The 140,598-nt window shown below is 44.4% G+C and overlaps 3 protein-coding genes across 7 annotated transcripts; 1 reads left to right on the forward strand and 2 right to left on the reverse strand.

The window, feature by feature from the left end:
- Positions 1 to 6,912: 6,912 nt before the first annotated feature.
- Positions 6,913 to 28,602, reverse strand: LOC141139011 (extracellular calcium-sensing receptor-like). The gene is made up of 6 exons (XM_073624787.1): positions 28,397 to 28,602; positions 27,622 to 27,913; positions 25,291 to 26,133; positions 19,570 to 19,794; positions 8,798 to 8,921; positions 6,913 to 8,268 (listed from the first exon to the last, which is right to left on the reverse strand). The coding sequence occupies exons 1-6, from the start codon at positions 28,600 to 28,602 to the stop codon at positions 7,352 to 7,354; spliced, it is 2,607 nt and encodes an 868-aa protein (XP_073480888.1). The 3' UTR covers positions 6,913 to 7,351.
- Positions 28,513 to 104,132, reverse strand: LOC141139009 (extracellular calcium-sensing receptor-like). 5 transcript variants are annotated; one of them, XM_073624783.1, is made up of 5 exons: positions 104,017 to 104,132; positions 88,715 to 89,560; positions 82,436 to 82,663; positions 75,718 to 75,841; positions 28,513 to 28,669 (listed from the first exon to the last, which is right to left on the reverse strand). In XM_073624783.1, exons 1-5 carry the CDS (start codon positions 104,065 to 104,067, stop codon positions 28,665 to 28,667), a joined length of 1,254 nt encoding a protein of 417 aa, XP_073480884.1. In that variant the 5' UTR covers positions 104,068 to 104,132; the 3' UTR covers positions 28,513 to 28,664. The 5 variants fall into 5 exon arrangements, with proteins under 5 accessions (XP_073480884.1, XP_073480879.1, XP_073480880.1 ...); XM_073624778.1 differs by lacking the exon at positions 28,513 to 28,669 and adding an exon at positions 69,232 to 70,672; XM_073624779.1 differs by lacking the exons at positions 28,513 to 28,669; positions 104,017 to 104,132 and adding exons at positions 69,232 to 70,672; positions 102,794 to 103,894.
- On the forward strand, positions 56,955 to 59,864 carry LOC141139008 (E3 ubiquitin/ISG15 ligase TRIM25-like). Its single transcript, XM_073624777.1, has one exon. The coding sequence runs from the start codon at positions 57,029 to 57,031 to the stop codon at positions 58,592 to 58,594; it is 1,566 nt and encodes a 521-aa protein (XP_073480878.1). The 5' UTR covers positions 56,955 to 57,028; the 3' UTR covers positions 58,595 to 59,864.
- Positions 104,133 to 140,598: the final 36,466 nt, after the last annotated feature.

Raw genomic sequence — 140,598 nt, forward strand, 5'->3', positions numbered from 1 at the left:
GATGTGGTACCAATTTTTGATCTCCTATCACCCAGTTCTTAAATATACAACCTTTTTTTTTAGGCATGGCGCCCTTTTAACTGTAGCGTCATACCCTAGTCTGACTAAATTTAGTTTTTGGCTCTGCTGCACTCTGTAGAGCAGCAATTTATTTTCCAGATCCGGTCAGCTCTCCCTAAGCCTTGTGGTTGATTGCTACTGCCCGCCTCTGGAAGAAGCTTTCAGAAAGAGTAGGAGATTTTGCAGCAGGGTTATGAATATTTAATAGACCTGAGAGGGGGGCACCCAGAAGGTGGCTGGGGAGAAGATAAAGGTTTGGGAGGTCTGCTCAGGATCTTTCTGTACTGGGCCTCTGGTCTGGGAGGCAGTTGTGTTACTGAGGATCTGTTGCTGTTTGGCCTCAGCATGAGCTTGGCTGAGGGAGTGGAAGACATCTGCTGGAGGACACTACCTTTGGAGGCTGGCCTGAAGAAGGACCCCTTTCACTGAAGAATGTCAGGATAGGGAGCTCTCTGTGGACATTGTGAGTAGGACCCTTTGCCTAGAGCTTCAGGTGTGTCCGAGCTTTGAGGGTTGGACATCAAGGGTAGCTGCAAGGACTGTAACTGCTCATACAGAGAGTCAGATGGCCTGGCTCTCCCCTCTACCTCCAGCAATATTTAAGGCTGCTACTGAAGGATTTAATCTTGAGAATCTGTCCACCTGTACCTGCTGAATTTTTTTGGAGTATCTTAGCCCACATCCCCCTCTACTGTTCATAAACTGCAATAAAACTATGTAACAAAGGTCATGTTACTAGCTGGAGAACTCTTTTTTTCCACAAGATGGATGTAGCAAGTATGCTTTAGTTAGCTTGTGACTGACCTTAAGCTGTTGCACTCTGGAAGTGTTTGGACAAGGTCATCCAGTGCCCAGGGCAAAGATGTCAACTGCCCAGCCTTGTAACTGAAGGAAGGCGCCTTCATCCCTACAGTAAACCATTGCGCCCAGGGCACCAGCCCTCCAGCCCACCCCTTGTCCTGGCCCTGCTGGGAGATGTAGCCTGAAAGGGGGATCTGAAGCATGGCAATCTCTGGGAAACCAACGACAATACCCAGGGCCAGAGGGGTCTGTCAAAAGGAGTCTCCCTTTCACATCACAGTACTCCCTTCAATCAGAGGTTCTCAACCACACATCAGAGTATCCCTTTTCATCAGAGCCCCCCTTCTTATCAGAGGCTCCCCATCACACATCCAAGTGCCCACATACCAGAGTCCTCCTATCTCGTCGGAGTCCCCCCTTCACGTCAGAGAATCCCCATCACACATCAGAGTACCTCCATGACAGAGTCTCCCATCACATCAAAGTCTCTCTTCACATTACAGGTCCCCTCTATGTCAAAGACCCCCTTTAATGTTAGAGTCACCCCATCACATCAAATCACCTCTATACATCAGAAGCTCTATTTCACAATAAAGTACCCCCATCAAAAAAAATCAGAGGCCCTCCATCACATCAGAGTCATCTTTTTACATCAAGTTCCCCCTTCACATCGGAGGCCTCTGTCATTTTTGAAGGTCCCCCTTCATGCTACAGTCCCCCATAACATCAAATACCCTCTATACATGAGAGCCCCCTATCACATTAGATTACCTCCATCACCACACAGTCCTCCCCATGGATCACAGAGCCATTAAATCCATCTATAATCCAAAGCAAAATGGGTGTCATGCTTGCGGCACCCTGGTTGAAAAACACTGGTCTAAAGCTATGTATATGAAAGAGTAACTGCGCTAATCCAAAAAGTGCTAAAATGGTGTCTATACTTTGTGTGCAACTTATGCAATAAAACCTATAAACCGCAAAGTGCAATGTGCCAGTAAATCATTGTAAAGTACAAATTATCACGTGCAAAATATCATGGGTGAAATATTACAACCCCAGAATATAAATATCTTTCAATGATCCCCAGAGTTCATTTCCGTATCTCATATATATTCACAGTACATAGTGTGCTTCAATCCACATCCGTGCTCTAAAAAAGGGAACTTTTCACCACTTCATGTGCAGGCAGTCTTAGTATCTCATAAAAAACAGATTAAACATCCATCATTGTGCAATGTACTTAAAAAATATGTTTATTTTAGCCAATAAAACAATATCCAGAATGTCTAAAATGTACACTCACAATTAAAAGTGCCTCTGGACCGGCACTGAGTCTTTCCAGCAGTTTGTTTTAAGGTTCAGCTCCGCCGTATTCGATTACCGGAATCGGCGTGCATTCCAAGCCTCTATCTGATGTGGGTCAGTGACAGGAAGTGACGACAACTGTTACCCAGAAGCCTCTACGCGTTTCGCATACACACATGCGTCATCAGGAATGTGTGTATGTGCAAGGCTTCACTGCCTGTTTCCCTTCTTTAAGATGGAGGCGCCGGCAGCTGATCCGATGGACGGATCGGCCTCGGGGGGGGGGCGACATCGCGGGCTCGCTGGACAGGTAAGTGTCCTTATTAAAAGTCAGCAGCTACAGTGTTTGTAGCTGCTGACTTTAAAAAACACCGAAACACCCCTTTAACCATCCTTGTGTGCAGAGGTTGTAGTGCTTCAGTTTCTCCAGCAGGTGGAACCAACACAGGGCAGTTGCCTAAATACTGTCTCCTTTTGAAACCCTGTATAGCCCACCCTGTATAGCCCACACCTGACCAGCCTTGGATATTGTTTGGATTGTTATAGTAGCAACTTGCCAATAGTTTTATTGCTACTGCCGTTTTTACTTTTTATGTGTGAATGATCCAATAGTTCTGTCTAAAAGCAACTTTGTTATAGATTGTAATACTTTTGGATTGAGTAAGGTAGGGGTGTCAAACTCAATTTCTTAGAGGGCCGCATCAGAATTATGGTTGCCCTCAAAGGGCCAGTTGTGTTGGTAAGACTATATAAATTTATCCCAGGCTTTTTTGGATTTTTTTTAGAATAGGTGAAGGAACTCAACCACACCCCCCCTCAAACCTCATCAAACAGTGGGTGTGGCCAAACTGCACTACCTGTGAGAGGATCTTAAAGGAGCAATAAATACCAGGAGCGCGTTATGTGCGGAGTTCAGGGGTGCGTTATGTACAGAGCACAGGGGCCAGGGGTGCGCTATGTACAGAGCACAGGGTTCAGGGCTGCACTATGTATAGAGCACAGAGTTCAGGGGTGCACTATGTACAGAGCACAGGGTACAGGGGTGTTCTATGTATAGAGCGCAGGGTTCAGGGGTGTACTATGTACAGAGCGCAGGGGTCAGGGGTGTGCTATGTACAGAGCACAGGGTTCAGGGGTGCGCTATGTATAGAGCACAGGGTTCAGGGGTGCACTATGTACAGAGCACAGGGTACAAGGGTTTTCTATGTATAGAGCACAGGGTTCAGGGGTGCGCTATGTACAGTGCACAGGGTTCAGGGGTGCGCTATGTACAGAGCACTGGGTTCAGGGGTGTGTTATATACAGAGCACAGCGGTCAGGGGTGTGCTATATACAGAGCACAGGGGTCAGGGGTGTGCTATGTACAGAGAGCAGAGTTCAGGAGTGCACTACATACAGGTGCAGGGTTTAGCAGTCTGCAGGGTTCTGGCTGAAAAAAAAGTCCTGGGTGTAAGGGCCACATGAAATGGCCCGGTGGGCCATATTTGTCCTGCGAGCCTTGTGTTTGACACATGTGGCTTAAGGGAAGGAATTAAGGTTCAATCATCATGACAGCCAGAGCAGTAGCATTTTCAGCCTCCTTGTATCTTTCAGCTCATGTTTTATAAATCCCAATGAATGAATAACCATACCATTAAATGTGTTTTGTTATATCTGTTTTGTTAAAGCGGAGTTCCGCCTTCCCCTCAAAAAACATAAAGTCAGCAGCTACACATACTGTAGCTGCTGACTTTTAATAATAGGACACTTACCTGTCCTGGAGTCCAGTGATGTCGGCACTGCAGGTGATGTTTCCATCAACTGTTGGGTGCTGCTGCCGCCATTGCTGGTCCCTACTGAGCATGTGCAAAGAGCGGCTGCACTCTCCTACTGGCCCAACAGTAGGGGAAGGAAGAGGAGGGGGCCGGACTTCCGGCGGATGTGGGGACAGGGTACTTGTCAAAAACCTGCTCCCCCCCCCCGAAAGGTGCCAAATGTGGCACCAGAGGGGGGGAGGAGATAGATAAGCGAAAGTTCAACTTTTGGGTGGAACTCCGCTTTAAGTGCGAAAAAGTCCTGTTGATTCTGACAAAATCCAGTCTTGTCTTGTATACCCTGCAGTCATCAATCATTCTGTGCTATTAATCTCTGTGAAACACAGAACAACTCCCCCTGTGTTATGGTGGGGAGGAGAGTGGGAGGTGTTCTGGAATCCTGCATTAAGGTGACAACCCTTCTCCTCCATAGATACAGTACAGTGAGTGAGTGTTGTCATCCTAGAACAGAAAGAGTGTTACTGGCAGGATCATCAGGTGGTAGGATGTCATTTTGCAAGCTGTGGTAGTGTGTTTAAGTTGTGTGTTTAAGCTTTGGGCTGCACACCCTAATGCAATAAGTCCATCTGTCGCATTAGACCAGGGATTTGCAATTAGCGGACCTCCTGCTGTTGCAAAACTACAGGTCCCATCATGCCTCTGGTTTGGGGCACCTCTGACCCCCAGGTGAGACCTTGTCTCTCAGCTTCTTTCTCTCAGACTCTGGCCTCTAGTTTGGGGCACCTCTGACCCCCAGGTGAGACCTTGTCTCTCAGCTTCTTTCTCTCAGACTCTGGCCTCTAGTTTGGGGCACCTCTTACCCCTGGGTGAGACTCTGTCTCTCTGCTTCTTTCTCTCAGTCTTGGGCCTCTGGTTTGGGGCACCTCTGACTCCTGGGTAAGACCCTGTCTCTTGGCTTCTTTCTCTAAGACTCGGGCCTCTAGTTTAGGGCACCTCTGACCCCTGGGTGAGACCCTGTCTTTTGGCTTCTTTCTCTTAGACTCAGGCCTCTGGTTTGGGGCACCGCGGACCCCCGGGTGAGACCCTGTCTCACGGTTCTTTCTCTCAGACTCAGGCCTCTGGTTTGGGGCTCCTCTGACCCCCAGTTGAGACCCTGTCTCTTGGCTTCTTCATCTCAGACTCAGGCCTATGGTGTGGGGCACCTCTGACCCTCTGGTGAAACCCTGTCTCTCGGCTTCTTTATCTCACACTTGGGCCTCTAGTTTGGGGCACCTCTTAACCCTGGGTGAGACCCTGTTTCTTGACCTCTTTCTCTCAGACTTCGGCCTCCGATTTGGGGCACCTCTGACTCCTGGGTGAGACCCTGTCTCTTGGCTTCTTTCTCTAAGACTCGGGCCTCTGGTTTGGGGCACCGCGGACCCCCGGGTGAGACTCTGTCTTTCGGTTCTCTCTCTTAGACTCAGGCCTCTAGTTTGGGGCTTCTCTGACCCCCAGGTGAGACCCTGTCTCTTGGCTTCTTCATCTCAGACTTGGGCCTCTGGTTTGGGGCACCGCAGACCCCCGGGTGAGACCCTGTCTCTCGGTTCTTTCTCTCAAACTCAGGCCTCTGGTTTGGGGCTCCTCTGACCCCCAGGTAAGACCCTGTCTCTCGGTTCTTTTCTCTCAAACTCGGGCCTCTGGTTTGGGGCTCCTCTGACCCCCAGGTAAGACCCTGTCTCTCGGTTCTTTTCTCTCAGACTCGGGCCTTTGGTTTGGGGCACCTCTAACCCCCGGGTAGACAGTCTGAGGTATTTAGTATGAGGTTTTTTGAAGTTATCATTTTTTGTCAAAATTGTCAAAAAGAAGAAGATAAATTATTTTTTACATACTGTCTCCAGTGCAGTACAGCGTCATCATATGACTGGTCTGGCGGTGGTCAGGGATACTAACTGGTGACAGTATCTAAAAAAGTAAGTAAATAATATTTTTTTATTATCATTTTTTTTTAACATTTCTTTCTTTTTTTGCTATATTTGTTTACATCGTGTCATCAGAGCAGCTCAGTGTCATTGTAACACTGTACTACTCTGGGAGAGGTGATCAGGGATATTTATTTATTTTTTAAACTGTTATTGCTTATACAGTGATGATCACTGTATAAGAAATAGTTTTAGCTGTCATGAATGGGTTAACCATTCATAAACAGCTTGTTTATGGTTGTGATCTGTGATTGGCTAAGCTAATTACATGGTACAGGTAGCTAGGTACAATGTGAATGCTTTGGGCCAATCACTGCTCACAACAGTAAGCAAGTCATTAGTGAATGGAAACCTATTCATGACAGGTTGTTTACATTGTTATCATGTGATTGATATCACCAGTCATAGTAATCATATGGTACCTGGTTAACTGGATACCTGTAACAGTGATCTGCTGGGTCTGATGGACACAGCGGTCACAGGAGGGGCACGTTGCACGCTCCTAACCTGGAAAAGGCTCAATCGTGTATATATATATATATATATATATATGTGACTGAGCCTGCCTGTGCCGCCCCACCGCAGTATATCTGCAGGAGCGGGGCGGCAAGTGGTTAAATATATGTGAACAAACTATGTAAAATAAACAAACGTCCTTGAATAATGGTGCAGAATCTTCATTAGGTGTTCAGACTCCTGAAAAAAAATATGCATACACAGATGCAACCATATTCCTTAAAAATCATCGAGATAGTATGTATTTGCCATTAATTATTTTTCAAACACACCAGCGTTGCCACCACCACATAGATTGCTCGTTCACCTTAAGACATGGACCTATACATAACATATAGGTCATAGCACGCTCATTTCAATAATTGGTGTCTCCTCCTCTCCTGAGTGCACCAGGCTCCAGTATGCTAGTGGTCCCTTTAAATTAAGGATCCCAATGCCACTGGACTGGTTTTTATACTCAACTCAAAAAAAGGAAAATCGCTCCATAGTGCAATATATTTATTGGAAAATGTGGTTAAAATACAATTAAAAAACATACTCATATAATAATGAGTCACATAGACTCTAAAAGCAGAATTTATATTGCAAACAGCGCTACTTCTGATCCCGGCCACGGATCGTAAATGTTGTCACCTGGCTTCAGTCGTGATAGAGAGCGCCTTGCAAGATCCTCTGAGACCTCTTCCTGATTGGCACTGGCCAATATATCTGTTGGTTCATCAGAAAGGTGAGGCATTCAAAATAAATTGTCACTTTTACAACCTTCTCCAACTGGAATGACCACTTGTAAATCCAGGAAAGTATATTATTTCCTATGTTTTTGAATTGTAGCTTTTGGAATCGCAAGTGAGAATGTTTTTCGCCCAGTGACCAAGCTTTATTTCTTTTTTATCTTCTCCAATCTGATCAAATTACCTATTATGTAGCCTAAACTATACACAGCAATGCCCCCTTTTAACCAAAATGTATCCTCTTTTTACTACTTGATAAGAATTCACGGCTGTTCTCCTCTGGTCTCAGCAGAATAATATAACATTTCGGTAGGAATATACAGCTTAGCAGTCCAGCGCTGGAGGCCAAGATAGCAAATATCTGGACAGCCACTGTGTATTTGCCACTGGTGCTTAAATAGGCTGGGATGAAGGAGATCCAGACAGAGCAGAAGACCAGCATGCTGAAGGTGATCAGTTTGGCCTCATTAAAGCTTCCTGGGAGGTTCCTTGCTAGAAAGGCCACTAGGAAACTTACCATGGCCAGAAATCCCATGAATCCCAAAGTTATGTAAAAAAATAATTTCTGTCCTTCATTACATTCAAATATTATCTTATGGCTGTCAATCTCACTATTCAGCATTGGAAATGGAGGTGACCTATGAAGCCATACGGAACAAATGCTTATCTGAAACATGGAACAAAGTCCTACAACATTACGAGGAATGGTGGGACCCAACCATTTCCTCAAGGGACTGTTCAGTCTGGTGGCTTTAAAGGCAAGGATTACCATAATAGTCTTGGCCAAGACTGAGGAGATGCTGATAGAGAAGGCCACACTGAAGAAGGTTTGTCTAAGAAGACAACTAAAAGTGGACGGTTGACCAATAAACACCAGGCAGCAGAGGAAACAGAAAATGAGAGACACCAGCAGGATGTAGCTAAGCTCCCTATTGGTGGCTTTGATGATTGGTGTGTCCTGATTTTTAAAGAAAACAATCAAGATGCATACAGTCAGGACTGATAACATGACAACCATTATCATGAGCATCATTCCCAATGGTTCATCATATGAGAGGAACTCTAGGACCCTTGGGATGCATCTGTTCCTCTCCTCATTGGACCACTGATTGGAGGAACATCTGGTACACTCGCCAGCATCTAAACAAGAATTTGGAAACTATCCATTAATACTTATTAACAGATCATGTCAGCAGCCATTATTCACTACAGGAATTCATTGTTAGCCTTATGTAAATGTAGTTTCAATGTAGGGTTCACAAATTTTCAAAAACATGGGGTCAGTTGTATTTGCTTATTATGTACTCAAACACACTGAAAACTAGATATTGGGATTACTTATATTTGAAATAGTGTTCTCTATTGGAATAACCTTTAGTACAGTATATATAATATATAAGATATATATTATTAATGATTTCCTGTCCTACATAACAGCTTATCCCATTTCTTGTACAGGTGTCACAGGGACAAGAAGTGAAGGCAAGCTCTATCCACAACTAACTCAAAAAATGCTGGAGTCAGGCCTTCACAAACTCCTCTTCTTGCTACTTGTTAGGGCATATAAACCCTCCAGCTTTGTCCCAGGGCCCCCTTCCCAGCTGGACCTTCAAGCCAACCAAATGGCCACTTATTATTTCAAAAGTTCAGAAACTCCACCACCTGATACCTGTGTGATTGGTCATCTCTCCCATGGAACAGGGGACACAGTCATAGCAACAGATGGGTCTTCCTTGAAGAGGGACTTTCCTGTACCCAGGCCGACAGCTGTTACTGCAGATGGAAATTGGCACCTGCCAAGAAGACAATGGGGGTGATTTACTAAGAAGAAGGCACTGCACCAGTTCATACATCAATTGGTGTGCCGGAAAAGCCATTAATCGAACGTGCGAACTGGCGCACATTGAAGCGATAAGAAATATCCGCATATGTAAACGGCAACTGTTGCTAGGGTAACTGCGTTTTTTCTCATTGATAATAGCGCACGCCCAACACAATTGGTTAATTTCATCTCATTGGGTGTGTATTGTTAGGCAATTAGTAGGTGTTCTCAGTTAATTAACCCTTTTGATGCTAATCTCATTCCTATCACTTCTAATATATCTTTGAAACGTGTTTTTTTTTTTTCTTTTTTTACCCAAATCTTTCAATACATTACAAAGAACAGAGAAGTGCTTCTAAACCCAATAAATTAATATTTTCAGATCTTGATCTTTAAAGGTAACCATACACTGCAATCAGTTAGATCTTAAATAAATTTGATTTAGTGCAAGAGCCTTTTTGATTTCCTATAATTTGAATTAATTGTTCAAGTTTGTCTTCCTATTACCGTTTTTCCTAAATATCGAGTTGTACAGAGAATGGCCAATCAGATTGCATAGTGCATGACCATCTTAAGTTCCAAATTTGGAATGTAGATGTGCCACGAACCACTTGTATTTTCCTAACGATATTTCTTGGGCATTATACAAGGCACATGAGGAACCACCTTTTTTAAAGACATGCTAGAGTGATCAGGAATCTTCAAACTACGGCTCTCCAGTTGTTGCGGAACCACACATCCCATCCACTCTTCTGAGAAAGATTTCCATAAGAATTTGAAATGTGTCAGGTACTGATGTTTGACAAGAAGATCTGGTTAACAATTGTCATTTCAATTCAACCCAAAATTATTCAGTAAGGTTGAGGACAGGGCTTTGTGCAGGACACCAGTGGCGGCTGGTGCTCAAAATATAGATATCAGATATTCCAACCGCTCACAAGCACAAAACAAGATGATACTTGTTTAGTTGCTGAACATGGACTGTTTTATTAGAACCAGAATACAAGTCTTATACACAGTTAAAGAGGAGGAGTTTCCCCCCTCCTGCTGCTATTACTCTAACAATACACCTGTAATCAGAAACATAAATTAACTTGAGCTAATTAACTAATCCCTTAAAGCAGCCGATGTGACTCCCTAACTACACTACACATTATCATACATCTCAACACATAACGCCTTCATACAATTGCAGGGTTAATTAGCACAAACAACAATGGGTGAAAGACTCTAATGCCGCGTACACACGGTCGGACTTTTCATCTACAAAATTCCGACAGCCGGTCCGACAGACTTCCTGCAGACTTTCGGCGGACTTGCGGCAGACTTTCTAACGAACGGACTTGCCTACACACGACCACACAAAAGTTTGACAGCCTAGTACGCGGTGACGTACATCAAGTCCGGCGAGACTATAAAACGGAAGTTCAATAGCCCGTACGACACCCTTTGGGCTCCTTCTGCTAATCTCGTGTTTATCTCGTGTTAGTAGAAGTTTGGTGAGAGACGATTCGCGCTTGTGAGACTCGTATTTTTCAGTTCGTTTTAACTGTTGTTCAGTCTGTGCTTGTGAGGTTTGTATCTGCTTTTCAGTGTGTTTGGTCAGTTGGCATTGAGAAATCTTTGTTTTATTGTCCGCTCGTTCCTGATTTTCAGGTCATTCTTCACAGGCCTTGCTGTTCTTCAGTGCGTTCTGTTAAGTGCGTTCTGACCAGCCGACCGTTTTGAAGCCATGTTACCTGTACGTACTCGTCGTCGAGCTCGTGCATTGTATGTGCTTGGTGCTGTAGTTTATTCTTCAGACCAAGACCAGTCCATGAACAGGGCGAGGAGGAGTTCATGGACCAAGAATTGGTTGCTCCAGCGTGACCAGTTCTGTCACATGCCATTGCTCCGTGAGATCCGTGAGAATAATCCTGAGGATTTCAGGAACTTTCTCCGGATGACGGACCCCGTTTTTGATCGTTTGGTGGCTTTGCTGACCCCCTATATCAGCAGGCAAGATACCTGCATGAGGCAAGCCATCACTCCGGAGCAGAGGCTAGTTGCCACGTTGCGGTACTTGGCGACGGGGAGAAGCCTGCAGGACCTCAAGTTCTCGACAGGCATCTCCCCCCAGGCTCTGGGGATCATTATCCCAGAGACCTGTTCTGCTATCATCCAGGTCCTGCAGAAGGACTATATTAAGGTAAGAATTTTTTCTTTTATTAGCATCACATGTTCTTTTATTTATTCTTTGATAATGTAATGTATTTCTTAGCTCAAACACTACTTACCATCATTGTAATATAGTGTGAATGTCCCCTTTTTTCTTCTCACGCATGCTTGATTTGTTTCATGTTCTTTTTTGTCATGCATGTATATTTGCCTTCAATAACCTCTCCAGCATACAATGCTGGTCACATATTCACCTTGTCTTCTCAGTTTGAATGTATTTAGTCAGCTGCATTGTATTTTGTTTCCCCTAAACTCTATCCAAATAGTGTGCTTATAATTAGCTTGATTTCAAACCCCCCCCCCCCCCCCCCCTAATAATTTGCTAGAATCTTCTGTGGTGTTGATTTTTAAAAAGCAAATATATGTTGCACTTTGCAAAATGCATGTGCACACTACAAGTGCATTTGCTCCAGTGCTTTAGTAAATGAGCAGAAGCTCTGCTGATTTCCATCATCAAATCATATACAAGCCACAAAGTGTTTTCATTAATTGCCCTTGCATGTGGTTGTGTACTCCTTGCAACATGAAAGCCTTTTTACCTTACCTCATTTACTTAAAGCTGGGGAGCAACTGCACTTGCAGAGTGGAACAACTGCAGTCTTGTAGCCTTTTTAGTCCATAAATCCCTGTGTGTCCTAAAATTAATATTTTTTGGTAATTTCACCACCCCCTAAAATGTAATCAATGTTCCATCAGAGGGGGTGAGCAATCTGATAAGTGTGCCTTTCAATATTATTTCTTCCAGAAGATATACATTATTTAATGTTATACTGATGCTGTGGAATAATGTTTTTAATTGTATAATTTTCTTGCAATGTTCGATTCAAAATTACTGATTTTTGTTTTCTTGTTTGATTCCCCAGTTTCCTTCAACGCCACAGGAATGGCAGACTGTGGCATCCCATTTTGCCACCCGTTGGGACTTTCCCAATTGTGGAGGGGCTATAGATGGGAAACATGTCCACATTGTGCCACCACCCCATTCGGGGTCATACTATTTTAATTATAAGGGGTTCCACAGTATAGTTTTAATGGCGGTGGTGTCGGCACACTATGAATTTCTATATGTGGACGTGGGGAAGAATGGCCGGATGTCGGATGGAGGAGTATTTGCCCAGACGGAGTTCTGCCAGCGTCTCCAGAGTGGTGGCCTGGGATTGCCACCTGATGCGGATAACGTGGAAGGACTCCCCTTTGTCTTCATTGCCGATGAAGCCTTCGCTCTGAGCAAGCACCTCATGAGGCCATTCCCCCAAAGAACCCTCACCCCGGAGAGGAGGGTTTTTAATTTCCGGCTGGCCAGAGCTAGAAGAGTGGTTGAGAATGCGTTTGGGATTCTGGCCAGCCGGTTCCGCCTATTTCAAACCTCCATTAATTTGGCGGAATACAAACTTAATTTTATCATTTTATCGTGCTGCATCCTGCACAACTTTTTAAACAAACATTCTCAAAATTATATGGTGCCAGTTGGGCCTGAGGCCGGACTTATCGTTGATAATCTTACGGGTCTGGATACTGTCCATACTGGCTTGGCCCCCCAAAGTGCCCGTCAAGTTAGACAGCAATATTTTAATTATTTTATGGGTAGGGGGGCCATTGCAATGGGCCAGGATATCTAAAGATTTAAAATAAAAACAATCCTGATGAAATCTTGAATTATATTTATTGCTTGCCTTTCTTTTGGGCTTTCTCCTAGGTTATGGTCGAGCAGTTGTAGTGCCAACTGTATTTTCCTTGTAAATTTCTAAATAAGCTCCATTGCCACTGTAAACCACTTTTTTGAAATTTATAAACAAACTGATACTGAGCATTGAAATAACAAACCACACATTTATTTAATTCAAAGCAGATGTTTTTAATCTTTGGTATCCATTCAGTTATGCATTTAGTATAAAATGTTCCTAGCCAAAAATATAAAGATATATTAAATAAATTTAGAATAATATAATTAGAGTTAAATATTTTTAGATAAATTTGTTGGGCATTTTGATTTTAGCAAACAGGCCTTTTTTTTTTTTTGGGTGTTTTTTAAAATCCTTTTTTTTTTTTTTTTGCTTGTCTTTTTTCAAATCCTTTTTTTTTTTTTTTTGGTCTTTTTTCAAATCCTTTTTTTTTTTTTTTGGTCTTTTTTCAAATCCTTTTTTTTTTTTTTTTTTGTCTTTTTTCAAATCCTTTTTTTTTTTTTTTTTTTGGGTGTTTTTTAAAATCCTTTTTTTTTTTTTTTTTTGTCTTTTTTCAAATCCTTTTTATTTTTATTTTTTGTCTTTTTTCAAATCCTTTTTTTTTTTTTTTTTTGTCTTTTTTCAAATCCTTTTTTTTTATTTTTTTGTTTATTTTGAAAAATAGGCCTCCTTTTTTAAATGTTGTTAAACAGGCATATAATTTAACAAAATATAATAAAGAGAAGGCCCAGAATGGGGTCATCAAACCAGGAAATGAAGGACATGATCGATGTTTTGGGGTTTAAAAAAGGGCATTTAGATTCGACCCAAAACATCAATCATGTCCTTCATTTCCTGCTGCATACGATCCAGCCGATTCCGCATTTGATCGATCTCCCCATTCCAGGCCATTATTTGAGCAATTAGCCGTTGGGCACCGTCTGTGGTGAAATAGTCACTTGGACCTAAAGTGGAATGAAAAAAAAAATATGTTTAGAAATATGCACACATAGTTTACCTTACCATAAAGCTGGTGTCTCAGACACTGACCTGGTGGGGTGCCCATGTCGCATACTTCCTCAACATCCTCGGGGGTGGCGCTGTTGCTTGACTCCAGCACAACCAGATCACCTAAAATAGAGTAGAAAAATTACATAAAATAAAAGGCAGCCATGCATAGATTACCGTAAGCTGGTGTGTCAGACACTCACCTGGTGGGGTGCCCATGTCGCCCACCTCTCCTTCCTCCACATCCTCAGTGGGGCTTGGGCTGATTTCCCAAGTATGTTCTTTTGCTGGGGGGGGACTGGGTTCCTCTTGTTGGCTGAGTGATTTTTCCCCTATGTGAAGCCAAAAATTAATATACTTAGCACACAGATATTTTAGTACATACTAATCTTCAAACATTTGTAGTGAAGTGGTGTACAAATTGTCTGTTTGTGTAGAGTTCCTAGTAGACTTCAAGATTTTAATTTCTAAAGACATATCAAGATGGATAGATATCTCGATATCTAGATATCAATATCAAAATATATCAAAAAATCTTTGGATCTCTCTCTCTATATATCTATAACTAAATATAAATCTTCAATCTCAAACAAAAACTATAAATCTACAAATAGATATTAATTTAATTAAAAAAAAATAAAAAAATTCATATATATATATATATATATATATATATATATATATATATATATGTCTATGTGTATATATATAGAGAGAGATATATGTATATATTATATATAGATATGTAACGATGTTTATTAAAAGATCGTTTCAAACGATGCAAACAATCGTATAGGAATGAAAAGCACATGGAGCGGTATACGAGGTAATCAACACAAGATGAAAACACAGGTACTTACTTTTTTGCAACACTTTACGGATCCGTCTGAACTGATCCGGCTCCCTGAGTTTCAGGTCAGACCATCTTTTTCTAAGTTGATCCTTGGAGCGCTGTACCCCAAAAGAAGCCTGTAAAGTGTCCACCACCTTCGCCATTATTTTGGCCTTGCGCAAATTTGGCCGGGCGTACGGCCCATACTTCCCATCATAGTCCTTTTTTTGAAGAATGGCCACCATCTCCACCATCTCTTCAAAACTCATATTGGAGGCCTTAAATCTAGGCCTCACAGATCTTGTTGACGTTCCAGCCTCCGGGCTTTTTTCGCTACCTGAGGTAGTTAACATGTCATGTGTCTCCGCCATTATTCACCCCACTACGCGCCGTAACTAAAAATGGGCGGAGAACATGAGTTAAAATCGAACGTCAGGGGCGGGCGACGCAGGCGGAGTTTCACACATGCGTAGTGTATAAAGAGGGGCCTTGCGCACGTGTCGTACGTACGTTCTGTGCGTAGGTGATAGTGGACCGGGACGCTACTAAACGAAGGTAATTTAAAATTTATACTTTTGGTCAAGACTTTGTAGCAAGCGGTCTATATGGCTTGACAGATTGATGAGGCCTACATAGGGATAAGATGATGAGGGTTTAGCAGAAACCCAATAAAAGTGTTTTTTGTCTTGTGACTTTATCTTTTATACACATTATAGACATTATGAATCCCCTATTTAAGGATCCAGAGTTCCTTACTGCTTTTATTTCTAAATATAGAGAGATGAGGAATTTGTGGGAGGTGAAACACCCACAGTATTATGCAAAGCATGTGAGGAAGTCAACGCTGGAGAGACTTCTGTCCTTTGTCCAGGCGACCATCCCGGAAGCAACAATGGAGACATTGCTCAAGAAAATTGGGGTCTTGAGGAACATGTATAAGAGGGAACATAAGAAGATCCAGGAATCAATGAGATCAGGAGCATCAGCAGATGATGTTTATGTACTACAATCAACTCCGTTTTCTTGATGACCAGACTGAAGCCAGGGCATCACTTTCAACCCTTCTCTCCACCCTTCCCTCCACCCTTCCCTCCACCCCAGCAGAGGTTGATGAGGAGCAAGCTGGGTCTTCCATCCTGGATGAACCGGATATGACCATCTGGAGTCAGGTAAATTATTTTAACAAATATTTACTGTACTAATATTAATGATGTTAACTGGATGTTATAATTGTCTAAAATAATTTTGCACTCAAAATTGTGTATACATATCAATTGACAGTAGTGGCTAAATATGTTTGGCACCTGCTTGATTAGGGTGTCTGATTAGACTCTTTTATTAAAGAGATGTATTCACATTGAATTTGCTAGTCATGAGAAGCAAACTGTGTGTCATTGATGAACCCAAAAAAATATACTAAAACTATTGTCCTTTTTTTATACACAGGATGAGTCCATCCAGGAGGAATGTGGGGAAAGTGGCAGGCAGGAGGAGACCGGGCCCATGGACAGCCTGGAGGAGGCCGGATTCACCATCATCCTGGAGGAGGCTGGGCCCAGTGTCAGGCAGGAGGTGGCTGCTCCCAGTGAGGTGGCTGGGCCAAGTGAGGTGGCTGGGCCAAGTGAGGTGGCTGGGCCCAGTAGGAGCCTGACCGAATCCCAAGTGCCTCCCCTCCACCTTCCCAAAAAAAGGGCCAGGAAGGGGACGGTCACACAGGAGGCATCCCTGCGCCTCATGCAAGAGGCCACCCGTTTTTTAAGGAGCCCCCCCGAAGCGGAAGAGTCCTATGGCTGCTACTTAGCCAGCAGGCTTCTTCAAATGGATTGGGAGCAGCGCCTCATTTGTGAGCGACTATTTGGGGAAACAATCCAGAAGGGGTTGCAGGGCACGCTAACACGAAACACCCAACTACATGAGGCAGCCCCCCCTCCTCCTCCTCCTCCTCCTGCCACAACTGAAACACCAGAGCCACAGCCTCGAAAGAAGGCTACAGGGAAGGCTGCAGGGAAGGCTGCAGGGCAGCGTGGAGGAAAGGCTGCAGGGAAGAGAAGAAAGTGATGACTTGGGTTCAGTCTGGTCTGACAGAAGACGCAGGCTGTTGTAGTACCACAGTCTGGGGACATCTATATCATCTGCTGGTGCTGTTGATCTCTGGGATTCTTGGACCAGATTGTGCTCCCTCTTATATGGACTCCTCAAGATCCCCATTTTCTTGTACACATACTTTTTCCAGCGTTGACTTCCTCTTTATTTTATTTAGACCATAAATAAATGGATCTTTTTTGAGTTTAGGTTTTTTATTTTAAATCATAGATTTTAGACACAATGTTTTAAATTAACAAGGGACAACAATCTCATTGATTTTGCAAAAACACACCAAAAATAGATTAAAATAATGTTAATAATGTTCGAGTGGTAAGTATTTTAAAAAAAAAAGATACATAACCAAAAACGGTTCTTTGGGTTAACTTTATATAAAAAAAAAAAAAAAATCACTATAAAAACAAAAATTATAAAGGGTTCTTTGTGGTAACTTTACAAACATTAAAAAAAATTTAACAAATATATATAAAAATGGGTTCCCTGTGGTAACTTTACAAAAAAAATTATAGATAAACAGAAAAAAAGTTCCACAACAATCATAAAATAAATATCTGGATAAAAATTACAAGAAAAGATGACTCCACCAAAAAAAAAAAATTTTAAAAGTATTATTACTATGGAAACATTGTTTTGAAAAAGCATACCATGTCATTCATGAGATCAAACAGAAAAAGAATCCAGAAATCTGTTTGGGAGAACTCTGTTTGAATATGAACAGCAAAACATCTTCGTTCTTTATAGCATTCGTAAAGAAGACATTAAATGCGCTGCATTCAACGATCACAGATTTTGCAGCGTGAGGAATGTGCTACCTACAATACGAACACTAGTTTTACTAGACCGAGTGCTTCCGTTTAGTTTTTGCTTATGAGCATGCGTCGTTTTTTTGTCCGTCAGACTAGCATACAGACGAGCGGACTTCGGGGTCCGTCGTAGTTACGACGTAAAGATTTGAAGCATGTTTCAAATCTAAAGTCCGTCGGATTTGAGGCTGAAAAAGTCAGCTGAAAGTCCGAAGAAGCCCACACACGATCGGATTACCAGCCAGCTTTAGTCCGTCGGCGTCCGTTGGACTTTTGTAGACGAAAAGTCAGACCGTGTGTACGCCCCATTAGAAGCTGTGGCAAGCCAGACTAGACTCATTTACATTATATAAGACAACAGGCAGGTGGCTGGAGTTGATGACATTAGCATCTAACAGTATGTGTCCCAATAGTATGAATCAGTCACTATTTCTAATATGGCATATACAGGGTTCCCAGAGTCTGTGTGTGTCTTGGGGGGATATGGACCTGAATCCAAAGTAACACCACCTCAAAGGTCCCCAGGCATACAGCTCACAAAGAGCACCGTTCCTCCAAATGCTAGGGTCCATGATCGGTAGGCAAGAGGCTAGCATTCAGTCCCCTCCAAAAGCTTCTGTCCTGGCTAGGTGTATCACACCTCCCATCAATTGCAGCCTCACTGTGCCCATCAATTGCAGCCTCACTGTGCCCATCAAATGCAGCCACTGTGCCCATCAATTGCAGCCATTGTGCCCATCAAATGCAGCCACTGTGCCCATTATATGCAGCCACTGTGCCCATCATATGCAGCCACTGTGCCCATCATATGCAGCAACATGTGCTCATCATATGCAGCCAAGTGTGCCCATCATATGCAGCCACTGTGCCCATCATATACAGCCACTGTGCCCATCATATGCAGCCACTTGTGCCCATCAAATGCAGCCACTTTTGCCAATAAAATGCAGCCAATTGTGTCCCTCAAATGCAACCACTTGTGCCCATCATATGCAGCCACTTGTGCCCATCATATGCAGCCATTGTGCCCATCAAATGCAGCCACTGTGCCCATCAAATGCAGCCACTTGTGCCCATCATATGCAGCCACTTGTGCCCATCAAATGCAGCCACTTGTGCCCATCATATGCAGCCACTTGTGCCCAGTATATGCAACCACTTGTGCCCATCATATGCAGCCACTGTGCCCACCAACCCCCCCCTCACTCGCAAGGCTTGCGGCTCTGGCAGCACCCCCAACCCCCCCACTCTGACTGACCCCCCTGGCACTTACTGCCAGGCAGCAGCTCCTATCAGTGCAGTGAGAGCATCAGAGTGGCGGGGACCTCCGCTCCAGCGTGTCTCCTCCACTGAGTCCACTCCTCTTATTAAGCGTCAGGCATCCAATAGGGTGGCCTGGCGATTAGGCCAATCAGGAAACAGGTCTGATGCCCTGCCTCCTGATTGGCGGGGAGGTATATTAGTGTGAAAATAGAGAAATTAATTTGCTAGCATCACACAATTGGGTATGATCGGGGCGCACTCTCTGCGCCCCGAGCCCACCCTATTTTGAAGCCTATTAGAGCCTCTGGCTCTAATCAGGTGTTTCAAAAAGTACCACCCCCTCCCGCCCTGCCAAAGGAATCCATGCATCCAGCGTCCTGAAAGGGGCCGGGCTCATGGATGGGGGGTGGGGCCGTGCACTCATAGTGCACGGGCCGCCACTACAGGACACTCAAGTTCCACCTCACCAAACTGATCAAACCATGTCTATGGAGCTGGCTTTGAGCATAGAGACACAGTCATGCTGGACCAGGAAAAAACTTTCCTTAACTGTTGTCAGATGAGAGGTCAATATGCACTCTCTTCTGGGCTGGATTTGCTGATTAGAAAAAAGAACAATCATACTTTTTCCCCAGTTCTTTAAATTATCATGGAATGTTCCATTAGGAAGATATACTTTATCAAGCCACTAAAAGCTAAAAGAGACACTAAGGTGGTGTGTGCATCTGTTACCTGTAAAAAGTGATAATTCCACAGGATAGCGCTAATATTCAGGCTGATCATTTGCCCAAGTTTGGCCTTGGGGTCAATCCCCCCCACTTTCATCAGGTTGAAGCTGTCATTGAGGATCTGGACGTTCATGATGTCATATAATGCCGGGAGGTCGCCCTCAGAATTAAACTTCATCACCTCCCCAGACTTTGTGTAGAAATCGGTTTTCTTGAGGTAGCGGAGTACCTAGCAGAGGTATTTTCATAACACAATTAGCAAAAAAAAAAATAATACAATACAGCTTTATTATGAATATAAATAAAGACTGAATCTATTCAGACACTAGGACCACCAGGGAAGGGGCAACATGTGGATGGCCAGGTATGTACCCCATGGCCATCCACATGTGCCCAATGTGCCCAATATGTGCCAATCAGTGCCCACAAATGGGCACTGATTGGCACCATTATGTTTTAGTTATGCCCAGCAATGCCACCAATAAATTTTATCAGTGCCACCAATCAGTGTCATCATTGCCACCTGTCATTGCACATCGGTGCCACCTGTCAGTGCCAATCTGTGCCCATCAGTGCCCACCTATCAGTGCCCATCAGTGGCACCTATCAGTGCCACCCATAAGTACCCATCAGTGCCACCCATAAGTACCCATCAGTGCCACCCATATGTACTAATCAATGCCACCTACGAGTGCCCATCAGTGCCACCTATGAGTGCCCATTGGTACCACCTATGAGTGCCCATCAGTGCTGCATACCAGTGCCACCTATCAGTGCCCATAAGTCCCACCTATCAGTGCCCATCAGTGCAGCCTATCAGTGCCCTTCATCAGTGCCCATCAGTGCCACCTCATTGGTGCCACCTCATCGGTGCCCATCAGTGCCGCCGTATCAGTGCCCGTCAGTGCAGCCATATCGGTGCCAGTCATTGAAGAAGAAAACGTACTTATTTCCAAAAAATTTTAACAGAAACAAAGAAAAACTTGTTTTTTTTTTTTAAATTTCGGTCTTTTTTTATTTGTTGCGCAAAAAATAAAAACCGCAGAGGTGATCAAATACCACCAAAAGAAAGCTCTATTTGTGGGAACAAAATGATAAAAATTTTGTTTGGGTACAGTGTAGCATGACCACGCAATTGTCATTCAAATTGCGACAGCGCTGAAAGCTGAAAATTGGTCTGGGCGGGAAGGTGTATAAGTGCCTGGTATTGAAGTGGTTAAAACCAAAAATTTACACTTATTTTATTGGGATTTTATGTGATAGACCAACACAAAATGGCACATAATTGTGAAGTGGAAGGAAAATGATAAAAGATTTTTAAAATTTTTTACAAGTAAATATCTGAAAAGTGTGGGGTACATTTGTATTCAGCCCCCCAAAGTCAATACTTGTAGAACCACCTTTCACTGCAATTACAGCTACAAGTCTTTTTGGGGATGTCTCTTCCAGCCTTTTCACATCTAGAGAGTAACATTTTTCCCCTTTCTTCTTTGTAAAATAGCTCAAGCTCTGTCAGATTGGATGAAGAGCATCTGTGAACAGCATTTTTCAAGTCTTGCCACAGATTTTCAATTGGATTTAGGTCTGGACTTTGACTGGGCAATTCTAACACATGAATATGCTTTCACCTAAACCATTCCATTGTAGCTCTGGCTGTATGTTTAGGGTCGTTGTTCTTCCGGAAGGTGAACTTCCACCCCAGTCTCAAGTCTTTTGCAGACTCTAATGCCGCGTACACACAACTGGACTTTCCGGCAAACTAGGTCCGATGGGATTAGTCCGTCGGACGATACGATCGTGTGTGGGCTAATCCGATCGTTTTTTGAGGAAATAATTTGACGGACCTAGATATAGAACATGTTTCAAATCTGTCCAATGGACTCAAGTCCGACAGACTAAAAATTGGGAAAACTGTTTGTCTGTGTGCTGGTCCGACGGACCAAATACAACGCAAGGGAAGCTATTGGCTACTGGCTATTGAACTTCCTTTTTTTGTCCCATTTACGTCATCACGTACAAAACGAACAGACTTTCGACCAGACTTAGTCCGTTTGTGTGTGGCCAAGTCCGTTCGTCCTGAAAGTCTGTCGGACCTCTGCCAAAAGTCCGTCGGGAAGACCGTCGGACCTAGTTTGCCGGAAAGTGTGATCGTGTGTACGCGGCATAACAGGTTTTCTTCTAAGATTTTCCTGTATTTGTCTCCATCCATCTTTCCATCAACTCTGACCAGCTTCCCTGTCCCTGCTGAAGGAAAGTATCCCCACAACATGATGCTGCCACCACCATGTTTCATGGTGGGAATGGTGTGTCCAGGGTCATGTTGGGTAGGACACCATTGCCGCCATTTTATCCACACAGCGCTGTTTTTTACCTTTTTACATGTGAGTGTATTTCCTTTTCAATAAAATAGTCAAGGATTTTTTTCATATGGGATTACACTATGTTCTTTGTTTTTCTTTTGTTTATTTAACCACCCACATTGAGGACATCTACCTTGAGGTCTACCGTTCCATATACCATTCTCGGATCTTCTTCTCTCCATCTACTGAAGCTCATCAGCCTGGTCGTTGATGACCACAAGCCTGTTTGACCTGATTGAACGTAGGTTTATTGGGTCCAAAGGTTCTGGTAGGCCTTCTCATTGTTGGTGGGGATGCACTTTTTAATTATCATTGCCTTCACGTTTGGATAAGTGCAATATGAAGTCATATGTGTTTTGAGGATCACTATCACCTTGCAAGATTCACTTCTTGAGGACTTTTAGGACTTATCCAATTTTAATTTTATCTTTAAACAATTACTTTATATTTTTTATCTATGATTGCCGCACTATGTTCTTTATCTATGATTGCCGTATTTGAGGAGTCAATTGCCTTTTACAGCATATAATATATAGTCGTTTCACATTAGCGCTACACATTTGTTTGTTCCTCGATTTCTATTCTTATCCTATTGTTGTGTTAGCTGCTTGGTATTTGGGTAGCGCAGAATCATCTGTATTTATTTTGTCCAGGGTGATGTGCAGTGTTAGTTTTCTGCCACACATAGCGTTTTGCTTTTAGGCTAAAAAGTTCAATTTTGGTCTCATCTGACCAGAGCACCTTCTTTCACATGTTTGCTGTGCCCCCCACATGGCTTCTCACAAAATGCAAACTGGACTTCTTATGACTCTCTTTCAACAATGGCTTTCTTCTTGCCACTCTCCTATAAAGGCCAGATTTGCGGAGTGCACAACTAATGGTTGTCCTATGGACAGATTCTCCCACCTGAGCTGTGGATCTCTGCAGCTCCTCCAGAGTTACCATGGGCCTCTTGGCTGCTTCTCTATGTAATGCTTTCCTTGCCTGGCCTGTCAGTTTAGGTGGACGGCCATGTCTTGGTAGGTTTGCAGTTGTGCCATATTCTTTACATTTTCAGAGGATGGATTGAACAGAGCTCCGTGAGATGTTCAAAGCTTGGGATATTTTTTTATAACCTAACCCTGCTTTAAACTTCTCCACAACTTTATCCCTGACCTGTCTGGTGTGTTCCTTGGCCTTTTCACTAAGGTTCTCTAACAAGCCTCTGGCTTCACAGAACAGCTGTATGTATACTGAGATTAAATTACACACGGGTGGATTCTATTTACTAATTAGGTGACTTCATAAGGCAATTGGTTCCACTAGATATTAGTTAAGGTCGGTTCATAGTAGGGCGACTTGTCAGGCGACCTAGCCACCTGACAAGTAGCGTCCCATTCTGTACAATGGAACCGTTCTAATCGGAGCGACGCAAGTCGCTCCGACTTAGAAAAAGGTTCCTGTACTACTTTGGGGACGACTTGAGGCGACTTGCATAGACTTCTATATAGAAGTCGTTTTGCAAGTCAACGCCCCTGTCGTGTCCAGGTCGCCTGAGGCAGTCGCGTTGCAAGTCGCGCTGCCTCAGTGTGAACCGGGGCTTAGGGGTATCAGAGTAAAGGGGGCTGAATACAAATGAATGCCACACTTTTCACATATTTATTTGTAAAAACTTTTGAAAACCAGTTATCATTTTCCCTCCACTTCACAATTATGTGCCACTTTGTGTTGGTCTATCACATAAAATCCCAATAAAATACATTTATGTTTTTGGTTGTAACATGAAGAAATGTGGAACATTTCATGGGGTGTGATTGCTTTTTCAAGGCACTGTATTTTAGGACTTGGTGGGTATGGAAGCAGGGAAGCAGATACTGACATTGTATATCTGTTGGGACTTTCAGTGGTGAAATTTCCCCGCAGTAATTTGTGTCTGTGCCCTCTCATGGAGGTTCGATTTTTCTGCAGTAGTTTGTGTCTCTGCTCCTCCCACAATGGTGAGATTTCCCTGCAGTAGTTTGTGTCTCCGTCCCTCCAACAATGGTGAGATTTCCCTGCAGTAGTTTGTGTCTCTGCCCCTCCCACAATGGTGAGATTTCCCCGCAGTATTCAGTAGTTTGTGCCTCTGCCCCTCCCATAGTGGTGAGATTCCCCCGTCATAGTTTGTGTCTCTGCCCCTCCCACAATGGTGGGATTTCCCTGCAGTAGTTTGTGTCTCTGCCCCTCCCACAATGGTGAGATTTCCCCGCAGTATTCAGTAGTTTGTGCCTCTGCCCCTCCCATAGTGGTGAGATTCCCCCGTCATAGTTTGTGTCTCTGCCCCTCCCACAATGGTGGGATTTCCCTGCAGTAGTTTGTGTCTCTGCCCCTCTCACGGTGCCTTCACCCTTCCCACAATGCCAATACTTCTCTTGCAGTTTGTGTCTCTGCCCTTTCCACTAAAGCAAGGTTCCACTGCACCATTGCTTTTTCATTCCTCCCAATGAAATGCATTGCAATCAATATGGAAGGTTAACCTAAACCCTCTCAATTAAAAATTACCATTTTTAATCCTTATGTTGCTAACATTAGTAAATTGGTAGGAAAGTATATTATACAACCCAGAAGTCTTCAGGAGTGAAGTAGGGGCTTTCTGAGCCAAGCACACCCATCTGTCTGCATGCTTGAGCTAAGGGCAGATGGATTCCAAGAGGTAAATGTTACATTAATCATCTCCCCTTACTCAAGATGGCTGAAGCTAGAAATGCTTTGTTTTTGTAAAGTGATTTCTCAACAAAACAAACCATGGAGGCATGGATGGATGGGCATGTTTGCTTTGAATATTATAAAATAATTAAATAGTGTTTTCAATTTGTGATGCTCAGATACAATTTAGTTTCACTTTAGGCAGTTTTTCAGAGTGCAATGGACTTTCAACGTCACCTTGGGGCTAGTGAAGCTCTTTTCAAGTTTATTTGGACCTGTTCTTGTGCCAACAAACAGTGCTCATTAGCTGGTAACATGATGTTAGATATTATGGATATTAAGGGACCGAGAAGCTCTAATCCTAAAGCTAAATTTAACCCTAGCACTAACCCTGACTCTTTTTTTTATCAACAATATCATGACTTTGGCCAACAGAAAGAAAACAAAGAAACGTGATCACAGTGCTGGAATAGTGATCACATGGTTTTGTTTACTCTCTGTCTTTTACTTTTTGATCATGTTTTGCACAAACAGTCTACATAGAAAAAACATTAAGACTCATTTTGAAAACATTTTGGCTATGGCAAAATCAAATTTTGCAAAACCATTGTGTTCATCCGTTATCGTCGTGGAGCTGAGCTGTTCATCCCTTATCTTTGTGGAGCTGAGTAAAAGTCTATAATATACAATTGGCCACTCACCTTCCAGTGTTGGGCATCTTTCATATTTGAGCACACTCCATTACTGAAATACCCCATTGATCCAGCACGACAGCCGAGAAGTGAATTCAGGGCATGTACATAAGCATACACAGCCAGGTAGGCATGATAAGTATAGGCAAGATCATTTGTCTCAAATAACTGAGCGAACCTATTTCCAAACTCTTCCTTCCCTGTGCAGATCACATCTTCTTTTACAATAGAGTTTGATTTTTCACTATCTCTAACTCCATCAGGCCAGTAGCAGCTGAACGCTTTCCCCCAGAATGGCCTAATAAATGGGTAGGTTGAATTAGCAGTTGGGTGAAGGTTTAGGAGGAATGCCTCAAAACCTGGCATGGTGCCAGTACGAGGGATAAGTCCAAGTGTCCCATTTAGAACCTTCCAGGCTTTTTTTGAGAAGAGCCCTGGTGTGAGTCCAAAGGAAGCTGAAGAGATGAAGATGAACCCAGTCACTCCTTTATCAAACATGGCATCTAGCAGGGCCTTCATATGGACCTCCGGGCTGTGGAGAATGATGACACTGATGGAGCTTTCTTTAATGACATCCACCACTCTCTTGATCTGCTGGGCTGAATAACTCAGATGGATTTTCTCCAGAAAAGCAACACAGCCTCCATTTCTCTCTATCCCAGCTCGTATAACCTGGGCACCCTGCTGCCCAACATCATTGTCTACCACCAGCATGCCAACCCAGGTCCAACCAAACTGGCCAACCAGTTGAGAGAGTGCAACATTCTGAAACATGTTGCTGGGCACTGTCCGTAAGAACGATGGGAAGTTTATTTTATCACTCAGAGCTGACAGGGTTGCCCCATGACTGATCTGGATAGGATAGGAAATTATATATAAATAAATAAGCATCTTTAGGTGTTAAACAATGATAACCTACCAGTATCATAGGTAACAATAGTTTTTACAATTGTCAAATTGTAGGGATTTGTCATCGTGAAAATCATTTCTGATGTTATTTCCACACTTCCCTTACTTATTATTCCAGGTTTCACCAGGAGTGCCATGGCCAATCAGAAGACAGTTCTTCTGTTAGGCATTGGCTGTAAAAGTGTTGTAGCTATGCATTACTACGCCTAATCTGAGCCCTCAGCGGTATCTCCAGTGTCTCCAGTGACCTTTGTGACCACTGTGCACTCCTGTGACCCAAATGCACCCCTGTGTCTTCATGTGATTCCAATGGCCTTCGTGTACTCCTCTGTCTCCACACAGGGCAACTAATGTCACCCTGTGACCTCCGTAACTTCAGAGCATTCTGAGCATTCAGGGTCACCCTATGACCCTGTGACTCCAGAGCACCAGTGTCAGTCCTTAACCCCTGTCACTCCAGAGCACTCTGAAAACCCAGTGTCACGCCATGACCTTGATGACCCCAGAGCACCCTATGCATCCTGTATCCCCCTGTGACCCCTATGCTTTAAGAGCATCCTTAGCATTCTTCGTCAACCGTGACCCCTATAACGCCAAAACATGCTGAGCATTCAGTGTCACCCCATGACGCCTGTTACTCCAAAGTAACCTGAGCATTCTGTATTACCCTGTGACTTCTGTAACTTTAAAGCACATCGAGCATCCAGTGTTACCCCATGACCCCTGTAACCAGAGCACCCTGAGCACTCTGCGTCTACCCATGACTACTGTGACTCCAGAGCACCTTGAACATCCCGTGTTACCTCATGACCCCTGTAACTACAGAGCACCCTGAGCATTTTGTGTGACCCCCATAACTGCTGTGGCTCCAGAGCACCCTGAACATCCAGTGTCACCCCATGACTCCTGTTACTCCAGAGCAAACTAAGCATCCCGTGTCACTCCATGACAGCTTTGACTTCAAAGTATCCTGAGCATCCAGTGTCACTCCATGACCACTGTAATTCCAAAGCACCCTGAGCATTCTGTGTTACACCTTGACCTCTGTAATTTCATAGAACCCTATGCATCCCATGTCATCTTGTGACCCTGGTGACTATAGAGCATCTTGTGTTAATCTGTGACTCCTGTATGCCCCAGAGCATTTTATGTCATCCAGTAACTCTTGGTGGATCCAGTGCCTCTCTGCGACATCTGTGACTCTGTGTACTCTTTGGTGTATACCTGTATTCTCCTTAAAAGTCTCTTTCTTAACAGGAACCCCTGTCCATGACATGCTGCAATAAAAATCCACCACAGAATAAGTAGATCACAGCACATATAGCTTTCAGTGAAAATGATTTTACAGTGGCATCAGGCTAAAATATTTCCTTAAAGTATAGTATACAAGTCACAGAATTCACACTCACAATATAAGTAAATGTAACATACCTGTGGGTAGTGAAGAGGACCAAGTATTCGAGCAATGGGAAGAGATAAGGCAGATACAAGGTCACCTACAATCCCGACCATGACTGATGGTGAATAACAACTATATCCAGGAAAGGGGTTTCCAAGCCCTGACAGCAGGGACAGAGCCCCTCCAACAGCCCGGAGCTCAGACATACAGGAATCCAGGAGGCTGAAGCCAAGAGTGATATTAGGCAGAAGGCCTGTAGATTTGTTAATTTCATCTACTGCAAACATGAGGCCAAGAACATCCCGGTAATAACGAATGTGGAACCTACACAAGATGGGGGAACATCAAGACATCAGAGAAAATACCAAATGAACATAGTCAGTGTTTTCCTGTCTTTCTACCACAACATTTTTAGGAAAGTTGCTAAATAAATTATTGAATTTTCTTGCCTCTTTAGCAGTGCTTAGGCTGCATTAGACCCATCAATGTTTTTTGTCCAGCAAATGTAGGGAACAAAAAAAAAAATTAAAGTGGGAGTAATCATTTGATTGTCCATGCAGTCACTAAACCTGCTTCCACTTCTTTTGGTCTCCTGAATACATTTTGTTGGGTCATTGTTACTTCATGAAAAGTACAGGAAATTGCTCAGAGTACTGTAGCTTTGGAGAAAATGATCAAAAAGTTTTCCACTGAAATGAAGGATTAGGAATATTGACCTTTCTATACAGGTTCCCTTTGTTTCACCCTAAATTATCATGAGCAGAGAAGAACCTCACATCACATCAGACAGCAGCCTCTAGAACTTACCCGGTACAAGAGACAGGCTTCGGCACCTCCTGGAAGGTTGGTGGTTGGAAGACGAATCCAGAGTGAACCACAAAGACTCCACCAATCATGATATCACCAGATTGTGAGAAGGTATCCATCGGCCAACCTTGGAAATTACAGCCAGGATCAGCCTGACCCTCATCCAGCCATGAGAGGAGGAGAAGGACCTGCAGGAGTCTACTCATGAGGATCACTCAGACATGATCTAAAGTAACATATTGTCTGATGCCATAGTGGAGTCAGCTGGTTAACCTGGAGGATAAAGTAGTCAGAAGTTGGAATTTTTTTAATGGGTAGTGGCACACTACAGGTTGCTTTAAAAGAAAAAAAAAACATATTTATTAAATCAGGAGTCTCCAACACTAAACTAAGAGCCAGATTGCTGTCATCCAGACTTTAGGTATGCTGGACTGTCATCAGTGGGAGTAAACAATGCCTCAGGCTTGGTGGTGAGTGGTAATAAAATATGACATAGAGCCTATGGTCAGTAGCAGGAGGAATAGAGCCCCATTGTTATTTACAGTGGGAGGAATAGTGCCCCATCATTGGTATCAGTAGGAGGAATAGTGTCCCATTATTGGTGTCAGTGAGAGGAATAGTATCCTGTTGTTGGTGTCAGTAGGAGGAATAGTGCTCCATCATTGGTGTCAGTGGGAGGAATAGTGTCCTATTGTTGGTGTCTGTGGGAAGAATATTGCCACATCATTGGTATCAGTGTGAGAAATAGTGCTTCATTATTGGTGTCAATAAGAGGAGGAATAGTGGACCATCATTGGCGTCAGTGGCAAGAATAGTGACCCTTTGTCGGTGTCAGTGGGGAAAGAGTGCCCCATCATTGCTATAAGTGTGAGGAATTTTGCCCAGTTGTTGGTGTCAATGGGAAGATTTGTGCCCCACTGTTGGTTTTAGTGGAAGGAATTGTGCCTCATTGTTGGAGTCAGTGTAAGAAATAAAGTCATGTGGGCCAGGCAAAGGCAAAAATTGGCCCACATCCAGCCATGGGCCATGGTTTGGAGACCACCGAATTAAATTACTGTGAAATGCTAGTTTTCTTGAATAGGAAATGTTATTGCAGAACCTTTACGACTTCTCTTCTGTAGACACTTACAGTAGATAGGCTCATTACTGTAAGTCATTGTTATGTGCGAGGGTTTACCTTTACTAGTATCAAATGGTTAGTCTCAGAGTTGCATTGTCACCAATCCAACAAAACATAGCGCAATGATGGAAATCACCCATACTGAGTTACCAAGTAGTTAAAACACAACTAAAAAAATTAACGGCTGCCTATCATTGCTCTGGACCAGCTTACTGATGGTGACAACCTTGGACTATGCCTTAAGAATGTGTGTCAGCACAGCCCCACGTGGTCTTCTTTAGGGAAGCATATGACAGGGTGACAAACAATGCAGGAGACAAGGACAAAGCATTGTAACCCTATAACAGGACATGCCTGCACAAGGAAATTCATGGTGGGATCACCAGTGATTTTAAAATATTGAAAAACTGCTTTTGAAATGCTAGATTTTAGTGATTGAGCTTATATCTAAATTAGCACAATCTGGTACCATCTCCTCCCTTAAAACCTTTTGGCAATGTAGTCATTCCTTAACTCCAAGCAATAAATTGGGCACTTACCATTAACATTTAACTCTAAACTGGATGCTTTGTAGAAGATAGGTACAGAGTCATTTAGTAATGTACATCTATAGGGCTTCCATTTAAAACATCATATACATGATATGGTACACTTGTTATATCTTTATAAAAAATGACTATACAAGATGCTGGTGGTGACTCTCAGAATCCTTTTGATGAATTACCTGAATGTATCCCTCCAATCTGAAGACTCCATTCAGCTTTTAGAATTTAGGTCTGAAAATTACATATTATGTGTAATAAGTATAACATGATACATAAAAACATGTATGTACATTTACATGTTGTACACCAGATTCCCTGCCCTCACTTCTATAAATAGAGACGGACGTACTGATATTTATAGAAATGGGGAGAGCTGGTGGTGAGGAGCAGGTGAGGAGCAGGTGAGGAGCCGGCACTCTGCGGACACCGATCTGATATAATTATGGTTCCATGTCCTCTTCTGAGAGATTGTGTGATTACAGGGATTGTGTGTGATAATTACAGGATCTGATTCCTTGGTGACCCCAAGATCTGTGACTGAATGTGAATAGGTCAGGATTCGGGGAAATCAAATTAATGGCTACATAGTCCCATTTGTTCTGTGGCATGTCTGCTGTTAAATATAAGGGAAGGGAAGGAAAATACACTTGTGTACTGGTAATTATATATATTTACCTTGTGATTAGTTCCTCTGTATGAGTAGTGATCAGCTTCTGATTCCTTCCAGCAATAAGAATTATTACATCCTTATGGTGCTGATGTTCACAATGTGTTTACTATCTGAAAACCCCAGGAGATCTCTCCAGAGAGATGTACACAGGTTTTTTTTTAATGAAATGTTTTAGTGAACATTTTTGATGTTACAGAACCAAAATACAGGTTTTTGGCATCAGAAAATCAGGCTGCAGCAGTTCAAAGTCTCTCAACTCAGAAACCAGGCAGTACATGTATTTTTGTAGTTAATTTGGTAATTTAACTTTGGTAGGGTGGGAGTGAGCCTTGGGATACTCCCAAGTCCCAACTAACAGAAAAAATATAATGGAGGAAAACTGTAACTGTATCCTCTTGTATTCCATGTTTAGTGAACTACAACTCAGGGGATCCCATTGCAAAGGTAAGCTTGAGTCAGCAAATAGGAGTGAGCTCTCCCAAAAAGGTGATGAAGGACAGTGTTTGGGATCTTGTAGGCTTGTATTCACTATGCCCTGTGTACTTCAATGCTTTCCTGCAGTGCCATCCAGCCCCATGCACTGGACACCTGCAGGTTAGATCCTCTGTAGACTTCCTGCACTTCTCTTTAGGAACTTTGGACGTGGGTCCCCTAGATCTAGCTAGAGCTGGGACACAGATAGGTTTCTTCTAAGCAGCAGCTATCAGCCCAGAGTCCCTCAACATTCACGTTGGGTCTTCTCCCATAGGAACAAGGACGCTGCTGTTCTAGGCCATAGCCTATTTATTCACACCCTAGTCCCCTACAGGCCATTTTTCCTGCCAGGGATTGCTAAGGCTGTATGAGTATGCAAGTGAGGGTCTGCTTCTTCCACCCACTAAATTCTGGAACCTTCCATAAATCAGGGGAAAGCAGCTGAGCCTGCAACTAGCAGAACCCAGAACTGCCAAAAATCAAACCTTGCTCCACTGGCCACAGAGGAGCCAAACTAAAGTTGCTTAAAGCTGTCAGCAACCTAGCTAGGAGGGTGCTAAACATGGACAAGCATGTAAGGGTCATCGGCACTACCGGGAGTTTCCCGGTGGGCCGCTGGCTCGGAGGGCCGGTTTCAGTGACAGACAGCCTGATGAAATAATAGGTGCACGGCTCGCACAGCCATTATTTTGAATTCTAATAATGGGCATATAAATGGAAACTGTGATGATTTTGGTTATCTGAATGTTTTGTATATAATAATGTTGGCAAATAAAATAAAATTGAAGGTCCTAACAGCCACACACGTAGTATGTGTCAGTGAAAAAAGGGAAAATATTGACATGCTAAATAAATGAAAACTGAAGGCCATAAATGTAGTATACATTGTGCGTAGCAGCAAAAATGGGGATAACCACATCCTAAATAAAGTAAATTCAAGAGTTTAATAGTGGTGCATGTACTGTGGCAAAGCATAAGAATAATAGATTAGATAATAACATCCCATCTCTTCCAACAACCCCGTCCCCCCTCCCCACCCCCTCCCCTTTCCAAGCAAATGTTTCCACCAGCAAACCTCCAGTAGAAAAACAGCAAAACCCCACATAAGCTGTCATAATCTCATGGAAACTCTGCATCCAATTAGACCCAAGCTTCCCTGCAACACCAGGAGTTCATAGTGGGGGAAACACTAGTCCTTTGCTGGATTCCCTCTAGTGTTTAATATCAAGGTAGCAGTTACCTGATTACTTTATGGACATTGTTGTATAAGGAAACAGCTAACAGGACTAATTTGTAGGCCAATGATACAAAAACAGTACCCAACACCCCCTTACATTTACCCAGAGTTTAAAAAATACAGTCCTTTCCATTTACATTGACATACTGTATAACCAGAACATACATACAATTCAAAATCAGAATACTTAGCAGCTATATTGTAGGTCCTTGAGATGACTGTTTGGGAAAGCAATCAACAATGTAGGTTGTAGGATCATTTGCAGCAGAGGGAGATGGACTAGATGGATCCTCAAGAGCTGAGGTATTTCCTGGAGGCAAATATCCCTCCAATGATGATTCTACTGAAATTGTACCCGTTAATTCTTTGGCAATAAGGAGTCTGTAACCACATCATACTTTGGGCAGTCAGGAAAGGTTTGTTGCTTTACATGATACAGACTTGTTTGCCTTTTTTAATTCCAGTTTATTACCAAAGGAATGCTTGGGATTCTGGATCAAGACTCTATCTCGTGGCCTTAACAGCAATAGTCTTACTGTGTCCTTATTAGTCAAGTTCTGGTGCTTTACACAAATTGTTTGATCTTAGTAAGGTGTTGACAACATTTTCTAAACCATTGGTCTATTATTCTTTCGACCACAGTCCCTAGATTTACTAACAGCAAGTAGATGGGTAACCTCCCATGTCTACCAAACAACATAAAGAAAGGTGCATGCCCCATTACCCCATGGATTATATGATTGTAGGCCCAAACAAAATCTCCCATATACAGAAACCCATGTTTCTAATTTTCTTGTGCTAAGTATAGTAGATAAAGCTCTGTTGAATCATTCACAAACTCAATTCCCATGGTGATGGTAAGGGGTAGTATGAGATTTTGACATGCCATTGATGCAACATAACTCAGAGAATGCCCGTGACTCTACATTGGGGCCTTGATATGATAATACTTATTTAGAGCAACCAAACAGATAAACTGCACCATAATAAAAGTTTGACTGTAGTAAGAGCTGTAATTTCTCAAATTGGTAAAAAAGTAGCAAATTAGAAATGTGGCCAGAAAAAAGGTTCATAATGATGCTCTCAGAGCAACTGTTTCTACCATAAATAAGTCCATAGTTAATAACTCAAAGAGTTCTCCAATACTCCAGTAGTTCTCCAGTATGAATGAATGAAAGACTTGTATAGCGCTGCAAATGTGAACTGAATCGCCTCAAGGCGCTTATCTGTCCTGTGTCGTCCAGCTCCTTAGAAGAGGTAGGTCTTAAGTTTTTTTCTGAAGGCCTGATGGTTTTCTTCCAAGCGGATGTTAGTTATAGTATGTGGAGAAGTATGTTCAGCTTTTCTATTATTAACAGCACAATTTCGATATAGCTGACAGGCCTTATGAAACCAGGTGGAGTGGCCTGGGCAGTAAAAGTATTTCCTAACTAACATTTTTTTGTGTTCAATGTTAAAATGTCCCCCTACCTGAAGCAAGATTTGGCAGATTCCTAACCTCGTATTTTGAGGAATTACCATCTGGCAAATGTCACACAGTTCACCTAGAATTTTTCCCATCTATAGAGAAGTCCATCCCAGATTTCCATTTCATCCTATTCTCAGGGTAATAGCCGAGCAGTCAATGAAGGCCGGGCATGGTTTTTAACAAGAATTCTATGAGCTGGTGGATATCAGGATCTTGTCTTGGTAGGGTACCCATTCCTTTTGAGTGTTTATTTCAGGGGTGGATAACTGTAAATAGGTCCTTTTTATTCCAAAAGTTGGAATTGGTTCAAGGCCCCTTACCTGGGATGGAACTATTTTGTCCCCTTCCAGATGTTGATCAATATCCCCTGGGGCTGTGCGTAGGGACACTGTGACAGAGCATCAACATTGGTGTTTGCATGCCCTGGTTTGTAATGAATGATATAGTGGTCTAGGTTGAAGGAGCCAACTAAGCCACCCAACATTATTCAAGGGCACCCAATTTAGCGGTTCCCAAACAGGCCAATTGATTATTGTTGACAGTTTAAATGTCTGCTTGGCCACCTAGTAAGAATTCAGCAATTTTTTGGGTTACAGCCCAAAAAATATTTTCTTATTGAACAGGAGCTAAAATTAGCTGAGTTGTGCTTGTAACCTGAACTGTAGCTGAACGTCTTTCTTTGTTGCTGCTGTATTATTCTTCTGCAGTGTGGATAATGTTAAACTGAATATTCATTGATTCAAAAGTGCAGCAGCCATCTTTAAGGAGACTGCTTTTTCCTATGCTCATTTATGGAGTTTCTCCAGTGAAAGGAGCAGCCATCTTGGCTGGGCCTGGGTTGAGTGATAAGCTGATGCAACAGAGAATGGAGAAGTGGTCTGCAGGCTACTGGGGAATGCAGTACCTACAGTAGTAAAGCCATGGCTCTGGGAGGATGAGAGGGGCTACAACTTCCAGAAGGCTGAGGAGACCAGGGACAGCGGCAACCATTTCCTGTGCTGAGCAGCTAAGAGAGAGCACCACAAGGTTGCAATGAGGGGAGGACAGTGGTGTTTGGCCAGAGTTTGTTAGAGCTATCTGATGCTGTGCTGCCCAGGAGAAGAGTGCTGATCAGAGACTGCTGCTGCAATTTTACCCTGTGCAATGTTACACGTGAGGGGACCTGGATCCTGAGAGCCTTCACTGGGGATCAGCTCTTTGTTTGCTGGACCATAACCATCAGCAGGGCCCTGGCTATCAGGAGTGGACCACTGGCTACTGCTGCTAGGCACTAGCTTGCAAGGTAGGACCCTTTTGCAAACCTACGTGTAAACACCTGGAGTTTTGAGAGTGCCTACTGTGGCAAGTGGGGTTGCCTTAACCCTTCTTTATTTGGGAACAATCCAGTGCCACTTTGATTTACAAAGACTGTACTAGAGAGCACTCCAACCACTTCTAAGGAAGAAAAAGAGGGACTGTCTCAGCAGGATTGAAAGAGAGACATCACAGCAACTCCTATCCCTGTCTGACTTGAACTTGACTTTTACAGAATCAAAGCACAAATTCAGAGACCCAGAAGAGGGTGCCCTGGGAACTGGTAAGAGGCTAACATCATACATGTTAATCTTTTGTTTACTGGGAACTGTTGTGCTTTCTTCAAGGGCCCAAACTTTGCTGGCCAAAGTCTTTTTTTTTCTTTTTCATCATTTACTGACCAATGTAACAAAACAAGCACTACTATAGTAAGTTAGGACTGTCTTTATAAACTGTTGCTAGGTAAATGCATCCTAGTTCTATTAATTACTGTTAGTCAGATTTCTGCAGGTGTCTACCCATATCTCGTAGAATAACATTATTGTCTTATTGATCATTTGTATAAGTACACTCGCTAATCCTTTCTTATTTTAGGCTATGATTGTCCTAATAAATTCTTTGAATACCTCAGGGTGTGTTGGTAAGTGCTGGGTGAGCAAGGTGTGTCATATTCAGGTGTGCAAAGAAATCACAAAAACAATCCAGTGACTTCTTCTGGGGTAGCACTACATGTTCAATCTTCTACTGGCTTTCAACTTTATCTTGCTCCTGAGTGAGCACAGCTCCTAACCTCAGTGAACTACCTTCTGTATACAGTCAGAAAGGCCTAAGGCAGTCAGCATATGCCAAAATTGGTGCTGTTACTAGTTTCTCATTGAAAAATGCAAAATGCTTGCTTTTGAGCAGTTTGTCAATAGGACACAATGGAAGAGAAAGTTTAACCTTTTAAAGCACTGGGCTGTCTACAAAGCCAACATCTATTATATCAGCCATTCTCAACCAGGGTTCCATTGAACCCTTGGGTTCCTCCAGAGGTTGCTAGGGGTTCCTTGAGCTGTGGCTGATGAACCACCTATTTGATGATATCTACAGAGTTCAAGGTTCAACACCACTTAGCAAAGCCAGCAGCATGACACCAAATATCTTTGTAGCTGTCTTTAAGGGTAGAATTCTGAACACCACTTTAAGAGGGACATTCTTCCTATTGACCACCAATGTAAGGAGCATTGTTCCTATTGAGCCCTGATGATTTTGTTTTAGGAAGGGTTCCTCGAGACATGAAAATTATTTTTGGGGTTCCTCTAGGGCAGTGGTTCTCAACCTTCCCAGTGCTGTGACCCCTTGATAACATTTCCAAAGTTGTGGGGAAGCCTAACAGAAATTTTTTTTTCGTAGCGTGGGTTTTCAGCACACAAGACAAGACAAGTAATTTGCACCCCTAACCCACAGACATTTAGCGCTGCCCGAGTCCCTTACACTCGTACAGTATAAAAAAAAACCCTTATGGTAAATTTTAGGATGTACCACTCTCTTTGCCTTTTATCTCTCTCTAATTTCCTGTTTTTTTCCCATCGCTCTCTCTAACTGTCTTTCTTATTCTTTCTCTTATTCTTTGTCTCCCTCTTTTCCTCTCCCTTCCATGTATTCTCTATTTTTATTCCTTCTCTTACTCCTTTGTTGGGGGAGGTGATAGGATGAGTGGCAGTGCTAGTGGGGGGTGGGATCAGTGGCAGTGCTGGGGGGAGTTCTGATCAGCCAACTTAGGTGCTCTTGATCAAGGTCATCTGCTGATCCGAAAAAAGTAGTGCGGAATTTAATGAAAACTATAATCACAGGTAGTGTTACTCACTGTGTCTCCGACTTTGTGGTGTCTCGCAGCAGTGACACCTATGCCGAAATCAGGAGATAGGGTCTCCTCCAGCCCCTCCCACTTCACATTCCTCACCAGTCAGCTGGCCTCTAGTCTCTGCCCCCCAGCCATGCCATGAACTGAATGGGCGGCTGTGAAAAGACTGGCAGAGCGATGCAGGCTTCAGGAACAGCCCAGGATTTGGTTACCCCCTGGCAGATCATTATTCGACCCCCGAGGGGGTCCCAACCCCCAGGTTGAGAACCACTGCTCTAGGGTTAAAAGGTTGAGAAAGCCTGTATTGATAAATAATAGCCCACCGACCCAAAAAGGAGTGCAGTTCTGATACAATTTTCGGTGTTGGCTAACACTGACCTGTATGAATTTTTGTAGGTTGTAAGGAGATCTCTTTGGCTCAAATGATATGCCCCAGATAATTGGTCTGTTTTGAGTCAAATTACATTTGCTGGGCTTTAGTTTGAATCTAATCAGTGTTACCTGGGAAAAAAAAGTATCTACATGATGAAGATGATTCCCAATCTTCATTAAACCACTTCAAACCCAGACACTTTCACTCCCTTCCTGTCCAGACCAATTTTCAGCTTTCCATGTTGTCTCACTTTGAATGACAATTGTGCGATCATGCAACACTGACAATTTTTATCATTTTTTTTCACACATATAGAGCTTTCTTTTGGTTGTAGTTAACCACTTCAGCCCTGGAAGATTTGGCAGCTCAATGACCAGAGCATTTTATGCGATACGGCACTGCGTCGCTTTAACTGACAATTGCGCAGTCGTGCGATGTTGCACCCAAACAAAATTGACGTCCTTTTTTTCCCACAAACAGAGAGTTCTTTTGGTGGTATTTGATCATCTCAGTGGTTTTTATTTTTTGCGCTATAAACAAAAAAGAGCGACAATTTTGAAAAAAAAAACACAATATTTTGTACTTTTTGCTATAATAAATATCTACAATTTTTTTTTTTTAAAAGCAGATTTTTTTCTCAGTTTAGGCCGATATGTATTCTTCTACATATTTTTGGTAATAAAAATTGTTATACTGATTGGTTTGCACAAAAGTTATAGCGTCTACAAAATAGGAGAAGGATTTATGGCATTTTTATTCATTTTATTTTTACTAGTAATGGCAGCGATCTGCGATTTTTATCATGACTGCGACATTATGGCGGACACATCGAACACTTTTGATACATTTTTGAGACAATTGACAATTATACAGCGATCAGTGCTATAAAAATTCACTGATTACTGTAGAAATGTCACTGGCAGGTAAGGGGTTAACACTAGGGGGCGATCAAGGGGTTAACTGTGTTCCCTTAGTTTGTGTTCTAACTGTAGGGGACTGACTAGAGGAAATTACAGATCGTGGTTCTTAGCTATTAGGAACTCACGATATGTCTCTCCTCACAGAACAGAACAGGGATTTGTGTTTTTTACACACACGTCCCTGTTCTGCCTCTTGTGTCCGCGATCGCTCGTGGCCGGTAGTCAACGCGATCATCAGCCATGAGCATCTGCACCCCCGCAGTGAAACGGGCGCGTGCGCGCGCCTGCTATCCCGCTTAAAGGAGCCAACGTACAGCTACGACGGCTCTCGGGATCGTGCCGACCTGCCGCAGTATAATGACGGCGGCTGGTCGGCAAGCGGTTAATCACCATAAAACTAGTGGATCTATCAACCTTGGTTTAAAAATGTCACTCTCCCAGGGCACAAGGAAATATCATAAAATTGTTAAAACAAAATACAATGGCAGCTGCTATAAAAAATAAAATGTGAAACTCATATGCTCTAAAATAAACAGTCATGGATATCATATAGCATTAGCAGCGCTTCCTGGAAAAAACACCCAGTGTGTCTCCAATAATTGTGTTAAACACCAATAAAAGTCCAAACAGATTAAAATCCAAAGAAACACCATTCTTAGACCAGTGTCCAGAAACAATCCTCGGGTCCTGTCACCACACCTCGTGAGCCCTCTCCCTTAGGTATTAGACTCACCAAAAGGATTATGTTCATAAGCCTGTAATAAATCCATTCCTGGATCCGGGACCATCTTTGATCTAGGTAGCACTCATGACTGTGGGGGGAGGGCAGGGTAATTGCTCTGCTCTTACACCCTATAAATGTAAAGAGCCGCACTGTGTGGCCACGCGATCTGACGAAGTGATGACGAAACCGGGTAGGGCGTGACCATGCGGCTATCGTAGGGGCAAGCAGGTGAAGTCTCTACCCAGGTAACACTGCACATCGAGACATCCGTGGAGCGGTGAGATACAGACACACCAGGCGCACCGTATTACTCCAAAGACATGCTGGTAGGTTATTTGGATCCTGTCTAAATTGTCCCTAGTATGTATGAATGTGAGTTAGGGACCTTAGATTGTAAGCTCCTTGAGGGTAGGGACTGATGTGAATGTACAATGTATATGTAAAGCGCTGCGTAAATTGATGGCGCTATATAAGTACCTGAAATAAATAAAAGTAAATAAATTATGTTGCATGCTTTTTATCATTATTTTGTTTGTAAGTGTACATCTGTAAGGGGGTACTGGTTTTAAATAAACATTTTTTGAGACGGTATCATGCTATGTGCACTATATCTTTTGTCATGTTCGTTTATGACAGGGTTTTTATGTAATAAAATAAATGTAATAAATATTTTTCTATTTTTCTAAAACACTTGTATTTTTTCAAAAAGTTCGCCCTTAAGGTCACTTTTTTGTACCAGGGGGAACTCACTTTTATATACGGTGGCAACAACAAATGGAGTTTTATCTTCATAATGGTTCTCCTTTAAGAATATAACCAATAGGGTAGCAAATACCCATCCCCCCTTTTGAACCATTATCATTCGTTAAAAGTTTTTTTTATAAATATATGTGCTCCCTGTTGGGGTCCTTATTGAAGCATCCCCACAGGGAACGTAACATATAAATAATTTATTGGTCAATGAATGTCTTTTTGTGGTATTAATACTGTATATTTGATTAATGTTTGGTTATTCTCTGTGACTGTGAACTGAATATAGTCAGGACTTTCAAGGCAAAGAATGGGATGCTCTAATGGCAGGCTTCTCCAAAGACTACACTAAAAAATCTTCCTCCCAAGCGGAAATGTCCTCACTACTTTTTCAATTGGGTAAAATCGTTGATAAAAAAGTAGCTCGTTTTTGGCAGTTTCGATCAATATAAAAGATCAATCAAAGAGGACATTAATCCTTTCGGCTTACGCACACAAATTTTCCCCCTTTTGGATGAGGTGGATTCCACCTTTAAATCAAAATGGGGAAAAAAATCTTCAACAATGTACAAAAAATATGACGATTCTTCTAAGTAATAAATATAAAAGACGCATTAGTATATTTGATAGAGAGATCGAAACTATCTATGCCAAATTACTCCCATTCAAAGATTTGACTATTTTTAAAGAACATGAGCAAAAGATTAAGATTCATTTAGACCAACTAACACAAAAAATTCTGGCGTGATAAGAGAGCATTTCAGGAAGGTAAAGCTTATAAATGGCATCAAACTGACCGCCCACAACGCTATCAAAACAGCGGTTCTGGACGTTTATCTAAAGATTCAGGGTCAAATTCATCTTTAAATTCTTCTGTTTATTCTTCCTCCCAAAGCAGGCATAGAAATTGGAAGCCCCAGAAAACTCAACGTTCACCATTGGGTGATGATTCTTCAATACACAAGAAATCTTTCATCAATTATACTCAAACACAATAACAATCCATTCTCTCTTCTTTGGGAGCTATAAGTAAAGGTAATTCACGTGGTGCTAATTCTGTTTGTTCTCTTGGTGCTTCAGGTGGTAGCTCTACTATGTCCACACCTCCAGGTGACAACACTATTCTAAAAACATCCAAATATTGATAAAGATTTCTTCTTACACCAGATGGACGAAACTCCTCACAACACTTATGCCGCGTACACACGAGCGGACTTTACGGCAGACTTTGCCCAGCGGACGGGATTTCGTCGAACAATTCGATCGTGTGTGGGCTCCAGCGGACTTTGTTTTCTCAAAAGTTGGACGGACTTATGCCGCGTACACACGAGCGGACTTTACGGCAGACTTTGCTCGGCGGACTTTTCGACAGACTTTATGACGGACTTTCTGAATGAACGGACTTGCCTACACACAATCCACCAAAGTCCGTCAAATTCGTACGTGATGATGTACGACCGGACTAAAACAAGGAAGTTCATAGCCAGTAGCCAATAGCTGCCCTAGCGTGGCTTTTTGTCCATCGAACTAGCATACAGACGAGCGGACTTTTCGACTGGACTCGATTTCGACGGATTGATTTAAAACATGTTTCAAATCTAAATCTGTCCAACTTTTGAGAAAACAAAGTCTGCTGGAGCCCACACACGATCGAATTGTCTGACGAAATCCAGTCCGCCGGGCAAAGTCTGCCGTAAAGTCTGCTCGTGTGTACGCTGCACTAGATTTGAAACATGTTTTAAATCAATCCGCCGAAATCGAGTCCGATCGAAAAGTCTGCTCGTCTGTATGCTAGTTCGACGGACAAAAAGCCACACTAGGGCAGCTATTGGCTACTGGCTATGAACTTCCTTGTTTTAGTCCGGTCGTACGTCATCAAGTACGAATTCAACGGACTTTGGTGGATTGTGTGTAGGCAAGTCCATTCATTCAGAAAGTCCGTCGTAATGTCTGTCGAAAGTTCGCCGAGCAAAGTCTGCCGTAAAGTCCGCTCGTGTGTACGCGGCATTAGATACACTACCCCTTTCAACTTCAGATACTTTTTCATTCACTACACTTGATATCATCAATCTTTCTAATCACAGACTTACCACAATTGAAGAAAATGTACTGGTAAAGGGCCTCAACTTTTGCCCAGATACCAATATGAACATTTTTGATACAATTAAAGATTTAAACTTGTTTGCGAGAAAACTGCACTTCAAGAGTTTATACTCTAAGGAGGCAGAACATATTAAACAAGATCCACAAAACTCTGATGAGGCTCTCGATGACTTGCTAACTTTGTTGGAGGAACAAGACCCCAGCGATCTTATTGATAGCAAATTGAAACTTTATTAAATGAACATATTGATAAAACTACCTCAATATCTCAAATACCCAAATTTAAAAGGAAATCAGACACATTCCCTTCCTTCTCAGGCAACCCTAATCTAGCAGCCTTTGTGGCATATACCACGGCGGAAATACATAAATTAAAGACACATTCCTCTGCGAAAAACCTCTCTAATAGTTTTAATCTAATCAAGGGAATCAAACTAATTAAATTAATTAATTAAATTAATCAAATTAATCAAATTTAATCTAATCATTTGCAATCGCTAAAAAGTGAGCACTCATTGACTATTAAATCCTCTGATAAAGGGGGGGGAAATTGTCATCATGACTAACGAACAATATAAAATCATTCGCAAAAAAATTATTTCTAACAAATCTTGGTACAAACCTGTCTCAAAAAATACCATTGAGAAATTCAATGATATGTTTTATAATCTTATAGATGGGGCGTTTTCCCAAGGGACGATTGATAATAACATATGGGAATATACAAGATTACGCTTTCCTCGTATACCTACTTTCTATTGCCTTCCAAAGGTACATAAGGATTTAAAAAATCCCCCTGGTCGCCCAATCATTTCAGGCAACAGTGCAATTACCGAAAACCTAAGTAAGTTCATTGATGACCATCTAAGACCCTTTGTTACCAATCTCCCATCCTATATCAAATACACAATTCACCTTTTACAAAATCTTGATGGACTATGTCTTCCGCCTGGCTCTCTTCTAGTGGCAATGGATGTAGAAGCCTTATATAGTTCCATCCCTCACAATCTTGGTCTTTCTGCTGTTAAACATTTTATCTCTCAATCTCATAAAGATGATCATAAATTCAATGCATTTGAGTACATTTTAACACATAATGTTTTTTCGTTCGATGGTTCCCACTACCTCCAGGTTACAGGGTGTGGCGATGGGGACATGTTGTGCCCCATCGTACGCCAATCTGTGCCTGGGGGACTGGGAACGTTCTCTATTACTCTGCGATGATCTGAGCCTTTTCACCACACATCGATGATATTTTGATGATATGGGATGGCACACCGGAGATTTTGCACACTTTTGTTACCGTCCTGCATGCGCCAAGTTCACATCATAATGTCAATCCCCTACAGCCAATATTTACGGCTAAGAAGAAATTGTTCTACCAATGAGGAATTTTGTCATGAGGCAGACTTACTTAGAAATAGACTATTAGAGCGAGGTTATTCTCCAACATGTTTGAAAAAGGCTTTCTGCCGTGCTCGTGGCCAATCATGGCAAGATCTACTGTTTTCCCATAAAAAACGTAAAACAGGTACACCAATCATTCGCCTAATTACTACATATAACAAACAACAGAAGGCTGTTAGAAAAATAATCGAGAAGCATTGTCATTTATTACAGATTGACCCCATTTTGAATGTACACAAACCGAACAGTCCCGCTATTACATATAGAAGAACTCGTTCTTTAAATCAACTTGTTAAGAGTGAATATGTGGGTACTTTTAGGCAGGGCTTTTTTTCTCAAACAATAGGTGCTGGAACTTAACCACGGCCTCACAAAACCCCTCCCTCTACACACACCCTCCAAATCACATCAAATAGTGGGTGTGTTCAGTCAAATTTCACGAAAACAGTAGGAGGGTCTTATAGGGGCATTAAATACCAGGATTGCATTACATACAGAGTGCAGAGCTGTCACTTGTAAACACAGAAACCAGACTTCTGTGTTTACAAGTGATTGTGGTGAGCAGGCACCAAAGGGTCTGAGCCAGAGGTGGTGGAACTGAGTTCCACCAAGTTCCCCCTGAAAAAAAGCCCTGCTTTTAGGTCTGATCCTTGCAAAAGACTAGGTACCTTCACCTGCAGGGGCTGCTCATTTTGTAGATATATGAATACACAAACCAATATTTCTTTACCCAATGGAAAACCTTATAAACCAAAGCATTTTTCAAACTGCAAAACTGCAGGGGTTATTTATCTGTTAACATGCCAATGTCAAAGTTTTTACGTAGGGAAAACTAAACTCGAATTTTGGAGAAGGGCTGCTAGACACATAAGTAGTATGTCTAATGCTAACCCTGACCTTCCTTTAGGATGTCATGTCAGAGACTGCCATCAAGGCCGACCTCCCCGTATACTTTTCACCATCCTAGATTGGGTGCATCCTGATAACAGAGGTGGCGATTGGAACAAGCTCCTGCTCCAACCTGAAGTGCGTTGGATTGTTGAGCTAAACGCCACCTCGTTTCCAGGCCTCAATACACAATTGAGCTATAGTCCTTTTCTAGAAGGTTTTTCCTCAGGAGGGTGCGAGAAAGAATAAACTTACTTAGTGATATGTTCTCTTTCAAAGTTGGTACTCAATAAAGTCCTTTTCTGTTCTTGTCATGTGATATGCGCTATTATTTGCATATGATATTTGGAATCACTAATCTTGTTATTCTTTTGTACTTCTAGTTAGCCTGTTCCCCCTCTTTGGTCATCGCATGTAAGTCGAGTGTGCATGCATCATGGTGTTTTTTATGTGTATACCTAAAATTTTAATTTTTTAATTTTTATTATTTATTTTTTATTTCATGGTAACCACGGTCGACAATATCCAGTTTTTTTTCCCTGACTCTTTGCAGAGTTAGGACAAACAACAATAACTTTCATCGATCCTCCTCCTCTAGCTTCTTGACCTGTCAGCTCCCCACCAAGCGCATGGAGGCCCGTTACCCTATTACCTAGGGGCGAGCTTCTGTTTTGTGGGGTATGGCGGATGATTTGGGTTGGCCCCAGCACTGTTTGGTGCCCTCCCATCTCTCCATGCCTTTACCCTCTGCTTGCGCTGTTGAGCTTGTGTTGCAAGACGCCCCCCAAGCCCCCTACTTTTTAGTCGAGTGTTCTGGGGTTGCACCGTGCAATCCTTGCTTTGAGGTTCCCCTTGTGTGTCCTCCGTGAACATTTTGTAAACCCCTTTCAGCAATTGTCTCCATTATCTTTATTCTTATTTTCCATCCGGTTTGAAGAGATTACTTTGCCAATCTTTCTGTACCATCTTTGTGTCCCAATCCTATTAAGACCGCTCTGGTCTTTTTGTATTTAAATCTAGACAATCTTTTTTTGTCATGTGATCGCGGTGGACACGTGACGCGGTGTCATCACGCCCGTGATGTGACCAGCTCGATGACGCGGTACGTAGTTGTTTTTCAAGCTGCACATGCGCTGGCTTACCTATATGATCCCGGATGGCGCATCTGCTCCATGCGGTTGCTACCTTCCGGGATTGTGTGTGAGACAAACGCCGCCATCTCTTAACTAAGGTACAGTCTACTACTTATACAATTACACTACTATATAATTTGTCCTTGTTTCTCCTTTCTCTTATGAGAAGTGGCAAAAAGTTTTATATTCTGTGTCTATATGAGGGCATTGCTTGATGCATGTAATATGTTGCATGCTCTTACTATGGAAAACATAAGGTATATATTTTTTCATTTTTTGTTGTTTGTAGGACTGTTTTTCCTCAAGTGTAGCTATACATTAGCTTACACTTCTCCCCTTTTTGTTGAGAGGACTCACTTTATTTTCGGGGACCCTTGCGTGGGATCTCCCAGGTCTCGAGGACTTATGTTTTCTTTTTGGATAACCACCTTCCCCGCCTGGATTTATTGTCTTCACACCTATTTGGTACCATCCTTAGCCATCTAAGTTTAATATTTCATGAAAACAGCATTGGTATGTACATTTTTTAGCCATGATGTTCTCCATATTCGACATTGTCCTTTTTCCTTCTTTAAGTCTAGATTTGATCTGTTTTTCTGTTCCAGAGCATTTCCAACCATTGTCTTCCTCATGCCCCCGAAGAAGGGATTTACTTCAAACATCCCGAAACGCGTCAGGTTACAGGAGAAGTGCTGTGTCGTCTTGCTCACATGCTACACATGAATGTTGTATACTACTTTGTACATCACTGTCATGTTTGTTTATGACAGTTTATTTATGTTTATGTTTTCTAAAACATTTGTATTTTTTTAAAAAGTTCGCCCTTAAAGTCCCTTTTTGTACCGGCGGGTACTCACCTTTATATACAATATAGTGGGATGATGGCAACAACAAATGGAGTTTTATCCCCATAATGGTTCTCCTTTAAGAATATATATTTTGTCATGAGAGCTACCTAGATCAAAGACGGTCCCGAAACCAGGAACAGATTTATTACAGGCTTATGAACATAATACTTCTGGTGAGTCTAATACCTAAGGGAGAGGTCTCACGAGGTGTGGTGACGGGACCCGAGGATTGTTTTTGGACACTGGTCTAATGCCCTGTACACACGGTTGGACTTTCCGATGGAATATGTGCGATCGGAGCTTGTTGTCGGAAATTCCGACCGTGTGTGGGCTCCATCGGACTTTTTCCATCGGAATTTCCGACACACAAAGTTTGAGAGCAGGCTATAAAATTTTCCGACAACAAAATCCGTTTGCGTAAATTCCGACCGTGTGTGGACAATTCAGACGCACAAAGTGCCACGCATGCTCAGAATAAATTAAGAGATGAAAGCTATTGGCTACTGCCCTGTTTATAGTCCCGACGTACGTCTATTTTTTATACGTCACCGCGTTCAGAACGATCGGATTTTCCAACAACTTTGTGCAACCCGTGTGCATGCAAAACAAGTTTGAGCCAACATCCGTCGGAATAAATCCATGGATTTTGCTGTCAGAATGTCCGATCAATGTCCGATCATGTGTACAGGGCATTAGAATGGTGTTTCCTTGGATTTTAATCTGTTTGGACTTTTATTGGTGTTTAACACAATTATTGGAGACACACTGGGTGTTTTTTCCAGGAAGCGCTGCTAATGCTATATGTATTTAATCACCACTGGGGTTTTTATTTTTTGGCAAACAGATGAAAAAAGACTGTGGCGTCAGAGGGGGTGGGGTCACCCGTTTACGTCACTGGATAGCCCCGCCCTCAGCTATGTAAGAACTGTCACCCAGAAGAAGCGTCACACGGCAGGAGCCTCCCATGTAGGCGGAACAGTTGTGGCTTTTTCTTTTTTGGTCTGTCGGGCAGTGTGAATTTACATTGCTGGACATTTTTATTTTTTTATTTTTTAATAAAGGACTTGTCCCAAGCTGTCTCTTGTCTTTTTTACCATATATGACCATTACCAATTCACATAGGGGGGGCGGGATCTGGGGGTCCCCTTGTTAAAGGGGGCTTCCAGATTCCGATAAGCCCCCCCGCCCACAGACCCCCACAACCACCGGGCAGCCACCGGTTGTTGGGGATGAGGCCCTTGTCCCCATCAACATGGGGACAAGGTGCTTTGGGGTCAGACCCCAAAGCACCCTCCCCATGTTGAGGGCATGTGGCCTGGTACAGTTCAGGAGAGCAGGGATGCTCTCTCGTCCCCCTCTCTTTTCCTGCATCCTGCCAGGTTGTGTGCTTGGATAAGGGTCTGGTATGGATTTTGAGGATTTGCATCATTTAATTTACAGAATATGCCCACAACGTTGAAGATGTTTTTTTTTTTTAATTGTGAAGCAAACAACAAATAGGACAAAGTAACAGAAAAAGTTGTGCATAACTATTCACCCCCCTAAAGTCAGGGCTTTGTAGAGCCACCTTTTGCAGCTATCACAGCTCCAAGTCACTTTGGATAAGTCTCTATGAGCTTGACACATCTTACCACTGGGATTTTTGCCCATTCCTCCTTGCAAAACTGCTCCAGCTCCTTCAAGTTGGATGGTTTGCGCTTCTGAACAGCAATCTTTAAGTCTGACCACAGATTTTTTATTGGATTGAGGTCTGGGCTTTGACTAGGCCATTCCAACACATTTACATGTTTCCCCTTAAATCATTCAAGTGTTGATTTAGCAGTGTGTTTGGAGTCATTGTCCTGCTGGAAGGTGAACCTCTGTCCTAGCCTCAAATCACACACAGAGTGGTACAGGTTTTGCTCAAGAATATCCCTGTATTTAGCACCATCCATCTTTCCCTCAACTCTGACCAGTTTCCCAGTCCCGGCTGCTGAAAAACATCCTCACAGCATGATTCTGCCACCACCATGTTTCACTGTGGGGATGTTGTTCTTTGGGTGATGTGATGTGTTGGGTTTGCGCCAGACATAGCATTTTCTTTGATGGCCAAAAAGTTCAATTTTAGTCTCATCAGACCAGAGCACCTTCCTCCATACATTTTGGGAGTCTTCCACATGCCTTTTCGCAAACTCAAAACGTGCCATTTTGTTTTTTGCTGAAAGTAATGTCTTTCTTCTGGCCACTCTGCCATAAAGCCCAACTCTATGGAGCGTACGGCTTATTGTCGTCCTTTGTACAGATACTCCAGTCTGTGCTGTGGAACTCTGCAGCTCCTCCAGGTTTACCTTAGGTCTCTTTGCTGCCTCTCTGATTAATTGCCCGGTCCGTGAGTTTTGGTGTGCGGCTGTCTCTTGGCAGGTTTGCTGTTGTGCCATGTTCTTTTCATTTGGTTATAATAGATTTGATGGTGCTCCTAGGGATCATCAAAGATTTGGATATTTTTTTATAACCTAACCCTGACTTGTACTTCTCAACAACATTGTCCCTTACTTGTTTGGAGACTTCCTTGGTCTTCATGGCAGTGTTTGGTTAGTGGTGCCTCTTGCTTAGGTGTTGCAGCCTCTGGGGCCTTTCACAAAGGTGTGTATATGTAATGACAGATCATGTGACACTTAGATTGTACACAGGTGGACATCATTTCACTAATTATGTGACTTCTGAAGGTAATTGATTGCACCAGAGCTTTTTATATGCTGCATAACAAAGGGGGTGAATACGGGGGGGGGGGGGGGGGGGGTGCCGGGCTAGCATATATACAGGTGTGTGGGGGGCTGACATATATACAGGTGTGAGGGGGGCTGACATATATACAGGTGTGTGTGTGGGGGGAGCTAGCATATATACAGGTGTGTGGGGGGCTGACATACATACAGGTGTGTGGGAGGGGGCTGACATATATGTAGGTGTGTGGGGGGGGGTGGCATATATACAGTAGTGAGAGGGGCTGACAAATATACAGGTGTGAGGGGGGCTGACATATATACAGGTGTGTGTGTGGGGGGCTGACATATATACAGGTGTGTGTGTGGGGGGCTGACATATATACAGGTGTGTGTGGGGAGGGGTGACATATATACAGGTGTGTGTGGGGAGGGGTGACATATATACAGGTGTGTGTGGGGGGCTGACATATATACAGGTGTGTGTGTGGAGGGGTGACATATATACAGGTGTGAGGGGGGCTGACATATATACAGGTGTGAGGGGGGCTGTATATACAGGTGTGTGTGGGGGGGCTGACATATATACAGGTGTGTGTGTGGGGGGCTGACATATATACAGGTGTGTGTGTGGGGGGCTGACATATATACAGGTGTGTGTGTGGGGGGCTGACATATATACAGGTGTGTGTGGGGAGGGGTGACATATATACAGGTGTGTGTGGGGGGCTGACATATATACAGGTGTGTGTGTGGAGGGGTGACATATATACAGGTGTGAGGGGGGCTGACATATATACAGGTGTGAGGGGGGCTGTATATACAGGTGTGTGTGGGGGGGCTGACATATATACAGGTGTGAGGGGGGCTCACATATACAGTGGCATAGCGTGGGTTGCCAGCACCCAGGGCAAGGCAAATAATTTGCGCCCCCTAACCTGCGGACTTTTAGCACTCCCCGAGTCCCTTCAAATACAATAGTACTAACCTACCTGATTCCTATACTGACCACTACACTAACCTACTTTATTTTAACACTGACCAACCTGATTCCTTTACTGACATTACACACTACACTGACCACTATACTATACTGTCCACTACACTGACCACTACACTGTCCACTACACTGACCATTACACTACACTGACCACTACACTGTCCACTATACTGTCCACTACACTACACTGTCCACTATACTGTCCACTACACTACACTGACCACTATACTGTCCACTACACTGACCGCTATACTTATACTGTCCACTACACAGACCACTATATTGTCCACTACGGTGACCACTATACTGTCCAATTTACTGACCACTACACTGAGAACTACACTGTCCACTACACTACACTATACTGGCGACTATACTACACTGAGAACTACACTACAGTGACCATTATACTGACCACTATACTACACTGACCACTACACTATACTCTTCACTATACTGACCACTTTACTGTCCACTACACTATACTGTCCACTATACTGACCACTACACTGTCCACTACACTACACTGACCACTACACTACACTGTCCACTACAGTGACTACTATACTATACTGTCCACCATACTACACTGACCACTATACTACACTGTACACTACACTGAGAACTACACTGCACTGACCACTATACTGTCCACTACACTATACTGACCACTATACTACACTGTCCACTACACTGAGAACTACACTGCACTGACCACTATACTGTCCACTACACTATACTGACCACTATACTACACTGTCCACTACACTGACTACTATATTGTCCACTATACTACACTGACCAATATACTGTCCACTACACTACACTGACTACTATACTATACTGTCCACTACACTACAATGACCAATATACTGTCCACTACACTGACCACTATACTACACTGAGAACTACACTGACCACTATACTGACCACTACACTACACTGTCCACTACACTGACTACTATACTACACTGACCACTATACTACACTGACCACTACACTGACCACTACACTGACTACTATACTGTCCACTATACTACAGTGACCACTACACTGTCCACTACACTACACTGACCACTATACTACACTGACCACTACACTGACTACTATACTGACCACTACACTACACTGACCACTATACTACACTGTCCACTACACTGATCACTATACTACACTGTCCACTACTCTACACTGACCACTATACTACACTAACCACTATACTACACTGACCACTATACTACACTGAGAACTACACTGACCACTATACTGTCCACTACACTGACTATTATACTATACTGTCCACTACACTACACTGACCACTATACTACACTGTCCACTACTCTACACTGTCCACTATACTACACTGACCACTATACTACACTGAGAACTACACTGACCACTATACTGTCCACTACACTATACTGACCACTACACTACACTGTCCACTACAATGACTACTATACTACACTGTCCACTACACTACACTGACCACTATACTACACTGACCACTACACTGACTACTATACTGTCCACTATACTTCACTGACCACTACACTGTCCACTACACTACACTGACCACTATACTACACTGTCCACTACACTGACCACTATACTACACTGTCCACTACACTGACCACTATACTACACTGACCACTACACTTTCCACTACACTGACTACTATACTATACTGTCCACTACACTAACCACTATACTACACTGTCCACTACTCTACACTGACCACTATACTACACTGACCACTATACTGACCACTATACTACACTGACCACTATACTACACTGTCAACTATATTACACTATACACTACACTACACTGATCACTATACTACACTGACCACTATACTACACTGACCACTATACTACAATGACCACTACACTACACTGTACACTATACTGTCCCGCCTACAGTTTTCCTACACTGACACTACATATACGGCGGCTCTCTCTTCTCCCCCCCCCTTTATCCATTCCTTACCTTCTTGTCCTGCATCGGTCCGAAGGATAGGAGGAGGCGAAGACAGCGGCCCCAGCGGCTCACACTTTCCACCGTGTTGTTTCCCGGCACACTGTGATTGGGCGTATGGGAGTCATGTGTGGAGGCGGGACTCCAGGAGTAACTGTGATCGCGGATAGGCCAGCCCCACGCCGCACATGACCCCCATACGCCCAATCACAGGGCGCCAAACAATTAACATAGTGGCCGGAGCGCGGGGGGACACAGGAGATTAAAATTAGGAGGTGGCACGAAATTGCGCCCCCCTAAATGTCGCGCCCGGGGCCACGGCACCCCCAGCACCCCCCACGCTACGCCACTGGACATATATACAGGTGTGAGGGGGCTGACATATATACAGGTGTGTGGGGGGGTAGTATATACAGGTGTGTGGGGGGGTAGTATATACAGGTGTGTGGTGGGGCTGCCATACATACGGGTGTGTGGGGGGCTGACATACATACAGGTGTGTGGGGGGGTGTCATATATACAGGTGAGTGGGGGGTGTCATATATACAGGTGTGAGGGGGGCTGACAAATATACAGGTGTGAGGGGGGCTGACATATATACAGGTGTGTGTGGGGGGGGCTGGCATATATACAGGTGTTTGTGGGGGGCTGACATATATACAGGTGTGAGGAAGGCTGACATATATACAGGTATGTGTGTGGGGGGGTAGTATATACAGGTGTGTGGGGGGCTGACATACATACGGGTGTGTGGGGGGGGCTGACATACATACGGGTGTGTGGGGGGTGGCTTCTGAAGGTAATTGGTTGCACCAGAGCATACATACGGGTGTGTGGGGGGGCTGACATATATACCGGTGTGTGGAGGGGCTGACATATATACAGGTGTGAAAGGGGCTGACATATATACAGGTGTGAGGGGGGCTGACATATATACAGGTGTGAAAGGGGCTGACATATATACAGGTGTGAGGGGGCTGACATATATACAGGTGTGTGTGGGGGGGGAGCTAGCATATATACAGGTGTGTGGGGGCTGACATACATACAGGTGTGTGGGAGGGGGCTGACATATATGCAGGTGTGTGGGGGGGGGGGTGGCATATATACAGGTGTGAGGGGGGCTGACAAATATACAGGTGTGAGGGGGGCTGACATATATACAGGTGTGAGGGGGCTGACATATATACAGGTGTGTGTGTGTGTGGGGGGGTGGCATATATACAGGTGTGAGGGGGGCTGACATATATACAGGTGTGAGGGGGGCTGACATATATACAGGTGTGTGGGGGGTAGTATATACAGGTGCGTGGGGGGGCTGACATATATATACAGGTGTGTGGGGGGTGGCATATATACAGGTGTGAGGGGGGCTGACATATATACAGGTGTGAGGGGGGCTGACATATATACAGGTGTGTGGGGGGTAGTATATACAGGTGCGTGGGGGGGCTGACATATATATACAGGTGTGTGGGGGGTGGCATATATACAGGTGTGAGGGGGGCTGACATATTCAGGTGTGTGTGTGGGGGGCTGGCATACAGTGGGGACGGAAAGTATTCAGACCACCTTAAATTTTTCACTCTTTGTTATATTGCAGCCATTTGCTAAAATCATTTAAGTTAATTTTTTTTTCCTTATTAATGTACACACAGCACCCCATATTGACAGAAAAACACAGAATTGTTGACATTTTTGCAGATTTATTTAAAAAGAAAAACTGAAATATCACACGGTCCTAAGTATTCAGACCATTTGCTCAGTATTTAGTAGAAGCCCCCTTTTGATCTAATACAGCCATGAGTCTTTTTGGGAAAGATGCAACAAGTTTTTCACACCTGGATTTGGGGATCCTCTGCCATTCCTCCTCGCAGATCCTCTCCAGTTCTGTCAGGTTGGATGGTAAACGTTGGTGGACAGCCATTTTTAGGTCTCTCCAGAGATGCTCAATTGGGTTTAAGTCAGGGCTCTGGCTGGGCCATTCAAGAACAGTCACGGAGTTGTTGCGAAGCCACTCCTTCGTTATTTTAGCTGTGTGCTTAGGGTCATTGTCTTGTTGGAAGGTAAACCTTCGGCCCAACAGGTGTGTGGCAGGAGCTGCCAATTAGCCAACAGCTGAGCGTCCAGCTCAGAGAAGGAAGGGCTGAGCCCAGCCCTGACAGGCACGTTCTGTCTGACTTGCTGCAGCTTCAATTGCACACTGTGAGAAACTGTACAACTGTGCAAGACTGAAGGCCTTTGAGCTTGAGTGGGTGGATCTCCTATTGTATTTCCGGAGTCACGCTCCATACAGAGAAGCTCCATTATCAGCTGGATATCCCTGATTTGGGTCTGCACACAAGCTTTTATTACTTGCTTTGTGGTAAGCGCAAATTCTATGTGGTGGAAGATCACTGTGAGCGGTGTTTTAATACAGTCTTCATATCTAAGTCTTCTCCGCAGAGCATAGAGGGGCATTTCTCTGGGACTTTTTTCACCTTTCCTAGAGGTTTTCTGATTTTCTCCATTCAAGATCATTTATGAACTCTGATATGCATATTTTGATTCATAGTCCCATTTGCATTGCTTAGTATTTACTTTTTATGGTAATTTGATCACTGCATTTTTTTTTTTTGATTGATTTTTTCTGATGTTGATATTTCATGAGAGGAGTTTTTCAGATTCCACATTTCTTCACTTTATGATATGTATAATTCATTTTCATACATTCACACATTATTTATGGTATAGCACAGTTTTTTCTATATATTTGGTATTTTTTTGTGTGTATCCCACAGCTTAACTGCTGCTTTTCTGGGGGGGGGGGGTTCACATAGTGGTAGTGCAGAATTTTTTCCATTCCTTAAACCTTCGGCCCAGTCTGAGGTCCTGAGCACTCTGGAGAAGGTTTTCGTCCAGGATATCCCTGTACTTGGCCGCATTCATCTTTCCCTCGATTGCAACCAGTCGTCCTGTTCCTGCAGCTGAAAAACACCCCCACAGCATGATGCTGCCACCACCATGCTTCACTGTTGGGACTGTATTGGACAGATGATGAGCAGTGCCTGGTTTTCTCCACACATATCGCTTAGAATTAAAGCCAAAAAGTTCTACCTTGGTCTCATCAGACCAGAGAATCTTATTTCTCACCATCTTGGAGTCCTTCAGGTGTTTTTTAGGGCTTTTAGGTGTCTTGCACTGAGGAGAGGCTTCTGTCGGCCACTCTGTCATAAAGCCCTGACTGGTGGAGGGCTGCAGTGATGGTTGACTTTCTACAACTTTCTCCCATCTCCTGACTGCATCTCTGGAGCTCAGCCACAGTGATCTTTGGGTTCTTCTTTACCTCTCTCACCAAGGCTCTTCTCTTCCGATAGCTCAGTTTGGCCGGACGGCCAGCTCTAGGAAGGGTTCTGGTCAACCCAAACCTATATTTATCCATTTAAGCATTATGGAGGCCACTGTGCTCTTAGGAACCTTAAGTGCAGCAGAAATTTGTTGTAACCTTGGCCAGATCTGTGCCTTGCCACAATTCTGTCTCTGAGCTCTTTAGGCAGTTCCTTTTGACCTCATGATTCTCATTTGCTCTGACATGCACTGTGAGCTGTAAGGTCTTATATAGACAGGTGCGTGGCTTTCCTAGTCAAGTCCCATCAGTATAATCAAACACAGCTGGACTCAAATGAAGGTGTAGAACCATCTCAAGGATGATCAGAAGAAATGGACAGCACCTGAGTTAAATATATGAGTGTCACAGCAAAGGGTCTGAATACTTAGGACCATGTGATATTTCAGTTTTTCTTTTTTAATAAATCTGCAAAAATGTTAACAATTCTGTGTTTTTCTGTCAATATGGGGTGCTGTGTGTACATTAATGAGGAAAAAATTTAACTTAAATGATTTTAGCAAATGGCTGCAATATAACAAAAAGTGAAAAATTTAAGGGGGTCTGAATACTTTCCGTCCCCACTGTATATGCAGGTGTGAGGAAGGCTGACATATACACAGAACTGAGAGGGGCTGAGTGTGTACCAGTGGGGTGGCCGATGTGCGGATTCGGTAGGATGGCCCGTGGGTAAGCCCTGGGGAATGTTGGTGGTCAGGCTCAGGGTGGGGGGTAGGCCTAAAGCTGTGTAAGTGGCCCAAAAATTTCTGATGGCTACCCTGACTGGTTCTCTTATTTACCTACAGGTTTAGCACAATATCCTGTTTAGGGAGGGTCATTTCATATACAAATGCATACATACTTTTAATGCATACTGTTAGTATGAGCTGGGAATTTTCTTTGGTTTTGTTTGACATGTGTTTCCTTTTCATGTGCTCCTTGCTGCAAAGGTAACTTATAGGTGGGGGCAGTGGCCATTTGTTTTGTACTGTTGGAATACTGGTGAGGGGACGCATTGGACACCTTTGCTGCCATTGTACTATATGCGGGGTATCCCCCTGTGCCTCTAAGGAGGGGTGGGCTCCCTCCAGGCTTATCTGCCAGTCCATTATAATGCATGTGCTTCTACTATGGAGGCTCTCAAAGTTTAGCGTTAAGACAGCAGATAATACTGGGTTGTCATGAAGACGCTCTGTAGCTCATGCATGTATTTGCAAATGTGTGCAAACGAAACCCCTGTTTTGAACGCAAACTATTAGACAGGATAATTTGGTTGGTTGCAGGCTGGTCGGTATGTTAAGCTAGAAATTTTCTTTGGTTTTGTTTGTCATTTCTCATAACCCCCTCAAAGGAGGGCTACATAATAATAATAATAATAATAATAATATATCTTTAGATCCAACAGCTGAGATGGAATACTAATATCACTATAACTCTTTGGCTCCCTGATTATTTCTTACATTGTTCTGATCACATCAGTAAATTCTTGGACAAGGTGATCAGCAGATCTCTCCCCTCCCTCCTGTTCTGCACAGAGATATCTTATAGTAAGCTATCCTCTGACCCCCTCCCTCTGACACTGATCTACTTAGTTTCGTTTCTCTCTTCTTCTCTTCTCTTCTATTCCAGTAAATCCTCATCTGACTCCCTTCTTCTACGCCCTCCCCTCTGACTCCCTTCTTCTACGCCCTCCCCTCTGACTCCCTTCTTCTACGCCCTCCCCTCTGACTCCCTCCTTCTGACACACATCTACTTAGTTTTGTTTCTCTTTTCTGCTGCGGTCAGCGATGGCGTTCTCTGATGCGAGGAAGGAGCTGGACTGTTCCATCTGTCTGAACATTTATACCAATCCTGTGACACTGAGATGTGGACACAACTTCTGCCGGGACTGTATAGAAGGTGTTCTGGATAGACCGAGGGGGTCTGACGTTTATTGCTGTCCTGAATGCAGAGAAGAGTTCCAGGAGCGGCCTGAACTTAGCAGGAACACAACACTGTGCAACATAGTGGAGAGTTTCCAATCTACTGAGCCAGAAAAGGAGGAGGTGAAGGAGAGCCAGATCTTCTGTACGTATTGTATTCACTCTCCTGTACCCGCTGTTAAATCTTGTCTGCTGTGTGAAGCTTCTCTGTGTGACGACCATGTGAGAGTCCACAGCAAGTCATCCCAACATGTCCTATCTGACCTCACCACTGCCCAGAAGAACAGGAAATGCTCTGTCCATGAGAAGATCCTGGAGTATTACTGCACCGACGACTCATCCTGTCTCTGTGGGTCCTGCAGGCTGCATGGAGACCATCAGGGACACCAGGTGGAGGCACTGGAAGAGGCCACTGAGAAGAGGAAGGAGAACCTGAACAATGCTTTGCAGAAGTTGGTGAAAAAGAGAGAGGAGGTAGAGGAAAGCATCAAGAGTCTGCAGAAGTACACAAGAAAAGTACAAGGCAGTGCAGACCGTGTAACCAAGAGAGTCACCGCCATATTCAGAGACATCAGAAGACAGCTGGACATCCTGGAGAAGAGAGTTCTTAACAAAATCTCTTGCCAGAAAAATAATGTCTTATTTCCAGCTGCTGATTTAATCCAGGAGTTGGAGAAAACCAAGGATGAGCTGTCCAGGAAGGTGCGTCACATCAAGGAGATATATAACATGACGGATCCACTGAGTGTTTTACAGGAATCAGACACAGGTGACTTGTGTGATACTGAGGATGGGGATGAGAAGGACAAAGAGAGGCGAGATAAACTCCTTCATGGTGGGGGGGAACTGGATGTGACTGGAATCTCACACACATTATATACAGGATTATTTGATATAATAACAGAGGTAAATAAAGGGATAACTGTATCAGAACCTGCAAATATAACACTGGATCCAGACACAGCTCATAATTACCTAAATATCTCAGATGATAGGAAGACTGCACTCAAGACGATTAAAAATATGAATCGTCCTAATACACAAAAGAGATTTCAGGTATACAAAGTAGAAAATGGCAGTCTTTATGATTCTAATCTACGCAAGGATGTTCCACAATACAGAGAAATAATATTTCCTAAGGTGTTGAGCAGTCAGAGTTTCTCCTCAGGGAGACATTACTGGGATGTGGATGTTGGGGGATCATCAGACTGGAGAGTCGGAATGTGTTACCCCAGTATAGCCAGGACAGGAGAGGAGTCAGAGATTGGATGTAATGAGAAGTCCTGGTGTCTGGAGTGGAACGGTAATCTGTTATGGAAACATAACAAACAGTCAAATACATTGGCCAACATCCCAATACACAGAGTCAGGGTGTGTCTGGATTATAAGGTGGGGTGTCTCTCTTTTTATGAGTTGGATATTCCCATCTGACACCTCCACACCTTCACTGACATCTTCACTGAGCCCCTCTATGCTGCAATATATGTAGGGGGAGGTTGTATAAAGATAGGAGGAGGGGAACGGGACATGTGACAAATCTGCCCAGAGATTGGTGACATCACAGGAATGCTGATTCTCATTGGTGGGACATTCAGTAGTAGAAAGTAGGAAGCTTGAGTTCCCGCTGGATCGCTTATAATTAATTAATCCATACAATTCTTCTATTGACAACTGATAAGTTATTTAGACCAAATTTTCCAGCACATCTCAGAACATAGCTGTGCTGTGCACATAGATTGTTTAACCCCTAAATGCCTGAACATAATTTTGCTATTTTGACATGTGTTAGTAAAACGCTAGATATTGTTGAAAAAAATGTTTTAAATTATCGGAAACTGATATTTCCCTGGCTGGCACAGAGACCCCTATATTGATTCCCAAAATACATAGCAGGCCCTTAAAGGTTATTTGGAAAGACAAAATTACATTTTATTTAAATTGTATCTTTTATTTTTTTTGGTAATGCCACTTTTGCTTTAACATCTTACAACAAGATTTACAAAAAATGTGCATAGAGTCCCTAAAAATGCATACCAGACCTTTCACATCTGGTATGCATTTTAAGAAGGTATCCCATGAAAAAATAAAAACAAGCATGCATCTCCCCCTTCTCCTGAACCATACCAGCCCACGTGCCCTCAACATGGGTGGGGTACCTTGTCGGGGTGGAACTCCCTGGCAAAGCACCTTGTCCCTTTGTTGATGAGTACAAGAGCCTCTTTCCCACAACCTTGGCTCGGTGGTTGTGGGGGTCTGTGGCTGGGGGTATTATCTAAACCTGGAAGACCCCCTAAAAAGAATGTAACCTGGAAAAAAAAAACACCCAAACCTTTGAAAGGTCCTTTTATTAAATAAAAAAAACATGTTCCTTGTAAATTCATCAAAGAGTACTCCTATTCTAATGTGTCGTTGTCATAAAGCACTTTTAATCTATTTTAATGATAGAGTACTCTAGTTTAATGTATCACTGTTATAAATTACCTATTCTTTTAATGTAAAACAATGATAGAGTATTCCAAGTCTAATGTATCACTATTATAAAGTACTTCTAATGTAATACGATGATAGAGTACTCCTAGACTAATGTATCATTATTATAAATTACTTCTACTGTAATACAATGATAGAGTACTAAAAGTCGGTATGTCTGTTCTAATATAAATATAGCCATTATAATAAATTCATATCTAAAGTGTCTTTCTTCTGAATTATCAATACTATTAAAATGGTTGTAACCCTAAAAAAAATGGATCCTGTTCCTTTAACCACTTCACCTTTGGAAGGATTTGCCCCCTTAATGACCAGGCCATTTTTTTGCGATTTTTAGTGCAACACTGTACCCAAATAAAATTGACATCTTTTTTTCCCCCACAAACAGAGCTTTCTTTTGCTGCTATTTGATCACCTCTGTGGTTTTTATTTTTTGCGCTGTAAACAAAAAAAAGACCGACAATTTTGAAAAAAAAAATATATATATTTTTTAATTTCTGCTTTAAAACATATCCAATAAAAAATATAAAAAACAAATGTATTCATCAGTTTAGGCCAATATGTATTCTTCTACATATTTTTGGCAAAGAAACCACAATGAGCGTAGATTGATTGGTTTGCGCAAAAGTTATTCTGTCTACAAAATAGGGGATAGATTTATGGACTTTTAATTTTTTTTTATTGTTTTTACTGGCAATGGCGGCCATCTGCGATTTTTAGCGGGACTGATACATTGCGTCGGACAAATCTGACCCTAAGTGAGACTTTTTGGGGACCAGTGACACCAATACAGTGATCAGTGTTAAAAAAAAATGCACTGATCAATGTATAAATGACACTGGCAGGTAAGGGGTTAACATCAGGGGCGATCAAGGGGTTAAATGTGTTCCCTCAGTGTGTGTTCTAACTGTGTGGGGGATGGGTTTACTGGGACAACACAGAGATCGTTGTTCCTAATTACTAGGAACAGACAATCTCAGTGTTCTCCCCTATCAGAACGGGGATCTGCCTTATTTACATACTGTGTAATTTGTGTGATTGTGTAATTTGGCCCATTCTATCATCTAAAATACCTGGCTGGTCCTGCCTGGTGCTGCCCTCTCCTTTGTAAACTGAACACGTTTATCATGGCTGCTGAGCCCCTGATACCGTGATCAGTTTACATGCCTCTGTCATAGGCTGATCTCCTTGCACCCTCCCCCCCCCCCCCCCCCCACCTGTAAGCTGTGTTAGTGCCCTCCCCTCCCCTCCTTTTGCTAAAATTACTGATTTGTTTCTACAATCCCCTGTGTTATGTTACAGTATGTGCCCCAGTGTGTGTTATTTATTTAAAAAAAAATGCTGCTGAATACCTAATTTCAGAGTGCTGCTCGCGCTCACATAACCGCCTCTCCTCCTCCTGGCCGTTGTCAGCGGGGGATACTTAGTCCCACCCATTGTAGCTGTCAGATTATCTTCAGATAAAAAGCCCATCCTTTATTGCTACTGATACTCACCTTCCCCACACTGCCCCACCCCATTCATTTACCGGGATGTCGGGATAGTACCAGTGGGCGGTCACGTGAGCGCAGAAATTAGTTATTCAGCTGCATTTTTTTTTATAGATAACATACACTGGGGCACATACTATAACATAACACAGGGGATTGTTGCAACCACTTTAAGAATCCTTATTCTAACTTATTACTACAGTTACCACAAAAAAATTTAAAGTCAGCAGCTACAAATACTGGACACTTACCTATCCTGGAATCCAGCAATGTCGGCACCCCAGCTGATGTTTCCATCGGCTCTCGGAGTGCTGCCGCCGCCATTGCCTGTAAGGGAGACTGGCAGTGAAACCTTGCGGCTTCACAGCCAGTTCCCCACTGCACATGCGTGAAGAGTGCTGCACTTTGTGAATTCCCTGGCAGTGGGAGAAGGAGGAGGGGGGTGGTGAACTTCCGGGGGACCTTGCCGCATTCTCGCCACAGCCAGGTCTCCCGGGAGTGGGGATGGGTACCTGTGAAAAAGCAGGTAACCGTTCCCCCCCTCCCCCTGAAAAGTGCCAAATGTGGCACCGGAGCAGTCGAGGAAGTAGATAAGTGGAGCTTCCACTTTTGGGTGGAACTCTGCTTTAAGGGAAAGTGTAATTTTATCAATTCAGGACAAATTACCGGGTTCTCGTCATACTGCACCTTCTCTACTACTAGCACTTACCTTACCTGAGCTCTCCCACCGCATTAATCACCAGCTGGAACCATTTCGTTTCGTACTTTCTGGTATGGGGGATCACCAGGCCTGAGCTTTGTCACATAGTTGGGGGAGGAAGGTCCTTAACCCAGTGTAAGCTCCAACATGGACCGACATAGAGCTTACCCAGGGCTGTATATATGGGTCTCTGGTGGGGTGGGGCAATGTGGGGAAGGTGAGTATCAGTAGAAATAAAGGATGGGCTTTTTATCTGAAGATAATCTGTTAATTTGACCTCAAAGCTTTATTTCATATTGTACTTTTGTCATGTATCACTGTTATATCCTACCTTACCCTATCCTATCCAATCTTGTTCTACCGTATCCTATCCTATTCTACCCTATCTTATCCTATCCTTTTCAACCATATCCTATATTAACCTTGCCTATGTTATTCTACTGTATCCTATCCTATCTTATCCTATTGTAGCCTATAATATTCAATCTTATCCTATTGTATCCAATCTTATCCTATACTGTATTATTCTATCCTATGTTAATCTATCGTATCTTATCCTATTGTATCCTAACCTATCCAATCTTATCCCATACTATCCTGTACTATCCAATCTTATTCTATCCTATCCTCTCCTAACCTATGTTATTCTACCAATTCCTATACTCAGGGCCGAAACTAGGGGGGCGCCTGCCCTGGGTGACGCATCTAGGGGGTGCCGCCAGGGGTGCCGCACCCACCCACACTGGGAACTGCTGCTCTAAGGGTGTCACTGCCGCTTGATCAAGTGTAATGGGCAGGCAGCGCCTGCTGCCTAGTTCGGCAAACTATGCAGCGGGCGCTGCCTGTCCATTATATTTGATTGGGCGGCAGCGACACCCTAGAGGAGAGGCAAACAGCCTATGTATTTTCTGTGTGAGACATCCCAGAGAAAGGGAGGCATTAAAGAAGGCCCTGGAGTGGGGGGGGGGGGCAGAGGAGGCCCTGGGCTGGAGGGGGGATGCAAAGGACTTCCAGGACTGGGGGGGTGCAGAGGAGGTGCTGGAGTGGGGGGGGTGCAGAGGAGGCCCTGGACTAGGAGGAGAGTACACAGGAGGCCCTGGACTGGGGGTGCAGAGGAGGCCCTGGACTGAGGGGCAGAGGAGGCCCTGGACTGGGGGGGTGCAGAGGAGGCCCTGGACTAGGAGTGGAGTACCCTGGAGGCCCTGGACTGCGGGGGTGTAGAGGAGGCCCTGGACTAGGAGGAGAGTACACAGGAGGCCCTGTACTGGGGGTGCAGAGGAGGCCCTTGACTGAGGGGTAGAGGAGGCCCTGGACTCGGAGGGGAGTACCCTGGAGGCCCTGGACTGCAAGGGTGTAGAGGAGGCCCTGGGCTTGGGGGGTTGATAAAGGACCTGGATTTGGAGAGCAGGGTGCAGAGGAGGCTCTGAACTTGGGGTGGGCTGTAAAGGGGGCCTTGGACTGGAAGAGGAGTGCAGAGGAGGCCCTGGACTGGGAGAGGAGCGCAGAGGTGGCCCTGGACTAAGAATTAGTGGTTGGTGTGGCAAAGGTCCCTGGATAGGGTGGGTATAAGGGAGATACTGGACTAGGTGAGGGGTTGCCGGAAGGTCCCAGATTAGAAGAGGGGGTGTCTGGAGACCCTGGACCAGTGGTGGTGCTTCCATTAAGGGCGCACGTGGTGAGTGCATGAATCTATCCATGGCCGCTGTAGCCACCCCCTATTCAGGTTTCCGGCCCCTTTTCGGACGTAATACAGCAGCCGGGGTGTTTTTTGAAGCACCTGATTACAGCCATAGGCTCTAATAGGCTTAAAAAAACAGGAGAAGTACAAACCATTGCGCTCGTAGTCCACCCAGGTGTGTTAGCATAGCAAATGAATATTTGCTTTGCTAACACTGAACTGCCTCTCCGCCAATCAGGAGGTGCAGGTCTAATAACGGTCACCTGATTGGCTGAAAGCAGATGCGATCCCATTGGCCGCCAACAGAACAGGAAGAAGAGATGCAGGGAGGACACAGGAGCCATTGCCTGACCCACACTAACCGTACCACGGCTCGCTGCGGTCACCCGCTGCCTGACCCGCCACCATGATGGTTTAAGTGCCAGGCAGACAGCGGACGAGCACAGTGGCTGCATATTATGGGCACAGAGGGCTGCATATCCTGGGCACAGTGGCTGCATATAGCGGGCACAGTTGGCTGCATATGATGGGCACAGTTGGCTGCATTTGCTGGGCACAGTTGGCTGCATATGATGGGCATGGTTGGCTGCATTTGCTGGGCACAGTTGGCTGCATATGATGGGCACAGTTGGCTGCATATGATGGGCACAGTGGCTGCATATGATGGGCACAGTGGCTGTATATGATGGGCAGAGTAGCAGCACATAATGGGCACAGTTGGCTGCATATGATGGGCACAGTTGACTGCATTTGCTGGGCACAGTTGGCTGTATATGATGGGCACAGTGGCTGCATAAGATGGGGCACAGTGAGGCTGCAATTGATGTTTTTTTTTCTGAATTTTTCAGTTTGTTTGCACCTCCCCTAAAAAAATTTTGAGCACCAGCCGCAACTGATAACATGTTTATTATTTAGAAAAATAAACAAAAAACAAGTGTGTAGTAAAGCATATGCAATAGAACAGTTTTATTTTATTAAAATTAGTATACTGCGGTTTGTACTGTCTGCTACACACTGGCTTGTGGCACAGTCATTAAAGCTTGTTATCCTTTAAGCCCCTCCCATGCTTGATGCATTCTGACCACACCCACAGTTTTGGCATGGTGCTGCTATATTGCCACATACCATTTTTCTTGGGGGGGAGAGGGGTGCAAATAAATGACCAGCCCCAGGTGCCAGATATGCTAGCTACACACTGTGTGCAAGGGAGAAGCCAGAGGGGTGCATGTCTGTGCTGGAGAAGCCAGGAGACCCAAGTCTGACGGCTAGAGAAGCAAAGGGCTACTATCTATGTGGACAGTCTTGAAGGGCCTGAAGTGGAAGGATTGAGCAGCACTGCTGTAGGTGCAAGCCAGGAGGCTGAACAATTATTTCTGTACTAATAGAGGCTGGATATTTAATTTTTGTGTTAATGTTGAAGACCCCCTGCACGGAAAACCTATGGATTATGTTTTCTGGGACTTTGTGTGAACTTACTGTTAAATAAAAGTGGGCCAACAAGCCCTTAAACGGAAATATTTTGCGTGGACTGTACTCACTAGTGAGGGCTACACTTGAGCTATACAACCCCAAACTTTACAATAGATAAAGGAAGGGTAGACCTAATATAATCCTAATCTACCCTGCTCATCTTTAAACACGTTCCACCTACCTTATTCCAAATATGACTCCTATCCTTCTCCCCTGTTCTCACTTCCACTCAAACTCTTGCCACTGCTCAACACTACTTGTAAGACCATGTTGATTATACTTTACTATACTGTACTGTATTTCCTTACCCGGTGATTAGCCTCGTAGGGCTGGCAGCCTGTAAGGACTCTCTCTGAAGCCTGTAGATTCTCCCGGGGCTGATCGAGATGGTGAGCGGGGTCGGGGTGTGGCTGACTCCCACATACATTGGTGTCCTCTCTGGCTGAAAATGAACTGCACTGGGAGGAGGAGCCGAGATGGCAGCCCCGGGTATCTTCACCTGTAGCCATTAGGTGTGTGAGTGAAATTTCCCCTTCCTTTTGTCTATAATGCTTCCCCCAGTTACATACTGCCCTTTACATACTGCCCTCCTTACATACTGCCCCAGTACATACTGCCCTCACTACATACTGCCCCCAGTACATACTGCCCCTAGTACATACTGCCCTCACTACATACTGCCCCCAGTACATACTGCCCTCACTACATACCGCACCCAGTACATACTGCCCCCACTACATACTGCCCTCACTCCATACTGCCCCCACTACATACTGCCTTCACTACATACTGCCCCCACTACATACTGCCCTCACTCCATACTGCCCCCACTACATACTGCCTTCACTACATACTGCCCCCACTACATACTGCCCTCATATACTGCCCCCTTTACATACTGCCCCCACTACATACTGCCTTCACTACATACTGCCTTCACTACATACTGCCCCCACTACATACTGCCCTCACATACTGCCCCCACTACATACTGCCTCCACTACATACTGCCCTCACTCCATACTGCCCCCACTACATACTGCCCCCTGTACATACTACCCCCACTACATACTGCCCTCACATACTGCCCCAGTACATACTGCCTTCACTACATACTGCCCCCACTAACGGAGTTAATGTTGGCAAGGAGTTGAGAAAGTATTCCTGTACAAACTTGCACAGGGCAAAGGGGTGGAGTCAGGGGCGGAGCCAAGGGGCGGCAAAATGAGGTTTCGCCTAGGGTGTCAAAAATCCTTGCACCAGCCCTGATAACCATTAGATGACCACAATTAGAAAACAACGTTATGGCTTTCAGACAGCAACCTTCAGAACATACCCTGTACAAGAAACTGGCTTTGGCTCCTCCTGAAAGGTTGGTGGTTGAAAGATGAAGCCAGAGTGATCACAAAAATTGCCCCAATCAGAATATCCCCAAATTGTGGGAGGGTATCCTTCAGCCAATCCTGGGAACTGCAGTGGGGACTAGACTGACCCTCACCAAGCCATTAAAGGTGGAGGAGGACCTTCAGGAGTCCCCTGTTTAAGGCCATCGGTGGGATCTTGGTTAACTAGAGCTGCATATTTATTAGAGTGCGCTCGACCTGTCCAACTGGAAGATAAGGGGACACAAATTACAGTATTATCTGGTGTAAAGGTTTAGTTTATCTAGAATACTGAATTGTAAGCTCTGGAGAGTCAAACCATCTAATGGTTTTCTACTCCAGGATTTGGTGAGATCTCTGTGCTGCGTCCCTGGACCTAAACACTTGCTGCAACCTTTAAAAAAAACCTTTAGCAGACTCCCTCATAATATATTATGGCTATATGGTGTTTATGTACATATCACTGACCAAGAAAGGAAGCCTCAGTGGCCAGCAATTCAAATTTTTGCTATACTACTCTACAAGCCAAGAAAACTGTGGAAGACCCCTGGGCTGTAGAAGCCACCTGCCTTAAAATCAGATCACCTACATCAACATCATCATATGAAGAATGGATAGCAGTACCAGTAAGATATGGGCCCAGCATTATCTTTCCACTTTCCTTAATTTTCAATGGCCATTAAAGGCACTCTCATTGGATAACAGAATCAGAAAGCGGCAGGACTCAGTAAAGTGGCACCAAATCAAAAGGGTGCGCAGAGAAAGTCTTGTTGGTTACCAATGAAAATAGTTTTACATTATTTACTCTTAAACAACTATCAAAAGTTCCAGTTTGAGTACACTGCATTAGAGCAGTGCTTTTCAACCTCAGACCTCAAGTACCCCCAATGTTTTTGAAAGTACCCCCCATGTTTTTGAAAGTTCCCTTAATTAAATAGCTGTCATAAATACCAAGCCATTGGCATTGGTTTAAAGCACCAAGATGAGGGAAATCTTGAAAACATCATGGAACTTGAAAACCTTGAGGACAGAGGTTGGGAACCACTGGATTAAATGAAACCCATCACTGACAGAGACATATAGGCCGTTCTTGTTTTTTTAATACTCGGCATGATTAGCACCTACCGGCGACAAGATAAAACTTTGTCATGTGGATAAATGCAGAAGGTTTCAATGATGTAGGTCGATGGTTTATCCATGTCACATGCTATTACATTGTTTTTTTTACCATCATTAATAGTTTATATAACATGCTGAAAACGCCAGCATCCATTGTGTTATGCCGGCAGAGAGATAATATGTTATAATAGGCTTCTCTTGGCATTTTGAATTAAGACATAATATTATTAGTATATAGGATTGATATAGTTTGCCCAGCAACACATAATAAATATTGTCAATTTTGTGGGTATTGGAGAGATACATACAGCATTCCACAATAAGTACTGAAATGTTCTCTGTGACTGTGCTTACATCTCTAAGTAGGGGCAGACGCACTGATATTTACATGGAACCATTTGCAGGGAACAGGTGAAAAGCCTACACTGTGCGGACACCAATCTGATGTAATTACTGGCTTGGTTTCCTCTTCTGAAGATCTCGGTGGGGTCATCATGCCCCAAGACTTGCCTAGGTAAGCAGTAAGTGGTAAAGTGAGATATTGTGTGATTACAGGTATTATGGTGCCATAATTACAGGTCCAGCTCTTCAGTAACCTGTAAAATTGGATGTGAAAAGACCAGGGATTGGGAGAATCAAATTACTGGCTGCATGGTTGCATTTGTCCTGTGACTGCACTACTGTTCTCCAGTAAGGAAAAGTCCAATTGTGAGCTCGTAATTGTATATATTCACCCTGTAATTAGTTCCTGTGTATGAGTAATAATCAGCAGAAGCTCAGCTTCTGATACCTTCCAGCAACAAGTACTATAATATTATCCAATGCTGATGTTCACTGTGTGTGTAGGATATGACAATCCCAGGAGATCCCTCTAGAGATGTACACAGGTCTTCTCTCCTAACTCTACTAATCACAATTTAAGAATGATTACCATACCAGAGACTCTCATTTGATTATGTTGAAAGAACACAATTTGTTCAGTTTACATGAACTGTTCAGCTATTTTTTTTTTAAACAAAATTGGAGTTTCTTTAAAGAGGAACTTCATTCCTCCCTGGAATTTTGGTTTTTAACCCCCACTTACCTGTTGTGCAGAATTATCCTCGATGCACATGTAGGCAAGTGGAGTCTACTTTTTCCGCTGCAGGTGGTGCTCTTCCGCAGCGGCACTGCAGTCAGGGAGGAAGTCAAGAGGAACATTGTTCCTCTATGGTTTCCTGGGTCACTGGAGAAGCATCCGATTGGATGTTGCCACCTCATGTGACATTGGCAGCCATCTTGGATCAGGCAGAGCCTAAGGCCCTGGCTCCCAGGCTTGGCACGTAATTGCTAGCTAGTAGAGTAGGGGCAGGTACCCCGCCTGGTAGGGACATAACTAGCATGGAAAGGTTCCTGACAAGGAGGAAAAGCTTTAATGCTTGCAACTTCTCTGGACACCCGCCTGTTGGGCACAAGGCAGCCAGGCCGCATTCTTCTCCTCTCTGCAGACGCTGTCAGTTCATCTGCTAAATGCTTTCTACATGCTGTTGGAACTGTGAGTGTTCCTGGTTGGGCTACTTTTTTTGTGTTTGTGCCACTATCACGGTCCTTCTTGGCTTCAGGATATGGCAGCCAGCCCACGATGACATGCAATGCTCCCTCACCAGTCACTCTATGTCCTACTCATAAAGCCTCCTGGTATATGTGACATGGTGTCCCAGAATTGAAATTAAAGTGCCACAACACTGCTAAAAGGTCCATATACAAACTTTATTCTATTAAAAGTCAGGGTACAATCCAAAAAAGTAGCCACGTGTATTGGGGTCCCAAGTGTCCCCTTCATCAGGGCTTGGCTGGCAATAATGTGAACAAAATGCGACCGTGTGTATGCTCCATTGGACTTTTTCTGGCCGAATTCCAGCCAGCAAAAGATTGTGAGCATGTTCTCAATTTTTTGGTCGGAAAAAGTTCCTATCCGAAAATGCGATAGTCTGTGGCAATTCCAACGTGCACAATTCCTACGCATGCTCGGAAACAATTCGAAGTATGCTCAGAAGCATTAAACTTCATTTTCTTGGCTCATCGTAGTGTTGGATGTCACTGCGTTCTTGACGGTCGTAAGTTCAGCAAACTTTTGCGTGACCATGTGTATGCAAGGCAAACTTGAGTGGAAGTCCGTCGGAAAAGCCGTCATATCTTTTTCTGACGAGAACTCCGATCGTGTGTTTGAGGCATAATACAATAGAAATGTATAATTTTATTTGTAGAGTCACCTCTATACAGGATTTTAATTATCAAAGTTTCTCTTCTTTTTATTGCCTGATAAGAAATCTCGATTGTTCCTCTCTGGTCTCAGCAGAATAATATAACATTTCGGTAGGAATATACAGCTTAGCAGTCCAGCACTTGAGGCCAAGATAGCAAATATTTGAACAGCTACTGTGTATTTGCCACTGGTGCTCAGATAGGCTGGGATGAAGGAGATCCAGACACAGCAGAAGACCAGCATGCTGAAGGTGATTAGTTTGGCCTCATTGAAGCTTCCTGGGAGGTTCCTTGCTAGGAAGGCCACTAGAAAACTTACCATGGCCAGAAATCCCATGAAACCCAGAGTCATGTAGAAAAATTCTTTCTGTCCTTCATTGCATTCAAATGTTATCTTATAGTTCTGATTGTTCAGTGTTGGAAAGGGAGGCGACCTGTGAAACCATAAGAAACAAATGCTTGTCTGCAAAATTATGCAAAGTCCTACAACATTACGAGGGATGGTAGGACCCAACCATTTTCTCAAGGGACTGTTCATTCCAGTGGCTTTAAAGGCAAGGATCACCATTATTGTCTTGGCCAAGACTGAGGAGATGCTGATGGAGAAGGCCACACTAAAGAAGGTTTGTCTCAGGAGACAACTGAATTTGGATGGTTGACCAATAAACACCAGGCAACAGAGAAAGCAGAGAATGAGAGACACCAGCAGGATGTAGCTCAGCTCCCTATTGGTGGCTTTGATGATGGGTGTGTCCTGATATTTAATAAAGATGATTAGGATGCAGAGTGTGAGGATAGACATCATGGCAACTGCTATCACTAATACAATTCCCAATGGTTCATTGTATGAGAGGAACTCTATGACCTTTGGGATACATCTGTCTCTTTCCCCATTGGACCACTGATCAGAGGGACATCTGGTGCATTTATCGGCATCTAAACAAGAATGTGTAAATTATTTAAATACATGTAAACAGATGTTGTCTTCAGTCACTGGACCTAAAGAGAATCTATGGTCAGCTTTTTTTGTAATTGATAATATTTCTTTAGCTTTTGGCATTTAGGACATCTATATTTACTAGTAGATACCCATTGGTGCTGTGCCCTCTGCACAAGACGATGTCAGGTGACAATCTCCTGATTCAGCTGTGACAATCTAACATCTATGTTGCTGCAGACACCCAACTGATCCCCTCCTCCATTATCATTCAATCACAAGTAAAGCCCTGAAGTCTATTCTTCTTCTTAATATAAGGCTTGGACACAGCTGCAGCCTGTGTGCTGATTGACAGCAAAATGTGGACCAAGGGTTGGAGGTTTCATCCCACCCAATACTCTACAAAAATCCTACAGACTCCAGAACCCAATTAAAGGCTTACTAATTCTGGAGAAAACTGCAAAGCCATTTTCTTCTACTCAGAACAGACATCAATGAGCCCCTCAAGCTACATGGGTGAGAACCACTGGTGTGCGCAGCCTATTGCATTAGGGTGTGCACCCCAAAGCTCAAACACGTGTGTGTGTCTATATATATATATATATATATATATATATATATATATATATATATATATATATATGTGACACACACACTGTACACACAAACACACACACTCTTATAAATAAATATGAACAAACATTTTAAAATGTATTAAAACATTTTTTAACACTTCATTTTTAAATTTTAACATTTAATTGTTCACACTAGTGGTTAGGGGCAGTAAAACTCTGCGGTTGAGCCATGCTTTTACCACCCATCAACCGCTACCACCTTTTTAGCTGTAGAGGCAGCGACTGGGCATGTTCACGTGCCGCACCTGCAATTAATCCCTGTTGCTTTCAGCAGGTGTAGCACCCACTGACCATGACCCATTCAAGTGAAAGGCGTTACCCTACAAGCGGCCCACAACCATGTGCAGTGTGGAGTACAAAGGGTTAAAGCAGGTGGTGTTGAGATGATACAACTCATCCTCACCGCTTCTCAAATGCTCTCTGAAGAGTGATCTGTTTGCATATAAGAGGGTCTCTGGTCACCAGAGTCCCCCCTTACATCAGAGTTCCCAGCATCCCCTCTTATATAAGGGTACCCAGAGTCCCCCCCCTTACATCAGAGTTCTCAGTAGCCCCTCTTATATAAGGGTACCCAGAGTCCCCCCTTACATCAGAGTTCCCAGCATCCCCTCGTATATTAGGGTACCCAGAGCCCCCCCTTACACCAGAGTTCCCAGCATCCCCTCGTATATTAGGGTACCCAGAGCCCCCCCTTACACCAGAGTTCCCAGCATCCCCTTGTATATAAGGGTACCCAGAGTCCCCCCTTACATCAGAGTTCCCAGCATCCCCTTGTATATAAGGGTACCCAGAGTCCCCACTTACATCAGAGTCCCCCTTTCTGTACAATGTAAGAGGGGACTCTGATGTAAGGGGGGATTCAGGTGATCAGAGACCCCTTACATCAGTGTTCTCCTTTATATACATTGTAAGGGAGGACTCTGACACAAAGGGGATCTCTATTTACCCCAGAGTCTGCAGAGTTCCCCTTTAAACCAGTATTCCAGACAATAAGTATTTCTAGAAGGGGGTCAGGTCAGCCATAGCAGCCTCCTCACAGCACAAAGCCTTTTACTTTATATCACCAACTCCCCTACCCAGTATGTGTGAGCATTGTCCTCCCCTCCATGGGACTACAAATCCCAGCATAGCAGGCAGGGATCTTATTTCTCAGCTGCTCTCCAGTGCCCCAAACACAATGTGATTGAGTCCATGCAACCACTCCCCCCTTACCAGTGACATCTCCCAAGTCCCCGGCGGGTCCTCCTCACCACAGCTGGTTCCATTGTCTGCAGGACGGAAGCCGGGGGCGGGGCACTCGGGGGTGGAGCAGGGAGGAGAAAGTTACACTCTTCTCCTCTGCCGGGAGCGGTCCTGGCAACCAGTCATTTTCTCGGCGGTGTACACAAGGCTGCGATGGGCTGCAGCAGCCTCCGTGGTGGCAAGGGGGCAGGACGCATTCAGATGATTAAAACAATGCTGTAAAACCGACTTCCTCCTGTGAGTGCAAGCCACTGGCCGCGGTATAAGCAGGCGGCGGAGTGATATTCATCTGTCAGGGAGCCGGAACTATAGAGGCAGCATCGGAAAATGCGGCCGCCTGTCGGCTTACTCCACGGCCCGTGGCTTGCACACACAGGAGTTACATAGCCAAATGAAAAATAGTCCCATTCGCAGCACTGCCATTGTCATATAGCAGAGATCAGAGGCGGCTCTAGGCTTTGTGAGGCCTTAGGCAAAACTTACACATGAGGCCCCATGGACTGGGACGCTCCGTGATGAGGCCGCTATTCCTCAGGCTGCGGGCAGTATCTGATTTGTCCGTCAGCTCCTAACCCACAGAATCCCAGTGGGGGTAGGCCGAGCCGCCGGCGTCAACTTCAGTGATTGAGAACAGGCAAATTAGGCAGCCACGAGGCCCCTGTGAGTGCGAGGCCTTAGGCGACCGCCTAATTTGCCTAATTAGAGAGCCGCCTCTGGCAGAGATGCCGAAATTGAGATCCCGCACATACTGCCAGAAAAATAGCCCTGCGGTCTGCTGGATGTGCCTGAGCATTAGGTGTGCCCAGGCACACCCGGCACACCCTGTGCGCACGCCTATGGTGAGAACCCTGGTTGCCAGCAGACATCACAGCAGTTCTTGATTTGGGAAATACAGAGGGAGCCTATCCCTACACCCTGTTTTCTCTGTTCACCAAACCCCCCCACCCCTTATCACTTGTATTCCCACAAGCAAACTCATCCAGCCCAAACCTCACTTTTAATGGCCATATAGGCCCCTTTATTAATACAATTAGGTTCTAATAACTGAAAGTGCACAAGCAACATTAATGTAATGTTCTTTTATTCATTTTTTTAATAGGGTGATTACATTCACCGAGCTTATGCCCTTGGTAAGCAGTCATTCTATTTGGTGGGGCCAGCCTGTTAGGCTTGTTGATTTGTGTTTTTCCTACAGTACTCAGGCCTTTGATTATATTGGAGGGTGCATTCATCTTTTGACATTTGTTCAGTAATGTTTGTACTTCTGTACTCTGTTAAACTGTTGAATATAAATCTATTGGAAAAGAAGAAACCTCAAATGAAAACAAAGACTACAGATTAACTAGGCTAACTACAACCTAGCAAAACTAAATTTACTGGAAGCCCTTATTTAGGGCAGAGTGCTACACATGAATCATTTTTTTTTGTTCAACCAGTGGGTTGAATGAAAAAAACTGACCCGATTCCCCCATCTACATATTTGAGGTGGATGGGGAAATCTTCCTCGCTGAGCTATTGTATTCTGACAGTGGGGAGACTTCCCTACTGACAGAATACACTGATCAGCTCTGCCAGTTATACCTCTTCTCCCTTGAGACCACCCCATAAGGTAATGTGACCCTGTACTTTTGTTCCTCTTTCTTGCCCCTTGCCTCCCCCACTTCTCAGGATCCCCTACCCCCATATCATGAGAGGCCCTCCACCCATGTCCTTTTGGTCAAAGCTCCTTCTTTTCAGGTCAAGGTTACATTTTGTGCAGCCACATAGCAATTGTGATTCTTATCTTCCTATGTCCGTGTAAGTCTCTGGAAAGACTCATGAATAATTGAACATAGAGCTGGTGGGATGCAGTAGATGGCATGGCTACAAGGAGCAACAGTAGAGCTGTTACACAGACAATCCATGATCAGTTTGGTTCTCCTAAACCTGGAAGAACATATAACTTTATTGGTGAACTCCTGTAAGTTTTTTTTCTTAGGACATCCCATTATCATTGCATGGAACATATATGTAGCACCCTCCTAGAATAGGTTGCTAGAGAGGTTCAGTTAAATTTAGTTTGTTTGGCTCCTCTGTAAACACTGGAGAAGTTTGTTATTAGTTTTGGTTGCTCTGGGCCTCACTGGCTACAGGCTCAGCTACTTCTCCCTGCCTTCTAGCAGGTTCTAGAATGTAGTGGGCTGGAAGAGGCAGACCCTGGCCCTAAAAATGTATGCTGTTTCACCCAATCCCTGCCCAGTAGGTGGCTGAGTTGTAGATAAAAAGCCAGAGGCCTGGAACAGCAATGTTCTTGTCCTGGAGTAGGAGATCCCAGCCTGAAGGGCTGCTTCCCTTATGGGCAGCTTAACTGAAGCCTGGAGAGAACTCATCAAGGTCCCAGCTCAGTGGGAGCTGGGGGGCCAACTTTTCCTAGAAGCAGTTTTAAGCCAAGTCAAGAGGGTGCACTGAGAATCTGGCCTGGAGAGTCACGGTACAGTGTCTATCCAATATTGGACAGGAGGTATCCAAGTATCTGAAGACACAGTGTGTAGAGGCCCGGAAGTAGGATCCTAGTGACTGTCTGCTGTTTAACCTCTTGTGTGACCATGTCAGTGTTGCTAAAGTGGAATTTGCCCTGCTGGGTGTCCCAGAAGTGCTTGTGTCTCTAATATCTGTCAAGAGGGGGATGCCCATGAAGAGAGTAGACAGAATAGAGAGTGTCCTCCAAATACTTTGTGTACTGAATTGTGGAGTATCCCAAAGCTTCCCCACACCCCATCCAAGTTTAAACAGCAATAAAGCGGTTATTATGGTTATTGTGTGAGAAACGGTACAAGTGTTGTGTGCCTGGCTGCCTGGGGACTCAGACGGGAAGAGATCAGACCTGTCAGGGGTCTGAGCTACATATCCATGAAGGCTTTCATCTATCCAAGTCATGGTTTAGCTAGTAACAGTTACTAACCTTCACCTGGACTTGTTTTGTATTGTTGAGTATATTTCACCACTTGTCCACCCATTGCTACTCGGGTGAGTGGTAAACTTTCCTCAACACAGGTCCAGTTGAAAAACTACTGCTAGCTTTGTGTCAAACATACCTTGATTAGCTCCAGGAAAGGCCCCCAGGGGTCTTTAAGGTATTCAAAGCACCCACCTAAATTAAAAGAAACAGCAGCTCCACCATACGATACCTGTGTAATTAGTAATCTCTCCCTCAGAGCAGGGGATGCAGTCATAGCAGCAGATAGGTCTTCCTTCAAGAGGGGTTTTCCGGTACCCAGGCCGACAGCTATTGCTGCAGATGGAGATTGGCACCTGCCGAGGAGACAAAATCATCAGCAATTACATCAACCCTACTTTGGTTTCTGGTTTGTGTGTAGGCAGGTGCAAACTACTTTCTCCACTGTAGGTGGCGCTATCCGCAGCGGCACTGTATTTGAAGAGGAAGTCAAGAGGAACATGGTTCCTCTATGGATTCCTGAGTCACTGAGGAAGTGATCCGACTGGATGCTGCTGCCCCATGTGACCCTGGCAACCATCTTGGGTCAGGCTGAGCCTATTTAAGACCCTGGCTCCAGGGTTTGGTGCGCTTTTGGTAGAATAGGAACAGGTACCCTGCCTGTGAGGGACAGTACTAGCGCTAAGGAAAAGTTCCAGACGAGGAGTGCAAGTGTAGGTTCGCATCTCTTCTGGACACCTCCTCCATTGGGAGCAAGATGGCCAGGCCGCATTTTGCTCCCTCTCTGCAGAGGCTGTCAGTCCGGCATCTTCATGTTGTTGGAAACTGTAAGTGCACCCGACTGGGTAGCCTGCCCACTGGTTTTGTTGGGAATTGTTGCCGCATTACTTCAATGCAAGTTTTACATTGCACCCGACTGTGTGAATTATTGCTGCCGCACACGCTACACCCCACCTACATGTGTGTGGGCAGGGCCAGTTGATTGGTATCCAAGATGGAGTGAAGGTACGCAGAGACCAAGGAAAGTGGCACTGTTATTATTTGGTAACTAGAGGTAACATATAACACGTGGAAGACAGCGGCAAGATGAGACGCCGCTCACCAACCCAGTGGTGTGATAATGTGTTTCACCCCACCCACCGGGGCTTGGTCACAATGGTCACCGGGTCAGTGATTGCCATCTCATCTCCTTCATTCATGTCACAGGGGACTCCGGTACAACATTTCTTGGCAATGAAGGCAGTACTTTAACACAGTCCCAGCACTTGAGATGACACTTTAATAAGGATTAATGTTACTGGAACAGCTTCTGAGTGAAGGGGGTGGCAGAGCAGCAGTACAGGTACACTTAGTAGACGGATTGAAAGAGCCTTGTCCCAACTCTCTAGAGTCCCCAGTAGGGATGAGCTTCGAGTTCGAGTCGAACTCATGTTCGACTCGAACATTGGCTGTTCGCAAGTTCACCGAACAGCGAACAATTTGGGGTGTTCGCGGCAAATTCGAATGCCGCGGAACACCCTTTAAAAGTCTATGGGAGAAATCAAAAGTGCTAATTTTAAAGGCTAATATGCAAGTTATTGTCATAAAAAGTGTTTGGGGACCTGGGTCCTGCCCCAGGGGACATGGATCAATGCAAAAAAAAGTTTTAAAAACGGCCGTTTTTTCAGGAGCAGTGATTTTAATAATACTTAAAGTCAATCAATAAAAGTGTAATATCCCTTTAAATTTCGTACCTGGGGGGTGTCTATAGTGTGCCTGTAAAGGGGCGCATGTTTCCTGTGTTTAGAACAGTCTGACAGCAAAATGACATTTTGAAGGAAAAAACTAATTTAAAACTACCCACGGCTATTGCATTGCTGACAATACACATAGAAGTTCATTGATAAAAACGGCATGGGAATTCCCCAAAGGGGAACCCCGAACCAAAATTAAAAAAAAAAAATGACGTGGGGGTCCCCCTAAATTCCACACCAGGCCCTTCAGGTCTGGTATGGATATTAAGGGGAACCCCGGCCAAAATTTAAAAAAAAAATGACGTGGGGTTCCCCCTAAATTCCATACCAGACCCTTCAGGTCTGGTATGGATTTTAAGGGGAACCCCGCGCCAAAAAAAAAAAAAAAACCGGCGTGGGGTCCCCCCAAAAATCCATACCAGACCCTTATCCGAGCACGCAACCTGGCAGGCCGCAGGAAAAGAGGGGGGGACAAGAGTGCGGCCCCCCTCCCTCCTGAACCGTACCAGGCCACATGCCCTCAACATTGGGAGGGTGCTTTGGGGTAGCCCCCCAAAACACCTTGTCCCCATGTTGATGAGGACAAGGGCCTCATCCCCACAACCCTGGCCGGTGGTTGTGGGGGTCTGCGGGCGGGGGGCTTATCGGAATCTGGAAGCCCCCTTTAACAAGGTGACCCCCAGATCCCGGCCCCCCCCCTGTGTGAAATGGTAAGGGGGTACATAAGTACCCCTACCATTTCACGAAAAAAGTGTCAAAAATGTTAAAAATGACAAGAGACAGTTTTTGACAATTCCTTTATTTAAATGCTTCTTCTTTCTTCTATCTTCCTTCATCTTCTGGTTCTTCTGGCTCTTCTGGTTCTTCTGGTTCTTCCTCCGGCGTTCTCGTCCAGCATCTCCTCCACGGCGTCTTCTGTCTTCTTCTCCTCGGGCCGCTCCGCACCCATGGCATGGGGGGGAGGCTCCCGCTCTTCTCTTCTTCTCTTCTTCTCTTCTTCTCTTCTTCTCTTCTTCTTCATTTTCTTCTCCGGGCCGCTCCGCAATCCATGCTGGCATGGAGGGAGGCTCCCGCTGTGTGACGGCGCTCCTCGTCTGACAGTTCTTAAATAACGGGGGGGGCGGGGCCACCCGGTGACCCCGCCCCCCTCTGACGCACGGTGACTTGACGGGACTTCCCTGTGACGTCACGGGGAATGCCACAGGGAAGTCCCGTCAAGTCACCGTGCGTCAGAGGGGGGCGGGGTCACCGGGTGGCCCCGCCCCCCCGTTATTTAAGAACTGTCAGACGAGGAGCGCCGTCACACAGCGGGAGCCTCCCTCCATGCCAGCATGGATTGCGGAGCGGCCCGGAGAAGAAAATGAAGAAGAAGAGAAGAAGAGAAGAAGAGAAGAAGAGAAGAAGAGAAGAAAAGAAGAAAAGAAGAAAAGAAGAAGAGAAGAAGAGAAGAGCGGGAGCCTCCCCCCCATGCCATGGGTGCGGAGCGGCCCGAGGAGAAGAAGACAGAAGACGCCGCGGAGGAGATGCTGGACGAGAACGCCGGAGGAAGAACCAGAAGAACCAGAAGAACCAGAAGATGAAGGAAGATAGAAGAAAGAAGAAGCATTTAAATAAAGGAATTGTCAAAAACTGTCTCTTGTCATTTTTAACATTTTTGACACTTTTTTCGTGAAATGGTAGGGGTACTTATGTACCCCCTTACCATTTCACACAGGGGGGGGGGCGGGATCTGGGGGTCACCTTGTTAAAGGGGGCTTCCAGATTCCGATAAGCCCCCCACCCGCAGACCCCCACAACCACCGGCCAGGGTTGTGGGGATGAGGCCCTTGTCCTCATCAACATGGGGACAAGGTGTTTTGGGGGGCTACCCCAAAGCACCCTCCCAATGTTGAGGGCATGTGGCCTGGTACGGTTCAGGAGGGAGGGGGGGCCGCACTCTCGTCCCCCCCTCTTTTCCTGCGGCCTGCCAGGTTGCGTGCTCGGATAAGGGTCTGGTATGGATTTTTGGGGGGACCCCACGCCGTTTTTTTTTTTTTTTTGGCGCGGGGTTCCCCTTAAAATCCATACCAGACCTGAAGGGTCTGGTATGGAATTTAGGGGGAACCCCACGTCATTTTTTTTTTTAAATTTTGGCCGGGGTTCCCCTTAATATCCATACCAGACCTGAAGGGCCTGGTATGGAATTTAGGGGGACCCCCACGTCATTTTTTTTTTTTAATTTTGGTTCGGGGTTCCCCTTTGGGGAATTCCCATGCCGTTTTTATCAATGAACTTCTATGTGTATTGTCGGCAATGCAATAGCCGCGGGTAGTTTTAAATGAGTTTTTTCCTTCAAAATGTCATTTTGCTGTCAGACTGTTCTAAACACAGGAAACATGCGCCCCTTTACAGGCACACTATAGACACCCCCCAGGTACGAAATTTAAAGGGATATTACACTTTTATTGTTTGACTTTAAGCATTATTAAAATCACTGCTCCTGAAAAAACGGCCGTTTTTAAAACTTTTTTTTGCATTGATCCATGTCCCCTGGGGCAGGACCCAGGTCCCCAAACACTTTTTATGACAATAACTTGCATATAAGCCTTGAAAATTAGCACTTTTGATTATTCATGTTCGTGTCCCATAGACTTTAACGGTGTTCGCATGTTCGAACGAACTTTTTTCCTGTTCGCATGTTCTGGTGCGAACCGAACAGGGGGGTGTTCGGCTCATCCCTAGTCCCCAGTTAACGGAGCCAGAAGATGTATACCTGCTTTGTCGCTCCTCCACAGGAACCTCTCCCTAGCTGTAAATACACTGTCCCCCCGTCAACTGCTGTGGGACCACGTCAACTGCTGTGGGACTGCTGTGCTATTTATTAGCATTGCCCTCACTAAAGATGGCTGTGGAAGTCAACGACTGTTGCAGCGTCCAATTTGACAGCTGCTCCCCTGATGACACCTATGGAGGCTTCAGAGGAACAAAGCTCCCCTTGACCTCCATTTCCTCTGTACAGTGGCCAGATAAACAGTGCCACCTACAGAGGGGGAGGATAAACTGCACCTACCTACATGTGTTTTTAACAAACATTTTACTTCATATATTAATTTTTGGACCTAAAGTTGGACTACAGGAAGATAGAAATAAACATCAATTGATATGGCTCTGTATTAATTAGAAAAACAATTCAATTTATTTTAAAAGCAACTAATGTAAATATAGAAATGGTCAGACTGGAAGAGGGAGGGGAATCACTAGACACCAATCAGATGTGTTGCATGCACATGTGCAGATAAAATCATTCTGACAGGAGGAGAGATCACAGTGAGTCGAGAGAGGAGTTTATCAGTCTGCGGTTTCTTATTGTCCAATCACAGACTTGGGGCAAGAAGGTGACTGTGTAAGGTGTAAGAAAAAAGTAAAAAACGGGACGTTTTGTATACATGGGACTCCATATGGAGTTGTGAACTAAGAACCTACTGTATACTGTCTACAGCCTTGCCGTTATCTGTTTTCTTGAAGTACTGGCTATACCATAGTGAGGCTCCTTTTTAGCTGCACTGACCCTGAGGTGTTATCATCTCCCACTTATTTGGATGTGTGTTGCTCCCTCTCTCTCCCCTGCTGTTGTGGACTATATGCTCCACGGCTCTCACTTTGGCTTTACATGTCTAATACCATTAGGATACCTGAGGAAACCATTGGCGAAACGCGTAGCGATTCCTACTGGTGATGGTACATTGATACCTGGGTTTGGCCTGTTATAAGGAAGAAGTCCTTCATCTGGCACTCTATTAATAGATAATATTGACGTGGGCCAACCTAACAGGTCTTTTTGTACATATGCACACACCATACTAGCCATCCAGCCTTTGGTTGAATGTTACACATTATAGATTGCACATACTTTTTGACATTTTTACTATGTGATTTTAATCATGTTGTCAAATAAACTTTGTAAACTTTTATAAATTTGAGTACTCTCCTTTTTCCTCATCTGGGATTACAGTTGGCAACTGTTAAAGTCCAGTATTTCAGTTTTTTGCTTTTTTGTGTTCTATGGATGTGATCCACAAGCATCAAGTAACGTCTCTCAAGCTTGGACTGTATAAGGTGTAATTCATAACTGCAGCAGAAATAAGTCTGGTCCATCATTACTGCCTGGCAGGGTTCTCTGGAGGGTATAGACCAGGGTTTCTCAACCAGGGTTTCATGGATCCCTGGGGTTCCTCGAGAGGTTGCTAGGGGTTCCTTGAGCAATGAGCAATTTCTGCCTCTCAGATAAGTTTCCACTGACACCATTGATCTTTGAAGCTATCTGTAAGGGATAATTCTTCTCAATGACCACAAGTGTAAGGAGCATTCTTCCCAATGACCATCGCACCAATGTATCAGGAGTTGTAGATATAGTAATTTTTAGCGGGGGTTCCCTGAGACTGGAAAGTTATTTGGAGGGCTCCTTTGTGATTAAAAGGCTGAGAAACCCTGGTATAGACAAAAAATTAAATTAATTGTATAATATATTTCAACTATGTGTACCTGGAGTTAAAAAGTATAACTTGGCAATCCTTAGATATGGTGGCTGCATCAGTTTTCTTATTTCCCTTATTTTCCCTTTCTTTTTACTCCGTGATCCTGCCACTAACACACTTCCTATCCTAGGGTGACAACACTCTATATTGCATATATGGAGGAGCAATCTCATCCTAGGTTAGGACTACTGGGAAAATCTACTTTGTAGTATTCCTCCTTTTCTCAGGAGGAGAGGGATTAGAATCCCTGTCAGTTTTTATTTCTGTCAGTTTTTATTGCTGTCTGTTCCCCCTGTGGGGGGATCCATCCCCTCTATTTTTCCCGTTTACCGTTATCATAGAACATGAAAGAAGTTGAAAGTAAAAGAAAATCCTACATTTTGGGTTCATATCAGAACAGTTATAGAAGGGAAATCCTCCAATGGGTACACTAGTTCTGGTGACTGGCTCATTTTGGAGCGATTTCCTTTCACTTCCTGTTTTTAGCTACAGGACAGGAAGTGAAGGAAAATCTCCCCAAAGTGAAAGACGGCAAAAAAACAAACAAAAAAACTGATGATGATCAAAACCTCCCTTACTCTATCCAAAATGAAAAAAAAAACACTTCTGCCTTTAGTTACACTTTAATGGATTCCTCAACACTGAAGACCTAAAGAAAACGAGAGACTTAAAATTCAGCACATATCACATATTGGACAATTACCTGTAATAAATGATCATTCCACAGGATGGCACTAACATTTAGACTTATCTTCTCCCTGGGGGGTTGGGCCTCGGGGTCAATACTCCCCACTTTCACCAGGTTGAAGCTGCCGTTGATGATCTGGATGTTAATGATATCATATGATGCCGGGAGGTCCCCCTCAGAATTAAATTTCATCACCTCCCCAGACTTTGTGTGGAAATTGGTTTTCTTGAGGAAACGGAGCACCTGAAGTATTTTTGAACACCAAATAATAGGAGCTTCAGCTTTGTGTTGACAGTTAAAGAATATGTAAACGTTCATTTTTTTTTTAAACAAACATTTCATTCTTATCTCGTCTGTGCAGTTGGTTTTGCACAGAGTGGCCCCGATCCTCCTCTTCTGGGGTCCCTCAGCGGTGCTCCTGGCTCCTCCTCTTCTCGAGTGCCTCATCAGAGAAGCACTCTCCCTCGGGGCACCCGTGCAGGAGCGCTCCCGTGTCCTGCTGCTGCGTCCATTGACACAGGCTCCGCCCCACGTCATTGGATTTGATTGATAGCAGCGGGAGCCAAAGGCTGCTCTGCTATCAGTCTATCCACTGAGGACCCGAGACACCGGCTGGTTTGCTCGTCCCTGTTGCAGAAACGCTCAGGCTAGTAAAAGGGGGGCTCTGGGGGGTTGGTGCACTACAAGAAGTTTTTCACCTCAATGCATAGAATGCATTGAGGTGGAAAAACTGCAAGGTTTTACAACCCCTTTAAGAATAGTTATACATGGTATCAGTCTGAATTTATTATTCCATATATTATTATATATGGTGTTAGTATGGATGTATTATGAAAAATAATCATACTAAAACGTGGTTTCTCAACCAGGGTTCCATGAAACCCTAGGGTTCTTCCAGAAGTTGCTGGGGGTTCTTTGAGCAATGAGCAATTTGTGCCTCTCAGATAAGTTCCCACTGTAACCATTGATCTTTTTTGAATCTGTAAGGGAGAAATTCTTCCCACTGACCATAAATGTAAAGAGCATTCTTCCCACTGACCATCACACTAATGTTTTATGAGTTGCAGATGTAGTAATTGTTAGCAGGGGTTCCCTGAGACTGAAAGTTATTTCAAGGGTTCCTCTGTGTTGAGAAGGTTGAGAAAGACTGTACTAAAATGTCAACTCCACTAAAGGTTAGAATTTTTTTACTATTCAAAGTAAAACTATTCATTTACTAAAAATATCTGATAATAGTAGAGAACTATTGCAAAGTATTAAAATATTTAAAGAGCAACTCTTTTTTTTTGGCCATTGTTGTGCTGCCAAGTCACCAAGAGGTGTGTCCCATATTTTGCCGACAACCATCCAACAAGGCAATATTGTCTATAGGATTTAAGGATTTGCCCCCTTAATGTTCATGAGTACAATGTCCATTGCTAGTATATGCCCTCCCTCTGAGAGCCATCTGCCAACAGTTTGCACGGCTGGTGACTCTCAATACCAGTTGTAACTGAAAGCTCAGGTCTCCACTGACAATTAGGAACCAACTGGAGTGATTCCCTAATCATGTGCTCATTATGTCAGCTATATTCACATGTAGGGTGGATATATCATTGAGAAAATAAGAGCCTTCAGCCTGCAGACAACTACTGCCACTGTTTGAGCCACAGTAGTAACTGCAATGCCTCTTTTTAATACTGTAATTCTCAGGAACAATTACTGTATATTACAAGAATGGAAATGAATACAAAAATATACTGTATATATAATTTGATATGTCTGTAAAAATATAAACTTTTACTTAGATAGGTAAATGAGTCCTAAAGTCATTGTCACATTAACCAACATACAAACACTGTTAAACTTGGCCAAAGCATCAATTATCTTTGATCAGGAAAAAGATAAACGATTAAACACATTTTTTACATTTTTTGAGCTTTTTAATTTCACATAAATCTTTCCTGTTGCTTTTTACTTATTGACTTTCTTACTTTTTTATTAATAAAGAGATACAAACCACTGTTATGTCATCACAAACCAATAATATGTAGAACCTAGACAATAATCATGGACTGACCATAGCAGCTCCTGTACAAGCAGACTGGAGAATAGTGAAGTATAATTGTATTGAAATTCCCAGCAGGGCAATAAATCAACCCCTCTATACCCAGCACCAAACCTGCCTTGACCTTGACTTCCTGGTTATAATCGGTGTGTTGGGAATAGTCAAGAATTATAGCACAACCAGTAAGAACAGTATTGTTTTGGGGAGCCATATGTCAGAAGACCCATGGATACCTTCTTGTTTAGAGAAAAATGTTAGGCTGTTTATTTTTAAAGCAGGCCTCTCATATACCTGAAGAATTTAAATTGAGCATATAATCCAAAAAATACATAAGCAGAGCCTACGTACAGCAAAGATTGCATATCAAAGGAGATCAGTAGATTCAAATGGAGAGGAAGATGAAGTGATATACAATTTTTTATTCCTATAAGAGTCTTGTTTTCCTACCTTCCAAGCCTCTCTATTGGTTTTTAATGTGATAGGAGGGGCCAAGCCCAGCTTTTACAGCAAAAGTGTATGGGAATGACACAATAGGCACAGTCTTTGTAAGCACTGATAATCTCTGTTACAGAGAAAGTAGACATGATCTAACAAAGTGAAAATGTCATGGATGGAATTTTCTTCCTATTGTCTCTATTACCTCAAACACTCACCTGTTTCAGCAATCCAGCGCCATGTCTCCCCTCTGGCACTGTTCACGCAGAGAGCTGGTGACATGGCCAATCAGAAGACAGCTCTCCTGATTGGTGTAGGCTCATATGCCTAAGCCAAGCTCATATGTCTTCAGTGTTTCTGCTTCCAGTTTTCCCTAGGTTTCCAGTGTCTCCAGTGATCCCTGTGCACTTCAGTGACCCCAAGGCATCTATACCTCCAGTGACACTTACGCACTCCGGTGACCCCAGCAGTTCCTGTCACCCCGGAGCTCATGTGCCCTCTATGGATCTCCAGTCTCCCCTGTGCTTCAGTATCTCCAGTGACTCCTGTATGATCTGTGACCTCAGCATTTCCAGTCACCACTGTGCTCATGTGTCTCCAGTGACCCCTGTGCACTCTAGTAACCCCAGCATCTCCAGTCACCCCTGTGCTCCAGTACATCCAGTGACTCCTGTGTCTCCTTTGACCCAAGTGTCTCCATTGACCCATTGCCCCGTTGTCTCCAGTTAATCCTGTGTCTCAGGTGATCCCAGCATCTCATGTGTCACCCTGTGACTCCTGAGCTTGTAGCGCTACCTAGTGACTCCAGAGCATTCTGCTTTATCCAGTGACTTCACTATGACCCTTGTGTACTTTAGTGACCTCAGCATCTTCAGTCACTCCTTGTGCTCATGTGTCTCCAGCAACCCCTGTGCACTCTAGTGACTCCAGCATCTCCAGTCACCCCTATGCTCCAGTGTCTCCAGTGACTCCTACGTCACCTTTGATCCAAGTGTCTCCATTGACCCATTGCCCCTTTGTCTTTAGTGAATTCTGTGTCCTATGTGTTTCCTGCATCTCATATGTCATCCTGTGACTCCTGAGCTTATAGTGTCACTCAGTGACTCCAGAGAATCCTGCATCACCCAGAGATCTCACAGGACCCTGTAAAATCCATCATTCTGTGTCACCCAATCACTCCAGATCATTCTGCCTTACACAGTACCTCTAGAGCATCCAGTGTCATCCTGTGACTCCGGTGTGCTCTGAGCTCCACCTTGACACCTGTGTCTCTACGCAACCTCAAATACACTCCTGGAATGTGTCTCTTTCTCTAAGTGGATACGAACTCCTGTCCTTTACATTACCATATCACCAGATACTGGGTGGTGGTAGAGCTACAGTATCTTTTTCATGTTTAGTTCAGTTGTTGCATGATATATTCTTTTTTGTCTGTTTTCTGTATAAGGTATGGTACATTGTAGAGCACTTTTTTGGTAATACAAAAATGTACTGATGGATAGAGATGTGGGTGGGATGCAAGAAGGGTAAGAGTTTTCTTTTTGCAGAAAGTGACCAGTCGGAAAAGAAAATAGTCTTACATGCTACCGAAGTTCTTTTGGCTTGTGTCTAGTGCATTTGAAGCAATTTGTTATCTCAGCATCCAGGAACTATATTGTTCTGGTAAGAAACTGTTGTTACCTGTCTGAAAGGTCCATAGTCTTAAGCAGTATAGACTTACAGAGACCAGCAACAGTAGTAAATATCTACACTACCACGTCTGCTGTCTTTGTTTGGTCATTAGTAAGGATTTTGCTAGTCGTAATTACATAGAGAAATTAATTGATCATTGGCTTCTTATTTGCCACTTTAGTAGGGGCTGTTTGGTTTTGAGTAATTACGATTGGTGTTGCTGGATAAATAGATAGGGAAGCAATTCTTTAAAGAGCAGAGCATGGCCTCCTCCTTAGATAAAACACAAGTAGACATCTACTCTAAGAAAGATGTACATAGATGAGCACAGGGCATAACATGCTGGCCAATCTGAAAGCAAGCCAGTCTGAACCTTGACTTGACTTCCAAGTTGTCTTAGTCAAGTTGTCCAAGAGCCTTAATAGCCATGATCCCCTTACTTCCACACTCCCAGTCTTCTATTGCTGTAATCAAGATACAATTATTTCTATTGAACAATTACAGATTTTAGGTCCTTATTAACACATGTGTAGCACCCTGGAGTTTAGGCAGGGTTGCTCCTAGATTTACCTGTCAGGAGTAGCTACCTTGGATAATTATTAGGGATCAATTGATTTCTCCCTAAGTTTGGCGTTGTTGCACTTTTCTCTTCTGCCACTAGGTGGCCGGGTACCAAGAAGGGCAATGCAAGGTCAGATTATGGGTATATGGGGTATCTCAGCAAATGGGCAGGGGTTTTCTTGAATCCCTTGGCCTGCTGGGAGGTCCTATATATTTGGGTGGAGTCAGGTTATCAGTGTTCTGTGCCACCTGGACGGCTGTCTGGGTGGACATGTGTTGTATTGCCTGGGCTACTAGGCTGGAGATTGGGCCTATCCCGGGCACATCTGGCTGCTAGGCTGTCTGAGGTCCTATCCAGAAGCAAGAGAGCAGCGCAGGGTTGGATTGCGGCTTGCAGTCCAACCAGAATTGACGGTTCTGCCTGCCAGAAAACCTGTGGTCAGAGGTAGAAGGAAAGCTGTTGCCACTAAGGGACCAACCCCCTTATTACCAGGGACCACAGTGAGCAGTTGAAGCAAGAACCAGAGCAGTATTTTCACTAACCGGGGACGGTGAAGAATCAGGAAACTTCAAAGGGTATCAAGCCAGGGACCCAGCCAGCGGAGGTGACGCTTGCAAAGCAGCCTTATGTGTCAAGCCAGGGACCGAGCAGGCCAGTGGGGTGAAGCTTGAGAGGTATCTCGAGTGCCAAGCTAGGGACCCAGCAGGGAAGTGGGGGTGATGCTTGAGGAAGATACTACCGTGAAGATTGGAGGAGCTCAAGGGATTCAGTGGCAGTGAATCATCAAGTCTAGTGAGAGAGACTGGGAGCTCAGTGGTCTGAAGAAGTACAAGAGGAGATTGTAGTGGAAGTGAAGGAACCGTTAGACTTTTGTGTTAGAAACTGGTAAAGACTGTTGCCATAGGAGAAAGTGCTCCTCCACTTGCAGATGTGGCATCTTGCTGGATGCCTTTCCCTGCATGGCTGTCCTTCTGTTAAAGTCTCGGAGTCTGCCAATTAATATTGCAACTACCTAAGGGTGTCCTGGCCCTAACCCTCTCTCCCAAAGTTCTGTTAAGAGAAATAAAATCTCTTTTGCATCCAGGAAGTGTCTGGCGCCCAATGAATCTACTTGCATTGGACCCAACATGCCACACAACCCGCCATATACAGAAGGATGTCAGCTATCTCTGGCCCTGGAGGTTCTTATTAGACTGAAGGAGGCCTGGGACCTTGCTACACATGTTAAAGAAGCAGGGGAAAAAACAAAACAGTGATTGGAAGCCCTTGCATTATTATTTAAATTGAGTAAGAAAGCAGTGTAAAGTGGAGGCTTATGTCATTAAAGTAACTGGACAGGAAAGGCCATAGAAAGAGTAACACATTGACATACTAGACACACGAAATGAGCTTCACAAGGCAGTAGTTATTCCTGTTAAATTTCAGCAGAAAAAAAAGCACTCTCACTTTTCTCTTCAAGATTGCAAACTGCTGAAAGTGAGTTTATGCTTTTGCTATTTATCAGTTTGCTCTATATAAATGATCATGAATACAGATCACAATCTAAGTATTTAGATTTCATACATCATTTGTCACACACCTTTTTGGGCTGAGCATCATTAATATTTGAGCATACTCCATGATTGAAATAACCCTCCGATGTAGTTGGACAGCCAAGCAGTGAATGCAGAGTGTGTGTATAGGCATATACTGCCAAGTAGGCATGATAAGTCAAGCTGAGATCATTTGTCTCAAATAATTGAGCAATCTCACTTCTGAACCCTTCCTCACCAGTGCAGGTCACGTCTTCCTTTAAAATGGGAGCATTTGACCTCTCGCTATCTGGATTTTCAACAGGCCAGTAGCAGCTGAAAGCTTTCTCCCAGAACAGTCTAATAAATGGATATGTTGTGTTTGCATTTGGGTGAAGGTTTAGGAGGAACTTCTCAAATCCTGGTAAAGGAGCAGCACTGGGAACCAGCCCAATTGTCCCATTTAGAACTTTCCAGGCTTTCTTAGAGAAAAGTCCAGGGGTGATTATGAAGGAAGCTGAAGAGATGAAAATTTTCCCAGTGACTTCTTCATCAAACATGGCATCTAGCAGGGCCTTCACGTGGACCTCTTGGCTATGAAGAACAATCACATTAACAGAGCTTCTTTTAATGATATCCACCACTCTCTTGATCTTCTGGGTTGAATAACTCAGATGGATTTTCTCCAGAAAACCAATGCAGCCTCCATTTCTCTCTATCCCAGCTCGTATAACCTGGGCACCCTGCTGCCCAACATCATTGTCCACCACCAGCATGCCAACCCAAGTCCAACCAAACCGACCAACCAGCTGGATGAGAGCAATGTTCTGAAAGAGGTTGCTGGGCATGGTGCGGAAAAAGGACGGAAAATTAATTTTATTGCTCAGAGCTGACAGGGTTGCCCCATGACTGATCTGTGAAGGGAATGACATAAATATCATTGCTTAGGACTGATTTAAACATAAGGATAAATGTAACAAATAATCATCATTTTAAACATGTGGAGCTTTCATTTTCATTTAGGTGTTAGGAATTATTGCAGGGTCATTTTTAAATGAGATCTTTACATTATGGCATACTTTATGTGCTATAAATGCATAAAATATGTGTGGTTATCTGTGCACCAAGGATGCAGTCATCATCCTTGATCTACCAATAAATCAATTACAGGTTAAGCGAAATATAGAGTTTGTTGTTATCATAAAAGTCTATTGACAGATGATACCTATAGATTTGCATTAGGAATTATAGGAGGTTTTCAATGATTTAGTATGAGTCTTATATAACTGAAGAGATAAGTACATAGTTGCCAACAGTCCTGAAACGCTGGGACATTCCTGAAAATCTGACCAATGTTCCGTTCAGAGCTTGTCCAGAATCCTGAAAATTTAGCTCTTTCACGGATAACTCTGAGACATGCCGGTTAACTGTATTGAAAACGGTCGAATCAAAATAGAGACACACTCACAGTCATAGAGATCCCTCCCCCTACTTCCTCCTTCTATAGAAAGTCAGGTGCTGCCTGCCTGTTTGCAGATTGGTCAGTCTGAGTGAGGCGACGTGGGTACCCGAGGGTCATCTATCATGTCATCTCCATCCTGCACACAGTCATCTACCATGTCATCTTCATTCTTTAAAAAGTTGATATGGGGTGAAGGTTCACACTTCGTTCTGCACTGTACATTTCCTATTTACCATTACCACATTCTGCACTGTGTAAGTCATCTCAGACTCTATTTAACTACACCCTCTTTAAGCCACACCCAATATTTAGTGTAATTAGCCATGCCCACTTTTCACCTTTATATTTATCTTGCTTATTGTAGAACCACACCCATAATAAATGAATGCCCTGCCCCTAATTAAAGCAATGATCTGCCTACAGTGGCTTTCTGGGACACAGAAAAAAAGGTGTCCCTAAAAAGCATTTTGGAAATATGTAAGTGTAGCACCCTCTAGTTAGGTAGGTGCTAGAGTGATGATTTTTTTTCTGGAGAGTAGGAAAATGTAGGCAGGCTTAGCTGGTGGCTAGGTCTGTTTGTTTTCATTCTGGGCTGGGAGTGGCTTAGGGCAGGGCTGGGTGACTCACAGGTAGCAGCACTGTCACCTCCCTCTTCTTTCTAGAAGGTACTAGAAAGAGAGGAGGAGCTGCCTTGGGTATTCTAAGGAGCCTTGACCAATCCCCAACTTGGATTGGTAGGGGGCAGGCCTCTTTAAATTCCCAGGGTTAGCCCAGCTGGGGAGGAGTTGTTGGGTGGAAGATCTGGAGTGAGAGAGTGTGATGGCTGTCGGGGCCCACGGAGAGCTCCCCAGTCTGGGGGGGGGGGGGGGGGGACCCTGGGCCGGGGCTCAGGTGCATCCAGGAGAAGAGACAAGATCCTGGAAGGAGAGGCACATGAGATAGCAAGGAGAGGACAGTAGGAGAGAACACTACTAAGAGACTCCAGGGAGGACAACTGGTCACAGCCAGGAGGGCTGGTGAGTGGAACAAAGTCGGGAGGACTGGAGCGGCGCACTCCTGAGAGAACTGGGAGATTGCAGTTTGAGATGGGTGCAGAACCAGAAGAGTGGACTGAGGAAAGGGCAGTGGAAAAGGGTCATTGCAGCCAGGCTGACTGGCAGGACCTGAAGAGAGTTATCTAGGATTGGTAGCTGAATAGAGGACAGTTAGCATCTGAACTGTTTCTACACCCCCAGGCCCGAGGTCCCTGCCCGCAGAAGGCAGTTCACTGAGGCCTGGCTGAGATAGTGTCAGGCCTAATCAAGCGGTGCTAGCTAGTCTAGAGGAGTAACAGTCTGCAGCAAGGGAAGTGCTGGAGGAGTATCAGTCTGCAGGAAGTGAAGTGCTGGAGGAGTAACGTTATGCAGCAAGTGAAGTGCTGGAGGAGTGAAGGATAAAAGATCTTAAGCAAGAGTTTGTGCTGGAGAGAAAATTGGAGTGTATATACTGGAGTGTATATAGAAGTCCCAAGCAAGTTGCACTGAATGTTCCTTGGCATCCCATAATTTCACATTTCCCATCCAAGTTCAATGGCCTCAATAAAATACAAAAAAAACAAAGCTTATGGACTGTTCTATGTCTCTGAGTGTCTGTGAGATGGATGCCGAGCTGGGCAGGGTGACAGGTAAACCACTACATTCAGCAACCCCTACAGGGGCATGGCTACATAAGTACAAACTACATATAGAAATAAGACATTGTAACACATGTGACAGTGCAGAAGGGTTGCTCTGGACTGGGGTCTGGACTACCCATATGTCCCCTCCCAGATAATGGACATTGTGGAGACCTCACGGGGAGAGTGGGAGCATATCTGGGATTTTCTGCAAATCCCCAAACCCCTGCGGGTGCCAGAAAGTGAAGCCTGGGCTCAATTTGTGGACATTAGTGAGGAGTGGAAATCGGGCGTGCTATCTACAGGGATCGAGTCCTGGTTGTAAAGGTGGGTCAGCCTACCAGGAGCCATTCGGTCTCTATCAGAGAGGAAAGGATAGAAGGAGGAGATTGCTGGATCCCTGCTTCTATGTGTGAGGAGGACTGCTGTGCTGTACAGTCACCATGGAAGTAGGCACATGGACTGCAGGGAAGTGGCAGAGTTGTATGTGTTTCCTTTCTGACTTTTGCAGGAACAGACTATGCCTGCCACCCAGTGTGCCTGATAAAGAGACTGTCCAGTCATGGACACTTTGGGTGCACTGTTCTTGCTCACCTCTTTGGAGCCTGTTTGTCTGGGGAGGGGCCCCTCCTGTCAGGAGCCAAAGAAGGACTGTTCTCAAGTGTAATATATAGGTTTTGTTGTGGTTGTTCTGTTTTTTAGATTCTGATAGAACAAAACAAGCAGACATATATATATATATATATATGTGTGTGTGTTACATATTTTCTTTGCTGGAAGTATCATAACCCCCTTTCAGTGGAGATTTGTATAGTGTATAGGTAGAATGTAAGTGCAGGATGTACGACTTATGTTTTCTCTTAGGATCATAAGGGATAGGACGGCTGTCCGTCCACATCGTTTCAGAGGACAAGAATGCTGCGAGCAGAGTATTTTTCCTGCGGGAGAAATGCTCTGGCTCAGAAATGTTCTATGTGTTTAGCTGCAGGGACCTGTAGCTAGGAGTGTTATGGGGCGTACACACGGTCGGATTTTTCAGCTACAAAAGTCCGACAGCCTGTCCGACAGACTTTCGACGGACTTTCGACAGACTTGCGGCGGACTTTCTAACGAACAGACTTGCCTACACACGATCACACAAAAGTCCGTCGAATTCTTACGTGATGACGTACACCGGACTAAAATAAGGAAGTTGATAGCCAGTAGCCAATAGCTGCCCTAGCGTGGGTTTTTGTCCGTCGGACTAGCATACAGACGAGCGGATTTTTCGACCGGACTCGAGTCCGTCGGAAAGATTTGAAGCATGTTTCAAATCTAAAGTCCGTCGGATTTGAGGCTGAAAAAGTCAGTTGAAAGTCCGGAGAAGCCCACACACGATCGGATTACCAGCCAGCTTTAGTCCGTCAGCGTCCGTTGGACTTTTGTAGACGAAAAGTCCGACCGTGTATACGCGGCATAAGTTGTGATGTAGAGTGTAAATACCTACTGTGACATTGGGGAATATCTAGCTCAGTGGTAGATGCCTTTTCAGTGAGTTTCACAGCAAACAGGAACTTTAGTGTAAGGGCGTGGTAGCCCACTTTTATTAAAAGGAACAAAATAAAGGAAAGTTCACACATGCACTTGGATGCCCACACAGGGGTTCTTCTCCCAAAAACAATAACAAATGAAGAAATGCCAAGCCACCTGGCTCTCTTCAGTAGTACTGCCACTTCGGCTTTACGCTTCAGCCCTCTTTGCCATATAACAGGGTTCCTGTACAACTACTGTACCTCTTTTCAGCTTCCTTGCTGTTCAGGCTTTCATCTGTATCCTTAGATGCACACAGCGTCTATCTAGAAAGCAGCCCCTCACTGCTCTGATCCTCAGACTTGGTTCTCTGGCTTTCACTAGTGCACACCTGCACTCTCTGGACTCCTGGAGACCTCCTGTCTCTTTGGGTGGAGCTTCATACTGTATGGCCAATCACAGCCTTTCGGCGCTCACTCGCCCCTCCCACTCCATCTTCTCTTCCCCACCTGGTAAGACCAATCACAGCGCCTGCTGTAGCGCTCACCGTCTCCACCTATGTCACTTCCTGTTGACATATTCTGAGACACTTCCCACGGCCTTCTGCGCACACACATTGCGCAATGCGCAGCACCAGGTTGTTCCTCCTCATTATCACTCCTACTGCATGTTTACACTATCAGCTAGTTTAAGACATTCTGCCACACTTAGCCCTGCCAGTTTTTTTCTGTTTTTCCATTCTTGATCGTTTCCCCACTTCCGGTTCATCCTCCAACCCGGAAGTGACGTGTGGAACGCAAGCTTGGAACGCACGCCGGTCGGCCATTTTGGCCAATACCGGAAGTGCTGTCTTTTCAATGTGGAGCCGCTTTTCATGATAATTGAAGCACCCCTTATATATATATGAGTGTGGCTACAGTGGGGGTAACCCCCCAGATGACGCCTTTTTAGGACGAAATGCGTCGGGCAGGACCCCATTGTCGCCACTTTTTCTCAGCGCTGTATTATCCTGTGGACTTATACGTGAGTGTATTTCCTTATAGCCTTCATTAAACTTTTTATGCGGATTTACACTATGTGGCCCTTTTTTCTTTCTTCTCTGTTCAATATCTATACCCAATGAATGTTGGTTTGAGGGAACCACCCACGGAATACCTCACCCCCTCCACCCTGGGACTTATAGAACCATCCATATCCCTTGAATTCCACACATCTTCCAGGATCCGGACACCAGTTGGAGGAATCAAGCAGTCTGTGACACCACAGATATCCACAGCTTTCTACCACCCAAGCCTTATCTGACCCAGTTTGGCGTATGCCCTGCCGGGTCCACCACATCTGGTAAGCCTTCATTTCTCTCGGTGATAGTAAGCTGGTCTGCCTGTTTTGGGATACTGGATTTATATAAATTGTTTATCTAAAGGACTAAAACACTGTTATTTATTGTTTGACCATAAACTTTTATAACGGGTCTTCTCAGCCATATATGGGTCTATCCATTGGTGATCTCTTTCACTGTATACCTACCCACCCATATGTGATAAGGTTTTAGCGCTACACTCTTTGTCGTTTTTTGCATATATACTTTGTTGGTTGTGTGAGCTGCTTTTTCTTTTCTTATGAGCAGCGCAGGATTATTTTTGTATATATTGGTCACGTTTGTTTTGATAACACATTCTGCTGCAGCCCAGTCCATTTGATAATACAATGGATGTCTTTGACTACAGGGCCTCTCGTACCGTTAATACGGACGGAGTCTTTGTCGTCACTAGTCATGATACCGAAATAGGCGGTTTATTCATGAGGCTTAAAAACATCATGACCTCTGAATTGCACCTGCAATGGGACATGGTCTTTTTGGAACAATATGTCTCAGAACATATGGTTCCCAGAAGCCTCAGGTGGGATGTACATCCCCCCCAAGGAGAACCAGATGTAGAATCCTGGTACAAATACTTTAATGAGGCAGGGATTAATCTTCTTGGTGTCCTCATATCCAAGAAACACCATAAATTAACCTTGTTAGATGGCGAGATCAAGGAGATTAAGGATAAACTTCTAACCCATAAGAATTCCTCAGAGTACTCTGTTCTTTCCTCCAACCTTCAAAAACATCTTGAAAAGGAGGATAAGGAACAGAGGAACAAAAAACAAAAAAAGTATTCCAGAGATGTAGGGGACTATAGAACGGGGAACGTTTTCGGGTGGCAGAAGTTGCACTCCGTGAACCCCAATGATGCCTCATCGGCACCCCCCGTTCCTTGCCCTCCTGGCACGTCCACAGCTAGAACAGCTGACATAGGGGCACAACCCCTAGGTACCCCTACTCATATGGTGAGGAATGGTAATCTAAGATACGAATTGCCATCCCGCACCAACAGATATTCCCATGACCCCCACACTTAGTATAAAATCCATGGAGGTAGGGGTCAAAGTAGAGGGAAACAAGGTGGTAGAGGTCAACGGGGCCGGGGAAGGTATCCCCCTGAATCTCACTTAGGACCACGAGAGGCCTCCCAAACCCGACTAGGGTCACACATGGATACTTACCATCAGAATCCCTACTACTATGATCAACCACCCCTGACTACCCAAAACAGGTTTTTACCCCTTAGAAACACCTGGGAGGATGACTTTAGAGATGAGTATGACTATAACCCTGGATCGAGACACGAACAGTCGTTTCAAGATTACCCTCCCTCTAACACCAATCCACGCCATGCGCAGGTTTTTCACGAGGTCCAAAGGCCCAGAAAAAGGGGTCCCGACCCAAGAGAGGTACAAGGGGAGGTTGGAGAATGCAAAAGAGGAAAACGAAGGAGAACTTGAAGGGCCAGGGTGTTTTTAATTTAAGTGCCAAGCCATTGACCAAGGAGGAGCTGTCCGTACTTGATAAGAGACTTAAATTTGCCCCCCCTAAGAAGCTTGACAGGTTCGGCACTTTTATAGATGTTCATAAATATATTCGGAAATTACATATCCAACGTTACCTCACTTCCAACCCCGTTAGAAAGGAGAGGTGCGCAACAGCAGGTACAGTTCATTCGGGCCTGTCAAACCCCTCACTATTCACCCCACCAGTCCCCATGGCACCGGCCATCAGTTTGTTCAGGGACTTAGTTCTTAAAGATTTATCCAAACTTCCGGATAAACGCACATTCCACCACTCCTTGTCCAACACTGGCTTGAAGTCCCTATGTTCACAGAAAGATCTCGTGATCCGTCCAGCGGACAAGGGTGGTGGTATTGTGGTCTTAGACAAGAAAGACTACATAACTGAAATGTACAGGATTCTTAACGAACCTGACACATACAAAATACTACCCAGCAATCCCACTAATCGTTTTAAAAGAGAACTGTCTGCCATTGTCAAGAAGGGCTATGACCAGGGAATTCTAAATAGAAAAGAGAGAGAGTTTTTAGTGCCCTTGGCACCCAGAGTTCCAACTATATATTACCTACCAAAGGTACACAAAAACCCAGTTCAACCCCCGGGCCGGCCTATCGTGAGTGGCATTGATTCTGTCACCTCACGTATAGGCCGGTACATTGATTTTTATTTACAGCCTCTGGTCAGGCGCATGCCCTCCTACCTGAAGGACACAGGGGCTACCATACGCACGCTTGAGGGTTTGGGTCTGCAGGGTGACCATATCATTGCCACAGCTGATGTGGCCTCCCTGTATACCTGCATACCCCAAGACAAGGGCTTAGAGGCTGTCCGGTACTTCCTTGAGAGGGAGCCTACTATTGCACCTTTTCAGTGCTCTTTTATTATGGAACTTTTAGAGTTCGCTACTAAGCGAAGTTATTTCTGGTTTGACCTGCAGTACTACCATCAGCTGCGTGGCGTGGCTATGGGGGCTAAATTTGCCCCCAGCCTCGCCAATCTATTCATGGCCAAGTGGGAGGAGGATGTCGTCTATGCCAATAGGGATCCTTCCCTAATTTTGTGGGCGCGTTACATCGACGACATCCTCCTCCTATGGAAAGGTAGTGCCGAATCGTTGGATTTATTTTTCCAACGTTTGAACACCAATGATCGCGGCATCTCCCTGACTTATACAACCAGTAAACAAAAAATTAACTTCTTGGATCTAGAGATTGAAATTCGTGACGGTCTCTTTCACTTCCAGACCCACTTCAAAACCACGGACCGGAACAGTTTTATCCCCCCAGATAGTTGTCATCACCGGTCCTGGTTAGATTCAGTACCGAAAAGCCAATTTCTTAGACTTCGAAGAAATTGTTCCAGCACTGAAGCCTTTAAAACACAATCTGCCCTCTTGAAGGCGAAATTGGTAGATAAGAACTATGACTCCCAACTTGTTGATCGAGAGTTTCAGCGTGCCCTAGAAACCAATAGGGAGTCTCTCCTTGTTGAGAAGCCTAAGAAAGAACGGTCCCTTTTTACTGCCTTCTCCAATCAACATAAACAGGTTAAAGCTATTATGTCCAGACATTGGGACATTCTTAAGAATGACCGGGTTTTGAACACTATCTTACCCGACAGGGCGAAAGTCATCTTCAGGGGTGCGCCCACCTTGCGAAGCAAAATTGCCCCGAATATCATTGACCCCCCTGTACACCAACCCCTTTTTCATGAAATGGAAGGGTTCTACTCTTGCAGAAAATGCATAGTATGTCGGCATAATTCTGGTATAGGAAGGAAGACTACATCCTTTATTTCAACAGTTACACAGAAACGATACTCCATCAAGCGCTTCTGTACTTGTACCACCAGTCACATCGTCTACTTAATTACATGCCATCTTCTCTTCCCCACCTGGTAAGACCAATCACAGCGCCTGCTGTAGCGCTCACCGTCTCCACCTATGTCACTTCCTGTTGACATATTCTGAGACACTTCCCACGGCCTTCTGCGCACACACATTGCGCAATGCGCAGCACCAGGTTGTTCCTCCTCATTATCACTCTTACTGCATGTTTACACTATCAGCTAGTTTAAGACATTCTGCCACACTTAGCCCTGCCAGTTTTTTTCTGTTTTTCCATTCTTGATCGTTTCCCCACTTCCGGTTCATCCTCCAACCCGGAAGTGACGTGTGGAACGCAAGCTTGGAACGCACGCCGGTCGGCCATTTTGGCCAATACCGGAAGTGCTGTCTTTTCAATGTGGAGCCGCTTTTCATGATAATTGAAGCACCCCTTATATATATGAGTGTGGCTACAGTGGGGGTAACCCCCCAGATGACGCCTTTTTAGGACGAAACGCGCCGGGCAGGACCCCATTGTCGCCACTTTTTCTCAGCGCTGTATTATCCTGTGGACTTATACGTGAGTGTATTTCCTTATAGCCTTCATTAAACTTTTTATGCGGATTTACACTATGTGGCCCTTTTTTCTTTCTTCTCTGTTCAATATCTATACCCAATGAATGTTGGTTTGAGGGAACCACCCACGGAATACCTCACCCCCTCCACCCTGGGACTTATAGAACCATCCATATCCCTTGAATTCCACACATCTTCCAGGATCCGGACACCAGTTGGAGGAATCAAGCAGTCTGTGACACCACAGATATCCACAGCTTTCTACCACCCAAGCCTTATCTGACCCAGTTTGGCGTATGCCCTGCCGGGTCCACCACATCTGGTAAGCCTTCATTTCTCTTGGTGGTAGTAAGCTGGTCTGCCTGTTTTGGGATACTGGATTTATATAAATTGTTTATCTAAAAGGACTAAAACACTGTTATTTATTGTTTGACCATAAACTTTTATAACGGGTCTTCTCAGCCATATATGGGTCTCTCCATTGGTGATCTCTTTCACTGTATACCTACCCACCCATATGTGATAAGGTTTTAGCGCTACACTCTTTGTCGTTTTTTGCATATATACTTTGTTGGTTGTGTGAGCTGCTTTTTCTTTTCTTATGAGCAGCGCAGGATTATTTTTGTATATATTGATGACATACACCGGACTAAAATAGGGAAGTTGATAGCCAGTAGCCAATAGCTGCCCTAGCGTGGGTTTTTGTCCGTCGGACTAGCATACAGACGAGCGGATTTTTCGACCGGACTCGAGTCCGTCGGAAAGATTTGAAGCATGTTTCAAATCTAAAGTCCGTCGGATTTGAGGCTGAAAAAGTCCGTTGAAAGTCCGGAGAAGCCCACACACGATCGGATTACCAGCCAGCTTTAGTCCGTCAGCGTCCGTTGGACTTTTGTAGACGAAAAGTCCGACCGTGTATACGCGGCATAAGTTGTGATGTAGAGTGTAAATACCTACTGTGACATTGGGGAATATCTAGCTCAGTGGTAGATGCCTTTTCAGTGAGTTTCACAGCAAACAGGAACTTTAGTGTAAGGGCGTGGTAGCCCACTTTTATTAAAAGGAACAAAATAAAGGAAAGTTCACACATGCACTTGGATGCCCACACAGGGGTTCTTCTCCCAAAAACAATAACAAATGAAGAAATGCCAAGCCACCTGGCTCTCTTCAGTAGTACTGCCACTTCGGCTTTACGCTTCAGCCCTCTTTGCCATATAACAGGGTTCCTGTACAACTACTGTACCTCTTTTCAGCTTCCTTGCTGTTCAGGCTTTCATCTGTATCCTTAGATGCACACAGCGTCTATCTAGAAAGCAGCCCCTCACTGCTCTGATCCTCAGACTTGGTTCTCTGGCTTTCACTAGTGCACACCTGCACTTTCTGGACTCCTGGAGACCTCCTGTCTCTTTGGGTGGAGCCCAGAACCCTAATCCTGATTCTGCTATAAGCCCAGGATCCACCTGCTCAATCAACCAGCCAGACTCCTGGCTGTTCCCAAAACCCGGTCCCGGGATTGGAGATTCCATCCCACCCATAACGCTATGGAATCTCCGGGCACCAGGTCTCCAAATGGATTTTACAAACTTTGGAGGAAGCTGATAAAACAGATTCCTCCACATGAAATATCCCTGGAGCCCCTCAACCTGCCCATTTGAGAACCCTGGGCAACAATTACTAGGACAGGGAACTGTACTGTCACATATCCCTCCCCCTTGTTTCGAACCAGAGGGCAAAACACATAATTTACTACAGCTTACGGAAGTCAAACCCTGTCAAACCTCACTTCTCCTAAAGGGGAACTCAACCCACCACTTCCATTGGTGTCTCTCTCTTTGCTCCCCTGTCAATCTGCTATGGGTTTTGAGACCTTCCCAACTCTTCTTCTGGGTGCATTTCCATAAGGACTTTCTTTCCAACCCTTTCCACGCTTCAAATTTCCTGGTTTCCCAAAATCTCTCTGCGCTACTGTTCTGAGACTGTAGGAGGCTCATTTCTATGGTGTTTATAACGGGACCCCTCCTCTTATTTCTGGTACCTGACTCAGCAGTCACTAATTGTTTACCAGGTTTACCTGTACCTTTGGACACTACATCATCATGTACCATTAACACATTACTTGGTTCATCATTGAAAGACATATTCAAACCAACATTACACCTCTCAATGTTGCACATGTCACCAATGCCTTTTTTTTCCCAGCATTTGCTAGGGCAGAGTCTGCAGAGGGCACACATACCAGAGGGCCGCCATCACCCACGGGAACCTCACAGGACATCACCTCCCCTGGGTTCAGCCACTCTGCAGGCAACTGTCCTACCACTTGACCTGTTCGGATGCCATCTGTATTTTTATCCACCTGAACAGGCAAGCTGTCATCTGATCCACATACTCTACAATTTTTACTGCACTCCTTATCCATTCCCCTGTCTCGGGGACCTTATTAGGTTTGTCACCTAAACCAAACCTTGGACTGGGGACCCCAGTCTCCTTAACCACCTTCGTTTGAGCCCCGGTCAGGATCTCTGCTGCTTTCAGGTCCACACTTGGCCCTTCCATCTCATGTGGTTTTTCCACTGGTGCAGTATACACGCCCTTCACTGACAACTGACCAGCACCACCCTGGACCATAGCAGCAGAAATGCTTCCCATCTGGCTGTTGGGAGGAGAAACCACAGACATTTTAGACTTATTTTTCATTTCTCCAAAGCCTCTCTCAAACATTATTTCTTCTGGACGTAATCCAGCAGCATACGCAGTGGCAACTTTTAACAAAAGTAACAAATTCAGGAATAAACCATTCCTGTCCTGTTCTTCTTTGTTCTGTACAGCCTGCCATTCAGTGCTCCACCTAGTGGTACTCCGCAGTACCAGACCGTCATAGGAGACACATTAGTATAGATTGGCTGTACATCCCAAAGTTCAAGCATCTCTTTTAATGCTTTGGTTATAAACCAGACCCTTGACTCCAGACCTAAGTCCTTCCTGGGGACTTTCATGACACTGGGGATGCAGAAAGACTCACTTGCTGAGACTTGAAAAGTTGCAACGGTTAACGGAACCTCCTCCCAGCTGGAGGTAAACACAGCCTGGTGCTCCACCAGAGCGCTGCTAGGTGCTGGACTCATACCAAACTTCTCAGGCTCAGCGTCAGTGAACTGCTCCAGAACATTACCAGTGACAAGTCACTTTGACACGTCACTTTGACACTCCAGGTCAACCTCAGTTTCGTGGGTCACGGACAATGTCTCTGCTGTGCGCTCGCCCTTATTTGGTTCCTCCTGCTCACGAGGGTTAACCTCTGCAGCAGCCACCGCGCCCTCAGGTACAAGCTGTTCTGCAGTCCCTCCTGCTGGCACAGCAGAAACTTTGTCCACCTTATTTTTGTGCATAAAAGCCTTATCTATCAGGGAGATTAGATTTTTACCCCAACTATCCCAATCTATTGTATGTGCGCTCCCTTCAGCGGTACTCCACAGAACCGATCCATCTGCCCAAGGAGACACATAAGAACAGACTGGCTTAGCTGCAGACTCATTTACACCAGTCATTGTAAATCATGTCAGACTGTGGTGACACAGGTTTTAACACAGCAGGTTGCAATACACCATATTCACCACCTTGCTCGGCTGACGCTTCATAAACCTCACACACCTTTGCATTTTTTCACAGGTTGTGTTAACCCACCATTTACCTGCAAATTTTTAGTACTAGCAGCTTATACTAACACATTACCATTACACGGTACAGTTCCACTCTGTCCCACCAGAGTGACATCGCAGTTGTCCAGGGCAACCTCCGACTCCAATACATGAAGTTCCCTGGAGATTTCTGGGGACAACTGTGCTATCTTACCACCCGTTGCTACAGGCAACGGCCCATTTGTGATAACTTTTGCTCTGAAAGAACCTGGGGTTTTCCCAACAGCAACAAACTTTTCATTACCAGTAACACTTATAGCATTTTTAGCTCTTGCAGACTGTCCTAGCCCACTGCCAACTTGAGACTGACAGTCATTAGACACAACACTTTTAGTCATCAACACAGGTTTTGTTTGGACTTTAACCCCTGCATTCCCACTGGGTAGGGAAAAGTCATTCTCAAGCACACATTCAGTGGCCCCACTAACCGAGGTCACTCTCACATCATCATGGACAGTCTCGTAACCAGTCCTTTTATACATGAAATCAGCAGATCCAGCCATGATTTCATTAAAGACAGTCTTACCCACCGCAGTAGTTGGGGTCACCATCCTCATTTGAGTACGTTGTCTTATGAACCAGTCCTCTGCTGCACTTTTACTGGCCAACTCCCCCTGGTGGCCAGGTATGAAACTACAGCCAGCATCTCCCACTGTTTAGCACCCCCTGCAGCCACAACAGGAAACTCCTTGTTGCTAGGGGTGACTGCAAACATATTTGCACAGGAATCTGGGCCTGCAGGCAAAACCTTTTGCTCAGCAACATTATCTCCAGCCGTATTCCATAACCTAGGGCAAGAAAATATGCCATGCCCCAGCTGGCCACATTCCAGGCATGGTACTGGACGATTTTTTTTCCAAAGCGCTTCTCTCCTGGTGATTCCCAGCTGGCTGGAACGGACAGGCCTCTTTGTGGGGACGCTGAGACAAATCTCCACTGCAGCTCCTCCTTTCAGGCACAACTTTCACTCTCGTTGCCATGGGAGACCGCACTCTCCCAGCAGAACTTTGCTGGCTCTCTCCAAAATGCTGTATCAGCTCCTCCTTAAGCCATGTGCCATGATCATTATTAGACATAGCCCATGGTACACAGACAACCCGACTGGCTTCCTCTGCGTTGCTATGGGCAACCACTCTCGGTCTCAGCCTTTGATCAGCCTCTCTTCTGACACATAACACAGGCTTCCCTCCGCTGGACCCTGTTTCAAGCTGTGTCACTTTCACACTTTTCGCAACAGCTGCTGGTTTAACTGCAGCAGCGTTGCCAGGGGCAACAACACCCATCTCCCAGGTATGGACATCCGGCAGCTCTCTCTTTATATATAAGGTTGACTTGCCTTCCACTTTAGCTTGGTCCATTCCTGCCAGGTGCCGCTTGCACCAATCCACGGCAGATTCAAACGCTGGTGGACTCTCCATACCATCAGTCATCTGTGCACTCATTGCACCAGTGTTGCTAGGGACAACCTCAGCCCTTTTTCTCCTTGGTAAACTCTGATCAGGCATGTATGGGGCTCGGTCGGGCGGTAACAACCCCTCCAGCCACAGAGCTCTGACTCTCATTTCAGCAAACCTTGCTTCTTTTTGGAGCTTTGATTGCCCCATACTCAGTCACTCCAGAACAACTTTGCACAGTGCAGGCAAAATTAAGCACTGTCTGTCTCTTTAAAGCAAGTTGCTTTTCTCAGCTGCACACACAGATTTGTGCTGTCTCATGCACACAAACACAGTTCATATAAAACAGATGAACTTACTTTTTTCAGGGATCTCCAGTTCTGCCCGCATTCGAACACCACTTGTGACATTGGGGATTATCTAGCTCAGTGGTAGATGCCTTTTCAGTGAGTTTCACAGCGAACAGGAAAACTTTAGTTTAAGGGCGTGGTAGCCCACTTTTATTAAAAGGAACAAAATAAAGGAAAGTTCATACATGCACTTGGATGCCCACACAGGGGTTCTTCTCCCAAAAACAATAACAAACGAAGAAATGCCAAGCCACCTGGCTCTCTTCAATAGTACTGCCACTTCGGCTTTACGCTTCAGCCCTCTTGGCCATATAACAGGGTTTCTGTACAACTACTGTACCTCTTTTAGCTTCCTTGCTGTTCAGGCCTTCCACTTCAGGCTTTCATCTGTCTCCTTAGATGCACACAGCATCTATCTAGAAAGCAGCCCCTCACTGCCCTGATCCTCCGACTTGGGTCTCTGGCTTTCACTAGTGCACATCTGGACTCCTGGAGACCTCCTGTCTCTCTGGGTGGAGCCCAGAACCCTAATCCTGATTCTGCTATAAGCCCAGGACCCACCTGCTCAATCAACCGGCCAGACACCTGGCTGTTCCCAAAACCCGCTCCCAGGATTGGAGATTCTGTCCCACCCATAACGCTATGGAATCTCCAAGCACCAGGTCCCAAAATGGATTTTACAAACTTTGGAGGAAACTGATAAAACAGATACCTACACATTAAATACCCCTGGAGACCCTCAACCTGCCTATTTGAGAACCTGGGCGACAATTCCTAGGACAAGGGACTGTACTGTCACACTACTAAAAGTTTATATACCTATTTTTGTACGTAATTTATTTGTACAGTTCCCTTCCCCATCCAACTTAATTCATGGGATGCCCTTGCTCCTGTGCCCAGGAGCCATTTTTCAATGTTTCCTCCACTGGGGACCAGCTGTATTCTGGTGGGGGGTGAGTGTAGCACCCTCTACCTTAGATAGGTAGGTAGGTTGCTAGAGTAATGGGTTTTTTTTGTTGCAGCCAGTGCAGGTAAATTTAGGCAGGCCTAGCTGTGAGTTAGGCCTGTTTGTTTTTTGATCTGGGGGCTGGGGAGTAGTTTAGTGTAGCAGAAGGTGACTGACATGTATTTCATCTCTCTAGTGCCTCCTTTGTTTCCAGAGGGTTCTGGAAAAGAGGTAGGGCAGAGGGCTGGAGTGACATGGCGTGTATTTGGGAGCCCTGACCAATCCCCAACTAGGGATTGCCCCCTGCCAATCCTAGTTGGGGTTTGGTTACAATTGTGGTGAGCAGAAAAGCACTTCAAAATGCACAATTGGTGAAACCTTCAGGTGGATGAACTACAAAAAAGATGAAGACCTTTTGCCAGTCATGAACAAGGGACTGGGGCTGCAGTGAGCACAGGAAAGCCAACACTGAACAGATGAAAATTGGGAAATTGTAGCCTGATCTATATAGATTCTCAATCTATGCCAAGGCACACAGATGACTGGCAAGTCAATGAATCTAAATCCAATAGAAGACCTTTGTGATGTGGTAGAATGGAAGATTTACAACCTGAATGTGCAGCTGACATATTTGCAGAAATTGCATGATGTAATCATGCCAACATGTACCAAAAAGAATGTAGATTATGAAGTTGACGCAAAAAGTTTAGGGAGTTTAGGGAAGCCCTACCTCGTGTTAGTATAGTGTTCCTCATAAATTACTTGTTGAGTGTACAAATCTAAAGAAACTTAACTTTTAGATACCTGTGGGTAATGTAGAGCACCCAGCATTTGGGCAATGGGAAGAGATAACGCAGAAAAATGTTCACCTACAATCCCGACCATGACTGAAGGTGTGTGACAGTCATATCCTGGAAAGGAGTTTCCAAGTCCTGACAGCAGGGACAAAACTCCTCCCACAGCCCGGAGCTCTGACATACAGGAATCCAGGAAGCTGAAGCCAAGAGTGATATTAGGCAGGAGGTCCGGAGAATTGTTAATTTCATCCACTGCAAACATGAGACCAAGAACATCCCGATAGTAACGAATGTGAAACCTACACAAGATGAGAGAACTTGGAGAGATGAGGGTATATATACATTATGTTACACACAATCACCAGTTATCCCATTGCATTAATTAAAAATGGCCTAGGTTTGGCTTGAGGGAGGTTTAGGGAACCCATCGAAATCTATGGTAGCCGAATCTTCTATTTTTTTTCCTGGATTTTATTGAGGCCAATTTGCAAGACTCTGGTAAAAAGGACATAGGTAGCTGGGTACTGCCATGGGGTACATGTACCAATGCAAAAGCAAAATTGAAAAACAATTCAGCGCCGAGCAGGTTTTGTAACATGACTTCAAGTGCAACATTAAAAGTATACTTCCTTTTAATAATAGGCTTATGGAATGCCTTAAACAGGCACAGTTGTCACATCTGTAGGATGAATTCCAGCAAAAGTGACAAAAAAAAAAAAAAATATCGCCACTAAATGTAATCAATCATTTCTTACAAATATCTGTTTGTATATGATTATTTTTTTGCTGAAACTTTCAGCTTTTGGAATAAATGTCCCCATCCAAAGGTCCTCCAAAGTACATAGCAAACCCTTGGAAGGATCTGAATGCTATTTAAAAAACCCGAAAAACAAAAAAAAGCAGTCAACAAATATAATTTGCTGCAATTTGAAAACGTTTGTCATTGCTGCAGCACTTTCTGTACACCATAAAGATGAGCCCCCTCACAGGCAGATTTAGGGCACCACCCCCTTCACCCCCCCCCCCCCCCCACAGGCATATTATATATTATAAGTGGTTGTAAAGGCTGAAGGTTTTTTACCTTCATGCATTTTATGCATGAAGGTAAAAAAAACCTGTGTGCTGCTCCCCCCACAGACCCCCCCCCCCCCAATACTCACCTGAGCCCCCTCTCGATCCAGCGATGTGTTTGTGAGCCTCAGCTTTCCCAGGTCTCTCTATCCTCTGTTGTCAATCACAGCCAATGGGCCAATGAGGAGAGAAGGGGGGCTGGCTGAGCTGTGGCTCTATATGTCTTATGGATGCATAGAGCAGGGCTGCTCCCCCCACAGACCCCCCCCCAATACTCACCTGAGCCCCCTCTCGATCCAGCGATGTGTTTGTGAGCCTCAGCTTTCCCAGGTCTCTCTATCCTCTGTTGTCAATCACAGCCAATGAGCCAATAAGGAGAGAAGGGGGGCGGGCTGAGCTGTGGCTCTATGTGTCTTATGGATGCATAGAGCAGGGCTCGGGAGCGAGCATGCACCAATGCCCCTATAGGAATCGGCTTGCTATTGGAGGCACTGGTCAAAGGGGGGGAGCCAAGGGTATGACATGTTTATTTTTATTTTTTTTTATGTTTTTTTACAAAAACAAACCTTTAATATCACTTTAAAAGAATTGGGCATTTTGAAAGCATTGAAAGCCTACATCCAGATTTCATTTACCACTAAATAGTTTCTGTTTGGACCCCGTTGGTCCAAACTATTTTTTTCCTTCACTAATACATATGGCCACTTATCAGCCCTGCATGAACTGCTTACAGTGTGCAGCGCTATGTTCCGGCAGCATTACAGGGACTTCCGGTCTCATTACTGGAACAAAATAGAGTCGGGCTGAGCACTGCTTAGACATTCATAGGAAGCCTTTTGATTTATGAATGAATGTAAGGCTTCCTCTAATTGCCTGCGGTCAGGGTTGTAACTAGAACCTCCAGGGCTCCGGTGCAAGAAACAATGAAGGGCCTTCCTGACCCTCTTGGCTCCTTTCCATCAGTCCCAAGGCCCTTCCCTCCAGGCCCGGGGCCCTTCCCACTGATCCTGGGGCATTTTAATCCCATCCCAAACAGAAGCGCAGGATCCCATTAAAAACAAATAGTATTTATTGGTACAAAAAATATAGCACACTTAAATTCAAGCAGCTCTATATTAGCATGGATGGAAGAGACCAAGATGTGCACACAGGCAGGCAGGGCTGTATGAAGCAGAAGCAGCTGGCAATCCCGATGCCGGCATAAGGGGACCTGCTCAGTGTAGCAAACAGTGTCCGCATCAAGCAGCGTTAACCACTGCCATTCCACCTCGTGGTCTACATCTATCCAGATGGTGGTAACGTGTTTCCAAGGTGTTCCTTCCTTCCTAAAGCTCCTAATTATGTTCCTACAGTGGGACCCTTCCTGCTGTCTTGCCCCCCCACGGTGGAGTAACTCCAAAGCCAGGTCGCAAGTACGACCTTTGCGACCTTGGAAATTCTGTCATTGCCTGAAGTGAAAAAGTGGGCAGATGACTTCACGATCTCCACCTCAGCCAATCAGAGGAAGCATTATATTTATTCATTAAATAGAAGGCTTCCTGTGAATGTCTGAGCAGTACTCAGTCCGACTCTATTTAGTTCCAGTAATGGGATGGAAAGTCCTCATACTGCTGCCAGAACACAGCACTGTATACAGTATGTAAGTGGTTCTATATACATTTTATACAGCACTGCCAGTGAGTACATGTGCTTCATACATAGTTAGTCTGTCAGAAAGGACGCAAGTCCATCTAGTTCAACCAAATGAAAAAAAAACACACACACACAAATAGAAAACCTCTGTATCCACGATCCTATATGCACAGTTGATCCAGGAGAGGGAAAAAAACAATAAAGCATGATCCAATTTGCCCAAATGGAGGAACATATTCCTTCCTGATCTTCCAGGAGGCAATCAGATATTCCCTGGATCAACTACCCCTGGGTTTATTACTTATAAATGTTAGTATCTAGTTATATTTTGTGCATTTTGGAAATAATCCAGGCCTTTTTTAAACAGTCTACTGAGCTGGCTAAAACTAGTTCTTGAGGGAGTCTGTTCCACATACTGAAGAAAATTGTTTGTTTGGACTGGCTTGGTATATGAAACTTTGAGTTAGGATTTAATACAATCACTACTGGCTGAACAGAATTTTATTTAATGTTTTGCACTGGTACACGTTCCTCAGGGGAGTGGCCCACCCCTTGTACCACCTCTAGTTTTTGATACCCCTTTGCTTATTAGCCTGGAAAATGGGCATTTTTAATTTGGCAGAACCAACCCTTATTGATTTCTATGGGGTTCAGGAGCTGTACTTTTAAGTTCACCAACAACGCTTAAACTGAATCCAGGGCAGTTCAGCTCCTCCCTAGTATTGATAATGATAAGCTCATATAACAAATCACCTGGTAACTTTGTCATACATTCTACTTTAGATGACCACAAGCAGAAAACAACCCAATGCATATCACTTTGGCCTTTAAGCAGCTGCCTCCAGAGCTTACCCTGTACAAGAAACTGGCGTTGGTTCCTCCTGAAAGGTTGGTAGTTGGAAGATGAATCCAGAGTGAACTACAAAAACTGCTCCAATCAGAATATTCCCAAATTGTGAGAAGGTATCCATTGGCCGACCCTGGAGACTGCAGCTGGGACTAGACTGACCCTCATCCAGCCATGAGAGGAGGAGGAAGACTTGCAGCAGTCTTCTTGTGATGGCCATTTATGAGGTTTTGTTGAACTAGAGTTTCAGAGCCAGAATGTGCTCAGCCAGTCCAACTGAAAGATAAGGAGGTCAGAGATTACAGTATTATTAGGGTTAAAGACAAATGCTGGCCATACACAGGGGGGAAATTTCCATTGTTCAGCCCCATGAGATGAACAGGAGAAATCACTTGATTCCTCCATCCATGTTACACTGTGTGCCTGCTATTATTTGCTGATAATTGACACTTGTGGCCGTCAAAATATCCGTTCAGTGCTTGAAGTAGTTGTCCTGAGAGGTGCCCATCACACCACTCTGTTCACTGTCAGAAACATGTCTTCTGGCCTATTGTGGCTTTGGGTCGCCTGGACCCATTGCCATCTGACTTTCCACCAGTTTCTAAATGTCTTTGGATGTTGTCGGACACTGTCCTTACTGACAGCTTGAATTTCCTAGCAATTTCTCTAATGAAAAAACTTTCCACTTTGAATTTTTGTTACCTAGGCTTTTTCTCTCTTAATGTGTTGAGTGCCAGAGTGCTTCCAATTATATGAATAGCTCTCCTCGAGTCAGGAAAACCAACCAGCTTTCTAGATGTGCCTGATGTGTCTTGATAAGTTTTGCTATCCAGTTCTTCAGGAGAGTGGAGGCAATATGCATCAAAGTTTTTGCCCCATGTGTCATAGGTGTCACGATTCAATGGCTAAAAGCCCCATATGTGAAGGGGGGCCATAGCGGGAGTCATTGAGAGCCCAGAGCCAGTAAGGAGGGAATCTGAGCCTTCTAGGATTTCCTCCTACTGGGTGTATAAATTAGGAATACAGGCAGGAGAATGCTGTTGGGACTTTTTTCACAATTGTCTGTAAGACTTCACTGCTCTGTCATAGTCTTTTACTTCCATCATGCTTTTACCAATAGCTAATCCTCTAATGAACTTTCAGGGGGACTATTAAATATGAGGTACATGAGGTGTATATGTTATAGGTGTCATGTTTAACCCCTAATAGTGGTCCACAAACTGTGGGTCGTTCTCTGGATGTAGCCCTTTCCCTGCCTTTACCTGGCCTGCATAGCACTTTTTCTTCCAGTGACACCAATGATGGGGCAAAATTCCTCCCACTGATGCCAAAGATAGAGCACTAATCTTTCAATTTACACCAACGATAGGGCACTATTCCTCCCACTGATGCCAATGATAAAGCACTATTCCTCCTACTGACACCAACAATGGGGAAATATTCCTCCCACTGAAACCAACAATAGGGCATTATTTCTCCCATTGACACCAACAACAGAGCCCTATTTTACCCACTGACACCAACAATGGGGCATAATTCCCCCCAATGGCACCGACAAAGGGGTATGATTCCTCTCACTGACACCAACAATGGGGCATAATTCATTCAACTAATACCAACAATGGGTCACCAGTTCTTTCCCTGACACCAACAATGTCCCCCACCATCACTCACAATGAGACACTTTTCCTCTCTCTTCATGAACAATGGTGCACTATTCCTTCCACTGACACCAATGATGGTGCACTACTCCTCCCACTGACCATATTGATAACAATGATGGACCCCTATTCCTCCCACTGATACCAATGATGGGGCCCAATTCCTCCCACTGATACCAATGATGGAGCACTATCTCTTCTCCTACTGATCATAGGTGCTATGTTATTTTTTTCCCCACTGACCACCAAGGCTGAATCATTCTTTACTCTAACTGACAACAGAGCATTTTCTACTCCCACTGACTGCAGTGCAGTCTCAAGGACAGTCAACTGGCCCCTTGTTTAGAAAGTTTGGAGGGGCAGCATAGGTGCTTATATGAAATAATGGTTTTAATTATGCGTCAATAAAATACTTAATTTTTAATGAATTCACCATTGCACTTTTGGTTGACACCATGAAAGTCCTACTTTCTTTCTTTATTTGACCTGTAAATATAGGAAGATGAAAATGTGTTTACGGTCAATCCCCGACATAATCCAGGATGTGTAAATCCACCAACAGTTAAATAATAACAATAACAATAAATAAAAGTTTCTGGATATTTCCCTCCTTTAGTAAAGTATCACTGGCAAATTGTGCTCAGCGAATGATTATATCATATAAAACCATAAAGCTCACCTTTTCCTAGTGCAGTATAGCACTATCAAGATTGCATTACAGGGTATCTCCCAAAATGGAGCACAACACAGTAGAGCCATAGAACATTTCAAGTGTTGTAAATAATTTGTTATATTTCTTAGTTAAAATGTATATATAAGATGCCGGAAACTCCCACAATCCTTTGTGCCTCACACCACTAGACTGATAACTTGTATACATGCCTATTATCAGGTCAGCCTTTAGAATTTAGACATAATATACAGTATAAGTTGGATAGGTGTAATGAGAACTACATACAGAACAGCACTCGATTCCTATAAATAGAGATAGAGCCAGCCGCAGGGAGCAGCTGGGGAGGCGGCACTCTGCGGATGCCAATCTGATATAATTACCAGTTTAGTTTTCTCCTCCAAGGGTCTCAGTGGGGTAATCATGCGCCAAGACTTGCAGAAGTAAGCAATATAATAATAAATTGTGTTATTACAATGGCATCATAATTACAGGTCCTACATAGTCAAGAATTCCCAGTGTTCCTTCAATGAACCATCACAAAAAGCACCCTGTTACTGTGGTACATACGCCCAAAAATACATAAAAAAAAGAAAATTGATGAAGCTCTGCAACAATAACCATATAAATCATTCATTAAATAAAAAACACAATCCTAAAACGTTCTTTAACTTAAAAAGCCCACCCTCAATCCCTTGATCCCTGGGCTATCCAATATCTCCCAGTGGGATTTGACAATGGCCTTTTGGCCCTTTAAGAGGGCATGTGCCCGTAGGATACATCCATCCTGTCCTCAGGGAAACAGTAAATCCATCCACCTCCCGGAAGGTCTTTTGCACTGGATCTTTTTATTCCATGGTATTTGGTCCCTTTAAACAACCTGGAGGCACTTCCACTTACAACATGGGTGAAGAAGATGGTAGGGTCTGATGTTACACTTCCTGCTCCTGCCCTTCATGTTTCAGCCAATAGGCCATCATCAGGAGCTGGCAAGTGTGAGGATCAGACCTACTTTTATTTACAGTACAGTACATACACTCAATCCCATTAGTCACTTCCTCCACCATGCTTTCTCCAACTACCATAATAATAAAATATAATAGAATGTACATAAAACAGGTTTATATACCTCATTCTATGCATGAAGGTAAAAAACCTTCTGTGTGCAGCAGCACCCCAAATACTTACCTGAGCCCCCTCTCGATCTAGCGATGTCCACAAGAGGCTTGCCTCTCTGGGACCTCGGGTTACTCGCACTCCTGATTGGCTATTAGCAAGCTGTTTGCTGTGGGGGCTCTCGACAGGATGGAGGGGCCAGGAGCGCCAGCATGGAACCCCTAGGAGAGGAGGATCTGGACCACTCTGTGCAAAACCATTACACAGAGCAAGTAAACATGTTTATTATTGTAAGGAAAAAAAATGTAAGTTTTACAATCACTTTAAGCCATCTGATACTAAAGTATCAAGCTGATAGATCCGTCTTGCCTCCAACATTTAAACTTATTTTGTTCTATTCTGACCTTGCCAGTCATTTTTTAAACCTAGGGTTTCTCAACCTTCTTTTAGTTCATGGCACTCTTTAAAAGTTTGCAAAATCTCAAGGCCTCAGTCTAAAATGTAAATAATATAAATGTTACTTATCAATGAGAAACCTGAATCTAAGACGATGTATACAACAACCTTGATGGAATTAACATCAGAAGCTCCCCCATCACATCAGAGTCCCCTGATCATGTCAGAGTCTCATCAACTCATCAGAGACCTCCCTATACATCAAAGGCCTCTCTATACATGAGAAATCCCCATCACATCAAAATGACCCCATGACAGAGTGCCCCCATCATAGACTCCGCTCATCAAATCTGAGGCCCCCCCACACAGTCCCTCATCACAGAACCCCCCAATCACACAGTCCTCTCTTCACATCAGAGCCCTACCTCTTGGTACTTGCAGAGGACGGGCTCTTCTGCCAATACAATAGCAACAAATGACATTGTGGGCCTAGATCATCATTGGTCTTTATGGTGCTGGAGTTTGGTCCACTTGTACAATGGTAAATAATTATGCTAATTCAGGACAAACTGTCTCCCATGCTTGCGGCACCCCAGGTGAGTCCAAATGGCACCCAGGGTGCCGCAGGACTCCTGTTGAGAAACACTGCTTTCACCTATCTATCCTAATACAGCTTAGACCCAATGAATCTGTGTTGTGAACCTTCAAAAAATTTAGAGAGACGATGTGCATTTAAAGATCTTTAAGACTATTGTTAAAGAGGAATTCCAGGCATGGTATATTTTTACATATTTACATTGGTCCAACTTGGACCAATGTAACTATTGTATGTACGGTATATGTAACACTACCCCCATAGGGGCCACTGAATGGAATGGGTCCTCCTGTACTTGGCCTTAAACTCTTCAGATGCCTCAACATCTCTGACTTGCCTGTTTGTGTAAGGGCCTGTGTAGCACCATTAAAAACTGCTGGGCGGTGCCTTACACCCAACGATAACTTTCTACCAAAGAGACAAACACCAAATTGGATAGTAAAAGATAACTTAATGTATTGTGAATAAAGTCAATGAATAACCAGGTGAACATAAGATGCAATACAGGGTATCACTAGCAGAATATAAAAGAACATTTGGGTTTGACCTCCAGATCAGAATTAAGAGTAACAATACCACAGAAGTACAGCCACAAGCAGTGATCAAGTTTAAATTACTAAATGGATGAGCCTATACTGCTATTGTGCACTAGTGGTAGCTATGCCAGGCCTAAACTGACTGGATATGCTTAGGCCATATAAAAATGACTGAATGCTTAAAGAAACTAATGGGACGCAACAATAATAACAGAAGGGGCAGTCTCTAATATGGGTCTCCCAACAGCTACCGTTGGGTTCCTTTAAGAACGTTGGTGCACTTGGTGAAAGTCCCTCTTGAGGACTTGCAGCTAGTGAGTAGGCAGTGAATACCAGCTTGTTTCAGAATAATCCTTTGTAGCTGCAATAAGTTATTGGAGCAGTTCAAAATTCCTGTGGTTCAGACTTTTTGGGGGAGGTATAGCCTGATATACCTCTTGGGTGGTATATATTATATTGGGTGTGATAATATATAATATTATTTTATATTGGGTGTGAAAGAGTTCTGCTGCTTAAATATCTTGCTTTAAGCAGCCCTTGTGTGTAACAATAGAAAGAAACGCGGGGTTGCAGATCTCTTACTAACTCCTGGACTCAGCGGACTGCTTTCATGGTGGAAGGGGCCCCTTCAGTTCCTCTAGGACAGTGGTTCTCAACTCCTGTCCTCGGGACCCACTAACAGGCCAGGTTTGCAGGATAACTGAAATACATCACAGGTGATATCATTTGCTGCTCAGTGATTGCAGTATTCTAGTCTGCATCTCCCCAAGGTAATACTTAAATTCTGGTCTGTTAGTGGGTCCTGAGGACCGGAGTTGAGAACCACTGCTCTAGGAGGTATCTAGAGTCCAGCAGTCTGTAGCGGTGAGCCAGGGAACACTTGGGTCTCTCAACGGCAATGAGAGAAAATTTGCGATGCAAGCTGGGCTGCTAGAAGCATCGGACTCCAATTGGTGATTAGTGTCGAGCCTGACTGGCTCCACCTCCCTGAAGGCTCAGGCCAGTGGATGCATCTGCCAGAACTCCTGTGGCGTCAAGAGCGTGGCTTTTCCCAGGTGATTTCATCTTAAATCCTCGTGTCTCCCCCTCTGCGCCAAAGCATACAGTCATCTGTAGTTTGGAAACCTGGGTGTTCCCCAACATGGCTGTTGCTTTGGACTACACCTCCCAAAGTTCCCAGTGTCCTGCATGGAAGGCTATGGGTTTGCTTGGCTTTGATTCTCCTAATGACCAGAGGAGAATGGTGCAAAACATTTTCATCATGTAGCAACCTCCCGGACCTCTAGGGACCTGATGGTGACCTCAAGAGTTAGGGAGAACTGACATCCTGCCTTGCAGAGTGGGTTAACAGGCTTGGTGGGTGTAATACAAGATGAAATGATGGGCACCAGTCACTTTTTGAATGCAAACAAGAGATTTATTGTCTCTTCACAAGAACTGTGGGAGAGCGGGTTAGGGCCAGGATTCAGTGTTTATTGGCAGACTCCGAGACACTATAGGTAGACAGCTATACAGGGAAAGGCCTCCAGATGCCACATCTGTATAGGTAGGACTGCTGTCTCCTATGGCAGCTGAACTTGTAACAGTCATTAAAGGTAGTTGTACATAACTCTTGGTAACACAGAATAGTTTGTCTCTTGTCTCACAGTATCCCACTGTAGGTCTTCACTCACTGAGCTCCCCGTCTCTCACTAGACTCCAAGATCCCAGTCATCACCAGATCTCCTGAACTCTTCCACAGCTAACACGCTGTATACTCCCCAAGCGTCACCCCAGCTAACCTGCTGGGTCCCTGGCTTGGCACTCGTTGAAGCTTTCCCACTTCTTCACCGTACCCAGCTGGTGAGAAGACTGCTCTGGTACTTGCTCAAGCTTACTCACAGTAGTCTCCAGTAATAAGGTGGATGGTCCCTTAGTGGTGACTGCTTCCCCATTACCTCCGACCACAACTCGTTCCCTGTCCGAAAATTGATTGAAAATTTTGTTTGTGGCCTTCCATTGAGATATTATTTTCTACGATAGTTGAGGATAACTGTGGATGCTAAGCAGCTGCCTTGTTTTGGATTCCATTGAAGATATTTAGAGGGGAAGTACCTTTCTGACCAGTTGGTCACCATGCCTGTCTGACTTGGATGACATAAGTCTCCCCAGGTCAACAACCTCTGGTAAGCCTTTATTATCTTCAGGTGACGGCTTCTTTCCACCGTCATTGCCTTTCTTGGGAATTCTGGTCGCTTTCACACAGCCTCCTCATACATCTTCTATTTCAATCTACAATCCAATATGGGCGTTTAAAGTACTACACTCATGTGACCTGTTGGTCTCATAGCCTTTTGTGACTTGGCCGGCATAAGTAGTTCCAAGTCATTCATTTCTGGTAAGCCCCCTAAGATCCTAGGTGGTGGCTTCTTCACTCCTTTATTGTTGGTGGACTTTAATATGGTGGCTCCTTGTGGCGCCAATCTCATTTATAACTCTTTGGACTGCTATAATTTTTGTACCACTGTTCACATGTTTTGATGTCTTTACAGTTTATGTACTATATAGAGTTTATACAATTTTTTTTAATTTACACTAATATTGCAGGGGTCTTTTACACATTGGTTTACACCTTTGTATATTATATAGATTTGCACTTGGCCTCTTCATATCATATCTAACCATATGGTATGTCATTATATACACATTTATTCGATTTTTGACATGTCACTTATTCAATTATAATTTTATTTCGGAGTTTATAGCGCTACACTTTTTATATATTTTTATCTATTGCCTGGGTCTATAGGTGTGTTGGCAGCTGTTTACTTACTTTCCACGCAGCGCTGTACTATTTATTAATTTTTCATCTCCAATCTTGAAGGTTGGATTGCTCCTCCTTCCCCTGTCATAATATTTTTTGTAAAAATAGTAAAAAATAGTGTAGCACTATGTGCATATATAAATTATAAGTATAACATATATAAACAGTGAATCTGTACGTCCTTTCCGGGAAAAAAACAAGTATTGAAACAACACTAGGTGATACAAATTAGCATTTAAAAGTGGCTACAGTAAATAAGTGATATAAATCCGTAGTATAAGGATGAGTAGTGGGTCTAGAAAACCGTACATGTGTGGCAAATCAAATAATGTAGTCCATGAAAAATTGATAATTATGTTGGTAGTGACTAGTGGAATAGAAAACCACTACCAAAAGCCTATAAGAGTTGAGTGCTAGAAAAACTGAAAAATGAATAAAAAATAAAAAACTCCCACTAATATTTTTTTGTAGCTGTCCTGAGCCTTCTTCATAGCTTCCTGAATTAGTTGAAAATTAGTTTGGATAAAACTTATTCGGTCTTGTACTGCAGGAACTGACACTTCTGGAAAAGAGTTAGGCAAAAAGGAAGGGTGAAACCCATAATTGGCCCAAAAAGGAGTTTCGTTGGTGGCTGTGTATGGAATTATTGTTGGCAAATTCCGCACAGGGGAGGAGAGAAATCCAGTTGTCTTGGGAGCATGAGCAGAAGCAGCGGAGATACTGTTCCAGGGTTTGGTTCGTCCTCTCTGTTTGGCCGTTACTTTGGGGGTGATAGGCTGAGGACAGACATACCTTTATTTCTAGGGATTTGCAAGGGTCTTTCCAAAATTTTGAGGTAAACTGAACTCCTCTGTCAGATACGATGTTATCGGGTACTCCATAGAGCCTAACCACTTCTTTAATAAATATATCTGCGGTATCTGAGGCAGAGGGCGTGCCTTTCATAGGTAGGAAGGGAGCCATTTTTGAAAGGCGATCAACCACTACCAGAATGGTGGAAAACCCCTCAGAGGGTGGCGGTAGGTCAACGATGAAGTCCATAGCCACTTCCTTCCAGGGTTGTTCTGGTATGGGTAATGGTCTTAGCAGGCCCCAGGCTTTCGCGTTGGACCCCTTGCTGCGTTGGCAGACAATACAAGATTTGACATAGTTTTTACAATCCTGTCTCCACCCCGGCCACCAGAAGGAACGATGTACTAGTTCAGAGGTCTTTTGTACCCCAAAATGTCCTGCTAACTTGTTATCATGAAAAGTCTTTAATATCAAGAGCCTTACTTGTACTGGGACAAATATTTTGTTTTGAGTCCACAGCAGACCATCCTGTTTCCTCAACAAAGGTACTTCAGGGTCTAAACATTGGCTGGAGGCCTGTTCAATGGCAGTCCTTAGGTCAGGCTGGATTAAAAAAAGAAAATTTTGCAAAGACAGAATGGTACCAGGTTCTGCTTCTGGGTGGTCCGGGAGAGTGCGTCTGCTTTCCCATTTTTGGAGCCTGGTCGATAAGAAATGTGAAAGTTGAACCTGGAGAAGAACAAAGCCCAGAGCGCTTGCCGGGGTCTGGGATGTTTTGCTGCCCTGAGGTACTCCAGGTTCTTGTGATCTGTGAAGATCATAATGGGGTGAGACGCACCCTCCAAAAGATATCTCCACTCTTCTAGAGCAAATTTGATGGCCAGTAGCTCACGTTCCCCAACGTCATAGTTCCTTTCTGGCAGGGTTAATTTCCGGGAGGTGAAAGCCACAGGGTGAAGAAGAGCTTTATGACCTCGCCTTTGAGACAGAATTGCTCCTATAGCTGACTCTGAGGCGTCCACTTCCAACACATATGGCAAAGCGGGGTCTGGGTGTAGTAGTACCAGGGCAGAAGTAAATAGATCCTTCAGTTTATTGAAAGCTTCCTGAGCTTCCTGGGACCACTGAAATCGGCTTTGCTGGCGAGTCAATTGGGTGATGGGTGAAATGATTGATGAAAATCCTTTTATGAACCTGCGGTAGAAATTGGCAAAGCCCACGAATTCCCTTTTTATCTACAGTAGCTAGCCATTCATGGATAGATTTCACCTTCTGATGGTCCATTGCGACCCCTTCAGTGGAGATGTTGAACCCTAAGAATTGGACCACCGTTTTTTCAAACTCACATTTTTCCCCTTTTAGGTAAAGTCCGTGTTTCCTGAGAATCATGAGTACCTTTTTTACGTGAACTTGGTGCAGCTCAATGGTGGTAGAAAAGATCAAAATATCGCAAGGTAAACAATCACAAAGTTGTCCAAGTATTCTCGTAAGATATCATTCACTAGCTGCTGAAACGTAGCTGGGGCGTTACACAGCCCGAATGGCATCACTAGATATTCAAAGTATCCGAATCTAGACCTAAAAGCCGTCTTCCACTCATCCCCGGGCTTATCCGAACAAGGTTATAAGCTCCCCGTAAGTCAAGTTTAGAAAAGATTTGGGTGGTTCCGAACCGTTGGAACAGCTCTGGGATAAGGGGGAGCGGATAGCGGTTTTTGATAGTGATCTTGTTGAGCTCCATATAGTCCACACAGGGTCTGAGGGTGCCATCCTTCTTTTCAACAAAGAAAATTCCCTCTCCGGCTGAAGAGGAGGAAGGACGCATGAACCCTTTTTCAAGGTTTTCGTTAATGTGGGACCGAAGGGCCTCCAACTCGTTTTCTAAAAGCGGGAATATAAGACCAAAGGGGATCTCAGAGCCAGGTAAAAGATCAATGGGACAGTCATATGGACGGTGAGGGGGTAAACTGTCGGCTTTCTTTTTATCAAAAATGTCCATAAATCCGTGGTAGGCTGAAGGGACGTGCTGTAGATGATCGAGTACTGGCTGGATGGTCAGGCAGGAGGGAGTGCTGATGGGACCAGAGGTAAAGCAATGCTGGGAGCAGTAGGCCGAGGAAAAGGAGATTTCCTTCTTACTCCAATTAATGTGGGGGTTGTGAGCTTGTAACCATGGAAGTCCCAGGATGATAGGGAACATGGGAGAGCATATGATGTCAAAGCAAAGAAATTCTTGATGACCTGAATCTGTAATGGTGAGAGTGGGTTTGGTCTCCTGGGTAACGGGTCCTGAGCAAGGTGAAGATCCATCGGCCAGATGTATTTGGAGTCTTTGTCTTTTGTTTTGCAGAGGAATATGCAGGCTTCAGGCCAAAGATGCATCCAGGAAGCAGCTGCAGGCGCCAGAATCAATAATGGCTAGTGGCCGGATCTCCTCGCCTGCCACCTGTAGGGAGACAGGAAGGACAAGGTGAGTTGAGGTTGGACCAGCCACCCGAAAGTTCATAATTCTTTGTGGATGAGACTTACTGGGTCTTATAGGACAATTGCGCTGGAAGTGGCCTGACCCTCCACAGTATATGCATTGGTTGGCTTCCCGCCGGCGTTGCTTTTCATCAGGCGTAAGTGGAGCCCGGACCAGGCCCAGTTGCATTGGCTCACTTTCAGGGGTAGAGGAAGGAGGGACTGAAGGAGGAGGGTGAGCTGGAGGGACCCTGGGTAGCATCTAGGTAGGCCGTGGGGACTGGAAACGTTCGGAGCGTCGTTCCCGTAAACGTCTGTCTAATTTTATGGCTAGCTGGATCAACTCCTCCAGGGTAGAAGAAGAATCAATGCGTGCCAGTGCATCCTTAAGGGTTTCTGAGAGCCCCTGGTGGTACTGATATTTGAGAGCCGCCTCATTCCATCCAGTGTCCCCAGACCTTTTTCGGAACTCGACCGTGTAATCCTCCACCGGTCTCTTCCCTTGGACTAAGGTATGCAAGATGGTTTCGGCAGTGGCTGTGCGTTAGGGGCCGTCGTATAATTTTCACATGGATTGTGATATGGATGGAAGAAGGTTTCCACGGAGTTTAGTAAGGGGCTCTTCTGTTCCAGGAGGTTATGGGCCCAGGCTTGGAGTTCCTCGGACAGCAAAGAAATAATGAACCCTACTTTTACTGTTTCAGAACTAAAAGTCTTAGGTTGATGAGCCAAGCATAACAAGCAGGCGTTCTTAAATGCTCTGAACCTTTTTCGGTTTCTGGAAAATCGCTCAGGTGTGGGAACCCTGGGCTCTGGAAGAGTCATAACAACTGCAGGAGCTGTGCTGGAGTGATCTTGCGAAGAGGTTGCTCTACTGGAGGATGCGGAGGCTGTATCCCCAGGAGATAATGTTAGATGTTGGAGACAACCTTCAAGTTGAAAATAGCCATCTTGTAACCTCTGGACTGCTTGCGTGAGAGCTGTTACCTGTTGGCATAGTGCCTCAAGAGGGGAGCCCGCTCTGTCGGCCTCAGAAATGGCTGGTTTGTACTATCACGGTACTCACCGAAGCCGAAATGCTGGGAGTGGCTTCCCTTGCAGCTAAGTGCACTCTACCTCTGGAAGTGGTACAGAGGGTATAGGGCACAGAGAGGCACGGGTCGCCAGAAGGTAGATGGTTCTTGAAAGGAGGACTCCTGCAGCGTGGAGATGTGGAGCAGCCGTGAACCTGGCACCTGGACTGAGGTAGGAGACCCGGCTGGGGCTCTAACCCACAGGACCCAGTAGAGATTGGGACTGGGCTGAGCCCTGGAGGTCAGGCACGGAGAACTCAGAAGGAGAAAGTCTGTGGTGCAGGCCGGGGTCATACACTGGAAGCAGGTGGATAAGGAAGTCCTTTAAACAAGCCGAGGGTCAAACACAGCAGTAAGTCAGCAGAGAAGTCCTGAAGGCGAGCTGGGGATCGTGCACTGTAAGTAGATAGCAGAGGAGTCCATTCGACAAGCCGGGGTCATACACAGGAAGGCAGGAGAACCCTTAAGACGGGCCGAGGGTCAAACACAGCAGGCAGGTAATAGAGAAGTCCTTAAACAAGCCGGGGTCAAAGCACTGGAGAGAGGCAGAGTAGGTCAAGTCAATCCGGGCCACAGCAGGTAAACACAGGCAGCAGAACTCAGGAACGGAACACAGGAGGCTGAAAGACAAACCAGCAGTTATACAAGGAACAGATCAGTCTTTTATAGGCCAGCATGGGGGTGTAACGCTAACGCATGTACGCTCGTGCGCCGTTATGCCATTGCGCCGTGTCATGAACCCGTGTGCGCCTTTCTGCTACATCGAGGACCCGCATGCGCCGGAGTGCGATTCTGCCGCGCAGGCGCACAGGAACATTCCGATACTGGCAAGTTTTGTTTCCATTATTTCTCTGACAATGACGCAGGTGGGGTATATAATGAACAAGCGTGATGACACCGTCATCTGGCCATTCCCCCGGTTGATGTCCGCTAGTGACGAAATGCGTAGGGCGGAGCCACGTTTTTCCTCTAAGGAGGTGAATGGGCGAATTATACAGGAAGTGAACAGAAGCTTCTGGAGACGCCGCGGTTCCGTGTTTAATCAACAATGCTGTATCGCTTTCAAATGGCTTCTACTTTGTAAGTGCAAATTCATTTGCTTTATTAAATCTGTTTTTATCCAGTATCACGCTATGGGAGCCTTTCTTTTTATGTTTTTTGAGTACCATTGGCCCCAGCTACAGTTCCAGACAGCCTTTTAAAGGTCCTGGGGAGACCTAGACATCCCCTGAGCTTGGTGAGATCACTGATTAGTGGTCACGGTTATCTGGTAAGCAGATTATTTTCTCACCTGGGTGTGGAGTTGGAGGCACTTATATGAAGGATCTCTTCACTGATTTTTCTACTGCATACTATCACTTTTATATGGATGGGTATTCATTGTTTGATATATGGACTTAAATCTCAATGGGACTCTGCTTTAGTTTTCTTATCACTTGGATTTTCTTCAATTGAATTCTGTTTTAGTTTTCACGTCACTTGTTTAGTTGATCACTAATTTTACTAGTGCTGCATTTATTTTGTATATTTTAGAAAGTAGACTGAACCTACCTGCATACCTCCTGTTCAGGACCCATCCCTGGCATCCTGTAAAAATATACCATACTTGGAATTCTTCTTTAAAATGTTGATTTTATTTAAAGATTGATTTATATTTACATACCCACGTCTGTGACCCTGAAAATTGGAAGATTGTTTAGGATGAAGGGAGATCCAGAATTTGTAGAAATAAAATATCATAGATCCATTTGTACTGTGATTGCTCCACTGTTAATTTAAAGGAGAAACCCCTTGTGAGCTGTTGATGATATATCATTACCCTGTAATTAGTTACTGTGTATGAGCTGTGATAAGCAGAGGCTCAGCTTCTAATGCCTTTGAGCAATATATAATGATATGCTCCATTCACCATGTGCGTGTCATCAGCTAATTCCAAGACTTAATTTAAAGTACACCTGATGTCACCCTAAGGACACTGAATAGGCTTCAGCTCCTGCAACGCAAGCACCGAGTAGTGCCTTCACACATTTTTAGTAGCTCTCTTGTACAGCCCAGCAGCCTTATACCCCAAGCCATTGTAGTCAGTCAAGGTTCAGTAATGCCGGTAATTCCCCTCTGACCCCTGAACTATGTACATTACCCAATTCTACCCCTGCGCTCTCTACATTACCTGCTCCTGACCCCTTTACTCTGTACATTACCCACTCTTGACCCCTGTACTCTGTATCTTACTCACTCCCGACCCTGTACTCTGTACAGTACCCACTCCTGACCCCTGTACTCTGTATATTACCTACTCCTGACCCCTGTACTCTGTACTTTACCTACTCCTGACCCCTATACTCTGTACATTACCTACTCCTGTAATTCTTAGAATGATGGAGATCTGATGGAGGTCTGGAACCTTTACACAGGTCTACCACTTTTTTGGGGCTGTTGTATTACACTGAGGAATTCAGGAGGAGCTGGTAGAGGACTAATGGAGGTCTGATAGAGGTCTGACAAAGATCTGATGAACGTACAGAACCTTCATACAAGTCAGCTGGCTCTTTTGGGTTAATGAGGTTTGTTGTATTACACTGAGGGATCCAGGGGAAAATTATAGAAGTCTTATAGAGGTCTGGAACCCTCACACAGCTCTGTCCCTCTTTTGGTTATTGAGGCATGTCATTTTACACGGAGGATTTCAGAAGGAACTCATAGAGGTCTGATGAAGGCCTGATAAGATATAATGGAGGTCTAGAACCCTCCCACAGGTCTGCCATTCTTATGGTTATCAGGGCTTGTTGTATTACACTGAAGAATTATTAATGGGCTGATAGAGGGCTGATGGAGGTCTGGAACTCTAACATAGGTCTGCCACTCTTTTGGTTAATGGGGCTTGTCGTATTACACTGAGGAATTCAGGAGGGGCTGATAGAGATCTAGACCCCGTATACAGGTCTGCCACTTCTTTGGTTAATTAAGCTTGTCATGCTACACTAAGGGATATAGGAGGGGCTGATAAAGGTCTGATGGAGGTCTGGAACCCTTAGACAGGTCTACTACTCTTATTGAGGTTTGTCATATTACACTAACTCACCTGAGTAGGCAGCTCCTTGCAACCAAAGGCTAATAAACAGATAAGAGGCCCTTGCAGCGCTGAGACACAGGGATCAAAAAGCAGTAGAGATTACAGTCCAAGCTCACAGGTGCACATGGACACATAGACACTAAGAACATGTGCATGGAGTAGTACAACTAGGAGTGAGTAGCAATGCAAAGAGACAAAGAGGAATCTCTAGGAACAGGTAAAGGTGCATGGGGAAACCAAGCAGGAAACAGACCACAAATACACTGGGAGACACTGAAGCAAACTGCAGACACGTGTTGGCAGGTGTAGGTCCTACTCCACCCAGCAGGTGGTGCCTTGCCACCTTGGAGATGTAATGGAGTCTCAGAGAAATGATGTTCCTCTGCAGCCTCCCTAGATGTCACTAGGGGAGCAGCTATCCCATTGGACACTGCAGCCCCTAGTGACCTTCCGCGGCCATCTTGATTGAGGCAGCGCTAATAAATAACAGTGTCCTGTTGGGTTATTAGTGTACATTTGCAAGTGGACAGTGTAGGGAGAGGAACTCTGTTTGACAGGGACAGGGGATTAGTGTTAGGGAGAGGTTACAGTGCAAGGATGGAAAGAATAGGGTATACCACTACATGACCCACATAGCTAACGTTTTTTTAGATCCACTGCCGCTACCTACTCCAGCCTACAAGCAACAGAGCTACTACCTGTGTGTAATGGCCTTTCAGCAGATGCATCCTGGTAATGTAGACTGTGCCTGTACTCCGACCTACTGTGACTGAGGATCTACCACTGCATATATGTGGTAAAGGTGTGGATAGGTGCAGCGTGGTGCGGTGGCAGTAAACACTCAGAGTCCAATTGCAGAAAACAAAACTGTATTAAAATTTAAATTCAGTAATGCACAACAAGCCCGCTGGGAAGAAAACCCAACCGGGGACACTCACAGGATGTACAGCGATGAATAGTAGCAGTAGGTCTCAGGTGTGCCAACAGCATCTGTCTCTGCGGGGGGAATGAGGCCTGACTGGTCTGTACCCAAGTGGGGAGGCTTCCAGGATGGAGGGTGTGTCCTTGCATTTCCCCTACTTGCCTGGAACCTCTCCCTGATGCTAAGGACAGTCCCTGACAGACGGGTGACCTGTCCCTACTCTAGCCACATGCAAAATGTGTGCCAAACCCGGGAGCCAGGGTCTTCAATAGACTCTGCCTGACCCAAGATGGCACCCAAAGTCAAATGCTGCCTCTCTGTGACTGAGGAGATCACAGAGGAACTAGGTTCCTCTCTACTTCCTCCTCCATCCACATTGACACTGCAGATGAGCTCCACCTGAAGTGGGAAAAAATAGACTGCACCTGCCTAAAAAGGGTTGTAATCTCCCAGTACTGGCCAGCCTAGTTGAATTTCCATATCAATCCTGTACCATTAAAGGGGTTGTAAATTCTGAAGGTTTTCTATCTTAATGCATTCTATGCATTAAGATAAAAAGCCTTCTGTGTGCAGCCCTCCTCAGCCGACCTAATACTTACTTGAGCACCATCTTTATCCAGCAATGTCCACGAGTACCTTGTCAGTTCAGGACTCTCCCTCCTTATTGGCTGAGATGCAGCAGCGGCTCCATTGGCTCATGCTGCTGTCAATCTAACTCAGTTAGCCAATCAGGAGAGAGAGGGGGCAGGAACTAACCGCACGGAGCTGCAGCTCGACTTGGGAGACCCCATAGCAAGCTGCTTGCTGTGGGGGCACTAAACAGGAGGGAGGGGTCAGGAGCTCCAGCAGGGACCCGAGAAGAGGAGGATGCGGGATGCCCTGTGCAAAACCACTGCAACAGAGCAGGTAAGTATAATATGTTTGCTATTTTAATAGAAAAAACACACTTTACAATCATTTTAAGGACTGAGAAGAACAACATCAGCCTCTCTGGATCACCTGGTTGAATGAAAGTCACTGCAAGAACTTATAGAAACAAAAGTGGTTGTAAATTAGCACTAAGAAATAGACACAAGACAATTTAGTGGTAAATTAACTCAATGTATTGGTATAGGTTAGAGTAACTGGTGGTTTGAGCTCTGTACCACTAGATTGGGATTAACTCATGAATCAGCTAGTCAGACATAAAGGCTATGTTTCCACTAGTGCGTCCCCAAAGTCGCGCGATTTTGCCGCGATTTTTTACCGCGATTTTACTGCGACTTTTTACCGCGATTTGAAGCAATGCCTGTATCTATGGACCTCAAGTCGCATCAAAGTGGGACCAAAGTAGTGCAGGGACTACTTTGAAGTCGCTGCGACTTGAAGTCGCACAGATATGAACGGTACTCATTGGAAATCATGGGAAACAATTTGTCATGCGACTTTTCAGTCCCAAGTCGCATGAAAAGTCGCACTAGTGGAAACAGAGCCTAACAGTACATATACGCATTAAAGTGATTGTAACGTCTCGCTTTAAAAATAAATAAATAACAAACATGTTTTACTTACCTCCTCTGTTGCAGTGGTTTTGCACAGAGCAGCCCGGATCCCCCTCTTCTCGGGTCCCTCTTCGGTGCTCCTCGCCCTTACCTCCTGATGAGTGCCCCCATAGACCAGCAGCTTGCTATGGGGGCACCCGAGCTGAGTCAGAGCTCTTTGTATCCATTCAGATATGGAGCCCCAACCCAGCCCCGCCCCCTCTCTCCCCTGATTGGCTAACTGACTTTGATTGACAGCTGTGGGTACCAATGGTGCCGGGTCTGTGCCCCAGCCAATCAGGGGGAGAGTCCCGGATGGCCGAGAGGATCATGGACTTCACTGGATAGAGAAGGGGCTCAGGGTAAGTATTAGGGGTGCTGGGGGGCCTGCTACACACAAAAAGTTTTTTATCTTAATACATAGAATGCATTAAGATAAAAAAATCTTTTGCCTTTGCAACTCTTTTAACTGCAGTGTAAATAATAATACTACAACTAGATTAGAGAGCACTTTAGGAGAATAACTAGGATATGGTGCAATGTCCCCTGAGAGGTACCTTCTAGTATAAACAATAGGGAGATTTCTGTGTAGCAGCTGTAAAAGGGCAGTATTTAGTCCTAACTTTTCAGCCGGCTAGTATTGGGGCCAATTGTAATATTGGCACACATGAGAATAGTCCCAGTCAGGCAAGCCTACAGGCAGCAATAAGGCTACTAGGTGGCTGTATGGTCAGTTCCTAAAGAGCTCAGTCTCTCTAACAGAAGATATTGCAGCTCATTATCCGGTCACACGCAGTGATTAGTCCACTCTCTGCTCTGCACTCAGGTCCCTCTGGCTGTCGACACATCTGGACACAGCACTCCGAATCCCGCTCGCACAGTGATAGTGCACACTGAATATCGATGTGCACTCTCCGGTCTCCCTCGTGGCAATAGGAAGTCCTGTGCAGCCTGAGAAAATGCAGCTCCTTCCCCTCCTCCTGGCAAACTCCCTCTGGCAAATGCAGTTCAATGGTCATTAGAAGTCCACAGTATAGCTCCCTTCCTGAACTTCACTTCTCACATTCCACTAAATGTATACACCTACAAGAGAGAGTCGTTCTTTTGAAAAACAACAGACTTAATGGCCAGATCACCAGCTGAAAATAGAAGAAAGAAAGCATAAAAAAGGAAAACTAATGCAGCCATTGCATCTAAGAATTGGCAAGCTGCAATATAATAAATGTTTGCTTTTGAGTTTAAAACTGATATAACAAGAAAATGAGATGGGATGGTTGAACTGGTATTATAGCTAATTGAATCATCATCAGGTAGAATAACTTGTAAAATCAGAACTGTGAAAATCAAAGCCATGGAACTACAGGCATCAGCATGTCTGATGATCTTTGGGAATAGAACAAAGTTGCAGTTCTGTTCCATCTTTTTTTTTAAAGCTGAGGTTTAATCTGCTAATATTTTCCCTTCCCTGGTTACCCTCTACCCCCGTCATCAACATGCTAATACCATTTTTCAATTTTCATTCAATACTTTATTTAATATGTAGTTATGTCACCACTGGGTGTCTGTCATTCTCTATGCAATGCAATCAGATCATGGCTGGTGGGAGGGGCCAGCAGGGTGCTGTACATAGCATCCTGAAAACATCACAGCACCCTGCCTCAGTACTCCACTAAAGAGCCCTCACCTCCAATGAAAGCTGTGTTCTGGCTCTCGGGACAAGTTATGCAAATATCAAAATGCCTTGATGGGTGGGTGTCAGTCCGGAGGAGTGGGTGCTCCTAGGCAGGCTGTTTTGGCATGCAGATCACCCTAAGGGTCAGGCCAGGGACTGTCAGGCTGTCTGTAAGCAGGTGCAGTCTAGTTTCTCCCCTACAGGTGGCACTATAGATGGAACAGGAACCTAAGGTGAGTGGAGGACCAGAGAGTCTGTTTGGATCACTGGCATGCCATCTTGGAAAATACATTTATATCTCTCTTCTAGGCATGGGAATTGTTTGTATGCAAGAAACATTTTGAAGAAGAATTCCAAGAATGGTATATTTTTCACAGGATGCCAGGGATAGGTCCTGGACAGAAGATATGTAGGCAAGTGGAGTCTCTACTTCAGGCACTCGGCACTGTTGTTGGTGAGGAAGTCAAGAGGAACAAGGTTCCTCTATGGTTTCCTGGGTCACTGGGGAAGCAATCCTATTGGATGCTGCCACCGCATGTGACTCTAGCAGCCATCTTGGGTCAGGTAGAGCATTTTTAACCGGTTCAATACCGGGCAATTTCACCCCCTTCCTTCCCAGGCCAATTTTTAGTTTTCAGCGCTGTTGCACTTTAAACGTCAATTGCGCGGTCGTGCGACGTTGTACCCAAAAGAAATTGACGTCCTTTTTTTCACCACAAATAGAGCTTTTTTTTGGTGGTATTTGATCGCCTCTGCGGTTTTTATTTTTTGCGCTATAAACAAAAGAAGAGCGACAATTTTGAAAAAAACACAATATTTTTAACTTTTTGCTATAATAAATATCCCAATTTTTTTTTTTAAAAACACATTTTTTCCTCAGTTTTGGCCGATACGTATTCTTCTACATATTTTTGGTAAAAAAAAATCGCAATAACTGTATATTGATTGGTTTGCGCAAAAGTTATAGCGTCTACAAAATACGGGATAGATTTATGGCATTTTTTTAAAAAAAAAAATTTTTTTATTTTTTTTAGCGGCGATCGCGATTTTTTTTGGTGACTGCGACATTATGGCGGACACATCGGACACTTTTGACACATTTTTGGGACCAATCACATTTATACAGCGATCAATGCTATAAAATTGCATTGATTACTGTGTAAATGTGACAGGCAGTGAAGGGGTTAACCACTAGGGGGCGGGGAGGGGATAATATGTTTCCTAGGGAATGATTCTAACTGAAGGGGGAGGGGACGCACTAGGGGAGGAGACCGATCAGTGTTCCTCCGTTCTGGGAACACAGATCGCTCTCCTCAGAGCTGACAGGCTGTGGATCTGTGTGTTTACACACACAGACCCACATGCCGGCCCGGTTAACGGGCAATCGCGGGTGCCCGGCGGGCAATCGCGGGTGCCCGGCGGACATCGCGGCCGCCGGGCACACGCACCGGGTCCCGAGGAACGCGGCAGGCGCGCGTGCTCCCGGCGGCGCGCGCGCGCCCCCTAGACGGCCGGGAATCCCAGGACGTCATATGACGTCCACCCAGGATGGAAGATCCCATCTGTGGACGTCATATGACTATGGGCGGGTAGGGAAGTGGTTAAAGAGGAAGTAAACCCTGATGGGTTTTACTTCCTCTTTTTTCCCCTGCAAAGTAAAAGCATAATGGGCTAGTATGCATCGCATCGTGTGCGCAGCCTTTTGCATTAGGGTGTGCACCTCAAAGCTCCAACACATATGCGTTTGACATATTTACCAGCCTCTTCCCCGCTCTCCATCCTTAAACAATAGGAGCAAGGGAGCACATGGGAGACCCGGGCAACAGAAGGAAGAGGAACAGGGAAATGAGGGGTGGCGGGGGTGGCATATATTTGTACCAATCCCTTATATATATTTCCCTCCTGTGGCAACTGAATGTTGACAAAAGGGAGAGGAGAAGCCTACTTTCAGCTGCTGCAGGAGGAAAATACAGATCGGTTCCACTAAATTCCACCCACGCCACCTCTCCTGTCCAGGTTCTGAGGGTCGACAAGGAAGGGTTGTGGTTTACCTGTCACCTGCCCACCATTGACAGGTTGCCAACCCCAGGATTAGGGTGTGCCCAGGCACACCTAGCACACCCCTTGCGCATGCCAATGGTGGTGTGTGAAAAATGGAAGGGGGGGAAGGAACATATTAGTGAGCGTATGGCAAATTGGATGAAAAATGCGGCAAGTGAAATAGGCAGAGTGATGTTTGGAGAGGTGTCAAAATGAATGATGTGTGTGGGGGAAACTAGATTAATGACATGGGCTGAGTGTTTGTCAGATGCGTGAGCGAATGGAGGTGTGTGCTGGGTGAAAATTGGGAACCGATGAAATAAACTAAGTATATATGAAGTAAGTGTCAGGGGTGAATGAAGATGTGTGCAAGGTGAATGAGTGGGGAAGGGGAGGGGGGTGTCGTGTGATAAACAAGTGTGGGGGAGGGAGGGGGGAATGAAGGTGTGAGGTGGGTATGTGGAGGTAAAGTAAGCTGTGCAATAATACCAAAAATATCCCATTAAATAGTCTGTGAAAACTAAAACTAAAGACCAAAAGAAGCAACAACCAAGGCGCAGTAACCAAACCAAAACAAAATGAAATCACTCACAAAAAACAAAAGTAAATTGCCTTAGCTGGTAAAAGATTGTGTTGAGATGACTGTTGAGCTATCAACTGCCTTGCTCAAAGAGCAGTGGCGTCTCCAGCTTTCATATTTAGGGGGGGGGGGGCACATGGGGGAACAGGGACAAAAGTAGGGGGCAACTATAAAATGCAAATATATATATATATATATATATATATATATATATATCCCGGGGCCCTTTACTACGACCCCACAACGGGCCCGTTCACATGTTCTGCAGTGAGCTCCCTTCCTACTGTATTGGGGCCCCCCAGGGTGGCAGAAAACAAGAGATATATGTCACCAGCATACCAAGAAAATATAAGGGTCCAAAGCAGTGGGAGAACTATCAGGGTTGCAAAGGTTGTCTTGCCACCGGGCCCTGGTGTTCTGCCACTGTGGGGTTCCCCAGCCTCCTCTTGCTGTCCTGCCCCTGCTATTGACAGCGCTGGTCTGGCATCTCTTGGAATTTACAGGCTGGTTCTCCTGTCCTAAGGACTGGAGAAATTAGTCTGTTTTTTGAGTAACTGAGAGTCCTGGTGGAGTCCTTCCTGCAACACGCTCTTCTCCTTGCCAATGAGGATGCAGGGGAAGGAGCAGATCGGGCGGCCATGGTTGTGTGAGGGGGGAGGGATCACCCGCAGGAGCTGACTGGGGACACTCTCCCTCTCAATAGAGACTGTGTTACTCCAGCAGCGGCCCGAGTAAGATGCGGCGCATTCGCTACAAATGCAAACAGACATTGCCTTTTTGTAAAAAACACAAAAAAAAACCTTTTTTTTTAAATTGGGGGGCACATGGTGGGGCACAGCACAATGTTGGGGGGGGGTCAGGGCCCCTTCTACCCCCCCCCCCTAGTGACGCCATTGTCAAAGAGGTGTATCCCTCAAGTGATGGTATACAAGGAAAGATGCCATATCTATTTGGTTGTAGCAGTCAGTAATAATAGCAAAAAGGATTTTGATACTCTTATTAACTAAAAAGTTAAACAGAAAAAAATGGTGTATACTGGTTCGGCACTCAGAGTCTGGTTACTTACATTTCTGACCACAAGCTTTCATTTGCAACAGCTCTCCTGGGATCACAAAAAGATCTTTGTGGAGGCTGTGCCATATTAAATTGTATGTTCCCCAATTAGGGCTTGATCAACCACAAGTGCCATCCAATACACTCCCCCTCCCCTCTCCTCCCTGGCTTGGTCGTCATGGTGACAGCCATAGTGTGGCTCCCTTGGCATCCTTGTCGGCTGAAGCCGTGGCCGATGCCGCCATCATCTCTGCTGCACGAGCATGACGCCATGATGTCACAGGCATGCGGGGCCCACATGCCGCCCCCAGGCAAGGTGACTCTTCCACCGGTGGTCAAAAGACAAACCACTGGCGAAGCATATAGGGAGATAAGTGAGGAATTACATCTCCCTACCTTGCCAGGAAGCCTGTCACTGAACGGACCCAACGGACAAAAATTATTTATACATGAACATAACATCTATTTCACAGTGTGATAAGAACATTTTGAATATATTCCCATAGAGTTTTCTTTGGATCCTTGTTAAATTAAAAAAAAAAAATGTATTATTGGAAATGAGCTTGAGGTGTGTCAGATATTCATCGTATTAGTCTTTATTTATGCATTAAAGAATATTCACATTTTTCAATTCAATTAAAAGAAAAATGGTATTCTTATTGTGTCCTCCCTGATACAAATCCTTTTAAAAAAGGAGCATAGGAGATGGATTCATTCAGGCCTAGGAAGGTGGTGGCCTGTAATTTAAATATCCATCTTTGTTTGTGTTGGAGCAGTATTTTGTTTCAGTCACTGCCTTGATCTGGAATATGTATTCGATCCAAGGCAGTGAAAGTTACTTTGGGCATTCTATAGTCGTGTTTCAACACTGTGTGTCTGCCCAGTGCCTACCCCATGCTGTAGGCATGTTTGGAAATACGCTGCCAGAATTCTTGTTTCTTCTTGCCTATAGAAGGCACCGCATTTGCATTCCATCATATAGATTACCCCCCGTGTTTGGCAATTAACAAAGTGCATGGGTGTGAACATTTTACCGTTCGGGAGAAGAAAAGATTTTTCCCTTCCAATTAGGGGACAATGCCAACAATGTCCACATGGGAAGGAACCGTTGATCGAACAGTGTTTTTTGGGGTTTCCTTTGTACTCACTTTGAACGATTTTATCTTTCATAGAGGGAGCTTGCTTGTAAGTTATTTCTGATATGAACTGTTGGACCTTCTGATCATCCAAAAGGATGGACCAATGTCTTTGTACAATTTCTCTGATCTGTGTGTGTTGTCTAGAGAAGCACATAATTAGTCTCGTGGAGTCAGGTTCACCTGCATTTTTGGACTTCTGTTTGAAAAGCATCTCGGAGCATGATTAATTGTTTTGTTATACGCTTTGCATAAGCATGATCGGCTATATCCTCTTTTTAGCAGTCTACTCTGAAGCTTTCCAGCTTCATCCTTGAATAGGGCATCGCAAGCGCAGGTACTGTCCATATGGAGTGGAATTTTTTTAGAGAGGTGGGATGGAAGCTCTCCGCATGCAGTACCATATTACCGGTGGTGTCTTTCCGGTATAAGGTACTGCATAGTTGTCTCTCTGTATTACGGGTTACCTTGACATCTAGGAATGTAATGGTTTTCTTATCATGGACCATAGTGAATTTCAAGTTGTAATCGTTGATGTTGATTTTCTGGAAGAACTCCAGAAGGGCACGCTCTGGCCCCTCCCATATGACGAAGACAAATCGTCAATATAGCGGAGCCAAGTAGACACAAGGTTCGAGTATTTGATGAGGTCCTCACCACTGAGGATGGGAGGGGAAGATAAGGGACTATATACAAGATTTTTAGTAATGACAACGGTATCATAAGCAGTAATCAGCATGGATTCATGAAGAATCGTTCTTACCAAACCAATCTATTAACCTTCTATGAGGAGGTGAGCTGCCATCCAGATAAAAGAAGGCCTGTAGATGTGGTGCATCTGGATTTTGCAAAAGCATTTGACACAGTTCCCCATAAACGTTTACTGTACAAAATAAGGTCCGTTGGCATGGACCATAGGGTGAGTACATGGATTGAAAACTGGCTACAAGGGCGTGTTCAGAGGGTGGTGATAAAGCTAAGCAGGGCAATAACTTCTCCGCAGGATGTGGAAACCTTGCAAAAAGATCTGAACAAATTAATGGGGTGGGCAACTACATGGCAAATGAGGTTTAATGCAGAGAAATTTAAAATAATGCAACTGGGTGGCAAAAATATGAATGCAATTTACTCACTAAGGGGAGAACCTCTGGGGGAATCTAGGATGGAAAAGGACCTGGGGGTCCTAGTAGATGATAGGCTCAGCAATGGCATGCAATGCCAAGCTGCTGCAAGCAAAGCAAACAAATATTTGCATGTATTAAAAAGGGGATTAACTCCAGAGATAAAACGATAATTCTTCCACTCTACTAGACTCTGGTCCGGCTGCACCTAGAGTATGCTGTCCAGTTCTGGGCACCAGTCCTCAGGAAGGATGTGCTGGAAATGGGGAGAGTCCAGAGAAGGGCAACAAAACTAATAAAGGGACTGGAGGACCTCAGTTATGAGGAAAGGTTACGAGCACTGAACTTATTCTCTCTGGAGAAGAGACGCTTGAGAGGGGATATGATTTCAATGTACAAATACAGTACTGGTGACCCCACAATAGGGGTAAAACCTTTCCGCGAAAGGGAATTTAACCACTTACCTACCGGCTCATGTACATATACGCCGGCACTTTGAAGATGGATATCTTGGTAACGGCAGCAGCTGCTGCCACAACCGAGGTATCCTTCTTTTCAGGAGCCGGTCATGTTTACGATAATGGTGGTCTCTGCGGTGGATTCATCGCGAGATCAGTGTTATCGGTGGCGGGAGAGGTACCACCCCCCTCCCGCTGCTCATTGGTAGCGGCGGAGGCAAACGGGACCTGTCATGTCTGTGGTATAGAGACGAGTGAGGGGAAGATGGCCCCCACCCGTCTCCATACCATAGGAGGGCGGAAGCGACGTCATAACGTCAGCTCGACCTATACGTCTTAAAGGGCCATTTTTTTGTTGTCATTTTTTCAAATGACAAAATTTTTATTTACGTTTTTTTTTTTTGCATTTAAGTCCAAATATGAGATCTGAGGACTTTTTAACCCCAGATCTCATATTTAAGAGGACCTGTCATGCTTTTTTCTATTACTAGAGATGTTTACAGCGCCCCGTCCCGTCGAGCTCGCGCGCAGAAGTGAACGCATACGTGAGTAGCGCCCGCATATGAAAACAGTGGTCAAACCACACATGTGAGGTAGCGCCACGCCCGGTAGAGCGAGAGCAATAATTCTAGCTGTAGACCTCCTCTGTAACTGAAAACATGCAACCTGTAGAATATTTTAAAGGTTGCCCATGTAGATTTTTAAGGGTAAAAGTTTGACGCCATTCCACGAGCGGGGGCAATTTTGAAGCATGACATGTTGGGTATCAATTTACTTGGCGTAACATTATCTTTCACAATATAAAAAAAAAATTTGGGCTAACTTTACTGTTGTCTTATTTTTTTATTCAAAAAAGTAATTTTTTTTCCAAAAAAGTGCGCTTATAAGACCGCTGCGCAAATACAGTGCAAGAAAAAAAGTATTGCAATGACCGCCACTTTGTTCTCTAGGGTGTTAGAAAAAAAAAACAATATAAAATGTTTGGGGGTTCTAAGTAATTTTCTAGCCAAAAAAACAGTTTTAAACTTGTAAACATCCAAATCTCAAAACAAGGCTCCGTCTTAAGTGGTTAATAAGACACGCAGCCATTCACTAAAATTAGAAGAAAAACTGTTTACCCTTAACCGCTTCAGCCCCGGAAGATTTTACCCCCTTCCTGACCAGAGCACTTTTTGCAATCCGGCACTGCGTCGCTTTAACTGACAATTGCGCGGTTCTACGACATTGCACCCAAACAAAATTGATGACCTTTTTTTTCCCAGAAATAGAGCTTTGTTTTGGTGGTATGTGAGCACCTCTGCAGGTTTTTGTTGTTTGCGCTATAAACAAATAAAGAGCGAAAATTTTGAAAAAAAACAAAATATTTTTTACTTTTTGCTATAATAAATATCCCCCAAAAATATATAAAAAAAAAATATTTTTTTCCTCAGTTTAGGCCGATATGTATTCTTCTACATATTTTTGGTAAACAAAAATCGCAAAAAGCATATATTGATTTGTTTGCACAAAAGTTATCGCGTCTACAAAATAGGGGATAGTTTTATGGCATTTTTATTATTATTATTTTTTTTTACTAGTAATGGCGGCAACCTGCGATTTATATCAGGACTGTGACATTATGGCGGACACATCAGACAATTTTGACACATTTTTGGGACCATTGGCATTTTTACAGCAATCAGTGCTATAAAAATGCATTGATTACTGTAAAAATACCACTGACAGGGAAGGGGTTAACACTAGGGGGCGATCAAAGGCTTAATTGTGTTCCCTGGGAGGTGATTCAAACTGAAGGGGAAGGGGGCTGTGTAGGGGAGATGACAGATCGCTGTTCATACTCTTTATGAACAGATGATCTGTCTCTTCTCCCCTCAGAGACCCGGAAACTGTGTGTTTACACACACAGATCCCGGTTCTCCATGTGTCAGCCGCGATCGCAGGAGCCCGGCGGTCACGATCACGGACACTCGCACCGGCTCCGAGGGTGAGCAGCGTGCGCTTGCGCGCCTCCGGCGGCACGCGCTTGCCCCTAGTGGCCACAGGGCAAAGCGATGCAACATAATGTCGCTTCGCTCAGCCGTGCCATTCTGCCGCAGTACAACTGCGGCGCCTGGTCGGCAAGTGGGTTCTTTACTGTAAGAGCGGTTAGAATGTGGAATTCTCTTCCACAGGCAGTGGTTTCAGCAGGGATCATCAATAATTTCAAAAAACTATTGGATAAACACCTGAACGACCACAACATACAGGGATATACAATGTAATACTGGCATAAAATCACACACATAGGTTGGACTTAATGGACTTGTGTCTTTTTGCAGCCTCGCCTACTATGTAACTATGATCTTAAAATATATAGTCCAAATTGTCCTCTCCGCACCTCCCAAGACCTCTTGCTCGCTATCTCTGGAGTCACCTCCCTCCATGCTTGTTTCCTTCAGGACTTCCCCAGACCCTCTCCAATCCCCTAGAATACTCTACCCCAATCTGTCCAACTATATCCAACTCTGTCCACCAATCTCTAAAACCTCATCTCTTCAGGAAGCCTATCCTGCCTCAACCTAGCAACTAAACTTTTCTTTCTTCATCAACTCATCTGCACACAGTTATTACCTTTTGTACCTCCCACCCCTCCATTTTGGATTGAGCAGAGCCCTCCTAACCCTCTTGTATTGAACTGTAACGTAACTGTACTCTCTAACTTTATATTATTAAGAGCTTCACAAACTTTTGGTGCTACCTATAACTTGTGTATTAATGAATAAAATATGCACAATGGCTCCCTTGTCTTTGAAACTATCTCCTGGAACTTTGCTGCCAGAAACTACAAGCATAGTCAAATTCCATGAAGCATTAATCATTGTGAGTAAATTCTGCTCTACCTGTAACACTCCAGTTCACAAACCACAGCGTCTCTGTTTATTGTACTTATGACAAACTAATAGACCTCCCTGTGAAATGCATCTCTGTGTGCTAGCACATGCAAGAGAGGCAAAGTCTACACATCTGAGGGATGTGCTAATGGGAATTGAAATTGAAATAAAATCCTTACACACTTATTATATTTGTTCTTAGATTTTATTTTCAGCAAGTACCGTATTTATCGGCGTATAACACGCACAGGCGTATAACACGTACATTCATTTCAGGAAAAAAACGTAAGTTTTAAATAAGGAACTTTGAAGCAAAATAAGGGTCAGTGCCCATCTGCAGCCTCACCATTGCCATCAATGCAGCCTCATCAAGTGCCATCAATGCAGCAGCCTCACCATTGCCATCAATGCAGCCTCATCAAGTGCAATCAATGCAGCAGCCTCACCATTGCCATCAATGCAGCAGCCTCACCATTGCCTTCAGTGCAGCAGCCTCACTATTGCCATCAGTGCAGCCTGATCGATGCCCATCTGCAGCCTAGAGGGGACACGGAGGGGGCGGGACGAGCGTCAACAGATTACATACAGTGAGAATCTCCTATGATAGACAGAAGAGTGGTCTAATGGCGGCCCAGGAGATGGAACTTCCTATTACAGAGGCTGCCAAGTAAACAGGAGATTCTCACTGTATGTAATCTGACGGCACTCGTCCAGCCCCCCTCCCTGTCCCCTCCGAGGCAGCTAAAATTGAAGTATTGGCGTATAACACGCACACACTTTTTGCACCCGATTTTCATGGTGAAAAAGTGAGTGTTATACGCCAATAAATACAGTATATCAAAGAGTGGCTTGGGTCTTGAAAAAAGTAATACATTGACCAAAAGATTTGCAATGTTACCTATTATTGGTTATGTAATACATTTGTACTTCAGAGAAGATACAGTAAGTACCTATGTAAATCTGTTTTTATCTGATTGGGTAAACCATAAAACTTAAAAAAAAACATATATTATATCAATAGTCCTATTATCTTGTGGTTGTACAAGTGAAGTTAAAAAAAAAAGGAGACAATGCTTTTTGTTGACTGTCCAACATTTACTTGTACCCAGTGTTCTCTGCAAGTTGATGAAGATCTAAAATGAAATACACAAGGCTTACTTTTTTAACATTAATTCTATAGGCTCAGGAAAAGTTTTATTTAAACACATTTCTCCTTTTTTTACTGCCTGATAGTAAATCACGATTGTTCCTATCTGGTCTCACCAGAATAATATAACATTTGGGCAGAAATATACAGCTTAGCAGTCCAGTGCTGGAGGCCAAGATAGCAAATATCTGAACAGCCACTGTGTATTTGCCACTGGTGCTCAGATAGGCCGGGATGAAGGAGATCCAGACAGAGCAGAAGACCAACATGCTGAAGGTGATCAATTTGGCCTTGTTGAAGCTTCCTTGCTAGGAAGGTGGTTTTAGTCATTGACCACTGATGATATATCATTATTATTTCCCTTTTTTTAGACTCGCCTGCATTCATCCATATTTTTTATTAATAGGATCAGATTGTGTTTCAGTCATTGTTTGTCCTATGCAGCTGTATGATAGTATCATGACTAATTTATATAGCTTGTATTTTAAACTAGACAAATTCATTATCTCCTGTTGAAATGTTCATTTTAATTTATTAATATTCATTTTTATTGGTTACTTTTCCACATCAGCACTGTAACTAGTGGTGGATTATAAGTTAGGATATGTCATATATGGTAATGCTGGACGCAGCATTCTAACCACACACCGTAAAAATGTTTGGGATCCACTAATGCATTCAGTCTTTGTACCTGTGCTTCATGGTCAGGGGGACATGAAGTGTGAGCATGTGCAGAGCAGGAGGTCACATGACTGATGGTGATCACATGACTGATGATGATCACATGACTGATGATGATCACATGACTGATCATAGATAGCATATAAGGATTGTAGCCAATCCCATTTGAAGAAGTCTTTTCGACGAAACATGTCTTGGGCATGGTTACACGGCATTCCATCGCACTGACATTAGATGCCGCTGTCTGAGGAAGACTACATCGATCGCATGGCTGGGCCTTAGAAGGTTGGGTGAGAGATACACCAGTTTACACTTCAGGTCCGCTGTAAACCGCGGTGCACCGTTGGATCACTGATCCTGTTGCTTGCTGTGCTTGCTGTGGATTTTTTTTAAAGGCTTTTATGTTTCAGTTTAAAAGTGAGTGTAACCATTGAAGTGTGTTTGAAGTGATTTTAATAAATCTGTCAAAATGGTATCACGCTATGTGGAGCACTTTATTCATTTTTTCACATATGGAGCCGGCTTGATTGGAGTCACGGTTCATCACATGCAACCCAGGTGTGGTTCAATTGCTGTTTTGCCGAACACGAGAGTGGGAGGCTATACAATCTGGTGAGTGCGCTCTTCAGAGGGAGTGGTGTCACTATCACGGTGGTGTGGTGGAAGAGTAGAAGATTTTTCACACAAGAAGATTGAAAAACAACTGTTGAACTTGATCATTCATTTCTTGTAATTTATTATTTATAGTGACACTTTTCACTGGGTGTTAAAGAAATTTCTTTTCATGATAAAATTAATATTTTTCATGACACTATTATTATTAATATTTTTATGCATAAGTAGAGGGTCATAGGCATTATGCTGCTCTGACCCATTATTTTACACAATTTATATTAGCGCCGCTATCTTTATCTGTACAC

This window comes from Aquarana catesbeiana, linkage group LG04 (assembly GCF_042186555.1).
Source record: "Aquarana catesbeiana isolate 2022-GZ linkage group LG04, ASM4218655v1, whole genome shotgun sequence".
Classification (NCBI taxonomy): Eukaryota; Metazoa; Chordata; class Amphibia; order Anura; family Ranidae; genus Aquarana; species Aquarana catesbeiana.

What these genes read in the sequence shown, in the direction of transcription:
- LOC141139011 (XM_073624787.1), bottom strand. Translation starts at nt 28,602, where the DNA reads ATGAGTAGACTCCTGCAGGTCCTTCTCCTCCTCTCATGGCTGGATGAG. An exon ending in GTCCTCTTCACTACCCACAG is followed by an intron (nt 26,134 to 27,621) that starts GTATGTTACATT and finishes TATCCTATCCAG; the next exon opens with ATCAGTCATGGGGCAACCCT. An exon ending in AGAGATGACCAATCACACAG is followed by an intron (nt 8,269 to 8,797) that starts GTATCAGGTGGT and finishes ATTCTTGTTTAG; the next exon opens with ATGCTGGCGAGTGTACCAGA.
- LOC141139008 (XM_073624777.1), top strand. Translation starts at nt 57,029, where the DNA reads ATGGCGTTCTCTGATGCGAGGAAGGAGCTGGACTGTTCCATCTGTCTG.
- LOC141139009 (XM_073624778.1), bottom strand. Translation starts at nt 104,067, where the DNA reads ATGTCACAAGTGGTGTTCGAATGCGGGCAGAACTGGAGATCCCTGAAA. An exon ending in ACTGGAGATCCCTGAAAAAA is followed by an intron (nt 89,561 to 104,016) that starts GTAAGTTCATCT and finishes TTCCCTTCACAG; the next exon opens with ATCAGTCATGGGGCAACCCT. An exon ending in AGAGATTACTAATTACACAG is followed by an intron (nt 70,673 to 75,717) that starts GTATCGTATGGT and finishes ATTCTTGTTTAG; the next exon opens with ATGCCGATAAATGCACCAGA.